The following is a 144179-nucleotide window of genomic DNA, read 5'->3' on the forward strand; positions in this document are numbered from 1 at the left end:
AGGTGAATTTAGTTTAACATTATCAATTGAGTTAATGTTATATTTTTAATTAAAGTAATGTTAATAATAAAGTTGATTAGGTTAAATTTTAAAATTAAGTTTAATTAGGTTTAGTTAAGTTTAATTTATTTAATTTTAAAGTTAAGTTTAATCTATAAAATTTAAAGTTTAATTAATCCTTATTCATCTCACATGATCTATGTTTTCAACCAAAGATATCATATAATTTTATGAGATGACAAGTCATAAATTTTATTTTTTTAAGATCATTTGACTTTGTATTATATTCAAGTTTAACTGTCATTAAATAAAATATACATTTTAAAATCGACTTCTAGGTTGTGGCGGGGCACATGTGCCTTCTTGGGTATCAGAGCAATGACTACTTTTAGACAAAGCCTTTTTAAGAAATTGGATATTTAATTTTCCTATTGTTAGACCTTGGTCTAAATAGTCTAGGATGTGGCGAGGTAGCTTTAATTAGTTCCATTTGGCTAAGTAGACCAAGCATGATACACCTTACCCTACTTAACTCCCTAGACCAAGCTTTCCTAACATACTATTATCTCGCCCTACCCTGGTACCATGTTGGATAAAAGTCAAAATATCTTTTCAATCTAGTCCTAGCTAATTACCAGATAAGTAGACTATGTTTTTGAAGTGCTAACTAATTTGAAGCCTTCCCTGAATTACTAATATTATATTTAAGGTTTTTGTTTAAGTTTATATTGATTTATTTTGTAGTTAAAATATACTTGATTGTAGCTTTGTTCATGAGATCTGTATATTTGACTTGACTTGGACTTGTAGCCCAAGTTTGGATTAATTGACTGTTTTAGTTTATTTAAGAAATTATCTTGTTTTGTTTTTATAAAGTGAATGTCATTTTTGGGTATATAGTATTTATTTGATCCGACTTGCTTGATTAGACAAGCTTTCAGAATCCATACTTTAGTTGATTTTTTTTTGAGTTATTAATGAAATAAATGTTTTGTTTGTCGAGTTGGACTTGTATCTGAGTTTGGATTTATTGTACATAGTTCGTTATGATCCAAGTATTATATCTAAATACTTAGATCTTGTTGTAAAGACCTCTAAAAGTTCTTTGAATTTCTTAATTTCACATTTCAAAATAGAATTCTCTTCTTCAAGTTTTGCAATTTGATTTAAGTTTTCATCTTGATTTTGTTCAGTTGTAAAGGCTAAGTTAAGTTGTTCCTTAAGATCTAGGTTTTCTTTAATAAGAGATTTAACTTGTTCTTTAGATTAAATTAACTTCTTATTCATGCATGCAATAATTTTAAAGATTTTAGCATTTAAATAAGAAGTTACCTCGTTGGAATCTTCGAAAACGAGTATAGACTCGTGGCTTGATACATATTTGGACTCATCTTCTGAGTCGCTTTCCATCTCGGGTTCGGTTGCCATCAGTGTGAGATAGTTCGATTGCTTTGGTTCTTTGGCGTCTGATTCTGTGGAGGAAGATTCATCCCAAGTCGCTTTAATGACCTTCTTCTTTTTTGACATTTTCGGTTTGTCTTCTTTGAGATTTGGGCACTTGTGCTTGTAGTGGCCCTTTTTTGCATCCAAATTAGGTAACGCTTGACTTGTTGGGTTTGACCATGTTCTAAAGGTTATTCTTGCTGAATTCTTTCTTCTTCCTAGTGAACATCTTTCTCACGATGTTCACGAGTTGATCTTCTTCATATGAGTCTAAGTCATACTCAAATTCTGGCTCAAGGTTAGTTTTGGTCTTTGCCTACTTTGTGGAACCTGCAAAGAAAGCTATATCCTTCTCAACCTGTTTGGCGTTAGTTTGTTCATGTAATTCTAGTTCAGAAAATAATTCGTCTAACTTTAACTTAAAGAGATTCTTCAAAATTTTATAGGCATCTATTATAGATGCCTACAGTGCATTTCGGGGAAAGGAGTTGAGAGCATACCTTATCACATCATGGTTCTCAAGTTGATGCCTGAAGAGGTGATGACTGTTCAGGATGTTCTTTATTCTTGTGTGGAGCTGACTTGCGTCTCACCATCTTGCATTTAATGTTAAATAAACTATTTAAAAGTAAGTCTCTCTTGGTTACATTTGAATCGGTCGTGCTCTCATATATCGACCAGCTTGTCCCATAGCTCCTTTGCCGTGTCGAATGATCTGACCCGATTTAGCTCCTCCTTTGTCAATCCACATTGAATGGTGTTCAAGGCCTTGTTGTTAGTCTGTGCCTTCTTCTTCATCTCTAGGTTCCAATCTTCTAAGAGGATGATTACATTGTTGTCGTCCTTAGGAGCCTTGTATCCTTATCGAATGCAGAACCACTACTCGATGTCGGTTTTCAAATAGACCTTCATCCTCTTCTTCCAATAGGGAAATCATCTCCATTAAATAGAGTTGGATGCACGGTGCTATAACCCTTGGTTTGTGCCATTAAGAAGATTCTTGCACACAAACAGAAACAACAAGAAAAATTCCAAGACTAGGTCTTGAATTAGTAGTGCGAAAAGAGAAAGAAAAATTAAAGCTCGAGTGGTGTTGCACTAATTTTGAGAAAAAATAATAAATTAAAAAATAATGACAAACTTGTCAAAAGAGGTGATTGCACCAATTATGATTAATTGTAAAAACATAAATATGTAAAGTCAGAAAAATATACTATTTTATACTAAAAAATAGTGTGTGTATATATATATATATATATTTCAAAAGAAACCCTTGTTCAATTGGTGGTTACACCAATTCAGAGCAAGACCGTTTTGATACCACTTGTTGGATCATGAACACGTGAGGAGGGGAGGGGTGAATCACGTGATTTGAAAATATTTCTTTTCTTTTTGAAATCAAGTGTACAATGGAAATATAAAAAAAAAGAAAGCGAGACAAAAAAAATAATCACTAACACAGGTTTATTTTACTTTGTTCGGAACCTTTGACGACTTCTACTTTAAGGCCCGCCTCATTAAGTGTTTTCATTGGGCAATCACTATAAGTTCGAAAAGATTATGAAAAATTAAGTATAATGCAGGAATAATAAAAGAATATCGACAACAAAAGGAGAAGAATTTTGATTGCTGGTTGTCGGAGTAGTCTCTTGGTGTTGTAGGAGCCTTCTCGGAGCAGCGCACAAAAACGAAAGTCAGAGCGAATGTTGTGTTGAAGCTTCTAGTTGAAGACCTTTTTATAGGCCATTTTTGGGCACCCGGACCACCCTCGGGAGCCTCCAACAAGGTCTGGGACTTCGCTAACTTATCCACCTACGGATGCCTTGACCATCCTGGGCGCCTGGATTGTTGACATGGTGACTCCTCGGCGAAACTCTATCTCTAAAACTTTATCCTTCTTCGGGCACCCGGATCGATCTGGGCGCCCGAACTATGACATAGGCTGGCCAATTAGCATGCATCACCTCAGCCTAGCTAGTCGCCTGTTCGGCCCCATTCTAGGTGTTTGCACTAACTCTGGGTGCTCGAACCTTCGAACGTCTGAACTGTGTCTAGATGCCTAGAGCATCTTTTTCAGCCACATGATTTCCTGCATAACAAGGGTAGCACAACAAACAATAATATGAAAAGAAGAGTAGTAATATTTGACAATCTTTGGACGGTCTGGTCTTGACTTTAAGTTTCACTAAAACCCTAAGTCAGACTGACGCCTATTGTTCCCTCAACCAGGAATGTGTTCTCACTGGATCTCTCCTACGGTTACTTACCTTTATTTACCATTTGTGGACTTAATTGATCTTAATCTCTTGACCCATGAGGTCTTCTTGTCAGATGCCCCATTTGTACTTTCTACCAAATGGTCCTCCCTGATCCAATTGGACTTTCTACCAACTGTCTAATCCTCTCTGACTTAGATGGACTTTCTACCAATCGTCTAGTCCTTCTGACCCAATTGGACTTTATCCTGGCGTTTGATCCCTATCAAGTCTTTCAGTCCTGCACACTTAGTAAGTAGGTTAGATAACACAACTGTAACGCCCGCCCTCCACCTGCTGGGTGGTGGGGTTACTTACGGGAAACATACATGCATATAAATCTATTTCTAAGCAGCGGAAGTATGTATTTGTATATTTTAAATTTCTTTTCTTTTAACCACAATAATTAATTATCTACACATTTATAGTCATGTGAGCATATTTTCAACTTAAGAAGTCATGATATCAATTTATAACATAAGCATGCATAAGTGCTAAGTAATCATGCAAAACATTAACATAAGTAAACATAGTTCATGTCAACATAAAATAACATAAGCAGGTCTCTTTTTTTTTTTCTTAGCCGAGCCACCACCACACACATCTCTTGCCCCTCCTGCTGCTCCTTTAGTTTATCCATCCTTTGCCTTTATCTGTGGTACAAGGAAAGTAAGCTATAAGCACACAGGCTTAGTAAGATCCTTTCCTACTCACACAAAAACCATATATCATAGCATAATCACATAAGCATGTAGCATGGAGACATAATCATCTAAACATCATATCATGTAAAAGAGCATCATAACATATCATTCACAAAAAAAAAACCATATATCATAGCATAATCACATAAGCATGTAGCATGGAGACATAATCATCTAAATATCATATCATGTAAAAGAGAATCATAACATATCATATCATATCATAAAATAAAAGAGTATTAGGTCATACCATATCATATCATAAAAGAGCATCATGTCATATCGTATCATAAAGGTATATGCAAATGTCTTTTGAAAACATGCGTCATGTCATGTGCAAGATGTCTTTTAAAAACATATCATATAATACTTAAACATAATCTCAACATGAGGGGGCCCGACTATGTACCACATAATATAAATGCGCGCAATCCCTAGGACGGGGTAGCTAATCCGGAACCTACTAGGGATACTAGGTCCGTACTACGTCCGTCGACCTAGGGGCGAACTAAGGAGCCCATCCCTTGGACACTAAGGTCCTGGTACAAGCCACATAAAAAGTAAAATAGCATGTCTTATTTACTTATCATATCATGAAGAGTGCTCTTATTCCCAACAAGAAGGGAAGCAACTCTTAGGCCTTTACTTGTCATATCATAAAGAGTGCTCTTAGTCCCAACTACTAGGGAAGCAACTCTTAGACCTTTGCTTGTCATATCATAAATCATGCATACTTGAGCATATAGCCCATCATAAGAGTCATTATCATGCATAATTCATAAGCAAACATAAATGAGCATATTACTTGTCATATCATAAAGCATGCATACTTGAGCATATAACACATTATAAGGGTCATCATCATGCATGGTTCATAAGCATACATAAATGAGCATATTACTTGTCATATCATAAAACATGTATACTTGAGCATATAACACATCATAAGAGTCATTATCATGCATGGTTCATAAGCATACATAAATGAGCATATAATATATCATAGGGAACATAATCATGCATGGAAAATATTAACTAGCATCTCCTAATTCATATCATAGCATGTGAGACACATAGTAAAATCATAATTGGGTCTCTAACCCTAATTCCATGGAGGGCCGAAACATACAAGATATTGTCCTAGGTTACAAGCAACATAAAAGCATATGAACCCTAAACCAACTTCATAACACTTATCATAAAGGACCTCATGAGCATGTTTAGTTTATGTTCTAAGCTTCCTAGGTCTTTTAACCTTGTTATGGACGAAACTTGCCTAGCATGTATCTAGGTTACAAGTAACATAAAAGCATATGAACCCTAAACCAATTCCATATCATATACCACAAAGAACATCATGAGCATGTTTATTTTAGGTTCTAAGCTTTCTAGGTCTTTTAACTTGGTTATGGCCGAAACTTGAGGAGCATGAAACGAAGTTCTAAACAACATACAAGCATAAGAATATCAAGCTAACTTCATATCATATCATAAGGAAAATCATGAGCATGTTAGACTTGATTTTAAGCTTTCTTAGACCCTAAAACTCATCATGGCCGAAACCCTTAAACCCTAAAGAGACATGTATCTCGATTACAAGCAACATTCAAGCATGAGAACCCTAAGTTAGCTTCATATCATATCATAAGGAAAGTCATGAGCATGCTAGACTAAGTTTTTAAGCTCTCCTAGGTCTTTAATCCCATCATGGCCGAAGCCCTAAGGTGGAATACATCTAGGTTCCAAGCAACATACAAGCATGAAACACTAAGAAATCTTCATACCATTTCATAAGGAAAGTCATGAGCATGATAGCTTAAATTTTAAACACTTCTAGGCCTTCATTTCTATCATGGCCGAAACCCTAATTCCCTAAGGTGGCATGCATTTAGGTTCCAATCAACATACAAGTGTGAAAACACTAAGTACTCTTCATACCATATCATAAAGCAAGTCATGAGCATGGTAGACTAAATTTTTAACCTCTCCTAGGCATTTATTTCCATCATGGACGAAAGCTTTATGAACATGAATTTAAGTTCTAAGCAACATACAAGCATAAGAACACCAAACTAATCTCCTATCATAGGGTACATATCATAAGAACATAGTGAGCATGTTTAGTTTAGGTCTTAAGCTTTCCTAGGTCTTTTATTCATACCTTGGACGAAAGTTAAATAACATGAATCTAAGTTTCAAGTAAGCATACAAGCATAAGAACATTAACTAACCTCCTATCCTAGGGTACATATCAAAAGAACATAGTGAGCATGCTTAGTTAGGTCTTAAACTTCTCTAAGTCTTTCATTCATGTCTTGGCCGAAAGTTTCAAGAAGTAACCCTAGGTTTTTAAGAAATCTAACCTCATGGAAGAACACATGAACTACTTGTACCATAGGTGAGGGGATACTTACAACTTCTTGCTTAGCTTTTCTTAAAAGAAAGTACTCTTGTGAAGAGGAAGAAGAAGCTTCTCTTCCTAGTTCTCCCTTTTTCTTCTCTTGCTTGTAAGGAGTAGATCTTGGGGACTCCTTCTTGTGAATTAGTTTTCTTAGGAAGAAAACCTTAGCTTGAATTTCGGAAATGAGAGAGGGGAGAGCTTTAGTTCTCGGTGGAGGAAGAAGGAGGAGAAAGAAGGAGGAGGAAGAAGAAGGAGGAAGAAGTAGCCAAACTTTCTTTCCCTTCTCTTCTCTCATTCCTATTTATTCTCAATGAGGATGAAAATGTCCCAATTCATCCCCTTGACTCCTCTATTCTCTCACCCTCTTCATTCCCACGAAAATAGCAAGAAGGAAGGAGAAAAAGATAACTTGTCTTTGTCTTTTGCTCGCTTCTTCTCTTAACCAAGAGGAAGAGGAGGAAAGCTACTTGATTTTCTCTTGTTCCATTGCTTAATCATACTCTTACTTTTAACTACAATTTCCATCCTTTGCTATTCATATATCATTCATGACTCTAGTGGTTATCATGCACCAATTTAGCTTTACCTATTATGAGGGGTTCATGGTTCAAGCCTTAACTTCTCTTTCTTTTTATTTCTTTTTGGTTCTATTTCCATTTCCCTTTTATTCTAAAAAGAAAATACCCATATGTATAGCTTAAATATTTCGTGGGTGTTACAACAACATCTAACTTTAATCCATTTGTCATTCATCAAAACCTAAGTTTGACCATTAATGCCAACTGCACCAATAATGTTTATGCATGTGTGTTCTTATATATGTGTATGATATATGCTGTAATAATTTAGAAAATTATTATTATGCTTCTGATGCATGTTTTATGAAAATAAAAATTTAAAAAAGCATATAGAGACGCCCAATAGCAGTCGGGGGGTTGCGAGTAGCTTGGTCGGCCAACTAAGCTTGAGGCTAGGGGGCACGAGAAGCTTGGTCGTGGCCAACTGAGATGGGATGGCAGAGGAGAAGGGATTACTTGGGTGCCGGAGAGAGATCACATTCATGCTGAAGAGTACGTTGGAAATCGGAGAAGATGCTGGAGAGCTGAGATCGGGAAGGGAAGAGAGGAAACTTGTTCACGTGGAGACCAAAATTAGGGTTTTGTTCTAATTTGTATCCCAATTTTAACGACAAAAACACACTTTCGTCATAAATAGCGATGAAACAGGACTTCTGTCACTAGTTCTTCCCTTGTTAATGATAGAAGAGTGTTTTCGTCACTAAGGGAGGAATCCTCTCTGCGTGAATGAATTTCCTCTTTACTTCCCGATTTTAGTGATTGAAACGTGTTTCTATCGCTAAGTGGCCAAGGAAGTCGTATTACGTTGTTAATTTACTAAGCTGGAGAAGGATTAACGATATAAATCAAGCTTCCATTGTTAATCAGTGATGGAAAAGCATTTCTATCACTAATCCTTCCCTGTTAATGATGAAATTAATCACATGTTTGTCGTTAATTAATGACGGAAACTCGTTTCTGTCGCAAAGCCCGTTGTTAATATTAGTTTTTTTAGTGTCTACGGGTGTCTCCACTTATGAAAGATCAAATATATACTCCGCGCAAGGGAGCTCAAGCTAACGGACACTTTCTTATTACTTTGATCTTTCTTTTATACTATCGGAGACACCCTAATGACTTAGACATTGGAGTGGTTTTGTTGGGAGAACTCTTGAAAACCCTTTGATGTTTGTTATTTTTCACAGGAATTGTCACATCATGAGAATAAAGCAAATAGAGCGCTTCGACACCATCACTCTTGGGTGCGAGGTAGATTTCTGTTGCCACAACATCGTGGTTAGATTTTCATACCACATCATATTTGATCTCGGACGGATCAAACATGATACTACTTTAACTTAAAAAATATGGAATTGTCACATCAACGGTCCTCTAGAGCCGGTCTTACGGATGAGAATATTTTAACTTAGTTTATATTGAGTGTTGTTGTTGTTGATATTATTATTGTTGTTGTTGTTGTTGTTTTCCTTGTAGAGATACTGAAGGGGGATTCCAGATGGAATTGCTTCCAACAGTTCTACTGGTGGTTAATTAATCAAGGAAGTTGATGATTTTAATGAAGAACTAAGCGCTGTATTAGTAATATGCAAAACTAAGCAATGTATTTCTTTGCGTACTCGTTGTTTGTCAGATTCTGCAAACAGTTGATTTAGTTATTTGTAAATAGTACCTTTATTTAATGCATTCAAATACAAAGCAATCGTAATTATTTATCCTATATATCCTGTGAAATTCACCAAGCGGCAACAGCAAATGCAAAAGGAGGGATTGCCTTGTTCATTCCAGAAGTAGTTCTCAGGGTCAACTCGAGCCTTGACTTTCGCAAGCTTCTCAAAGTTGTGCAGGAAGTATCTTCTTCCCCAAGCGCTTGCCTCCGTGTAGCTCGTCCTCCCTTCCTCTGTGTTTCTACCCAAGTCGATATCCTTGTAGTTGAGATACGCAGCTCTCGGATTGTTGGACACATGAGGAGTCATGTCTTCGTAGAACTTTTTCATCCATGTCAAATGCCTCTCCGTCACCGCCACCTCTGTCTCGAATCACCTCATCACGTATTGAATGATATATAAATTCCCCTTCCTGTGAGGGAAGGCAATGGCATCATCTTCTATCCCCCAAAGCCTTCCACCCCACAGCTCTATTGCCATCATCAGAGGCTCCTCCTCCCCCTCCATCATAGCCTTTCAAATCCCCTCCCATGCTTTCTCGGAGATGGGCTTCCTCACGAAGTCCGACTTGCTCTTGAAGGAGCTGTTGTACACCGACCGCTGGTCCAACAGCACGCTGGTATCATTCAATGCATGGCCGTCAAGGGAGAGAGTCGTCTCCACCCAACTCAACTCGTTGCAGTCCTTCACCCTCACGCGTAGGGGTGAGTATTTGGTTAAAACTGAACCGAATTGATTTTTTTTTAACAAATCGAACCGAACCAATTTTTGATAAAAACTAAATCGAACCGAACCAAATTTTCAATAAAACCGAACAAACCGAATAAACCAGTTTTTTCTAAAAAATTAGTTTAGCTTAATAAAAATTTGGTTTGGTCTAAAATTTATGGTCTAAAAAAATGATTTGGTTCAAAAATTTGAGCTATTCGGTCTATTCGGTTTAACCAAATAAAAAAATTTAAAACCGAACTCGAACCGAATTAACCGATTTTTTAGAAATCAAAAACCAAATTTCTGAATAAACTGAACCAAATTTTTAAATTCGATCGATTTAATCAGTTTATTCGGTTTAACCGAACTTTTACTCACCCCTACTCACGCGCAGCTTGGGGAAGCACTTCGTGATGACCACGAGCATACCACCACGAGGGCCCAGGAAGAGGCCTAGGAATGTAACCTGGATCGTGCGGTTTAGTTGCGCCTCTTTGGCAGCCAACACCACGGCTGTGATCCATAGATCGTCGGCGAGCCACGACGCGATGCTCTGCCATGAATACAGCAACCTCGTCGCACCCTCCTCCAGCGTTCTGCTCACGGAGAACAGCGTCAGTTTGGGTGGCACCGAGATGAGTTGCAACTTGTAGGCCACGACGACGCCAAAGTTCGCCACGCAGCCACCTCTTATCGCCCAAAACAAGTCTTCCCCCATGGTCTCCCTGGTCAACAGCTCGCCTTCGGCATTGACAGCTCCGACGTTGTCGGCGGAGACGCCGTACTTCCTTTGCAATGATCCAATGTCGCCGCCGCTGATGTGCCCGCCGACACCGACCGTGGAGCAGACTCCGGCAGGGAACACGACGGTGGGGCTGGCAGCAGCCACGTGGTAGTACACCTCACCGAGGGTGGCGCCAGCACCTGTGAGCATAATCCGGACATGATTATTGGCTAAGTGGGTTTTCTTTTTTTTTTTCTTTGCATTAGTGGTGATAAACTTTCCTAGCTTTAAGGGATAAAGTACTGGAATTAGTCTTCCTAATTTTAAGGGATAAATCATTGGAATTAGTCTTAGTTTTATGGTGTATATAAAGGATCCTAGAGATATGTATTCATTCAATTCATTTTTCATCTTCTAAGAAAGTATTCTATCAGTTGTCTTCTTCCTCGCTCTATTCTTTTTTTTGCATATTAGTGTGTGCCTTGAGTGTGCTATTCATCGATTCTAAGCCAACATCTGGTATCAGAGCCTTGGTAGTATAGAACACCCAAGAATCCACGATTCCACAAAAATGTCTGGCATCCCACAAGTTGCTGCGAAGGAGAACGGCGGAGTGCCATTTCCCTATCCGATGCTAAGCCCTCACAATTATACTTTGTGGGCAATAAAGACAGAGGCGATTCTTGATGCCCAGGGAGTCTGGGAGGTGGTGGAGGCAGTGGAAGGAGCCCAGGTGGATGTAAAGAAGGATAAAAAGGCATGTGCATACATCTTGCAGTGTGTCCCCGAAGACATACTTCTCCAGATCACAAAAAAGAAGACGGCGAAGGAAGTCTGGGACAGCCTCAAGACGAGATACTTTGGAAGTGATCGAGTGAAGAAGGCACGCGTACAAACGTTGTAGAGCGAGTTTGACGCCCTCCGGATGAAGGAGACCGACACAATTGATGAGTTTGCTGGCAAACTCAGTGCTATGAGTAGCAAGTTCTCCGCTCTTGGTGCCATACTTAAAGATTCATCTTTGGTAAAGAAGTTACTCGATTCTGTCCCTGATAAGTTCTTCCCTATTGTTGCCAGTATTGAGCAGTTTCACGACCTTGAGACGATACCATTTGAGGATACTATTGGGCGACTGAAGGCGTATGAGAAACGAACATTACGATTACGCGGCAACACCAACGACACTGAAGGAGAGCTCCTACTTACTCATGCCGAATGGCAAATGTGACAGAAGGGGAGCAACGTGGACACTTCGTCAGGAGGAAAGGGGTGTGGGTCCAGCAACCCTAGTCGTGGCAAATGGCGTAGGCGTGGGCGAGGGCACGGTCGTGGTCGTGGTACGCAACGCCAAGATAGTGTAGGAGGGACTAGCGGCAACAACAGTGGCACTCGAGACAAGAGACATATAAAGTGTTTCAATTGTGAGAAAATGGGGTATTATGCGTTCGAATGCTACAACAAGTGGTGTGATGATGAGGCTCACCTCACTTGTGCCACCGATGAAGAGGCAGCATTGATGATGACCATGTCCCACGAGGAGTCTGACACTAGGCGTGAGTGACAGGATACCATTCTGCTCAGTGAAGATAGGTTGCTACCAGAGATGTACCGCGGCGTTAAGAAAGGAGATGAAGACGTCTGGTACCTTGACAACGGTGCCAGCAACCACATGACTGGCCATCGCGAGAAGTTTCAAGAACTAGATGAAACCATCACCGGGAGGGTGAGGTTTGGCGATGGATCAACCATTGAGATCATGGGCAAGGGGACGGTTGTGTTCGAATGCAAGAACGGCGATCGGAAGGCTCTCCACGAGGTATACTACATTTCGAAACTTTGTAGTAATATCATAAGTCTCGGTCAATTGATAGAAACTGGGAACGAGGTGCACATGGAAAGAGATATCATGAAGGTGATTGATAGGAGCGGGAAGCTCTTGATGCTGGTAAAGCGAACACAAAATCGCTTGTACAAAATAACCTTGAAGACATTCAAGCAAGTCTGTCTCCTAGCAAGCCTAGAAGACTCAACCTGGTTATGGCATACAAGGCTCGGACATGTCAATTTCCATGACTTGAAGCTGTTAGGGGAGAAGAAATTGGCGGTTGATGTGCCTCTATTGCCCCAGCCGAACAAGTTTTGCGAGGTGTGTGTGATCGCCAAGCATGCAAGGTCGCCATTCCCGTGCCAAGCAAACTTTAGAGCGGAGAAGCCGTTGGAACTTATCCATGCTGGTATTTGTGGGCCAATCTCACCATGTACACTAGCCAGTAACAAGTATTTCCTTCTGATTGTTGATGATTTTACAAGGTGGATGTGGGTGTTTATATTGGCAGCAAAGAATGATGCATTCCGAGCATTCAAGAAGTTCAAATTATTGACGGAGACCAAGACTAAATACAAGATCAAAACACTCCGGACAGAACGGGGCGGTGAGTTTTTATCCACGGAGTTCACTTAGTTCTGTGAAAATAAAGGAATCGAGCGACATCTCACGGTTCCCTACACACCCCAACAAAATGGTGTTGTGGAGCGCCGTAATCGTACCATGATGGCCATGGCAAGATCTCTCCTCAAGGGTACACATATGCTGGCAAGGTTCTGGGGAGAGGCGGTTAGGCATGCTGTCTATCTGTTAAACCGTCTCCCAACTAAGGCGCTAGGAGAGTGCACGCCATTTGAAGCTTGGATGGGGAGAAAGCCACGTCTTGCCCACTTGAGAGTGTTTGGTTGTGCTGCATATGTGAAAAATACAGCCCCTCACCTCAAGAAACTTGACGACAGAAGCTCACCCATGGTATACTTGGGTGTCGAGGAAGACTGCAAAGCTCATCGTCTATTTGATCCAAGGCATGGCAAGCTACAAGTAAGTAGAGATGTGATGTTTCGAGAAAATTGTGAATGGACATGGAATGTAGGTGCTAATAATGAAGAAAGGGTACCAGAGTTTATGGTGGTGGATGCATTCGGCACCGACGAGGTGATTGTTGCAGCAGACATTGAGGTTGTAGCGGAAGATGTCACAACACCGGCAGTAGCTGTGCCAGGAACATCAAGTCCATCTACACCATCATCGAACACCAATACTGCTTCCTCGCCTTCGATAACAAACTCACCCGAGTCTTATGAAGGACCAGTCCATTTTAGGTCCATTGCTGATATCTACGCCAACACTGAGGAAGTGGTTGGTATTGATGAAGAAGAGGGTGAGGTGATGATGGTGATATCTGAAGAGCCGACATGTTATCAAGAAGCTGCAATCGAGGCTTGCTGGTACGAAGCAATGGAGAAAGAGCTGAAATCTATTGAGATGAACAATACCTGGAACCTAACTGAGCTCCCATTAGGCCACAAACCTATTGGCCTAAAGTGGGTGTTCAAATTGAAGAAAGATTCAGATGGAAAAGTCGTTAAGCACAAAGTAAGATTAGTGGCTAAAGGCTATGTACAAAGACAAGGCATTGACTTTGAAGAAGTGTTTGCGTCTGTCGCTAGACTTGACACTATTCGAGTCATTCTTGCGCTTGCAGTAAATCAAAGATGGGAGGTACACCATCTAGACGTGAAGTCAACATTCCTTAACGGAGAGTTAGAAGAAGAAATATATGTCACTCAACCAGAAGGGTTTGAAGTACAAAATCAGAAACATAAGGGATACAGGTTGCCCAAGGCCCTCTATGGACTGCGACAAGCTCCACGTGCTTGGAACATGCGTTTGAACAGGAGTCTGGAAGAGCTTGGCTTCAAAAAATGTTCTCAAGAACATGCAGTATATACAAGAGGTGAAGGAGAAGAAAGGATACTTGTTGGAGTGTATGTTGACGATCTCATCGTGACAGGAAGTAGCATAGAAAAAATCAACAAGTTCAAACAACAAATGATGACAGAATTTGAGATGAATGATTTGGGTCTTCTCTCCCACTACTTAGGGATTGAAGTGGAGCAACAGAAGAGCCGAATTTTACTTAGGCAATTAGCTTATGCCAAGAAAATTCTATCTCAGTTCAAGATGACAGACTGCAATTCCACAAAGCATCCAATGGAACCCAAGACATAGTTGCATAAAGACTTGGAAGGGACTCCAGTTGATGCCACGAAGTATCGGCGTATCATTGGTTGTTTGAGATATTTGTTACACACACGGCCAGACCTGTCATATTCTGTCAGAATGGCGAGCAGATACATGGAGAGGCCTATAATCATGCATCACAAGGTGGTCAAACAAATTTTCAGGTATTTGAAAGGTACAATCTATTTTGGACTTGCTTACATAAAGGGACCCCAAGAAATTGGTGTATTTGGCTACTCGGACAGTGACTTAGCCGGCGATCTCGATGGAAGGAAAAGCACAAGTGGAATGACTTTCTATTTTAATGAAAGTTTGGTGTCCTGGAACTCACAAAAGCAGAAGACAGTGACACTTTCATCTTATGAGGCAGAGTTCATGACAACCACAACTGCGCCCTGCCATGCTTTGTGGTTGACGAGCCTTGCCAGCGAATTAACCGGTGTAGAGCCAAAGCTGGTAACTTTATTTGTTGATAACAAATCAACCATAACCCTCATGAAGAATCCGGTATTCCATGGTCAAAGCAAGCATATAGATACAAGGTTTTATTTTATCAGAGAATATGTTGAGAAGGGACGAATTGTGGTTGAGTTCGTTAATATCGGAGAACAGCGAGTCGATGCATTAACTAAAGCATTGCCAGAAGTGAAGTTAGCTGTCATGCGACAACTACTCGGCGTCCATGACTTAGAACCATGTCAGGATTAGGAGGGGTAATGTGAGCATAATTCGGACATGATTATTGGCTACGTGGTTTTCTTTTTTTTCCTTGCATTAGTGGTGATAAACTTTCCTAGCTTTAAGAGATAAAGTACTGGAATTAGTCTTCCTAATTTTAAGGGATAAATCATTAGAATTAGTCTTAGTTTTATGGTGTATATAAAGGGTATGTGTATGCATTCAATTCATTTTTCATCTTCTAAGAAAGTATTCTATCAGTTGTCTTCTTCCTCGCTCTATTCTTTTTTTTTTTTTTTTTTTTTGCATATTAGTGTGTGCCTTGGGTGTGCTATTCATCGATTCTAAACCAACAACGCCGACCCAGGCGGTATGGGCTTCAGCATCGACTTCTATAGAGCAGAGGCCAGAGAGGTCGAGGATTGCAAATGGGCCGTCAGTACTACTGGAGAAGGATACGTAGGAGAGGCCCTCGTTGTCATGGCCGCCGCTGCGGGCGCGGAGGCGGACGCCGTGATGGCGGCCACAGATTACGGCGGCCTGGGCGTCGTGGACGACGGAGGGGAGGATGAGGAAGGAAGGAGTCTTTGCGCCGGAGGAGAGGAAGCGGAGGTTTTGGATGGAGGAGCGGAAGAGGGTGGAGAAGCATGTGGTGTTGGATGTGTATATCTTCGAAGGAGAAGAGGAAGATCCTCGGGTTGCTTCAAGAAAGCAATTGAGGAAGTTGGTTTGCTGATGATTTCCTGCGTGAGAAGTGCAGAGGTGGAAGAATAGGAAACAGAAGAACATGACGGCAAACACCATTGCAAGGCTGCACGTTGCACTTCGTAACACACTCTATGGGACCGTATATAGAGATGAAGAAACCGAGAAGCGGAGAGGTAGAAATCGCTTCGTCGAAGACATTTAACAAAAAAAAAAGTCAAGATCTAGATGAGGCAGCAGCAGCAGACCAGAAAGACGTTGGCAAGGGGGAAAAAGTGATGGGAACTGATCTGGAGCTCTGAAGCCATGGTCTGCTCTATCCACGGCCGCAAGCTCTTCGTACCCGGCATCGTAGGAAGTAGATCAAGAAAGGAGGAGGAGGAGCAGCAGGAGGAGGAGGTAGGGGAGTCTCAGAGCTAAAGAGTTCCACCTCCAAAGCCATGGTCTGCTACCGGCGAGCGGCTCGGCCTTGACCTGTCCAGACGCCGTAGGACAAGGATGTAAAAGCTGTTGCTGCATGCGCTTCCAAATCGGTTTGAAGAAAGAGAACAAACATCTATCACGTGGTAAAAAAGGTGAAATCGTTCGTTCACAGCATCCTGAGCAAGCATGTGGTAGGTGGGGTGAGTTACACAGGGACCAAGGATTTACGCTCCGACTATCCTAAGTTTCGACCCTGTGACCTCATGTGGCAAGCATCCCATCACATACCAACTCGGATGATCTGTGGGGTCGAACAAACAGCTATCACGATAAACACGAACAACGTTAGAGGAAACAAAAAATTGATTACTCAGTCTGAAACGTCGCCATCGATCCGATCCAATCTGATGACAGTGTTCCAATATTATTAATTAAATTAAAAATTATTTATAATAGAATATCCGGAAGTCCAATATTTTTAATTACGAATCTCATTTGAAAAAAAAAATGTATAAATATATTATAATTAAAAATTAAATTATAAATATATGGTGATAACTAGATATTCTTTCACTGTATCATAGCCCAGAAATAAGAAATAGTGTTAGAGATGGCTAGAAGATAACACCTCAGCTAAATCGGTAAATTCAAAAGGTTTAGTTAATTAGGTGGAAAATTAAATTAGACAATATTTTATCGATTCGATTGGCTCAAAAAATTCAATTGATTCGATTACCTCTAAAAAAAATTCGAGTTATTCAATTTCAATTAATTCAACTCAGTTCTAACCGAATTATCACCGATACTTAATGGTTATTCTTTGTAATTCATATACACAGAATCATGTTCAAATCAAGTTATAAATTATAGTAAAAAGTGATTACATTCATCTAAGACACCCTTCACAATTCTTTTCCAGATGAAGGAAGGTAAATTACTGGATCAGCTTATAACCGACCATCAAGTTGTAACGCCTCGCCCCTTCCTGCTCTAGTTGACAGGGGTTACTTATCCTTTCTTCTTAAAAACAGTGGAAGTCTTATCTATAATATATATATATTATTTACTTATTTTTTTCCCTAACCTTTCTTTTATCTTTTGTTCACATCATCATCAACTACTTATCATATGAATCACATAACATGCTTAACATAAAATTTAAACCATAATACTAAAGAGCATGATGAAGTGCCATAGAGTTATAAAGGAAACAACATGAACATAATTCTTATTAACTAGAAGCAGGTTTTCTTCTTTAGCCAAGTCACTACTACTCACGTCCTTCTTGCCAAATGAAACATGTCCTCATTCATTCCCTCAACTCCTCTTTTCCCCCACTCCTTTAATTCCCACGAAAATAGAGAGAGGGAGGGAAGTAGACAATCCCTCTTTTGCTTGCTCCTTTTCTTAACCAAAAGGGAAAAGAAGGTAAGCAACTTGGTTTTCTCTTGCTTTTTTTGCTTAGTTTTCTTTTCTCCTTTAACTAAATTTTTCATTCCTTTCTATCCAATTATTTCTCCTTATCCTAATGGTTATCATTCATCAATTTATCTCCATCAATTGTGGGAGGTTCAAGGTTCAATCCTTGACCTCACCTCTTCTTATTCTATATTTTCTTTTGTTTTTATTTTCCTTTTTCTCTTATTCTTCTCATTTCTTTATGCTCTAAGGAAAATAATATTCATATACCTATCGTATAATTTCATGGGTGTTACACAAGTTGACTATGGAATGAGAGAATTTTTTTCTTGAGGGTATACACCCGTCGGAAAATAATCTTTTACCCCCATTATAACAAGTCTGTCACCCTCTTAACAATTGGGCATTCTGTGAGGACCCAAATCAAGTTTTATATATATATATATATATATATAAGATTAACCAGACTGGGTACCTCTTCTTATTCTATATTTTCTTTTGTTTTTATTTTCCTTTTTCTCTTATTCTTCTCATTTCTTTATGCTCTAAGGAAAATAATATTCATATACCTATCGTATAATTTCATGGGTGTTACACAAGTTGACTATGGAATGAGAGAATTTTTTTCTTGAGGGTATACACCCGTCGGAAAATAATCTTTTACCCCCATTATAACAAGTCTGTCACCCTCTTAACAATTGGGCATTCTGTGAGGACCCAAATCAAGTTTTATATATATATATATATATATATATATATAAGATTAACCAGACTGGGTAACGTCGAGTCTGGGTGACCAATCAGGTCCCACAGAAATTTTCCACCAGCCATCAGGGTAAATCGGGAAGTGCTTGCGATGGGTGGCCCAAAAATCTAGCATCCTTTATTTGTAAGTCTCATTTGGAGAAAAAAAAATCTTGCAAATACACCGTATCTGAGAATCGAACCGTCGATGCTTAGGAGACAACTGAGCGCCCTTACTGCTGTACCATAGCCCCGGGGGCAAAAAAGATAAACCCAACTAGCTCTCGGGGTGGCTAGCCCGGTCACACAGAATTTTCCCATCAGCCACCAGAGTAAATCGAGAAGCGCTCGCAGTGGGTGGTTTAAAAGCCCAATATATGCCCTATTTGGAGGAACAATTCCTGTAAATATGTTGTATCTGAGGATCAAACTACGGATGTCTGCGTGATAACCTGAACGCCCTGCTGCTGCACCATAACCCAATATATGCCCAATATATGCCCTATATATGCCCTATTTGGAGGAACAATTCCTGTAAATATGTTGTATCTGAGGATCAAACTACGGATGTCTGCGTGATAACCTGAATGCCCTGCTGCTACACCATAACCCCGGGACATCCCAAATCAAGTTATAAATGTGACATAAGACGATTTGTTCGCCCCAACGCCCCTGTAAACTCATTCCTATGCTAATACGGAGGAGGTAAATCACGAATAACTACTAGTCATTAGTGTAGTGGTCAAGACATAGGAAAGACATGTCGAATTTCAATCTCATTACCTAATATAACACCATCCTGTATTTTAACGATCACACCATTCCGAAGTGATCGAAATCAAGTTATAAAGCGCATTGCTACAATGGATTGACATCTGCGGGGCGCATTGCACTGGTTAATCTTGGCAAATCAAGCCAAGATTAACTTTGGTCTTGACAAACCCTGGATCAAGCTAGACCAAGCTTAAGTTAGGTTAAATGGAACTCAGACCACATCAATCCCAAATGAATACCTCATGTTAATTTAGTTCCAAGTCATATCCAAATATGATCCGCCCAAATTAAAATTTGACCTGGCAGTTATTGAAGTTCCAATTATCAAAAGATAAAGTAGTTAAGGCACCGATTACCAAGAAAGGTGTCTCACAAAAGGAAAGGAAAGAGATGTGCTCTTTGTGAACCAGTGCCACCCTTTCGTTTTCTATTTAAACGTAGCAAGTTCTAACATCCATGTAAGCAATCTTATAACTTACGACTCTCTTTATTTTCCTCCATTTTCTATTCTTTTTTTTTCAAAGTCTAACTTGAGTGTCGTAGCGATCACTTGACTCGCAACTCAACAATACTTCATGTTGTTTCTTTAGGTTTTCGCAAACCTTTCACAAAAGACTTGTTAGGATGTATACTAAAAGCCTAACTTTTTGTATGAACATTTATATTTTGAAATGAGAATCACTTTGGCCAAATGTTGCATTTTATATTTATATGTTAATGCAGTTATCCATTTAATTTATATTATAGATAACATGATGTGTGGTGCCACACAGAAGATCATGTTATCAGTTCATTATAAATTATAAATAGTAGCTCATGACCGAGATGGATAAGGACAAACTATTGGAACGGTTGTAGTGTAATTTAGTATTAGTCTGTCTTGACTATAAAATTACACTAGTATATTATGTGTGTATTGAGCAGGACCATTTGAGATTGATTGATTTATACTGACTGCATAAAAGAACAGAACCGTACCTCTGTTATTATGAATGTGCGTTCTTTTAATCCTGATATAATAACAAGTATGTATACTTAGTATTTATTTCTTTGACTTATCAATGGGTGAGATTTATTCGTTAAATCAATAGGCCCGATGAGTTGGGAGATAGTACCATTTATATGGTGTGTTGTTGATTATAAAAGGAAATGATGTCCTATTTATTTATGTTGATGATGTCCCCTTGAGGAGCTTATAAGGATTATCATGTAAACCCTGCAGGTGGACTTAGTTCGACATGATAATAAGGTTGAGTGATACTACTCTTAGAGCTAGATGTTAATTAATTGAGTTGTCAGTAACTCATTTAATTAACGGACATACGATATCTTAAACACAGGGAGATTGATGCACTCATGATAAGAAGGAATCCATATTGTAATATGGGATTGACACGGTAGTTCAATAATAACACTTTAGTGGTATAAGCTATTACTGATGAACTTTAGTTGAGTGTTCGGGTCGAACATAGGAAGCTCAAGTCCATCAGGAGGCCAAAATCAATTCCTCCTCTCGGTCCCTGTTGTAGCCTCTACATAGCCTCGCATTCACTCGTTTGATTTTGTTTCCTACCCAAGAAAGGGGCCAGCCAAGCCTTGCTTGGTGCCCAAGCAAGAGGCTGGCCAAACTAAAAGAAAAAGAAAAGAAAAGGAAGAGAAAAGAAAAGAAAGAAAAAAAAAGGGAGATTTTTTCTCAACAGAATTAGAGATTTTTCTAAAAAGAATTATGTTGATTCTTTCTTATAAATTCTCTAAAAAAAAATTATATTAATTCTTTCTTAAAAATTTTTCTAAAAAGAATTATGTTAATTCTTTCCTAGAGATTTTTTCTAAACAAAAATTCTATTAATATTTCTCCTCTTTTATCTGGCGCCAAAGGTTATAAAAAGGGAAAAGGCCATACCACCATTACCTAATCTCTCTTGAGTTGTTTTCCCTTGCTTTGTGGCCGGTACCTCATCTTTTCTTTTCCCCTAGGGTCGGTGCCCACCTCCTCTCTTCCTCCTAGGGCGGGGCCCAGCTTCTCATCTCTTCCTCCCTTTCCTCCCTCTAGGGCCGTCACATATCTCCCTTGGTGGTCGAAGCTTGGAGGAGAAGAAGAAGAAGAGAAGAACTACCCTAGGTGGTAGGCGGTTTGGAGGAGAAGAAGAAGAAGAAGGCGCCCCTTTTCTTTGCATCTTTTGGTGGTAGACGGCTTGGAAACAAAAGAAGGTTCGGGTGGTTTGTCTTAGTAGATCCTTGCCCATATGACGTCTAAGAAGAGGAGAGGAATACAGCAGAAGATTAAGATGTCTTTGTCTACGAAGAAAGGTACAACTTGTCATTTATTTCGCAGTGCAACTAGTTATGTTTTCTTTGTATGGATCCTGAACACCAACACAAGAGGCAAGCGACCTTGTGCTTCGATCAAGGTACATTTTGGTTAATCAAGAACTTGCTTGATTGATCAAACACATGTCTGATCGAGAATGTAGGTTGTTAGGAAAAGTTCTATACTTGTACAAATTTTTGTACAAGGGTTTTACACAGAACGGAATTCCGAGCGCCAACAAGACTCCCTTCCTATAATATACATACTTGTGTGAGAGAGATAATATAGATTAAAACTATGAAGATTTGATATAATTAAATTTATTAAAAAAATAATAATAATAAAATAATTAATAATTAATAAGTAAATAAATTTATATAAATATATAAATTTTATTAGAAATTTTGAAAATTTAAAATGAATTTTAAAGATTTTATGGGAATAAATTGGTTAGGTTTTGGAAGAGTTTGTTTAGAATACTCATTTAAGTTAGGAGTTGATTGAATATAAAAGCTAGGTTTATTTAATCAAAACCTAAGTTTTGATTAAATCTCTCCATCGCCCTTTTCTCGTCTGCATACCCCTCCCCTCGACACAGGCAATGTAGCCGCACCAACATTCTCTTACTTTGTCTTGGATAGTGGACCACTGTCGATTGCCTGTCTTCGGAGAGCCGAGCAGATGTTAGAGAGTAAGTCGTCGTCTCTCATGTCTGCGGGTCACAAGTAGTAGCCGCCACTGCTGTGATCCCCGTTGTCGACCAACCGAGGCCACTGCTACAACCACCACCGACCATTGTCTCCGTTGGAGACGTCAAAAATCCATGCAAGCCATCACAAGCAGACGACCCTGCTGTCCTCGCGTGTTCACGTAGCAGCTGCACTCAGTATTGAGCAAGAGTCATCACCGCCACGCGGTCTAGGCTATCGTGATGCAGTTTGCCCTGCCATTTGGATGTCGATGGTGGCATTGACACCCTAGCCTCATCACCACAGTCAGTTGCCTGCCGTCGAAAGCCGTAAAAGAAAACCAAAGAGGGTTTTCGATCTTGAGATAAGCCCACTGATTGGAAGACATCAAAGGACATTCTATGTTGAGAGGTGGGTAGTTCTTCCCTTACCTCTTGAGATTCTTGACTTTTGACCTTAGTGCATGATTTTGTTATTTGTATTAATTGCATAGTAGTTATTTTTTTACCTTGATATCTACTTCCTGAGCATGACCTTTTATTGCTTGATCTTATATTTTGATCGAATATAATATTTATGTAGTATCGTTGCTATCCTTGTTACTTAGTACATGTGTATTATTATTTTTATTTATATTGATTATAACTTATACTTCTAAATATGACTGTTACTATTGTATAGAGATGATTATATTTGTAGATGTGATTATTTATTTTCTACTTATTATTACATTCTTTACATCTTGTCAATCATTGCCTCTCATTCGTGGTTAAGAGAGTCATCAGCGACTGTTGGTATATTCTGTTGACCATTATCTCCCATTTATGGTTGAGAGAGTCATCAGCGATTGTGATACATTTGGCTATCCCCTCGGCTACTAGAGGTAGTGGTAGCTAGAGTTATGTACCGTCAATAGCTAGATAGCTACTTTTCATGTATACCCACTCGACCACACAGAGTAGTGGTGGTAGCTAATGTTATGTACAGTTAGTAGCTAGATAGCTACTTTTCATGTCTGTCCACTCGACCACTAGAAGTAGTGGTAGCTGGAGTTGCTGTAAAATACGATACCCAAATAATATTTAAATAATAAGGTTATTGGACAAATAATCTTATTGGATTTTTCAAGAATTTTTAGAAATTTTCTGGGATTTAAACGGAGTTCGTATGAGGTAGTTTGCGGGGATGAATTAATAGGTATGGGAGAAAGCCTATTTAGAATACCTAATAAGTGGGAATTGATTGAGGAATGTACTTAGTATTTGATTAAGCAAACCTAAGTATATTAAATCCATTATTACCCGAGCCCTAAATCTCTCCACGCCGAAGCCTCCTTCATCCCAGATCCTTCTCTTCCCCCGCCGGTCCCTTCCTCCCTCTCGTCTCATCGCGCCGCACACACCACCGCCGCCCTTCTCCTCATCGCGGCACCTGATTGTCGACGCCGATTTCCCCTCTTCTCTGTGCCCTAGCCGTCTCCCTCCCTCTCTCAGCCTGATGTTGCGCCCCACGCCACCGCCCGACGCCGGTTTCCCTTTCTCCTCTCCATGCCACCGTCGGCCACCGCAGCTTGACGCCAGACGTTGCAGTCTATCGCCAGATTGCCGATTCTTCTCTTCACCGATCCTCTCCCGATTTGCCCTCATCCCGACACTTGATTGCCGACGCTGACCCCCTTAGCTCCGATCCAGCGGTCGTCTGTCCAGCCCTAGCCGCAGACACCAGGAACTAGCCGGAAACCAAGCGCGTGAGTCGGTGACTGTAGGGTTCTTGAGTCTTTTGCCTTTCTTGCGATTTCTCTGATTCCTGCTTCTTTGTTTTGATTGGTCACCGTTCTTCCGATCAGTCGAGGCTGAAGCAGCTCGGCCTTGTCGTCGCCTCTTCCCTTTCATCGTCGGCATAGATCTATGTCATTGTTGTTCCGAGGGTTGAGTCATCATTCTTGTAAGGTTTGATATGTGATCTGAGTCCTAGACTCAAATGCTGCCACTGGATCTCTGCACATCGCAACTCCGATCACTGGATTTTGGTTCCTCTTCGTCGCTGGTACAGATTTGGTTATCGATCCGTTGGGTGGGACATATTTCATACACAGAATTAGATTGAGGTATGGTTTGTATCAGATGTGTAGCAAGTTAATTTTCATTTTGTATGGGAATATAGAGATTTGATGTTTGGTTGGTTTTGTAGCTCCGGCCAGCACTGTTCACCGGCGATCCACAGTGTCGGCCATCTTGTTACAACTGTGAGCTTTTCAGACATGAGCTACCAGCAACTCTCTTGAGATTGGGTAAGTGTTAGTTATAGGTTGTTGAAGTCAAGCTTGACTTGGATTACAAGGTTAATTAATAGGATTCATTGTTTGGATTGTTAGATTCGCAAGGGAAGGAGTTAGCGAACAGTAGTGAATCGTTGCTATTAGTTGTGAGCCACTTTCAGTGACATCTTGTTGCCAAATTTAGAGTAAGGTATGTTGAGATTTGATTTTAGTTCTGCATGGGATTTGATTGGTGATGATTGATGAGTAATTAGTGGTGTTGTTGGGATTATTGGATGTGGTGGTTAGAAACTGGTTAAGTGGAAGAACTATGTATGTTAGATTTTTGATGGTTATTTGGTGAATGATTTATACAAATGGATGCATGATCATTATTAATATATTATGGATTGGTTGTTTATTAAAGATTGAGGCTAGGATTGGATTGTAAATGAATTTATGGATTCATGTTAATTAAAAAGTTGAGAAACTCAAGGATTAGATATTGGATTAATTGATGATTCATGTGTAAACCTAATCTAATTAGGTTGTAGTATAATTAAGGTTGATTGGGGGATTACTCCAGGATCATGTTCGATTAGAGTTACCCTAATTAGATTAAGGATTATGTTTAGTTATTTAGTTCCTACTTGATTAGCTACATTATACATATTGTGATTTTCAGGACTTTGATCTGAGATGAGCGTCTCGATGTGAGGTCATTTGGCACGATCGACATATATAGGCGGGTACTTCTTACTTTATCTCTTTAGCATATTGATCTTAGTGCATGAGCTATATGTTTTAGATGACTACTATGTTTATCCTGACTCCACTCTTATTTTTCCTACGCTTGATACTTCCACTCAATCTTTGAGCTACTCGTGTCTGTTTCTATACAGTCTCTTATTCTTATCGATGATAATTAGCAGATACTATATTACTAGGTATCAGATAATAGATACCAGATGTCAGACATTAGATATTAGGTATTGGATATATAGACACTTGATACCATATTTACATGCTTTGGTTGCTGTTTATTTACACACCTTACTGAGCATGCTGGCTTCATGTAGCATACCTGTTTCTGTTTATATGATGACTGTTGTATTTTTCGCATCATGTCATTGCATGCATTGCCGACGATCCTGTCTCCCTTGTGGTTGAGGCGGTTGTTGGCCAGGGCCGCACGCTCGGCCACTCATGGGTAGTGGTAGCTGGAGCGTGCCGCTTGTCCTGTCGTGCCCCCACTCGCACACTTATGGGTAGTGATAACTGGAGTCACGGGCAGCAGGGACCCCCGTCGCAGATGTAGCTATTCAGCTACTATGCACCTGTCCATCCGGTCACTCGAGAGTAGTGGCGGCCTTTGGGTGGTACAGTTGTCATCGATCCGGCCTCTCGACCATACAGGGGTCATGGTGCAGAGAGGTGGGCGGGGTGACCATCCGTACATACACTGTTATTATTATACCTACTGATACTGCTGTTTCTTATGTTACTGTTGCTAGATTATGCTGTTGTTATTTATTTATGCTGTTATGCTTAGATAGGTTGAGATTTATACCTGTGATATGTGTTTATACACTGACTTACTTACTGTTGACATGTATATACCTCACATGATACCATGTAGTTATGAGCAGTACTGTAGCAGGACTTTGCTACACTTTACCTTTTACTACTAGCCTAGGATATGGTTTCAGGTATGGACACTTATTATGATATCACTGTAGTATCTGCTATTTCCATACAAGACTGTATACCTTTGCATCTCTAGTTCTTTACTATACTCATGCACTATCTGTCTATTACCCGCTGAGTCTTTATACTCACCACCCCGTATATTGGTAATTTCACCAGGTAGCAGGTAAAGGATGTATGGAGTCGCCTGGAGATCCTGTCCACCAGTTCCACGTCACATTCGAGGACGATATTATGGATTTGGTATACCGTACGTTAGTCGTGCTTCGGTTTTGTTTCTTGTTCTTGTGTTTGTGTATCTTGTATTTAGTTTGATTTTATTGTGTCAAGCCGAGCCGACTCGCAGTTAGTTGGCTTGTGTTTTGTGATCGTTGTTTGTGATTTCCGCTGTGTTGATTTTAGTACAGCCATGTGGGCTAATTCATATATTTATATAACTGCGTGGTTGTGTTTATTTCTGTTCCAGCCGAGTGGGCTGATTATATAACTGCGTGGTTGTGTAGATATATTCCAGCCGTATGTGGCTGATGTATATTGTATGTATGTATGTCCCAGATTGTCACCCATACAGGGGAGATGCTGCCGAAATTTTTCGGTAAGGACTCCTTTGGGGGCGTGACAATTTATTGGTATCAGAGCCAAGGTTTTACGAGGACTATTTTCGTTTGGTTTTTCGTGATTTGGTTTCTTGATGTGACTTTTTGGGTTTTGGGACCAGGCAGCGACAGGATTCTCCAAGCTATAAGAGGTATGTTTGCATATTGTTATCTTACATTTTTGTTAGTGCATGCATAGTTGTTATGTTAGTTATGTTATGTATTAGTATGCTTTTGTTAGTACCTGTCCAGTTGTTTGTAGCATACATCAAATGTGTTGGGGTCAATCACTGATCACGGTTGACCCTACTAGAGATCAAGGAATACAGTCTCATAGGACTTCTTTTACCATACCACTAGTGTTATTAATTTCTGTTATCACTAGTTTAGTAGTGGTTAGTATCTGCTAAATATCATATTGCTTCGGTTTGTGGAGAACCAATTCACTCGTATTGCCTTGGTTCGTAGAGAACCGATTTACTCTTATTTGACTTGGGTAGTAGAGGATTGATTTATCCTAGTTGTTTCGGTTTGTAGAGGACCAGTTTACTCTTGTTGCGGTTAGTAGAGGACCGATCTACCTTAGTTGACTTGATCAGTAGAAGATTGATCCGTTCTTGTCGGTGTAGATGGTAGAGTACTGAGTTAATTTTATTAGTTCGGTAGTAAGAGACCGACTCACTCTATTTTATAGAGATTCTGATCCTCGGGTTATGTGTGCTGGTTAGATAACCTAAAAGTTACGTTTGAGTTCAGGACTTGTATAGACGGAGAATTGACTAAGTTAGCTGCATACCATTGCTGGCTTGACTAGTCTGTAGAGGATCGATGTATCCTATTCTATGGAGACTTTAACCATAGACTGTATGTACCTGGTAGGATGACCTTGAGGGTACATTTGGATAGATGACCCCCACTGACGTGGAAAAGTGTGGAACTATTTGCTTAACACTTACGAGATACTTTATATCTGTGGGAGGTTAGGTGTGATCCTGAGTCACTTCTTATCCGGGAGGAGTTTTTGTAGGAAAACACCTCGAGATGGATTTGTGATACATCCGGGTGACACCCGATGTATAGGGACACTTATTATGATAGCCTAGGATATGGTTTCAGGTATGGACACTTATTATGATATCACTGTACTATCTGCTATTTCCATACGAGACTTTATACCTTTGCATCTCTAGTTCTTTACTATACTCATGCATTATCTGTCTATTACCCGCTGAGTCTTTATACTCACCACCCCGTATATTGGTAATTTCGCCAGGTAACAGGTAAAGGATGTATGGAGTCGCCTGGAGATCCTGTCCGCCAGTTCCACGTCACATTCGAGGATGATATTATGGATTTGGTATACCGTACGTTAGTTGTGCTTCGGTTTTGTTTCTTGTTCTTGTGTTTGTGTATCTTATATTTAGTTTGATTTTATTGTGTCAAGCCGAGCCGGCTCGCAGTTAGTTGGCTTGTGTTTTGTGATCGTTGTTTGTGATTTCCGCTGTGTTGATTTTAGTACAGCCATGTGGGCTAATTCATATATTTATATAACTGCGTGGTTGTGTTTATTTCTGTTCCAGCCGAGTGGGCTGATTATATAACTGCGTGGTTGTGTAGATATATTCCAGCCGTATGTGGCTGATGTATATTGTATGCATGTATGTCCCAGATTGTCACCCATACAGGGGAGATGCTGTCGAAATTTTTCGGTAAGGACTCCTTTGGGGGTGTGACAATTTATTGGTATTAGAGCCAAGGTTTTACGAGGACTATTTTCGTTTGGTTTTTCGTGATTTGGTTTCTTGATGTGACTTTTTGGGTTTTGGGACCAGGCAGCGACAGGATTCTCCAAGCTATAGGAGGTATGTTTGTATATTGTTATCTTACATTTTTGTTAGTGCATGCATAGTTGTTATGTTAGTTATGTTATGTATTAGTATGCTTTTGTTAGTATCTGTCCAGTTGTTTGTAGCATACATCAAATGTGTTGGGTCAATCACTGATCACGGTTGACCCTACTAGAGATCAAGGAATACAGTCTCATAGGACTTCTTTTACCATACCACTAGTGTTATTAATTTCTGTTATCACTAGTTTAGTAGTGGTTAGTATCTGCTAAATATCATATTGCTTCGGTTTGTGGAGAACCAATTCACTCGTATTGCCTTGGTTCGTAGAGAACCGATTTACTCTTATTTGACTTGGGTAGTAGAGGATTGATTTATCCTAGTTGTTTCGGTTTGTAGAGGACCAGTTTACTCTTGTTGCGGTTAGTAGACGATCGATCTACCTTGGTTGACTTGATCAGTAGAAGATTGATCCGTTCTTGTCGGTGTAGATGGTAGAGTACTGAGTTAATTTTATTATTTCAGTAGTAAGAGATCGACTCACTCTATTTTATAGAGATTTTGATCCTCGGGTTATGTGTGCTGGTTAGATAACCTAAAAGTTACGTTTGAGTTCAGGACTTGTATAGACGGAGAATTGACTAAGTTAGCTGCATACCATTGCTGGCTTGACTAGTCTGTAGAGGATCGATGTATCCTATTCTATGGAGACTTTAACCATAGACTGTATGTACCTGGTAGGATGACCTTGAGGGTACATTTGGATAGATGACCCCAACTGACGTGGAAAAGTGTGGAGCTAGTTGCTTAACACTTACGAGATACTTTATATCTGTGGGAGGTTAGGTGTGATCCCGAGTCACTTCTTATCCGGGAGGAGTTTTTGTAGGAAAACACCTCGAGATGGATTTGTGATACATCCGGGTGACACCCAATGTATAGGGACACTTATTATGATAGCCTAGGATATGGTTTCAGGTATGGACACTTATTATGATATCACTGTAGTATCTGCTATTTCCATACGAGACTGTATACCTTTGCATCTCTAGTTCTTTACTATACTCATGCACTATCTTTCTATTACCCGCTGAGTCTTTATACTCACCACCCCGTATATTGGTAATTTCGCCAGGTAGCAGGTAAAGGATGTATGGAGTCGCCTGGAGATCCTGTCCGCCAGTTCCACGTCACATTCGAGGACGATATTATGGATTTGGTATACCGTACGTTAGTTGTGCTTCGGTTTTGTTTCTTGTTCTTGTGTTTGTGTATCTTGTATTTAGTTTGATTTTATTGTGTCAAGCCGAGCCGGCTCGTAGTTAGTTGCTTTGTGTTTTGTGATCGTTGTTTGTGATTTCCGCTGTGTTGATTTTAGTACAACCATGTGGGCTAATTCATATATTTATATAACTGTGTGGTTGTGTTTATTTCTGTTCCAGCCGAGTGGGCTGATTATATAACTGCGTGGTTGTGTAGATATATTCCAGCCGTATGTGGCTGATGTATATTGTATGTATGTATGTCCCAGATTGTCACCCATACAGGAGAGATGCTGCCGAAATTTTTCGGTAAGGACTCCTTTGGGGGCGTGACAGTTGCATGCAGTTTTGTTATGTTTGGCCACTCGGCCAATCAGAGTAGTGATAGTTGGAGTTACGTGTAGTCAATATCTAGATAACTACTTTTCATGTCTCCCAACTCGGAGTAGTGGTAGTTGGATGATGTGTGTCGATTACATATACTTTTATGTATTAATTGATGCACATTTATGTTGGTACAGGTAGCACTAGACGATCAAACCTATGTTTTGATTATGGCAAAGAGTTCAAAGTTAAGGTTACTTGTTATCTAACAAGTGTGATTGAGATTGCAGAAAAGTCCTAAGTGTTCTTAGGTAAAAAGTCCTAGTGGATTCTGTGCAGGTGGAAATCCCTAGGGGGAGGTAATCCTAGGTCCTAGGGGGTGGTAACCCTAGGTTATTGAAAGTCCTAATTGTGATTAGGCAATGAAGTCTTGATGGATCGTTACTTTGGGCGAAATCCTAGAATCAAGGACTCTATGTGAAAATCTTGGTGGTCGCTGACGAAATGGAAGTCTGAACGGGTCATAGTGTAGGCGTTCAGCATAAAGTCCTGAAGTCTCGGACGCTGAGCAAAAATCCAGTCGGTCTGGAGGACTAGTCTAGTGCAAGGTAATTTCTCCTGAGAGGAGTAGGTGAGGACGCGCTCCCCGTTGAGGAAACAGTAGGCATTGGTTCAACCTAGGATTTTCGAGAAATTTGAAAGTCAGAACTGGACAATCCAGAGGCTGTCAAATAATTTATTATTCATATTTTATTGTGCTAACTTTGTCTTGCAGGATATACTTTGTATATAGACTAATATGTCTTACAGGAAGTGAGATGCACAATGAAAAACTCAGAAGAACAGTATCCGAGGCACCTCCAGGGCTATTGGAGGTGTCTCGGCTGCTTTGGCCGAAGGCCCAAGTAGAAGAGGTGCGGAGGCACCTTTGAAGCACCTGAAGGTGCCTTGAATACCGGATGAAAGGCACCTTTCATGCGCTTGAAGGCACCTTAAAGGGATAACTTTCACAGATTGCGAAAGTTATCATCTCCGACACTGCAGGGATAAACTTCCGAGTTGGAGGCGCCTTCATGGAAGTTGAAGGTGCCTTCAACAACTTATAATATGTCTTCTTCAAGTAGTGCATCAGACACAACTCATTCTTACGATTCTTCTCTTGTGCGTTGCTTCAAGGACGACCCTGCGACTCCGCTAAGCGACTCTGACGATCGAAAGCATGACTCTATGAATTCCAAAGTTATCAGTATAGTTTTTACAATATTCAAAGTATATGTTATTGTAATCATCTTTATAATTGTGATTTACGATTTGATAGTGAATTTTTCAAAGTAAACATTCAATGAGTATGAACCTTGGAGTATGAATCGTCACAGACTTTGAACTAAGTAAAAAATAAACTATGTTAGCGCTTGCCTTTTGTTTTCTTTCTTTATTCCACTGTGTCTTACTCCGAGATTGTTTTTAAACGAAACTGAAAGCCATAAGTACTATTCACCCCCTCTAGCACATTGATCCTACAATTTACTTGCATTTCTTTAGCATGATTTATGTAATCACACCCTATTTTATTATTGTATCAATATAATTATTTTTTTTTATTGGAGATCCTTTTTTTTTTATATTTTCATCGATAGAATGCATTTTGGAGTGAAAATGAAGTAAAAATGAACATTAAAACATCTTTGGAGAAAAAAATCATAAACTTGGTCGTGCCCCTTAGCACGACTGTGTTTTTCTAGCCAACATGACCATGTCTCATGAGCCATGGCCGTGTCTTCCTAGGATCTAGCCAGAGCAATTCCACAAGTATACACCGCACGATCGTGCCTAAAGGCAAGGCATGACCATGCCCAAAGGCACGACTGTGTCTAGCTTCAGTAGGGCCAACATCGGGGCCATGTCTTCTTACATGACTCATGCCTCATTTCAAGAACTTCATATGGGTAGGCCGTGCCTCATTTCCCAGACGTTCCATGGCCAGGTCGTGCCCCCATTTCTCATGGATTCAATGCCATGGTCATGCCACCAAGCATGGTCATGTGGCATGAAAGGCAGGGGCAGTGTCCCTTGCATATAAAAAGGGGTATCCTTTGCCTTTTGAAGGGAAGAAAGGTTTTCCCATTAGGGAAGTCCACGAGGTCAGATCTATGGCAGATTCTAGCGATTTATTGATGATGCAAGGTTGAATTCATCATCCCATCCATCTCTATAACAAAGATTGATTCCCGAAGACTCAGATTTCATCAAACTAAGCTTTCCCCTCTCTTATCTTCTAATTTTGAGTTATAGATTGCTTATTTTAATGTCTTTGGATTGTAATTCCCTTATTGTAGAGTAGATCTCTGAATTCTAAGATATAGAGAGTAATTATAATGTAATGTTTGTTGGCGCTGGGAATTCTGTTATGTGTAACTTCCATGTACAAAAATTTATACGAGCACAGAACTTATTCCTAGCAACCCGCACGTTCGATCAGACATGTGTTTGATCAATCAAGCAAGTTCTTGAATGATCAAAGCACACCTTCATCGAAGTACAAGATCGCTGGTCTCTTGTGTTGGTATTCAAAATCGATATCCAAAATCGATACGAAGAAAGCAAAACCAGATACGCAGCGGAAGTAAAGAACTAGTTGTACCTTTCTTCGTAGCTATAGCCCTCTTGATATTTTGCAATATTCCTCTCTTCTTCTTGGACGTCGTGTGGGTGACGATCTACCAAGACAAAACACTCGAACCTCTTCTTCCTTTCCAAGCCGCCTACCACCAAAGAATGCAAAGCAAAAAAGGGCGCCTCCTTCTTCTTCTTTTCCTCCAAACCGCCGTCCACCTTGGTGTTTCTTCTCTTCTTTTCCTTCTCCTCCAAGCCCCGACCACCAAGGGAAGATAGAGCACTGGCCCTAGAGGGAAGAAAGGGAGGAAGAAAAGGGATGTGGGGCGCCGGCCCTAGAGGAAAGAAAAGGGAGAAAAAGAGGGATGTGGGGCGCTGGCCCTAGGGGAAAAGAGAGGGAGCTTAGGTTATGGAGAAAAACAAAACTTATCACTTATGTTATTGTGGCACAACCTCCTCTCTTTTTATAACCCATGGTGCCAGATAAAAAAGGAGAAAAATTAATATATTTTTTAGAATTCTGTTGAGAAATATTTCACTTTTTTAACTCTTTTTTTTTTCTTTTATTTCTTTTATTGTGGCCAACCCTTTGCTTGGGAACCAAGCAAGGCTTGGCCGACCCTTATCTTGGGCACCAAGTAAGGCTTGGTCGACCCTTATCTTGGGCAACAAGCAAGACTTGGCCGGCCCGTTGCTTGGGCATCAAGCAAGGATGTGGCCGACCCCTATCTTAGGCACCAAGCAAGGCTTGGTCGGCCCTTTGCTTGGGCACCAAGCAAGGATGTGGCCGACCCCTTTCTTGGGTAGGAAGCAAAACCAAAAACGGGTGAATGCGAGGCTTTATAGAGGCTACAATAGGGACCGAGAGGAGGAATTGGTTTTGATCTCCTGATGGACTTGAGCTTCCTGTGTTCGACCCGAACACTTAGCTCAAGTTCATCAATAATAACTCATACCACTAAAGGGTCATTATTGAACTACCGCACCAATCCCATATTACAATATGGGCTCCTATTTATCATGAGTACGTTAATCTCCCTGTGTTTAAGATATCGTATGTTCGTTAATTAAATAAGTTACTGACAACTCATTTAATTAACATCTGACTCCAAGAGTAGTACCACTCAACTTTATTATCATGTCGGAGTAAGTCCACCTGCAGGGTTTACATGATAATCCTTATGAGTTCCTCAAGGGACATCATCAACCTAAATAAATAGGACATAATTTCCCTTTATAATCAATTACACACCATATAAATGGTACTATCTCCCAACTTATCGGGCCTATTGATTTAACGAATAAATCTCACCCATTGATAAGTTAAAGAAATAAATATTAAGTATATGTGTTTGTTATTATATCGGGATTAAGAGTACGCACACCCATAATAATAGAGGTTATGTTGTTTTATATAGTTAGTATAAATCGAACAACCTCAAATGGTCTTGCTCAATACACACATAGTGTACTAGTGTAATTATATAGTCAAGACAAACTAATACCAAATTACACTACAATCGTTCCAATAGTTTGTCCATATCCATCTTGGTTGTGAGCTACTATTTATAATTTATAAGGAACCAATAACATGATCTTCTGTGTGGCACTATGATAACCATGATTTTGGCTATATTATCTTGATTCATAATGTAAATTTTTAATGATATTTTCATAGATTGAATTCATATTTACATAACATATCATAATTGCATTTGATCTTGGACTTAATTGCAAATTAGTTTATTATCATGGTATTTGATGCTAATATTTGATTATTATTTTGTAGGCATCAAATGGGTCATGGACCTGATCAGATCAAACCATATTTGGGCTCAAATCTAGGGCTAAACGAGACGATCAAGCTTTGGAGCATTATGGACCGTTCATCCAAAATCAAGTAGATCTGAGTCATCCATTGAAGATATGGCCCATCGAACCTAATAAGGTGTAGATCTTAACCATTGATGAAGATTCAGAAGCTTTGATCCAGATCTGAGATGTTCTAGTCGTTGATCATGCCCCAAGTAATCTGGACCGCCCGATCCAAATTGAGGTTGATTTAAATCGCGTGAGAAGCTACAGTGCTTCCCGAGCTCGGCATTCCTCTCGATTTCCGCACTGTTCATCGTCTTCTTCTTCGCAACGCCGAAGCCTCCCATTCCTCTTCCAGATCTAAAAATCTAACCTCTTCATCTCCGGCGAGCTTGCAATGATCCGACCACCAGCAATCAAGGGACAGAGCGCGATTTGAGGGCGTTCCCCTTTCGTGATCTTGCTTTTCCATGAGCGTCAACCAAGCACAGTTTTGAGGGTGTTCCCCGATCTGATGCTACCATCAACCAACTGAAGAGATTGAGGGCGTTCCCCGTTCTTCAGAGTTCAATCCATCCTCGATTTCACCTCACAATTCCAAGACATCCTCTGTTCTTTGGCGGCTGGTGAGTTCAGGTGATCCTAAGCTAGTTAGGGCGTTCCCAGTAGCTTTGGACTTCTACTGAATGTTGCTGTGAGTATAGTTTTTCGCCAGTGATTGCCCGAAGGGCGTTCCTAGAGGTGATTCTCTGTTCATGGCAGAGAGGAAGGAGTTTGAGTTCAGTTTTGGGTGTGGAATGTTTTTAGATTTTGATTTCTTTTCATTTCTCATATCATTTGCTCAGATCTGAAGATCTGATAGTATAGATTGCATTTTAATTTCTAGTTTGAATTACCTTACCCGTTCTTTCCAAGTTGGTGCTTAATTTCAATTTATAGATTTAGAAAAACCCCCTTGTTTGATTCTTTAGATTTGTGTGACAGTGTTCATGCTTGAATGTTGAATGAATCACTTGAGATTTTCATTATTAACCTCTATTAGACATTGTTGAATGTGATTGAGGATTGAGGTCTTGGTGATTAAGATGAGTATCGAATTTGATTGTGATGGTGAATGAGATGTTGCTTTCGGGTTTTGCAATTGTATTTAGTTCTTGAGTTTAATGGCTAATATGAATGTTGAATGCTTTATTTCTGTGAATTTGAATGGAATGTATATTAATTAACTCATTTGATGAGATGATACTTAAAAATCTGAATTTAATTGTTGATAACTTGATGAGGTGGAGTTTAAACATGTTTAGATGAGAATGAACCTTCTTTGATTTTATTTTTGATGGTAGAAGAATTCAATTTGCAATGTGAATCAAATGGAGAAGCTTAATTGATCTTGTTTATGAGATACTTCGATTTGAATCAATTCTAGAACACTCACACATTTACTAGTTATCCTTGGAAAAATATGACTTGGGACTCCTTACTACAGCTCTTGTCTTAATTTTAATGAGTTTCAATCTTTATTAATTTGGAGTACCTAGTGACATGTGAAAATGGATGACACCAAATTTTGGCGTCATTGCCGGAGAGATATAACTAGTAGTGTGTGTATTTTGGATTGTGCATTAATTGGTTTATTTTGTTAGCATCTTTCTTGATTTGATTGCATATTTCTTTTCGTATTTTCATGTTGGTTTGTTTTGAATTGTCAATTTCTTTAATGTGCATATAATTCATGTGTTTGAAATCTTATGCTCTTGAATCTTCTAATTTTGAGTTTAGTGTTGTGGTGTAAGAATAGGAGAATTCTTTAGTATGGATCTATATTTTCAGAATTTTGGAGGAGGAATAGAGAGTCAGTGTTTTCAGACTGAGTATCAATTTTATCCAACCATGGATCAACAAAATAGGTATGAGTCATTTTCAAATGCTTATAATGCTAATTGGGTGGATCATTCATGTTTCAAGTATGAAAGTGCACAAGGACAATTTATTGAGCCATATCCAACCTACCAAAATTCATATGGGTTTCAAGAGGTTTCAACATCTTTTATGCAACATCCTTTTTAACAGAATGATCCTCAAATTGAAGAGTCAACATGGAAAGTCATGGAGATTATGCAATAAATGAGAGAGCATCAAGAGCGACAATTCTCAAGGATATAGAATATACAAATTCAGTTAGATAAAATTGCATTATCCATCAATCATCTACAAAAACAAAACTCCAGTGGGGAGATGGAGATGGATAGTAGAGATTTTGTCAGGCCTAACCCTACTTCCATTTCTTCACAAGATTTTTCTAGTATTTTTTTTTTGATGATGATGTAGTTGTTCAAATTTTTGATTCTACTAATGTTGTTTCTTTAGATGTTGTGAATGATGCAGATACAGATGTAGAAGATGATTTAAGTGTAGGGGAATGCTTACTAGAAGCATTACCTCATGAATCACCAAGAATAGAGGATGTAAGTGTAGGGTCTTGTGCTATGGAGGTAAGAACCCAAGAATCACTACATGAAGTTGTACATTCTCCTGAACTAGAACCTGAGCCATTACTTGATGAGAAAGAGGTAACAAACACCACTCTAGGTACCTTTCAATATGATAAGGTTAATATTTCTTGTGATTTTTTAAGAAACTTCTTTAAGGTACCTATTTTTGACTTTATAGCATGTGATACTCATTTTTATCCATTTGGTTTAGACACTAATTGCATTTCATTTTCTCTTAATCATGTGAGTGCATGGGAGGTGTTTTTCTTTGATCTTACAGGTAGCCATAGGATTTTGAAATTGTTACTTGAACTGAACCGTCTACGTCCTCCAGAAAGAATTTTCAATGGAAAAATGAAGAATAAAAAGAATTTGAGTGGAACCAAAAGTACTCCATTACCGACATGGATTCTTTTAGTAAATCTTCTTCAACCACCGGGAATTAAAGGGGAGTTGGTTCTAATTTCTCTTTCTTTTGCATTTTAATTCATGCTTTGCTAATAAATTCTTTTTGTGCTACTTTCCTTAGTTTCATATTTTACAATTGAATTTTGTTTCCACACTTTGCATTTTGTTTAGTATATAACATGTCATTTGAATAAAATTCTCCATGGAATTGATCTAGTAATATTTTTAAGATGGTAAAAGTTTTTTAAATTTGATCATCAATTTTAGGTCATTGTACATGATTGGATACTCTACTTGCATGATATTGGTTTATATGGAGGTGGATTCCAATTTGATTAGTTGAGCTTGATTTCAAAAATTACCTAGAAAGGACCACTTTAAGCCTATACTCTATTATTTTTGTGTGTGGCATGCACTTACAACAATTGAAACTCTAGAACTTGCTTTGCTTCTTTTCAAAGTCACAATAGCATATGTATGCATGGAAATGAAGGATTTTGTCATTCTTGATCCCTCATAAATCCCAATACCCTTTCTTCATAATTTCTTAAAACATTTTCCTCTAGCATTTTAACCCTTGGCTTGATCATCTTTGCTTGTTGTTCTTTTATTGAGAGATTTGGTTGAATTCTTGATGAGTTAAATTGTTAAGATGGACAAGGTTTTAAGTGTGGGGGAGGAAGTTCTTCTTCATAAGAGGATTTGAGATTGTTTTAGCCTCAAAATTCTGGAATTGAAGTGTAAAAAATATAGAGAAGAGAAAAGAGGAAAACAAGTGCAATCAAAAGAGTATCAAGTGTGGAGATAGAGTATCAAAAATTGTAGATGGATATCAAATTGAAGGAGAGGTTAGCTTGATCTTTTGAATTGGTAACGACAAATGGTATTCATCTCTTTACACATCAAATTGGTCAACTCATCAAGTATATTCCTCTAATACTCTCATCTTCTCACTTTCTTTATTGAATTATTTTCTTTTGCCTATTTCATCCACTTTAATTGTTCTTTTTGCTTCCATTTCAATTCTTGATGATAAATCCTTTTGATTCATGTATGCTATGTTTTATAGTGGTGGAGAATTAGAAAATAAGTAAGCTTATGGTAGTGAAATGTTGTGAGTTGCATTAAGTGAGCTCCACTTATGCATGTTTGAGTATGAGAGCTAGAATAGGTAAATACCTTGTGAGATTGCAACTTGCTTAATTTTTCAATTGGATTGAAACTACCATCCCTACTGATTATTGTTTGGATTGTATTCATGATTGTTTGTGATCTTTAGATGACCTTAGTTAATTACCTTTTACCATCTTCTAGGTATTGCTAGGGAATTTATGTGGAGATGGTTCCTTAGTTTTCTTTACTTGCACGGGACGTTCAAGACTAAGTGTGAGGGATTTGATAACCATGATTTTGGCTATATTATCTTGATTCATAATGTAAGTTTTTAATGATATTTTCATAGATTGAATTCATATTTACATAACATTTCATAATTACATTTAATCTTGGACTTAATTACAAATTAATTTATTATCATGGTATTTGATGTTAATATTTGATTATTATTTTGTAGGCATCAAAAGGATCATGGACCTGATTAGATCAGACCACATTTGGGCTCAAATCTAGGGCTAAATGAGATGATCAAGCTTTGGAGCATTATGGACCGTTCATCCAAAATCAAGTAGATCTGAGTCATCCATTGAAGATGTGTCCCATCCAACCTAATGAGGCATAGATCTTAACCGTTAATGAAGATTCAGAAGCTTTGATCCAGATCTAAGATGTTCTAGTCGTTGATCAAACCCTGAGTAATCTGGATCGTCCGATCCAAATTGAGGTTGATTTAAATCGCGTGAGAAGCTACAGTGCTTCCCGAGCTCGGCGTTCCTCGTGATTTCTTCATTATTCACTGTCTTCTTCTTCACGACGCCGAAGCCTCCCGTTCCCCTTCCAGATATGAAAATCAAACCTCTTCATCTCCGGCGAGCTTGCAATGATCCGGCGACCAGCAATCAAGGGACAGAGCGCGATTTGAGGGCGTTCCCCGTTCGTGATCTTGCTTTTCCATGAGCGTCAACCAAGCACAGTTTTGAGGGCGTTCCTCGATCTGATGCTACCATCATCCAACTGAAGAGATTGAGGGCGTTCCCTATTCTTCAGAGTTCAATCCATCCTCAATTTCACCTCGCAATTCCAAGACATCCTCTGTTCTTTGGCGGTTGGTGAGTTCAGGTGATCCTAAGTTATTTAGGGCATTCCTAGTAGCTTTGGACTTCTCTTGAATGATGCTGTGAGTATAGTTTTTCGTCAGTAATTGCCCGAAGGGCGTTCCCAGAGGTGATTCTCTGTTCATGGCAGAGAGGAAGGAGTTTGAGTTCAGTTTTGGGTGTGGAATGTTTTTAGATTTTGATTTCTTTTCATTTCTCATATCATTTGCTCAGATATGAAGATCTGATAGTATAGATTGCATTTTAATTTCTAGTTTGAATTACCTTACCCGTTCTTTACAAGTTGGTGCTTAATTTCAATTTATAGATTTAGAAAACCCCCTTATTCGATTCTTTAGATTTGTGTGACATTGTTCATGCTTGAATGTTGAATGAATCACTTGAGATTTTCATTATTAACCTCTATTAGAAATTGTTGAATGTGATTGAGGATTGAGGTCTTGGTGATTAAGATGAGTATCGAATTTGATTGTGATGGTGAATGAGATGTTGCTTTTGATTTTGCAATTGTATTTAGTTCTTGAGTTTAATGGCTAATGTGAATGTTGAATGCTTTATTTTTGTGAATTTGAATGGAATTGACATTGTTCATGCTTGAATGTTGAATGAATCACTTGAGATTTTCATTATTAACCTCTATTAGACATTGTTGAATGTGATTGAGGATTGAAGACTTGGTGATTAAGATGAGTATCGAATTTGATTGTGATGGTGAATGAGATGTTGCTTTTGATTTTGCAATTGTATTTAGTTCTTGAGTTTAATGGCTAATGTGAATGTTGAATGCTTTATTTTTGTGAATTTGAATGGAATGTATATTAATTAACTCATTTGATGAGATGATACTTAAAAATCCGAATTTAATTGTTGATAACTTGATGAGGTGGAGTTTAATCCTGTTTAGATGAGAATGAACCTTCTTTGATTTTATTTGTGATGGTAGAAGAATTCAATTTGCAATGTGAATCAAATGGAGAAGCTTAATTGATCTTGTTTACGAGATACTTTGATTTGAATCAATTCTAGAACACTCACACATTTACTAGTTGTCCTTGGAAAAATACGACTTAGGACTCCTTACTACAACACTTGTCTTAATTTTAATGAGTTTTAATCTTTATTAATTTGGAGCGCCTAGTGACATGTGAAAAAGGCTGACACCACATCACACACCATGTTCTCTACAATATAGATTAAATGGACAACTACATTATATATAAATATAAAATACAAACATTTGAACAAAGTGATTCTCATTTCAAAATATCCCAAAAACCGATGTTCATACAAAAGCTAGGCTTATAGTATACATCCCAACAATCTCCCACTTATACTAAAATACTATGCTGCCATACATCTGATTCTCATCCCCTCAACATGCCCATCAAAAGCTCTCGCCGGAAGGGCCTTAGTGAAAGAATCTGTCAGGTTATCTGCTGATGTAATCTTGGCGACAACAACTTCTCCTCGCTTTACGATGTCTCGTATCAGGTGGTACTTGCGCTCAATGTGTTTACTTGCCTTATGGGCTCGTAGTTCCTTCGAATTTGCTAATGCACCACTATTATCAAAATAAATTGTGATAATTTTGGGCAAACCAGGAATCACATCTAAGTCCATCAAGAAGTTTCTGAGCCATACAACTTCTTTGGCTGCCTTAGAGGCTGCCACATACTCAGCTTCCATGGTGGAGTCTGAAACTCATTTCTGCTTAACACTCCTCCATGCTATGGCTCCACCTCCCAAAGTAAACACATACCCCGAGGTTGACTTACTACTGTCCCTATCTGATTGGAAGTTTAAATCCGTGTAACCCATAGGGAGCAAATCATCTGCCTGGTAAACCGACATATAATTTCTAGCTCTTTTTAGGTACTTTAATATATGCTTTACGGCAGTCCAATGTCCCTGTCCTGGGTTACTTTGATATATGCTAACCATGCCCACGACAAAACAGATATTAGATCTCGTACATACATTAGGCTTCCTACAGCTGAAGCATAAGGAATTGCCTTCATCTCCTCTATCTCCTTTGGTGTCTTAGGAGACATATCCTTAGATAAAGGTACTCCATGCCGAAAAGGTAGAAAACATTTCTTGGAGTTTTGCATGCTAAAGCGATCTAGGATAGTATTGATGTACGAAGCTTAAGATAAGTACAACATCCTTTTCTTGCGATCCCTTATTACTTTGATCCCAAGAATATGTCCACATTCTCCCAAGTTCTTCATATCAAATTGCTTGGATAATCATACCCTTATGTCTGACAACACTTTGATATTGTTGCCAATGAGCAAAATGTCATCTACGTATAGTACAAGAAATACCACCATATTTTCATCACTTTTCTTGTATACACAAGACCAGACACTGAATGAAACCATAAGACTGGATCACTTCATCAAACCAGATGTTCCAAGATCTCGAAGCTTGCTTCAGTCTATAAATAGACCGATTGTGCTTGCATACAAGATGCTCTTTGCCCTTCGCAATGAATCCCTCTGGTTGCTTCATATAGATATTTTCTTCAAGACTTTTGTTAAGGAAAGCTGTCTTGACATCTATTTGTCAAACTTTATAATCCATATGAGCAACAATAGATAAAAGAATCCGGATAGACTTGTGCATAGCTACCGGCGAAAAAGTTTCCTCATACTCGATTCCCTCTTTCTGAATATACCCCTTCGCAACAAGCCTCACTTTAAAGGTTTCTACCTTCTCGTCTGTCCCTCTTTTCCTTTTGTAGACTCATTTACATCTAATGGCTTTTACACTATTTGGTGGTTCTACAAGCTCCCAGACTTGATTAGAATACATAGATTCTATTTTAGAGTTCATTGCACTTTGCCAAGATGCTACATCTTTATCTTGGTGTGCTTCATCATATGTCCAGGGATAAGTTTCATGTTCACCAGGGATCAAGTCTGAAGATTCTCCCAAAAACATGATTCTATTAGGTTTCCTAACAACCCTCCCACTACGACAAGACACTACTTGTAATTGTGCATCATTTGTGACACATGTTACAGTTTCTTGTGGTATCTCATCTTGTATCATTGGTACTAGATTAGATGTGTCCTTTCTTATTTTCTCAAGAACAATTTTACTCATGAGCTTGTGGTTTATTACATAATCTTCTTTTAAAAATCGGGCATTGGTGCTAACAATGACCTTTTGATCTTTGGGACTATAAAACAAACCACCTTTCATTCCTTTAGGATAACCAACAAACAAGCGAACTTCTGTACGTGATTCCAACTTATCAGCATCTCCCTTCAGGACATGTGCTAGACTACCCCAAATCTGAATGTGTCTTAGACTAGGCTTACGCTCATTCCATAATTCTGTAGGAGTAGAGGGTATTGTCTTAGAAGGTACCAAGTTCAGAATGTATGCCGCCGTTTTCAGAGCATATCCCCAAAACGAATTTGGTAATTTTGAATAAATCATCATTGATCTAACCATTTCCATAAGAGTCATATTCTTTCGTTTCGCCACACCATTCTATTGGGGTGTACCAGGTGCAGAAAATTAGGATTGAATCCCTTCCTCTGATAAGTAATTCCTAAACTCTCCTAAGAGGTACTCTTCACCACGATCAGACCGTAGTTGTTGGATCGAGAAGCGCTAGAGGGGGGGGGTGAATAGCGCTCGTGGCTATTTTGTTCGATTATCGGAAAACTATCGGAGTTAAAACGTGCAGCGGAATAAGCGGAAATAAAATAAAGAGACAACACAAAGAGACAGGTCGATTTTACTTCGTTCGGAGCCTAAGTCGACTCCTACTCGAAGGCCCGCGATCCTTGATCGCTTCCGGTGGGCAACAACTATAAGCTCGTTAAAAGATTACAATTATGAGTACAAATAAAAGCTATCAAAAAATTATACCGATAACAAGAAATGCTAATTCTGAAGCTTTGGGTCGTCGGGCACTTGTAGTAGCACTTCGGAGCGTCTTTTGGAGCAGCGTGTAGATGAAAGATCACTTAGAATTCGTTGTATTTTGAAGCTGCACCTCAACCCTCCTTTTATATGCGGTTCCGGGCGCCTGGATCCCTTCCGGGCGCCTGGATCCCTTCCGGGCGCCTGGAGTGTGACGTGGCCAACCAACCAGGATGCTCCACGTGGCGAAGTCACGCAGGGGATAGAATTTGGTCCCGGGCACCCGGACCTGTTCCGGGCGCCCGGACCTCCGGGCGCCCGGATCCATCCCGGGCGCCTGGACAGCCTTTTTCCAGCAGGTTCCTCACCTGCAAACAAAGGTTAGTCCGAGCAAAATACCCTGCAAGACAATGTTAGAATCTGATAAAACACAGTAAGTAATAATTGACAGTCTTCGGACTGTCCGAGTCTGACTTTGGATTTCCTACCGGAAATCCTAGGTCGACCCGACGCCTACTGTTCCCTCTACGGGGAACGCGCCCTCACCTACTCCACTTAGGAGATTTACCTGTTGCCAGTGCGATCCTCCAGATCGACTGGACTTTTGCTCAGCTTCCGGACTTTCTGCTGGACATCCGCTTCCCGGCTAGTCCAGACTTTCACCTGGTTCGCGACACCAGGACTTTCCACCTAGGGTTACCACCCCCTAGGACTTTTGCCTGAAACCATTGACCTGCCAAGACTTTTCGCATAGGGTTACCACCCCCTATAACCTAGGGTTACCGCCCCCTAGGGTTTTCCCTTTGCCTAACCGCAGCTAGGACTTTCCTGGAATCCTCAAGTAGACTTGTTAGACTAAAAAACATCTTAACTTTGAATTCTTTGCCGTTATCAAAACACGAGTTCGATCGTTGGATGCTTCCCGCACCAACAATCTCCCCCTTTTTGATTATGGCAACACAAATTCGAAGTTAAGTAAACAAGCGAATAGATAGTCATTTTAAACACAGGCAAAATTTGCTAAGTATAGCTGAACAATGTAACTAAAGTAAATTTTGCCCTACATACTCCCCCTTAACTTTGGCTCCCCCTTAACTTTTGCTCCCCCTTAATTTTTTAACTTCTTGAATTTTATGTTTACATTTTTGCTACTCTCCCCCTTTGCCATAACTCAAAAAATAGGCAATGTATAAAGAGTTGTACATGATTAAAGTTAGCAATATTCAACAGAGTTTGGAAGTTAAGGTCAATTGAAATTTAAGTTTTTAGGACCAGTTTATTCATTTAAGTTCAGTTGGTCCTTAAGTCCAAGCACAAGTCATGTTTATATATTAGGTATCAGAGCCATAGAGAACAAAACATTCTTGAAAAAGAAATTGAGTATCTTTTGCCAGCTGTCTAACCTTTAGTTACTTGATGATTGTCTATAGGACAATAGCTTTTACTAGGTTAGTCAAGTTAAGTTATTTAGGTCCAGATAGACTTGACTAGAGCTGGAGAACTTTAACTCAATTAATGTTTATTGCATATTTAACGCCCAGACTCATATTGATGCACAGATATAAGCATTCTTGAGTCCAGGCTATACCCTATGCATCTCACGCCATTCTATGTTTTTCATTCACAATCAAGGTAAACCTAGGTGTTTTGTGAGATGCTCTAGCTTAATTCTAGAGGAACGTGATATCTATGGGGGGAAATCCTAGACTTAACCCAACTTTTGAAAGTCTAGTAAAATTGGAGTTTTGAAAAACTGTTTTTCCTAGAATTAAAAAAAATGTAACTAAAAGACTAATTTATTAGATTAAGGTATAGTCAATCAAGCCTGAAAGGAAACCATCCATTAGACTAAAAAGTCGACATAGATAAAAGAGTCATAATAGAGCTGCTACAAGCTGTACTAGAGTCATAATAAAGCAACAGTGGGAGCTACTGAGATGATGAGGGAGGTGGTCCGGAACCCAGCGACCGGAGTAGTGTCAGGATCTCAGTGTGATGAGCCCGATCGTCCTCTCGTAGATCTCGGCGCAAGTCGGAGAGCTCCTGTCGTACGTCTCGTCGTAAGTCGGAGACCTCCTGTCGAACCTCTCGTCGAAGATCGGAGACCTCTCGTCGCATGGACTGATGAAACTCGGAGTTCTCGTGCTGGAGACTCGACATAGCCCTCTCTAGTCCGGAAACTCGATCAGCGAGAGTGCGGGGAGCTGGATGTGGTGCTCGAGGTGGTGGTGGGGCAGGAGCAGCCTCCTCAGGAAATAGTGCCAACATGAACTCATCATGCTCTGCCTCCTTCGCCTGCTGGTGCTGTGCCCCCCTACGCCAGGACATGGTACCCTCATCTTCTATATGGATATTTGCTAGGGAAAAGTTCCTAGCTCCTATGATGTCAAACTCGGTCATGTAGCGGATGTCACCTCTAGTGACATCAATGTGTAACGAGGACATGTAAGCTGTCAGAATATGACAATAAGGCATATGTACTCGTCTGCTGGTCACGTATCCAGCTGCATAAATAATAGTGGAAAAGATGTGAAAACTGATGTCTATGTCTAACCTCTGACACAGAGCATAGAGCAGGAAGGAGTGAAATGGACGCATTACCGCAATGTCATGAATGGTTAGCGGTAGAATACAAAGTACTAGAACCCTATAAAGGGCGTAGTCCTGAATTCTAAGGTTAAGTGACCTAAACTGGGTCTCATTGGGATCACGCTGGTCCTCAAAGAAGAACGAATAGATTGTATCGAGGGTAATATGTGAGTAGGGATCTCCAAAAGGTAGCTCCCTAGGAGGATAGCATAAAAAGGTGCATGGTGACTCTCGTAATCCTAGAAACTCACGAATGGTTGTGGGAGATAATGTGATATCCATGCCAGCTGCCCTAGTGGTATAGGAGTAGTCGTCTACTTTCACTAGGTTGTTGTAAAATTCGGCACATAAACTTATGTTTACTGCGCTAGTGCACTCTACTAGGTTTCGCAGCCTATGGTGGTTTATAGTCTCGGAGACTGGAATACAAGAGTGTAAAAAGAACGATCTGTCTATACATTTGGTTCTAATGGCCATGTAATTTGTTGACATAAACTTAATCCTAAGTTCGTCGGTGGGAAACCTAGGGTCAATGCTAGGGGTAGAGGGCCCAGCACCAGATTTAGTACGCTTCCTAAATTTGAAACTAACATTATACTAAGGAAGAAGAAAAGACAGAAAAAAATTATAAAAATGAATTTTAGGAGGGGATAGAAATTTTACCGAGGAGCCATTGTTAGAAATTTTAGAACTGACGACCTCGATTGAGTCACGAATTCGTATCAACCATGAAAAAAAATTTTAATTTTGAAAGTCTTCGCAGGGAAGCTAATAAGAAGCTTAATGAAGACTTGGGTGCAAGGGTAGGGGGCGCCTCCTGCCCCCTATATATAAGGGAGTCCGGGCGCCCGGACGTGTTTCGGGCGCCCGGGGTCGTGTGAGGCGGGGCGCCCGGGATCGCTGCGGGCGCCCGGGGTCAGAATACCGGGGGCGCCTGCCCCCGGTTTTTGACCTTGGTATATATATAATTATTATTTTTATTATTATTATTAATGTTTAATTTTCAATTTTTAATTTAATTTTGAATTTTAAATTTTCAAATAATTTTGAAATTTAAGTTTGAAATAATTTTGAAATTTAAGTTTGAAATAATTTTGAAATTTAAGTTTGAAATAATTTTGAAATTTAATTTTAAAATAATTTTGAAATTTAAGTTTGAAATAATTTTGAAATTTAAGTTTGAAATAATTTTGAAATAATAATTTTGAAATTTAATTTTGAAATAATTTTGAAATTTAAGTTTGAAATAATTTTGAAATTTAAGTTTGAAATAATTTTGAAATTTAAGTTTTTAAAATAATTTTGAAATTAATTTTGAAGAGATTTTTTAAATAATTTTGAAATTAATTTTGAAAAGATTTTTAAATAATTTTGAAAAGATTTTGAAAAGATTTTTAAATAATTTTGAAATTAATTTTGAAAAGATTTTTAAATAATTTTGAAAAGATTTTGAAAAGATTTTTTAAATAATTTTGAAAAGATTTTTAAATAATTTTGAAATTAATTTTGAAAAGATTTTTAAATAATTTTGTTTCTTAGTCATCTCACCCGATCTAAATTGTCAATCAGGGAATCCTATAATTGATGTGAGATGATTTATTGTTGAATTCAAGGGTCTGGTTTAACTTTGTGTTAGATTCAGGTTTAGCTTTAGGTTCAACAAGTAAGCATTCTTTGGATAAACTTCTGGGCTATGGTGAGTCACAAGGAGCTCATTAAAGTAACCATGCCTTCGAGGTCTTCCAAATAGTCCTACCCATTGAACTTAATACTAATCCTTGGTCTAACTAGTTAAGATCCATTTAAGGGTAGCTTCGGTTAGTTCCACTTGGCCAAATGCACCAGGTCGAAGCCATATCTTCCTAGACATGCGATGCCCAAGCTTCCCTAACGTCCTATCATCCAAAAATTTCACCAGTACTGTGGTTCAAGTTTAACTTATCCTTTTTAATCTATCCTTAATTACCCTACCGGGTAGTCTACTCTTGTTTTACCCATTCTGGGTAAATTAGGTTCAGTTACCCTGTCGGGTAGTTCTGTTAGAGGTGCCAGCTAGTTTGGATCCTCCATCTACTTTTAATTTAATTTTGTATTTTGAATTTGGATTTTGTAATTAAATTTTGAATTTTTAATTTAAATTCGAATTTAGAATTTAGATTCTGTAATTTAATTTTGAATTTAAATTCGAATTTAGAATTTAGATTTTGTAGATCGTTTTCATATTAGTTTTCCCTGGATCACGGTCTCGATACGGTCTGTCGAGGTAGTATATTTGATCCTTCGGAACCCAGTATTGGCCAAGTCCAACTTGATTGATCAATTTGGACTTGGGGACCCATGCTTGGACTGATTTTCTATTTTGTTTTATTAATGATAAATAAGATCTATATTTCTTTTTACTTTAATATCCCAGTCCAGTTTTGTTGTAGACGACTCTTTGTGTCCCAAGAATTAGATCCAAATTCTTGGAGCCCAAAGAGAACTTTTCTAAAGTAATTTTTAAATCATTTAACTGATTTTTCAGATTTGAATTTTCTTTCTCAAGTTGTTGTACTTGAGTTGAGTCTTCAATTTGAACTTGATCAGGTAAAGATTTTGAGTTAGTTACTTCTTTAAGAATGGTTACTTCTTTTAAAAGTGACTTAATTTTCAAATTTGACTTGGCTAATTTGCGAAGTAAATAATTGACTAAATTATTAAGTCTAGGAATACTTACAGCGGAGTCTGGCCCTTCGGAAACGGATGCGGATCCGTGGCTTTGCTCGGAGTCGGCTTCTGACTCGCTCTCGGATTCGATGATCTGGTCCCGGGCCATCAATGCGAGTAAACTCGTTTGGTCGAGTTCGTCGTCTTCGTCCTCCGAAGAAGATTCGTCCCAGGTTGCCTTTAGGACTTTCTTTCTTCTTTGTTTCTTGGCTTCCTTTTGGTTGGGGCAGTTTGCCTTGATATGGCCCTTCTGGTTGCACCCGAAACATGTGACTTCGAATTTTACCTTTGATTGGGCCTCCTTAGATTGAACTGCCTTCTTCAGATTTTTCTTGTTGAAGCCCTTCTTCTTCTTGTAGAGTTTCTTTACAAGATTCACAAACTCGCTGGCCAGTTCATCTTCTGAATCTTCTGAATTGGGTTCGTCTTCTGATTCTGATTCAACTTTTCGCCGTCCTCTTGATTCCCGTGTTCGACTCATTCCTGCAATCAAAGCAATACCTTTCTCGGATGGCTGTGCATTAGTTTGTTCATGGAGTTCAAATTCACTAAATAACTCATCTAATTTTAAGGACGACAAATCCTTAGAGACTTTGTAGGCATCCACCATTGATGCCCACAATGTACTCCTAGGAAATGAGTTAAGGGCATACCTTATTATATCTCTGTTTTTTACTTTCTGCCCGATTCAATGAAGGGAATTCAAGATATCTTGAATTCGAGCGTGTAAAGAACTTGCCGTCTCGCCTTCCTGCATTTTCAAATTATATAGTTTATTAAGTAACAAATCACGCTTACTTACCTTAGTTTCAGAGGTTCTTTCGTGAAGTTCGATCAGTTTCTCCCATAGTTCCTTTGCGGAGGAGAATGGACCGACTCTATTGAGCTCTTCTTTGGTAAGACCGCATTGGATGGTGCAGGTGGCTTTGGCGTCGGCTTCCACCTTTTTGATAAATGCTGGCTCCCAGTTTTCACAGGATGTAGGCTTACCGTCGGTACCAGTTGGTAGTTCCAGTCCTGTTTTGACGATCATCCAGGTGTCGAACTGGATCTTCAGATATATCTCCATTCGCCCCTTCCAATATCCGAAGTCCTCTCCGGAAAATAGTGGGGGACGAAAGGTGCTATATCCTTCTTGTTGGGCCATTTAGATCTACGAAAACAGAAACAACAAGATCTATTCCAAGACTAAGTCTTGGATTAGTAGTGCAGGAGGAAGGAAAAAAAAACAGGCTCAAGTGGTATTGTCCAACTTTGAGCAGAAAATTGATTCGTGAAAAGAAATTAGAATATAGCTATGAGGCTAAATTCTAATCGACTCCGAACAAAACCACGAAAAAAAATTGTCTCGGATAGTGGTTGCACTGATTCAAGACGACCCCGCTCTGATACCAATTGTTGGATCGAGAAGCGCTAGAGGGGGGGGGTGAATAGCGCTCGTGGCTATTTCGTTCGATTATCGGAAAACTATCGGAGTTAAAACGTGCAGCGGAATAAGCGGAAATAAAATAAAGAGACAACACAAAGAGACAGGTCGATTTTACTTCGTTCGGAGCCTAAGTCGACTCCTACTCGAAGGCCCGCAATCCTTGATCGCTTCCGGTGGGCAACAACTATAAGCTCGTTAAAAGATTACAATTATGAGTACAAATAAAAGCTATCAAAAATTATACCGACAACAAGAAATACTAATTCTGAAGATTTGGGTCGTCGGGCACTTGTAGTAGCACTTCGGAGCGTCTTTTGGAGCAGCGTGTAGATGAAAGATCACTTAGAATTCGTTGTATTTTGAAGCTGCACCTCAACCCTCCTTTTATATGCGGTTCCGGGCGCCTGGATCCCTTCCGGGCGCCTGGAGTGTGACGTGGCCAACCAACCAGGATGCTCCACGTGGCGAAGTCGCGCAGGGGATAGAATTTGGTCCCGGGCGCCCGGACCTGTTCCGGGCGCCCGGACCTCCGGGCGCCCGGACCTCCGGGCGCCCGGATCCATCCCGGGCGCCCGGACAGCCTTTTTCCAGCAGGTTCCTCACCTGCAAACAAAGGTTAGTCCGAGCAAAATACCCTGCAAGACAATGTTAGAATCTGATAAAACACAGTAAGTAATAATTGACAGTCTTCGGACTGTCCGAGTCTGACTTTGGATTTCCTACCGGAAATCCTAGGTCGACCCGACGCCTACTGTTCCCTCTACGGGGAACGCGTCCTCACCTACTCCACTTAGGAGATTTACCTGTTGCCAGTGCGATCCTCCAGATCGACTGGACTTTTGCTCAGCACTCGATGCTTCCGGACTTTCTGCTGGACATCCGCTTCCCGGCTAGTCCAGACTTTCACCTGGTTCGCGACACCAGGACTTTCCACCTAGGGTTACCACCCCCTAGGACTTTTACCTGAAACCATCGACCTGCCAAGACTTTCCGCATAGGGTTACCACCCCCTATAACCTAGGGTTACCACCCCCTAGGGTTTTCCCTTTGCCTAACCGCAGCTAGGACTTTCCTGGAATCCTCAAGTAGACTTGTTAGACTAAAAAACATCTTAACTTTGAATTCTTTGCCGTTATCAAAACACGAGTTCGATCGTCGGATGCTTCCCGCACCAACAGTAGTGTCTTGATATTTTTACTATGACGTTTCTCCACATCAACCTTGTACTATTTGAACTTATCAAAGCACTCAGACTTGCAACGCATCAATTAAATATACCCATATCTCGAATAGTCGTCTATAAAAGAGATAAAATATTCGAAATCAACTATTGCCTGGATAGTCATAAGTCCACACAAATCAGAATGAATCAATTCCAATACCTCTTTGGCTCTATACCCCTGTTCTTTAAAAGGTCTCTTGGTCATTTTTCCTTCTAAGCAAGATTCATAGGTTGGAAAGTTTTCCACCACCAATAAACTCAAAGGTCCATCGGCTATTAACCTTTGAATCCTTCTCAAGTTAATATGACCTAGCCTTAGAAGCCAAAGATATGTTTGATTCATTTCTGAAGGCTGCTTTCTCTTATTAGAATTAGAAGATGTGTATTAATTTTCATTTGTTGCATCATGGGAGTTATTGGATTAAGAGTGTACAGATTGCCAACCAACGTACCAGAATAGATAACCACCATATTTTTCTTGACAACTACTTTGTTATCAAAAGAAACAGAATATCCATCCATAAATAATTTAGAAACTGGAATCAAGTTCTTTCTAAAACATGGTACGTAAAGATAATTTCTCAAAATCAATGTTTTATTCCTATCAAAAGATAAATAAACATCTCCCACTGCAACAACCGTCACTTTCATAGCATTGCCCATGTAGACGGTGATTTTTCCTTCATGTAGTCATCTAGTTTCCTGGAACCCCTGCAATAAATTACAGACATGATCAGTGGCTCCCGTATCTACACATCAGGTTCTGGTAGATAACACCTCTAAACATGTTTCAATAACTAATGAATGAGATATACCTTTATTGTTCTCCTTTTACGAGGACAGTCCACCTTCCAATGTCCAGACTGCTTGCATATGAAGCACTTTCCCTTTGGCTTCTTCACTCCTACTTGCGGTCTAGTCCCTTGAGGTTGAATCACTTTCTTTGCTGAACTAACATGTTTCTTTTTCTTCTTCCTACCTTTTGGCTTAGAAGCAGAAATGTTTTCAGCAATGTGAATTTGAGAACTTTGATGAAATAGCCCTTCTGCTGCTTAGAGTTCAGTCAGAAGTTCTGCCAACGAATAAGTCTTTTGGTTCATGTTATAGTTCAGGAGGAACTGCTCAAAACGCTTGGGTAGCGTTTGGAGAATGATATCGACTTGGGTTTCCCCATCGATTTCAGCTCCAAGGATTTGTATCTCGTTCAAGTGAGCCACCATTTTGAGGATATGATCCCTCACGGGTGTCCCCTCAGTCTTGGTGGTCGTCATTAGGTTTCTCATAGCCTCCTGCCTGGCAACCCAATTCTGGTGTTCGAAGAGTTCTTTGAGATTGTACATCATGTCATAGGCAGTAGGTATGGCCTGATGCTGATGTTGCAGCACATTTGACATAGAAACCAAAATGTAACAGCGCGCCATCTCATTTGCCTTGACCCATTTCCTATGTCTGTTGATCCGGTAGTAAGAACAGGGGACCCCGCCCTGTAGAGTCAACGCCACGTGGAAGCCACAGTGGCAGTTGTCCGTCCGGAGATGGCCAGTCCGACCGGCTGACCGGCCGGCTGATGGATTCGACCGCCCGGAGAGGGGTGGGTCCGATCGGCTTGCCGACCGAACAATATTCGGCTGATGGTTAAAGGCGCCCTGTCAAAATCAGGGTTCCGGCGCTCAGTGGAAAAGGTCGTGGGCCGAGCAGACCTCACGCTCGGCCAAATCCATAAGGTAACACTGCTAATAGTCTCCATAAAGCACGTGAGGGAGGATCTCCCCAAGTAAACCACCTCATATGTCCGGCCGGATGTTGAGGGAGCTGTCCGCCCGGAAGCCAGATTTGGAGCAAAGGGGAAAAGGACAAGGAACGTCTTTTTCTGACAGCAGGTATGTTTCACGTGTGGGCCATGCTCCAAATCTTGTGACAGGGGATTCCGCTGTCCCATCGAGGACATGCTGGGACTGTAGCAGTATGGGTCAGGTAAGCTCACTGACAAGTTCTTACTGGAGTATGGGCCATGGACATGTGTACACCTCGGTAAGTGCACACTCACTTCTTCGCTGCCCTATATAAAGGCCCTCATTCTTCACCGGAGGTACGCATGCTACCAGCTTTGGAGCCACCTTCTTTACTACTTGCTTGCCTGACTTGAGCGTTGGAGGGTCGCCGCCGGGAACCCCTGCCCGGCCCGACTTCTGTGCAGGACCGCCGGAGCTTCGGAGGCCTGCGTCATCGACTAGGAGAGCACCACGTACCCAGCGTCCTTTGGTTCGGCGATTCGGACAGGATCAATTTGGCACCGTCTGTGGGAACGCTCCTGCATTCGAACGGGAACAATGGACGAGGCTGGACGACAGCACATGGTGACGCTTTCGAACGAGGAACTCGACGTTCTGATCGAGATGAGGGCCGCCAAGCTCGTGGAGCAAAAACAGAAAGCCACAGCCGAGCGGCCGGAGCAACAAGCAACATCAGCGTCTGGTGGCCGAGCGGAGGCACCACCAGCGACAGTACCATTCCATCGGGCTCTCTTCCGCACTCCTGAAGCTGTAGCAACTAATCGAGAGCGGGGATCATCTTCGGATGAAATACCAAGACGAGACAACAGAAAAGGGAAAGCCCCCCGAGCGGACGCCTCTCCCGAGCGGATCAACCGCCAATTTTCGGAGGCCATTCTACAAGATCCTTTGCCCAAGCACTACGTGCCTCCGACGATCGGCGAGTACAATGGGACAACTGACCCGGATGATCATCTGGGTAAGTTCGATAACACAGCCACTCTCCATCAATACACGGATGGAGTAAAGTGCCGAGTTTTTCTTACCACACTCTCGGGATCGGCTCAACGGTGGTTCCGGAGGCTACCGGACGGATCCATCACGAGCTTCAAAGATTTTCGAACGGCTTTCCTCTACCATTTTGCGAGCAGTCGACGCTACCAGAAAACAAGCGTGAGCCTGTTCGCCATCAAACAAGAAGCCCGTGAATCGCTTCGAGCTTACATCCAGCGGTTCAACCAAGTGGCGATGGACATTCCAACGGCCACCTCAGAAACCATGATGAATGCCTTCACACAAGGCCTGGTGGATGGGGATTTCTTTCGATCGCTCATCCGAAAGCCGCCACGAGACTATGATCACATGTTACACCGGGCGAATGAATACATCAACGTGGAAGAGGCACAAGCGGCTAGGAAAAAAGAAACTCCAACCGAGTGGGCTCCTCCAGCCGAGCGGAAGCAACACGCCACTCATCAGCCGCCCAGAGGACTAAGGGCCGAAGCAATCCGATCCCCCCATGCCAGGTCCCACGTGCAAGAGGTAGCCGCCGCCCGGCCCAAGCCAAAAAAGAAATGGACCCCGATGTTATGCTCCTTCCACCGGACGGATACGCACAACACAAGGGATTGTCGAAGTCTTCCCTTCGGGTCTCATCCCGTACCCTGGAATGCCGGACGACGGTCTCCCTCAGTCGATAGGCGACAGAGAATTCAAGAGGCCGATCGGACTCGAGCCAATAGGCGACAGCAACAAACTCCCGATCGGCACCGTTCCCCAAGGCAGGAGAATCGCTGAGCGTCCAGAGAACGGTCTCGACCGTTCGCTCGGGAAGAGGAAAATAAAAGCAATGCCTCCCGAGGCGAAATTAACGTTATTGCTGGCGGGCCGACCGGAGGAGACTCCAACAGAGCAAGAAAAGCTAGCGTCCGGCAGCTCCAAATACATGCCGTTGGCTGCAGCCTAGAACGGGCGAACGGACCGGAAGTCAGTTTCGGGCCAGGAGACTTGGAAGGAGTTGAAGTACCCCACGACGATGCTCTGCTCATCAAAGCGGTAATAGCCAATTACACAATTCACCGTGTATTTGTTGACACAGGGAGCTCAGTCAACATCTTGTTCAAGAAGGCGTTCGATCAGCTGCAAATTGATCGAGCCGAGCTGTTACCCATGACAACTCCGCTCTACGGGTTTACGGGTAACGAAGTTCAGCCGGTCGGAGAGATCCGGCTGGCTACCTCGTTGGGAGAAGAGCCGCTCAGGAGGACAAGGGCAACAAACTTTGTGGTGGTCGACTCTCCCTCGTCCTACAATGTTATTCTGGGACGACCGGCGCTCAGCGAATTCCGAGCGGTCGTCTCAACCTTCCATCAGAAGATCAAGTTCCCCGTGGAGGACAAAGTAGGAGAAGTACGAGGAGATCAGTTAGCAGCTCGGCGATGCTACATTGAGATGGTCCGAGCAGAAGCCAATTCCGCTCAGAAGGCGCCCCGGATCGAGGTAAACGCTATCACCGAAAAGCCACCCTCTTTAATTTATGAAGAAAAGGAGGAAGTGCAGATTCACCCATCCCGATCGGAGGCCACAACCTTTATTGCGTCCGATCTGGAGGAGAAACAGAAAGAAGAGCTGATCCAATGCCTCCGAAGAAATCATGATGTCTTTGTCTGGTCGACACATGAGCTGCCCGGAATTTCGCCGAGCATAGCGCAGCACGAGTTACATGTCCGACCAGACGCTCGGCTGGTAAAGCAGAGAAAAAGAGATTTCAGCGCCGAGCAGAACGTCATCATCCGAGCGGAGGTGGAGAAGCTTCTGGAAGCCGGCCATATACGCGAGCTTCAGTTCCCGAGCTGGCTGGCGAACGTAGTATTAGTCTCCAAACCGGGCAACAAATGGAGAGTGTGCATAGATTTTCGGGATCTCAACAAAGCCTGCCCGAAAGATTTTTATCCTCTGCCCCGGATAGACCAGTTGGTGGACTCTACGGCCGGCTGCGAATTAATCTGTATGCTCGACGCCTACCAGGGCTATCACCAAGTGCCGCTCGCCCGTGAAGATCAAGAAAAGGTCAGCTTCGTGACGGCCGACGACACTTATTGCTATAATGTGATGCCGTTCTGATTGAAGAATGCGGGAGCCACCTATCAGCGCTTAATGAATAAAGTATTCAGAGAGCAGATCGAGCGAAACCTAGAAGTTTATGTGGACGACATTCTCATGAAATCCGTCCGAGCGGCAGATCTCTTCAAGGACTTGGAGGAAACCTTCCGAACGCTGCGCAAATATGGAGTCAGGCTAAATCCCCAGAAGTGCCTGTTCGGAGCAAAAGGGGGGCGTTTTCTGGGGTACATAGTGACCGAGCGGGGAATCAAAGCGAATCCCAGCAAGGTGAAAGCCCTACAAGACATGCCGCCCCCAAGAAATACAAGGGAAGTGCAGCGTTTGACCGGTCGGATAACCGCTCTATCCAGATTCATCTCCAAAACCGCTGACCGGAGCCTTCCTTTTTTCAAGATCTTGTGCAAAGCTACAAAATTTTACTGGGACAAAGAATGCGACCGGGCGTTCGAAGATTTGAAGGCATATCTAAATTCGCTCCCGGTATTAGCCAAGCCGACTATTGGTGAGCCACTTTGTATTTATCTATCCTCGACCGAGCAGGCAATCGGCTCAGCATTGGTGAGGGCGAGCGGAGAGGAGCCTGTGTATTTCCTTAGTCACATTTTAAAAGATGCTGAATCTCGAAAAGCTAGCCTTCGCTCTGGTCCTCGCCGCTCGGCGCCTTCGTCCATATTTCCTGGCACATACCATTATTGTCAAAACCAATAGCCCGCTCGGACGTGTTCTACTAAATCCAGAGGCATCCAGACGACTCATCAAATGGACGACAGAGCTAAGTGAATTTGACATCCAATACCAGCCCCTCTCGGCAATCAAAGCGCAATCCTTGGCCGATTTTGTGACTGAGGTGCAAAAGCCGGAGACGGAAGCTATGTGGAGAATATATGTGGATGGTTCGTCCACTCAGCTCGGAAGCGGGATTGGAATATTGCTGCTCTCCCCACAAGAAGAAAAGATGCACCTATCCGTTCGGCTGGATTATAAAGCTACCAACAACGAAGCAGAGTATGAGGCCCTCATAGCCGGCTTGCAGGCAGCTCGGCATGTAGGAGCCGGTCGGGTAACACTCCTTCGAAATCAATAGTGCTCGGCTCAAGCTCTACGCTGAAGCCTTCGAGAAGCTGAAAGCCGATTTTAGAGAAGTTATTGTCCAGAAGATACCCAGAGCAGAAAATCAAGCAGCTGATGAGTTAGCCAAGCTCGCGAGCTCAATAACGCCGGTCGCCATTCAGCAATCAATTGAAAAAGTACTGTTGGTGGCGCACGTCGACCGGATGGAAGGCCTCACATTTCCAAGCAACTGGCAGACACCTATCATAGAGTTCCACCGCTCGGGAGCCACGCCGTCCGACCGAAACGAAGCCCAGCTGTTAAGAAGGAGGGCCGGTCGGTTCACACTCATCGGCGATCAGCTTTACAAAAAGGCTTTCTCACGGCCGCTGTTGAAATGCGTGAGCACGGAAGACTCAGCTTACATCCTCCAAGAGGTACATCAAGGATCGTGCGGAGGACATTCGGGCGGACGATCGTTGGCCAAGAAGATCCTGCTAGCTGGATACTTCTGGCCGACCTTACAAACAGATGCCGCTCGAACAGCGTCAATGTGCCTTTCATGCCAAAAGTACCATTACTTCAACCACCGACCGGCAGAAGAAATGAAGGCATCCATAGTTTCATGTCCGTTCGATCAATGGGGAATGGATATTGTTGGTCCATTCCCGATGGCGACCGGGCAGCGGAAATTTTTGCTAGTGGCGGTTGATTATTTTTCCAAGTAGGTGGAGGCCGAGCCGCTAGCCAAGATCACCGAACAGATGGTCAAAAAATTTATCTGGCAACACATCATTTGTCGGTTCGGCATCCCTCGCCGATTGGTCTCAGATAATGGGCGGCAATTCACAGGGAAGATGCTAGAGGATTGGTGCAAAAGTTACGGCATCGAGCAACACTTCACGTCCGTGGCTTATCCCCAAAGCAATGGTCAAGCCAAAGTGGCCAATCGGGAAATTCTTCGTATTCTACGCGCTCGGCTCGACCATTTGGGAGAAAGTTGGCCAGATGAAGTGCCGGGCGTCTTATGGGCCATCCGAACGACGCCGAAGGAAGGGACGGGTGTCACGCCGTTCCATTTGGTGTACGGTGGCGAGGCGGTCATCCCGGTCGAAGTCGGCGTCGAATCCGCTAGGATCTAACATTACGATGAGGACAATGCCGAGCGGAGGAACATGGAGCTGGATCTGGTCGAAGAAGAAAGAGCCAAGGCGTCCGTCCGGCTGATGGCGTACCGGCAACGGATGAAACAAAGTTACAACCGCCGTGTAATCCCCCGATCATTCCAAGTCGGCGATCTTATCTGGAAGAAAGTCAAGCCGGTCGGCGACGTCGGCAAACTGGAGGTCCCGTGGGCGGGCCCCTTCAAAGTTATTGAAAAGCTCCGCTCGGACGCATATTATTTGGAGGATGAAGCCGGGCGGCATCTGGATCGACCGTGGAGTGCAAATCATCTCCAGCCTTATCGAGCTGGATGAAAGGTGTACGAATGTAATTCATCTTTGTGTATATGCCGGTCGCCTATGTACTTGTAATGCAGGAAGCAAAAATATGAACACATTGAGCATTCTCCGCCGAACGGCTTACTGCGTGAAGACCCGAGCCGCACGCTCAATATCGAAGGCCCCGGACCGTTAGGCCGGAGGTATATTGTACGAGCCGCGCGCTCGATAACGAAGACCCCTCGCCCCTCGGAAGGGCGTATATAATTAGTTTAGAAGTTAGCCAAAAAAGGCCGTCGAGATCCGACATTAAATATCGGGAGACGAGCCGGTGTCTATAAATCCTCCGAGCGGAAGACCGTCGAGCTCCGACGTTAAATATCGAGAGACGAGCCGGCGTCTATAAACCCTTCGAGCGGAAGACCGTCGAGCTCCGACGTTAAATATCGAGAGACGAGCCGGCGTCTATAACCCCTCCGAGCGAAAGACCGTCGAGCTCCGACGTTAAATATCGAGAGACGAGCCGGCGTCTATAAACCCTCCGAGCGGAAGGCCGTCGAGCTCCGACGTTAAATATCGAGAGACGAGCCGGCGTCTATAAACCCTCCAAGAGGAAGACTGTCGAGCTCCGACGTTAAATATCGGGAGACAAGCCGGCGTCTATAAACCCTCCGAGTGGAAGACCGTCGAGCTCCGACGTTAAATATCGAGAGACGAGCCGGCGTCTATAAACCCTCCGAGCGGAAGACCGTCGAGCTCCGACGTTAAATATCGGGAGACGAGCCGGCGTCTATAAACCCTCCGAGCGGAAGACCGTCGAGCTCCAACGTTAAATATCGGGAGACGAGCCGGCGTCTATAAATCCTCCGAGCGGAAGACCGTCGAGCTCCGACGTTAAATATCGAGAGACGAGCCGGCGTCTATAAACCCTCCGAGCGGAAGGCCGTCAAGCTCCGACGTTAAATATCGAGAGACGAGCCGGTGTCTATAACCCCTCCGAGCGGAAGACCATCGAGCTCCGACGTTAAATATCGAGAGACGAGCCGGCGTCTATAAACCCTCCGAGCGGAAGACCGTCGAGCTCCGACGTTAAATATCGGGAGATGAGCCGGCGTCTATAAACCCTCAGAGCGGAAGACCGTCGAGCTCCGACGTTAAAAATCGAGAGACGAGCCGGCGTCTATAAATATTCCGAGCGGAAAAAAAAAAAAGACTGCAAGTGTCCGAGAAGTTCGCCGCCAATATCGTTCGACCGACTCTACGTTCCGCTCGGCCCAGGGCCCCAAAGGTTCTTGTCGGCTTATAGCGAGTGATCCTTGCTAGCAAAGCGGAATGTTACGCGTCCGGAATGTTTGCCCGAGCGGAAGGGCATCGCCCAGTACTTCGCAAAAATGCCTTTCGAATGCCAGAGGTGTGATAATAGGTGAGCGGGCAACACACATATTAATTAGCAAAAGGACATTGCAAAAAGATGGAGTGCGCGAAAGGAAAGCATTGCATTAAAAATAAAATCTCAGGCCGGGCGGCCTAAGTACAAAAGGGATCATATTTAGCCGAGCGGCCAAATTACAAAAATTACTCGATATAATCGTAGAGGGTCTTGGGGATGGTATCTAGGAGCGCCACCTGGTCGCCGGCCGGAATATTAGTGGACTCCGGAAGAAGGCCCTTCGACTTCAGATAGGTCATAGTGGCAGTCATGGCCAAGTCGAAGGCTGTGTACATCCGCTCGCAGATTTTCTCCGAGAATTTGGTCGATCGGATGTAGCTCTGTCGTAGAGCGGCGGCTCGGCTCGGCTCGGCATCCTGATATTCTTTGAAAGCCGCCTGGGAGCCAGTGAGGGCCTCGTTCAGATTCTTAAGTTTTTCTGCATCGGCCGAGCGGCCCGCCTTCTCCATGTCGAGCTGCTCTGTCAATTCCTTTATCTTCAGCTCCAGGCCCCGAGCCTCAACGTTCTTCTTCTCTAGATCGGAGATAGCTGTATTCTTCCGAGTGGTGGCCAGGGCTATTTTCGTGTCAAGCGACTTGACTTGTCGCTCGGACTAGTCCAAGGCATGGGCCTGGTCGGCCGTCTTCTTCTGTTCGGCCGCCAGCAGAGTTTGAGCTTTCTTCAGCTCCTTTTGCAGCTCGGAATAGGAAGGGCCCTGAAGGCCGGACGGACCAACTGTGGCCTTCAGTTGCCGTAGCTCTTCATCCACAAGGGCCAAGCGGTTGGAAACCGCAATTTCCTCCACCCATCTCTGGCAAAAGAAAATTATAGTTATTAGCGGCCGATCGGAAATAATGAACACCAAAGTTGGTAGATTATAAACTTACCCCAGTGGCCTGCTGCATATGGCTGTTAGCCAAATTTCCGATGGGTATCATCGCAGTGCGGGCCCGAGCATCGGCCCACATCTCAGCTAAGGGCCCTTTCAAGGTGATGGTGTGCTCGGGCGCAGATGGACGGTCGGCTTCTGGAATCAGCTCTTCAGTCGGGAGATGAAGAGTGACCCGAATCGTGCGGCCATGACCAGGGGTCGTCCGACCGGCGGTCGGAAGGGGATCAGAGGCCGGCGTAGAAAACTGGGAATGAATGGTCGAGCGCTGGACAGAATGTCGAGCGGGCGAAAGGGTGCTGATTGGAATAACCTCCATTGGCGCGGCCGGCTTGTCCCATTCAGAAGGTGTCCGGTCGAACGAGATGGTTTCGGTCACTGGCGCCTTGCCTCGAGCGGTTGCAGTGACTCGCTCGGATGGTTGGACCGCGGAGGTCGCTGACGGCAGGGGAGTCTCCACTCGGCGCCTCTTCTGTAGAGGCTGCTCCTCCTCCTGAGCGGAACCTTCCTCGGGGGCAGTTGGTTCTCCAGGAGTGGCTCCGCTGGCCACGTTTTGTTGAGAAGCGGGAGCGGTCGACTCAGCCTGAGTCCCGCTCTCTCCTTCGTGGGATCCGACCGGCTGGATACCCAAAGCTTCCATTTCTCTGGCCGCCGCGGCTTCCAGAGCGGCCGCCTTTCTCTTCAAGACACCAGCCATGACCGAATCCCTAACGATGTCCACTGCAAAGAAAGGAAAAGAAATCAGTTAGCAATCAAAGCAAATGCCCAACCAAAGTTCTTACCGAAGCCTGCCGGAAGAGGAGTCCGTATAGGACTCAGCCCGAAGATGTACATCACTCCCTCGTGGAGAAGTTTGTTGATGTCGAGTCGCAGACCGGCCAGTATATTTGCAGCGTGGAGGTAGTCCGGTCGGGTCTTGAACTTCCTCAACTCGGGAGTGGGAGGCAGACTGACCTGCCACTGGGTCGGGAAGTTTGCCTGATTGGGCATACGGATGTAGAAAAAATAATCCTTCCAATGTTTATTGGAAGTAGGAAGTTTGTTGAAAAAAACCAAGCCGGGCCGAGCTTGGAACATGAAGGTGCCCGGCTCGGCTTGCTTGGGGTAATAGAAATAAAAGAAGACCTCCGGTCGGAGAGGGATGTTGTGAATCTTAAACAAAACGACAACACAGCAGAAGAGACGGAAGGTATTGGGTACTAAACTGCTGAGCGGCACACCGAAAAAGTTACAGACATCTATGATGAATGGGTGTACAGGAAAATGAAGACCGGCGGTAAACTGGTCTCGGAAGACACAGAAAGCTCCGTGAGGACCAGCTAAGCGAATTTCGAAATCCTCTGGGATTTCGAAATTGTCGGCTAAAATATCAAAGTCCCGCTGTTCGAATCGGGACTGCATGGTAGTGTACCATGGGCCGAGCGACTGATCTTCGGGATTGGAAGAGCTAGCCATGGGCCGATCGGGAGGAGTCAAAAGGCAAAAAGGCAGGAGAAAAATAACGGCGAACAAAAGGAAGTTTCAAGGATCGAAGCTGAGAAAGAAATGCGGAGGAAACACCGGAAAAGAGGAAGGAAAGATGTAAAACCTTAAAGCGGGGAAAGGGATCAAGGAAAAGGCGCCGGAGAGCGTCGGGGAGCAGAAACAGGATCGCCGGAACTCCAAAACGCAGGGGGCAGTAGTCGAAATCGCGGAGGCAGGTGAAGAAGAGAAGGAAACGAAGAATTTATAGGGTGAAGGCCGGGCGGCCTCCACCGTTGGATCCAGGTCACGGGAATCAAAGCATGCATCGAGCCGTCCATTTCGAATCGCTTCGATCACATCAAAACACCACGCCACCGCCGCCGTACGCCGATGGCAGTGCTCCACGTGGCATTCAATCATTCGGAGCATTTAATGAAAGCATGCTCAACCTTAATGTCGAAGATTGGCGCAGAACACGAGGAGATCCAGTGAATGCCATCGTTGATTTGCTCGAGGCTACCTCTATGGTTGGCCAAGCGGAGGATATCAACACGAAGGAGCCGCTCGTCCAGATTCTTAGTCCAGTCAGTCGGACTATTCGCCTCCTTCGACTAGACTTGAAGGGGAGGCAAGAGATCCGGTAGTAAGAACAGGGGACCCCGCCCTGTAGAGTCAACGCCACGTGGAAGCCACAGTGGCAGTTGCCCGTCCGGAGATGGCCAGTCCGACCGGCTGACCGGCCGGCTGATGGATTCGACCGCCCGAAGAGGGGTGGGTCCGATCGGCTTGTCGACCGGACAATATTCGGCTGATGGTTAAAGGCGCCCTGTCGAAATCAGGGTTCCGGCGCTCAGTGGAAAAGGTCGTGGGCCGAGCGGACCTCACGCTCGGCCAAAGCCATAAGGTAACACTGCTAATAGTCCCCATAAAGCACGTGAGGGAGGATCTCCCCAAGTAAACCACCGCATATGTCCGGCCGGATGTTGAGGGAGCTGTCCGCCCGGAAGCCAGATTTGGAGCAAAGGGGAAAAGGACAAGGAACGTCTTTTTCTGACAGCAGGTATGTTTCACGTGTGGGCCATGCTCCAAATCTTGTGACAGGGGATTCCGCTGTCCCATCGAGGACATGCTGGGACTGTAGCAGTATGGGTCAGGTAAGCTCACTGACAAGTCCTTACTGGAGTATGGGCCATGGACACGTGTACACCTCGGTAAGTGCACACTCACTTCTTCGCTGCCCTATATAAAGGCCCTCATTCTTCACCGGAGGTACGCATGCTACCAGCTTTGGAGCCACCTTCTTTACTACTTGCTTGCCTAACTTGAGCGTCGGAGGGTCGCCGCCGGGAACCCCCGCCCGGCCCGACTTCTGTGCAGGACCGCCGGAGCTTCGGAGGCCTACATCATTGAGTAGGAGAGCGCCACGTACCCAGCGTCCTTTGGTTCGGCGATTCGGACAGGATCATCTGTCAATCTCCTCTTCACTAGAATCGCTATCAGGCATATTAGGATAGACCTCAAAAAGTAGAACTTGTATCCTTCAGCAGTTAAGACAATGTCCAAGTTTCGTTTTCAATCAATATAATTGGAACCAGTAAGCTTGTTTTCTTTTAGAATAACAGCAAGAAGATTGAAAGCCATTTTGAAATTCTGAGAATTACAAAATAAAATATTTGGTCAAAACTTTGGAATTTAAAATAATATTGATGACTCAAACAATATAATTTAAATTCACTAACACTTCAAAACACCGTGAATTTCGTATGTCACGATAGTGTGGACGTATACTAATTCAAACATTTGTAAGAGGAGGTTTTACCCATTAATTTTATTATCTTGTCAACCTAACTTTATGACAAATAAAATTAATAGTTGGTTTATCTTCGGTCACACAAATAATAACAGTGACTCTGATGGGGAGGATACTATTAAATGTGCCTAAGTGTATACCATTACTTGATATTTAGTCCATTAATTAGAATTGTACCCTTTCAGATGGAGAAGATCACACAAACCTAAATAATTTCTTATAATCATCCATAGAGAAAGTTTAATCTAGTGATTCGCAAACAAACTCATCTGATGTGAAGGAAGACACTTAAAGCCAACACACAAGTTTGAATGCATCACTTACAAACCAATAATGGAGACCGTGGAATTTATTTAAATAATTCCTCTCCCACTTAGTTATTTAAAATCGAGGAATTTTAACATGCACACACATCACACATGCACACAAGCATACAAACACAGCATATAAATGTTGGGTTTTTCGGGCCGCGAAAACAGCATTTCGTGTCGCGGAAACCTCGAATCACCCAAAGCCGTAGATCCATGCAAGGAAACCCGAACGAAATACAAATACGAGTTTCAAAAAAATTTAGATCTACTCTTAGATCTATGTGTTGAGAGCTTTACCCTTGTTGCGTGCCCTTTCGCGTTCCCGCTCTTCCAAGGAGTTGCCGGATCTCAAGACCGTCAAGCGTCGGTCCTCTAGAAGTATCCACACGGACACGTAGGTGGAGAAAACCTTACACAAAGGTGTGCTAGCACCTTGGTAAGATTCGGCCAAGCAAGGAGGAGAGGGAGAGGGAGAGGGAGAGCTTGAGGAAGAAGAAGGAGTAATCACTTGAATGAGCAAATTGAATTTCTCATTCAATCAAAAGTGGCCGGCCACTCTCTATTGTAACTCCCCTCATTAATGCATTAAGTTGTCATCAAGAAGAGAATGTAACCTCCATGAGGTGGCACTCACTAGTAACTCCCATGAGGTGGCACACCATGATGATGTGGAACATCATCATTGGTCCACCTAATGCCAACTCACCAATGAGGTGGCAAAAGGTCAAGTCAAAATTAACCTTTGGTCTTCCTTCTTAAGTCAAGTCAAACTTGACCCAATCTCTTCCATGGTTGATCTAATCTAACCATTTGATTCAAGTCAACTTAATATAATGAATCTAATTCATTTAATTAAATTGATTCAATGAGTCAAAATCTAAATTAGACTCATTGAACACATGAATCAACTTGAGTCGAACTCAAGTTAGCCCAATTAGGATTACTCTTAATCCAATTTGATTAATCAAATGAATCTAATCCTCTTGGTTCATCATATGAACCTAATCTCCATCTAATTGTCCTAAGTGTGTGACCCTATAGGTTCTTGTAACGTTGGCAATGCCCTAAACCCATTTAGGAGCATAAGCACTGAGCGGTATCTAGCAACACATCATTACTACCCAAGTTACAAGAATGACGAGAGCCGACATCACCTTGTGACTACTAATTATGACTCCTCACAAAATATGACATTGTCCTTCTATCCTAGACATCTAAATTGATCAATATGAGGCATAGACCGTATCATCCTCTAATCAATCTAAATCTTGAACTCCAAGTAGACTCACTCGATCAAATGAGCTCAACATCTCATGTTGACTCATTTGGGCATGGCCATGCACTTCGTGGTCTAACTCTATCAAGAATACCGATGTCGCTCCCGTCATATGGGAGGGATAGATCCCATCTACATCACTCACATCCCTCTGCATAATTCGTTATATACCCAGTAATCGCCTTTATAGTCCACCCAGTTACGGGTGACGTTTGACGAAACCAAAGTACATAACTCCTTATGTAGGGATCCATGGTGACTTCAGGTCTAAGGACTAATAGTCATACTAATAGCCACATGAGAAAGTATATGACACTCATATAACGATCCATGATACTTTCTCATGGCGGGTCATTCAGTATACATTCTCCAATGTATACCCATGTGTCAGTTTGATATCTCTATATCCATGACTTGTGAGATCAAGTCATCGAGCTGACCTACATGCTAGTCTTGTTGCATTAACATTATCCTTGAATGTTAATACTTGACTAGGAATGATTTAGAGCAGTGTTCCCTATATCATCTCACTATCGATTCAACTAATCGATTGATATATGTATGAACCTTTCTACTCAAGGACGCTATTATACTTAGTCTATTTGGCACTAATACAAATAAGTATAATAACCAAACAAATGCCTTTATTGATATACAAGAATATGATACAATGAGTCCATACAATCATCAAATGATTGGCTCTAGGGCTCTAACTAACAATCTCCCACTAGCACTAGTGCCAATCAGTATAGGCTCTAAGGCCTAATGACCTAGTGTGACCATCATGCTTTCTCTGTGCCAAAGCCTTGGTCAAGGGATCTGCGATGTTAGCCTCTGTAGGTACTCTGCAAATCTTCACATCTCCTCTATCGATAATCTCGAATGAGATGGAATCGCCATAGTATATGTTTCCGCCGGTGTGAGCGAGGTTCCTTCGCTTATAGCCCCATTCTTGTCACAATAGAGCTCAATTGGGTCAAGAATGTTAGAACCACCCCAAGTTCAATGATGAACTCATGATCCAAATCGCCTCCTTCCGCCTCCGATGCAAAGAATGTACTGTAGAATCACCATCGATCCCGTCAACTCTTCCAACGACAAGCATCACCATTAATGCAAAATATGAACCCCGATCGCGATCTATAGTCATCCTGGTCGGTCTGGAAGCTAGCATCATGTAACCCTTTACACCTAGCTCATCATCGCCTCCATATATTAAGAAATATTCTTTAGTCCTTCTTAAGTACTTAAGAATATTCTTGACCGCTATCCAAAGACTTTCACCGGATCTGATATCTGCTCGTCAAGCTCAAAGCATACGAGACATCGGTCGAGTACATAGCATGGCGTATATAATCGATCCTATGGCCGAGGCATAAGGGATCTGATCCATGCGGTCTCTCTCCTCTAGAAGAGGGACCTTGAGTTTTCGAAAGACTCACGCCATGTGACATCGGTAAATCCTTCTTGGAGTTCTCCATGGCAAACCAAGGAGTACCTTGTCAATGTATGTACTCGACTTAGGCCAAGCAATCTCTTAGATCTATCTCTATAGATCCGTATCCCTAGAATGCGGATGCTTCACCTAAGTCCTTCATTGAGAAGCAACTCCTAGCCAAGTCTTGACAGATCAAGCATAGGGATGTCCTTCCCAATGAGTAGTATGTCATCCACATACAATATGAGGAAGACAACTATATCCCCTACAACCTTCTTGTAGACACAAGGCTCATCTTCGTTCTTGATGAAACCAAACTGTTTGATTGCATCATCAAATCGAAGATTCCAGCTCCGAGAAGATTACTTTAGTCCATAAATGGACCTATGCAGCTTGCATACTCTGCTAGTATGCTGTGGATCTACAAAACCCTCAGGTTGTGTCATGTACACATCCTCGAGTAGGTTTCCATTCAGAAACGCGGTTTTGACATCCATCTGCCATATCTCATAGTCATGGTAGGCTGCAATAGCAAGCATGATCCGAATGGACTTAAACATCGCTACTGGAGAAAAGGTTTCATCATAGTCAATACCATGAATCTGCTTGAAACCTTTAGCTACCAAGCGACCCTTATAGATAAGTCCATCCATGTCAGTTTTTCTCTTAAAGACCCACTTGCACCCAATGGGTTTTACCCCTTCAGGTGGATCAACCAAAGTCCATACTTGGTTGGTGTACATAGATTCCATCTCAGATCTCATGGCCTCTAGCCATTTCTCGGAATCTGGTCTCATCACAACTTCCTGATAGGTGGTAGGCTCATCCTCTATGAGCACAACGTCATCATGCTCAGACAAGAGAAACGAGTATCTCTCAGGCTGACGACGCACCCTATTAGACCTGTGAAGAGGTATGTCTACTTGAACTGGTTGTTGTTCCTCAACTCCTTGTGGAACATCATTCACAACACTTTGTGGTTCCAGTTCAACTTCCATCGAGGCTTCAGTGTTAGTATTCGCATCTTGAACTTCTTCAAGATCGAACGTGCTCCCACTAGTCTTTCTAGAAACAAAGTCCCTTTCTAGAAAGACCCCAGTCTTTGCCACAACTACCTTGTGCTGACTGGGAATGTAGAAGTAATATCCCTTAGTTTCCTTGGGATATCCGATGAAATAGCACTTGTCGGATTTGGGTCCTAATTTGTCTGAGACTTGACGTCGTACGTAAGCCTCACAGCCCCAAATCCTCATGAAAGACACTTGGGCATCTCTCCCAGTCCATATCCTATATGGTGTCTTTATCACGGCCTTGGATGGAACTCGGTTGAGAATGAAAGCTGCCGTGTCTAGAGCATATCCCCATAGATATGTCGGAAGATCTGTGTGACTCATCATAGATCGTACCATATCTAATAAGGTACGATTCCTCCTTTCGGATACACCATTCCACTGTGGTGTTCCAGGAGGAGTGAGTTGAGATAAAATCCCACACTCAGCTAAGTAGTCACGAAACTCATGGCTTAAGTATTCATCACCTCGATCTGATCGAAGTATTTTAATACTCTTGCCAAGATGGTTCTGTACTTCATTTTTGAATTCTTTGAACTTTTCAAAGGATTCAGATTTATGTGTCATCAAATACACATAACCATATCTACTGAAGTCATCAGTAAATGTGATGAAGTACCTATAACTGCCTCTAGCAGCGACATTGAAAGGGCCACATACATCACTATGTATGAGTCCTAACAAATCAGTCGCTCTCTCACTGTGCCCACTAAAGGGAGTCTTGGTCATCTTGCCTCGTAGGCATGACTCGCATATCTCATACGATTCAAAATCAAATGAGTCCAGCAAACCATCCTTATGGAGCTGGGATAAGCGCTTGTCATTTATATGACCTAAGCGACAGTGCCAGAGATAAGTTTGGTTCAGGTCATTTGACTTGAACTTCTTGGTATTTATGTTATAAATAGGGCTCTCAAGATCTAGAATGTAGAGTCTGTTTATCAGAGGTGCACTACAATAGAACATATCGTTTAAGTAGACGGAACAACATTTGTTCTTTATAGTAAACGAGAAACCTTTCTTGTCTAAACAAGAAACTGATATAATGTTCTTAGTTAATGCAGGCACATAACAACAATCGACTAACTCTAGTACAAGCCCAGAGGGAAGAGATAAACAGTAAGTCCCTACAGCAACAGCAGCAACCCATGCTCCATTGCCTACTCGTAGGTCCACCTCGCCCTTTGTCAATGCCCTGCTATTTCTCAGCGCCTGCACATCAGTACAAATGTGAGAAGCACATCCAGTATCTAATACCCATGATGTAGAAATAGATAGATTGACTTCTATAACATATATACCTGAAGTGGAAGTCTCACTTCGCTTTTTCTTAAGATCCTCCAAGTATACCTTGCAGTTCCTCTTCCAGTGCCCGGTCTGACCGCAGTGGAAGCAGGTAGCATTCTTGGCGACCCCTCCTTTAGGCTTCAGTGTCTTGCCTTTGCCCTTGGCTTGGGACTTTCCCTTGCCTTTGGGCTTGCCTTTGCCTTTATGCTTCTGGACCATCAGAATGGGCTTAACCTTCTTAAGGTTAACCTCAGCAGTTCGTAACATACTAAGGAGCTCGGGCAGTGGCTTGTCAATCTCGTTCATGTTATAGTTCAGAACGAATTGACTATAGCTATCCGGCAAGGATTGCAAGATTAAGTCAGTGGCCATCTCTTGGCCAAGTGGGAACCCCAGTCTTTGTAGGTTCTCTATGTACCCCAATCATCTTGAGTACATAAGGACCTACAGGAGCCCCGTCTGACATCTTGCATTGAAACAGTGCCTTAGAGATCTCAAATCTCTCATGCCTCGCTTGTCCCTGATATAGTTGGTGAAGATTCTCAACCATATCGTAAGCGCCCATCAACTCGTGTTGCTTCTGAAGCTCAGAGTTCATGGTCGCGAGCATTAGACAGAGTCTACTCGTCGCCTTGATGCTTCTTGTAAGCATCAATGTCTCGCCGAGGCATTGGCGGGAGGAGCCTCCGAATGGGCTGCTCCGAACGCTTACGCTCCTCGGTGAGAACTATTCTCAAGTTCCCGTACCGCTCCGTTGAGCTTGTCCTTCTCAAGGATAGATCGCAGGGAGAAGGAATTCGTGTTCGACGTCATGGTTATCTACAACAGAAAATTTGTAGAAATAAATATCATATTCTTTTAAAATCATTTAATTAGGCCTTTAACTAAATGATGCTTCCACTGAATACTATAATTCTTGTGGGACAAGATCCACATCATACTAATCCTGAGTTAGCTTTGGCTAATACGCCCAAGGCTTAGTATGATCGGTAGGTAACGATTACCAATTACATCTCTATGCAACTCTTGTTTATAAAATCAATATCCCCATTTATATTAAAACTCGAGTTAGCTTTGGCTAATACGCCCGAGAGTTAATATAGATGTGATTTTGACCTATCTTTTCCAACCGTTGGAAGAATGCCTATAGTTGACTCGATCTAACCGAGCAACTAGGAATACTCAATCTAATTGAGTTTGTATTCACCCATGCGTTGATAGGCGGGACCAAGATTGTCCCTCCGTACCCTACCAAGATAATATGTATTGCTCTGCTTTGGCAGATTCAACAATACATGTGATCGAGGTAGTGATAGGTATCATGGCACGGTTAGGCATTAGAGTTGAGTCGATTGAGATCTAATCTAATCGAAAAATGATGCATCTTGTGCACGACTTAGATCTAATCTAATCGTAAGGGTGCATCAGGTGCACGACTTAGATCTAATCTAATCGTAAGGCACTAATTAATTAACTACTTATTAAATATGCATCATATACACAATCAATTAATTAATCTATTTGTGATTTAGTCATGGCCCTACTACGATCTTCTCAAGCCAATGAGAAGATCGACTGGTCAACCTAGGGTCAATAGCTTCTCCAAGCTCCTCCCTTTGACCACCTTGTGTTGCTCGTGCCCGCCTCGGAACTCCGTCTCGTGTGGACCCTCCACCGCTCCAATTTGTACATTACAATTTGAAACTCGAGTTACATTCGAGTCTAAATCTAATTTACAACCAGAATATATGAGAAAGCCATGACGCGCAGGTCGCGGAAAAATAAAAACATACAACACGCGCAAACACATAACGGCACGCAGGCCGTATTATGAATTACAACACAATCCAATCATATTGGGTTTTTGGGCCATGACTATCACAAAATTAATATATAATTTAAAATTATATATTTTCATATTTTCTATAATTTTAAAATTAATTTTTACAATTTTTACGAGTAAAATTTCCTGGCGGTCCCGTTTAGCGGTTTCGAGTGCAATCGCGGAACGGATCCCCTTGCGGGGCCAGGGGCAGCGCCCCTACCCGCGATCTAACCATCGTGAGGGTTCCTTTGCGATCCAACAGCGCCTAAACTCATTGTCCCAAAACAATTTGGGACGAAACCTTTGAGAAGAATTTTCCCGGCGATCCCGATTAGCGATTTCGGGCGCAATCGCGAAGCAAATCCCCTTGCGGGGTTAGGGGAGTGCCCCTACCCACGATCTAACCATCGTGAGTTGCTCCTAAGCGATCCTACAGCGCCTTCGCTCGCTGTCCCAAACGGATTTGGGTCGAAACATCACCGTTTTGGAAAAATCTTCCCGGTAGTCGAAGCCTACAAGCGTCTAAACACTTGTGCTTCGATTACTCGAGAAAAATACTCATAAAAACCCAAAAAAACATAATTTTACAGAAAATTATAGAAACTTTAGTTTTCATAAAACCAAAAATAAACTCGTATTCGCCTTGCACGTGACTTTGATACCACTGTTGGGTTTTTCGGGCCGCGAAAACCGCTTTTCGCGTCGCGGAAACCCCGAATTACCCAAAGCCGTAGATCCGTGCAAGGAAAACCGAACGAAATACAAATACGAGTTTCAAAAAAATTTAGATCTACTCTTAGATCTATGTGTTGAGAGCTTTACCCTTGTTGCGTGCCCTTTCACGTTCCCGCTCTTCCAAGGAGTTGCCGGATCTCAAGACCGTCAAGCGTCGGTCCTCTAGAAGTATCCACACGGACACGTAGGTGGAGAAAACCTTACACAAAGGTGTGCTAGCACCTTGGTAAGATTCGGCCAAGCAAGGAGGAGAGGGAGAGGGAGAGCTTGAGGAAGAAGAAGGAGTAATCACTTGAATGAGCAAATTGAATTTCTCATTCAATCAAAAGTGGCCGGCCACTCTCTATTGTAACTCTCCTCATTAATGTATTAAGTTGTCATCAAGAAGAGAATGTAACCTCCATGAGGTGGCACTCACTAGTAACTCCCATGAGGTGGCACACCATGATGATGTGGAACATCATCATTGGTCCACCTAATGCCAACTCACCAATGAGGTGGCAAAAGGTCAAGTCAAAATTAACCTTTGGTCTTCCTTCTTAAGTCAAGTCAAACTTGACCCAATCTCTTCCATGGTTGATCTAATCTAACCATTTGATTCAAGTCAACTTAATATAATGAATCTAATTCATTTAATTAAATTAATTCAATGAGTTAAAATCTAAATTAGACTCATTGAACACATGAATCAACTTGAGTCGAACTCAAGTTAGCCCAATTAGGATTACTCTTAATCCAATTTGATTCATCAAATGAATCTAATCCTCTTGGTTCATCATATGAACCTAATCTCCATCTAATTGTCCTAAGTGTGTGACCCTATAGGTTCTTGTAACGTTGGCAATGCCCTAAACCCATTTAGGAGCATAAGTAATGAGCGGTATCTAGCAACACATCATTACTACCCAAGTTACAAGAATGTCGAGATCCGACATCACCTTGTGACTACTAATTGTGACTCCTCACAAAATATGACATTGTCCTTCTATCCTAGACATCTAGATTGATCAATATGAGGCATAGACCGTGTCATCCTCTAATCAATCTAAATCTTGAACTCCAAGTAGACTCACTCGATCAAATGAGCTCAACATCTCATGTTGACTCATTTGGGCATGGCCATGCACTTCGTGGTCTAACTCTATCAAGAATACCGATGTCCCTCCCTTCATATGGGAGGGATAGATCCCATCTATATCACTCACATCCCTCTGCATAATTCGTTATATACCCAGTAATCGCCTTTATAGTCCACCCAGTTACGGGTGACGTTTGACGAAACCAAAGTACATAACTCCTTATGTAGGGATCCATGGTGACTTCAGGTCTAAGGACTAATAGTCATACTAATAGCCACATGAGAAAGTATATGACACTCATATAACGATCCATGATACTTTCTCATGGCGGGTCATTCAGTATACATTCTCCAATGTATACCCATGTGTCAGCTTGATATCTCTATATCCATGACTTGTGAGATCAAGTCATCGAGCTGACCTACATGCTAGTCTTGTTGCATTAACATTGTCCCTGAATGTTAATACTTGACTAGGAATGATTTAGAGCAGTGTTCCCTATATCATCTCACTATCGATTCAACTAATCGATTGATATAGGTATGAACCTTTCTACTCAAGGATGCTATTATATTTAGTCTATTTGGCACTAATACAAATAAGTATAATAACCAAACAAATGCCTTTATTGATATACAAGAATATGATACAATGAGTTCATACAATCATCAAATGATTGGCTCTAGGGCTCTAACTAACAATAAAGGCAATAAATATGAAATTAAATTTCTAACTATTATAGCCTCATCCATCGTTGTCCTCCATATGCCACCAACCCTAGCCGCTGCCAACCCTAGCCAAGTGAGGAGGAGAAAACCTAGCCACCGGCCCTAGGGCTTATGTCGTCACGTCTATCTTGCTTCCTTCTTTGCCGCGCCTCCAGTCCTCAAGGTAGCACCACGTATAGCAAGCCGCAACAATAAGAAATAGAAAAAAAATACATTTATCGATCCTATATTCCACGAAGGAATGTACATATAATCTAGATCGAACAAAATGTAAAATAAACTAATACAACTCTGGTTGTATTTAATAATTACAATCATACACACATAAAATACCCTCGACATGCCCGAGGGTTCAAATCACATACAAACACAATATGCCATAATAGTTGGAATTAGGATGCTTGCAACCACAGAGTTAATCTATTTTGCATATCCTACTATTATCTTGCCTAAATTATATATGAATAGTGCATAATTTAACCGAAAACTAAACACACAGAGGCAGAAAACTTGCTCTGATACCAATTGTTGGCGCTGGGAATTCTGTTCTGTGTAAATCTCCTGTACAAAAATTTGTACTAGCACAGAACTTATTCCTATCAACTCGCACGTTCGATCAGACATGTGTTTAATCAATCAAGCAAGTTATTGAATGATCAAAATACACCTTGATCGAAGTACAAGATTGCGGCCTCTTGTGTTGGTATTCAAAATCGATATCCAAAATCGATATGAAGAAAACAAAACTAGATACGCAGCGGAATTAAAGAACTAGTTATACCTTTCTTCGTAGCTATAGACCTCTTGATCTTCTGTTGTATTCCTCTTCTCTTCTTGGACGTCATGTGGGCGATGATCTACCAAGACAAAACAACCAAACCTTTTCTTCTTTTCCATGCCGCCTACCACCAAAGAATGCAAAGCAAAAAAGGGCGCCTCCTTCTTCTTCTTTTCCTCCAAACCGTCGGCCACCTTGGTGTTTCTTCTCTTCTTTTCCTTCTCCTCTATGCCCCGACCACCAAGGGAAGATGGAGCACCAGCCCTAGAGGGAAGAAAGGGAGGAAGAAAAGGGATGTGGGGCGCTGGCCCTAGAGGAAAGAAAAGGGAGAAAAAGAGGGATGTGGGGCGCCGACCCTAGGGGAAAAGAGAGGGATCTTAGGTTGTGGAGAAAAACAAAACTTATCACTTATGTTATTGTGGCACAACCTCCTCTCCTTTTATAACCCTTGGCACCAGATAAAAAAGGAGAAAAATTAACATATTTTTTTAGAATTCTGTTGAGAAAAAATCTCACTTTTTTAACTCCTTTTTTTTCTTTTATTTCTTTTATTGTGGCCAGCCCGTTGCTTAGGCACCAACCAAGGCTTGGCCAACCCTTATCTTGGGCACCAAGCAAGGCTTGGCCGACCCGTTGCTTGGGCATCAAGCAAGGATGTGGCCGCCCCTATCTTGGGCACCAAGCAAGGCTTGGGCGACCCCTTGCTTGGGCACCAAGCAAGGATATGACTGACCCCTTTCCTGGGTAGGAAGTAAAACCAAAACGGGTGAATGCGAGGCTTTATAGAGGCTACAACAGGGGCCGAGAGGAGGAATTGGTTTTGGTCTCCTGATGGACTTGAGCTTCCTGTGTTCGACCCGAAACTCAACTTAAGTTCATCAATAATAACCCATACCACTAAAGGGTCATTATTGAACTACCACACCAATCCCATATTACAATATGGGCTCCTACTTATCATGAGTGTGTTAATCTCCCTGTATTTAAGATATCGTATGTCCGTTAATTAAATAAGTTACTGACAACTTATTTAATTAACATCTAACTCCAAGAGTAGTACCACTCAACTTTATTATCATGTCGGACTAAGTCCACCTGCAGGGTTTACATGATTATCCTTATGAGTTCCTCAAGGGGACATCATCAACCTAAATAAATAGGACATAATTTTCCTTTATAATCAACAACACACCATATAAATGGTACTATCTCCCAACTTATTGGGCCTATTGATTTAATGAATACATCTCATCCATTAATAAGTTAAAGAAATAAATACTAAGTATATATGTTTATTATTATATCGGGATTAAGAGTATGCACATCCATAATAATAGAGGTTCTGTTCTTTTATATAATCAGTATAAATCGAACAACCTCAAATGATCCTGCTCAATACACACATAGTGTACTAGTATAATTATATAGTCAAGACAAACTAATACCAAATTACACTACAACCGTTCCAATGGTTTGTCCCTATCCATCTTGGTTGCGAGCTACTATTTATAATTTATAAGAAATCGATAACATGATCTTCTGTGTGATACCACACATCATGTTATCTACAATATAAATTAAATGGACAACTACATTATATATAAATATAAAGTACAAACATTTAACCAAAGTGATTCTCATTTCAAAATATCTCAAAAACAGATGTTCATACAAAAGTTAGGCTTATAGTATACATCCCAACAATGTTAATGTAAACTCTATGGATTTGTCAATTTCCTAGTTTAATCACATGTTTAATCCTTGTTCTTATTTGATTGATTGTGTGTGTGGTGATTGATTGCTTATATGTATTGTTTGATTGAATAGATGTATAGATTATTCTCCACATAGAGGGGATGCTCTAAATCGTATGACTGGGGGGCCCTTAGTGATAGACGATGTCCTCTTAACCAGACGTTCTAGGGTATTATCTTGAAATGGAGATCAATTCTCTATAAGGAATTGTTTAATTAGAACTTAATGGGTTTGTCCCTATTTCATGTTAGGAAGTGATCTGTGTAACTAAGATTATATGATCGAGGGCTCTCATATGACAGGAGGTATCCCTTTAATCAAAATTTTTACGTTACCTCCTCTATTTAATAGCATTGAAATCCAATGGGATAAACACTCCAATGTAACTATTATGGTGTTGAATTGGTATTTAGTTAGGGTCCCTACAAGAGAAAAGTATAGAGGATATGAGATGAACAATTCATAGTACATCAACTATCATTACAATGAAATCAAAATCCTAGAATCATTTTCTCAACTAACTCTCCAATCTTAAATCCTCCATACCTCTCTCTTTCTTAATCTCTAGTTCTTAAGCTTTCAAATAACATTCGATAGTCTAGATAATTTACTTCATAGACTCATCTAGTGCTTAATTCACGGTCTCTGTAGGATCAATATTTTTAGTGCTAGAGGGGGATGAATGGCGCGAGTCAATTTTTCATATTTTTCAAAAACTCGAGAATGTAGAGAAAAGTAGAAAAAGAAAAACTAAAAGCTAACACAAGTTAATTTTACTTAGTTTGGAGCCTTCAACGACTCCTACAACAAGGCCCGCACATGGTGAGTGATTTTCAATGGGTAATCACTTTAAGTTCAAATACTTTAACAAATGTTAAATATAAAGTAAATAAGTGAAAGATATTGACAACAAGAAGAGTAGTAGTTTGAGTGTTGGTTGTCAGAGCAGCTTTTCGCTGTCGTAGAGATCTTCTCAGAGCAGCGCATGAGTAAAAATGTCAGAGTAAAATGTTTTCTTGATGTTGCTGGTCAAAGTCTCTTTTATAACCCTTTATGGGCACTTGGACCATTCACGGGCACCTATCCGATCCTGCTTCAACGTTGAGTTACCCAACTCCAAGCACCTGGACCACCCCTGGGCGCCTGGATCGCTGACGTGGTAGCACCTCGATGAAGTTCTATTTGGTTCCCTCTATCCACTCTCAAGCACTTGGACTAGCCTCGGGTGCTTGGACCCTTGACATGTGTCAGCCAATTAGAGCGTGACAACTCAACTGCATGTGTGGACCCACTTTAAGTGCTCGAACGTCTGAGCGCATGGACATTTCCGGGGCACCTAGAAACCCTTCTTCTAGCCAACTTGAAGCTTCGATTCTTTGCAAGACACATTAGTCCAAGTAACAAAAATTATCTTACAAAACAGAGTTAGCATATTAAAAATAAGATCAATTTATGATTTAAATCATGTCTTCCCATTATCAAGATCTAGTCATGGTCTCAACTTAGACTTTCTAAATGAATCTAAGTTGGACCAGTGCCTACAACCCCACTGGGGCTCGCCCTCATTAGATCACTCTATTCTAGTGCTTACCTCACTTACCATTATAGAATTACTTGACTCTTGACCACCAAGCCTTCAAACTAGATGCCCTATTTACACTTCAGCCAGTTGTCAGGTCCTGCTGACCCAACTGAACTTCTTGCCAAATATCAACCTATCTAACCTTCCCGTGCTAGTTATCAACCTAATTGAAATTCAGCCTGGTGTCAGGTCTCATCAAGTCTTTCAGTCCTGTACACTTGGTAAACCAGTTAGAAAATATAACATCTAACATTAATCTATTTATCATTCATCAAAACATGAGTTTGACCATTGGTGCTAATTGCACCAACAATATATTTATTCCATATGTTTGTGATATATTCGTTACATTGTTAATATATGTTGTTATCTGTTTATACCTGCTGTTATGCATAGTATAGTTGTTGATTATTACTTACTACTGTTCATTGTATGCCATTGGTTGGATCATGTTGGTATATGCCTTTTATTATTTTTACACACTTATTATGATCAGTTGATATTACCCTTAAGACTATTTCCTTTGATCTTATTACACTTAGTCATGCATTATTTTCTTATACCCCTTATTTTTACACTTAGTTATACATTATTTCTTCAATATTGTAATCACTACTCCTTATTTTTTTTTCTCTATTTTCATGTTAGTACGTAGAGGATGTGTCGTGTCGCTTAGAGGTCTTGGTTGTTGGTCCTACTCATTTAGATTTCCTTTTTGAGTTGTTTGGTTTATTTTCTACTGCCTGTATTTATAATTTTTTCTATATTGATTTTGAGTTTTGTTAGAATAGTGTGACTTTTACCTTGTTCGCTACATGCATACATACACGCATTGACATTTGTAACTCATTGGTTTTATATTGCATTGGTGTTTGTACTGACTTTAATTGATTTGATATCGATTATTTCCTATATTGTTACTACAAGATATCATCTGGTTTGGTGGATAAGTATATTCTCGGGATGTGACATTTTTTATTTAGTATCCCAAGTGCTGACCTAAAGGCAGACAATCGATTGAAGCCCGAAGACTGTCAGTCTTGTGAAGCCCAACCATAAGACAATTGGTCTATCAAAACCTGACTTAGAGCGCCCGACCCGAAGAATGCTAAACCAATTATTATCTAGTCAACAGGAAATACTAGGTCATTGTTACTTTTGTTGAGTCATCCCATCCCTTTATCTCAGACTGAATCAAATTGACATCGTCTATGGAAAACTATCTGAGTTGAGACGTTGAGATGGAAGACATCATAAAAAAAACTAGAAAGCTAAGACTATGATAGTGAAGAGGTCAAGTTGAAACTATTGCCTTGACTAGAGAGGAGTTGAATCAACTTGTTGCCACCACTATAGAAGAAATAATGCACCGTAATACAATGCTAACTCTAGCCTCAACTGAAGTACCTCCAATTCCTGCTGGCGTACCGCTAATTCCTTCCAGAGTACCTCCAATTCGTACTAAAATACCTCCGACTCCCATCATAATACTCGGTAAGACATCATTCTAACAAGAAGAACAGTCTCAAGAATTGATAGCTAGGGAAACATCTCAAAGAAATCCTAACAGTGGCATGACACCCTTATTTGCTAAGAGAAAAAACACTAAGATACCCCTTTTTCTCAAAACATACTAGTTGAAGAACTGTCACATCATTTTCGACTCCTACAACTCAAAGAATATATTGGGTCTTCATATCTTGAGGATCACTTATGCCAATTTGAAAATGTTTCTTTATTACATTAGTATACTGACAACGTTAAATGAAATATTCTCTTGACGACTCTCTCTAGGCTAGCACAGAGGTAGTTTAATCGACTCCAATCCAGTTCTATCTACTCATTTGAAGGTCTTAGTATTAGTTTCTTGCATTACTTTTCCAACAATAAGAGATACCTTAAGGCTTCTCTCAACCTCTTTGCAAGGAAGCAAAAGAACTTAGAGACTCTAAGGGAGTGCATCCAATGCTTCAACTGAGTTGCCTTAAATGTAGTTGTTGCCACCTTAGAAGTCTATAACAGCACATTATCCCAAGGATTATTAAAGGGATAATTCTTCATATCTTTGGTAAACAAGTCTCCAATTAACTATAATAATCTTTTGGGATGAGCCGAGAAGTACATTAATATGGAAGAAGCTCAACTCGCTCAGAAGAGTGATGTTAACATGCCAATACCAATTATTATTTAGCAAGAAAGGAGGGCTCCTCATCCGCCTCCTAGGAATAAGGTACCTCTGTTAGAGTGTATACTAAAAGCCTAGCTTTTGGTATAAACATTTATCTAGAAATAAGAATCACATTGGTCAAATGTCTACATTTATGATAAATGTAGTTGTTCAATTAATTTATATTGTAGATAACATGGTGTGTGGTGTCACACACAGAAGATTATGTTATCAGTACCTTATAAATTATAAACAGTAGCTCACGACCATAATGGAAAGGAACAAACCATTGGAAGGTCATAGTGTAATTAGGTATTAGTTTATCTTAACTATATAATTACACTAGTACACTTAGAGTGTCTTGAGTAGGACCATTAGAGGTCGTTTCTTTTATACTGACTTTATAAAGAAACAAAGACCTCAGTTATTATGGAAGTGTGTGCTCTTAATCCTAATATAATAACAAGCACATATATTTGATATTTATTTTTTTAATTTATCAATGGGTGAGATTTAGTTCGATGAATCAATAAGCCCGATAAGTTGGGAAATGATATCACTTATAGTGTGTATTGTTGATTATAGAAGGAAACTGTGTCCTAGTGATCTAGGTTGAGAATGTCCCCAAGAGGAGCTCATAAGGATTGTCATGTTAAACCCTGCAGGTGGACTTAGTCCGACATGACGATGAAGTTGAGTGGTACTACTCTTGGAGCTAGATATTAATTAAGTGAGTTGTTAGTAACTTACTTTGTAAAATACCGGAAAATAGGCGAATATTAATAAGCGATTTTTCCAGAATTTTTGGTAATTTTTCTGGAATTTTTCGGAGCTTGTATGGACGAGTTTTCGGGGATAAAACGAGGTTCCGGAAAAGCCTGTTTAGGTTACCCCGTTTTAATGAGGAAAAGTTGAATTTATTTATATTCTTTTCTTTTTCTTTTTATTTTGTTTTCGCCGAATTCTTCACTGTTCCCTTTCTCTCCCGCGCGACCTTCTCCCCCTTGCGGCCGACACCTCCGAGCCTTAACCGCCGGAGCAACAACCGCCGGCCCCGACGGTTCCCCTTTCTTCTCTCGTGCACAAGGCCGGGACCAAGAGAAGGTTTCGTCCCTCTCCTCAGCCGTGGCATAAGGTTTGTGGCAAATCCCTTCTCTTCTCTTTTTCTTCCCTAGTGCCCCGCCGACGCCGCTCCTCCTCAGCCTAACACCGGTAGCCGGCCTTTCCTTCTCCTTTTCTTCGAGCGCCGGCCACCAGGTCCACCGGGCTCTAGCCTCAGCCGCGACACCCACCCGACGGCGTCACCACCTGCGGTGCCGCTGGCCGAGCCCTATCTCTGATCGCCGAGCAGAGCAGGTCTCTTGCTTCTACCTTAGCTCCTCTCGCACGAAATCAGCACAGCAGTGCCCTTTCGCCACTGTCCTTGTGCCCTAGCATTGGTCGGCCAGCCGTCAAGTGCTAGCAGTAACTTTGACGGATCCTAGGTCATCACAGGCAGTAGGAGGGAAGAGGTAATATGTATGATTGTGGATTTGGGATCTTATGTTGGATTGTTGGCTGATAACAGTGGTATTTGTCCCTGATTTCTCACAGCAGATTCTCCGAGTCTCGACAGTAAGTTCTTCAGGATTTGAGCAGCACTGAGGCATCGGAAAAATTTGAGATAAGGTTTAGGGTTTTTGAGCTTCGTGTATATTGATTAGGTATATGTTGGAGATTGGTAGATTGGATTAGCTTTAGATTTTTAATCTCATGTTATGATTAGGGTTAAGGAACTAACCCTAGTGGACTCACTGATTTTATTTAATTAGGGTTCATTAATTTTGTTGGATGAATTAGTTGGATCCAATTTAGAACTTCTTAAATTGGATTAGAATTTAATTTGACTAATTGTGGTATGATAGAATTAGCTAAACTAGACCTTATGTTTAATATACAGGACCTTGACGCGAGACGAGTATCTCGGAGTCAGATTTGGACCATTTTATTGGAGGCGGGTACTTTTGATTTCTGTCATTTGATATACATAGTAGTGAATTTAACAAGTTGCATTAATTATGTCCTTTATTTCTTTCGGTTAGTCACTACCCATTATCTGATACATGATTGATTGATTGCTTGATTTGCATCCCATGTATACTTGATTTGTTTATACATGCTTATAGGGGGTAGTGATATACCATGCTTCACCATGTTCAGGACCTAGGTTTTTATACCTTCTGTGTACCTTTGATTCGATATGATCCGTTGACCTAGGGTGCACTTTTCTATATATATGGATTAGGTCAGGATGTTTTTATGGTTATTGCCATGCACCATTTGCATGATTGCATGCTGTGCGATAGTCCGCTCCATTATTGTTGAGCACATCGCCAGTTACATGGATCTGCACACACCACCACTCATGGGTTAGTGGTCGATTCAGGCAGAGTGTGTTGCAGCAGGGACTCTGTTAGGCACCGTTGGTCCACTCATGAGTAGTGAGACACAACGTGTTATCCGACAGGGATTCCTCCCCGTCACTGTGTACCGGGAGTTGAGAGCATTGTGCTCCCCCATTTATGATTTGGGGTAGGAGGATAGGTGTACTCCGACAGCATCCCGTCCACTCGGTCACTCATCAGGAGTAGTGACGACAGAGTGCACGGTTGTCACAGCCCTACCCACTCGGCCTCACTATTGTGTGAGATGATCGACTGGCGTCAGGGGTGACCAGGACGCATCATTGGCATCATATGCATGATGCATTTATTGCTTGTGCTTGTGTTTGCTGCATTTATATGCTGCATATTGTTTGGATACCTATGTTTGACATGCATACAGGATTTCCTTATCCCTCGGACTGTTTGACCTTATACTCAGGACCTGGTTAGTACAGTATTCTCCTGTTTACTTCAGATGCATTTTTATCTTTCTTATCAGGAGACTGTACGCATGATTAGTGCTAGGTGTTATTTCCCTACTTTGTATATCAATTGTACCTGCTGAGTGTTGGACTCACCCCGCCTCCATTGTTGTTATTTTCAGGTTGATGCTGTCCGGAGGGAGTTCCAGTCGCTAGTCCCCACAGCACGTAGTGCTAGATCTCTGCAGACCTCGATGGTTTATATATTGTTTAGTTTTGTTTTGCATTTATTGATTATGGGTGGACTTGGTTTGTTTGGATACTTGGTTGTTGTATGGATTTTTGTGATGATGATGGATTTTTTTATTCGATGTGTTTTTTTTACTACGTGCCTGCCTGGATGGCAGAAGAGGTGAGTTCGTCGGTTTTGAGCTTTACGAGTGTAGTTGAGTAGGGTGGTTTTTGAGTCAGAGTATTACTACTTTGTTTGATTATATATAACTGCGTGGTGATGTTTTATTTTGTTGTTATTATTCCAGCCGCCTGTGGCTGAGGTATTTGTGAGATGTAGAAAAGTTTCAGATTGTCCACCGTACAGGGGAGATGCTACCGAAATTTTCTCGGACAGGGACTTCTCTGGGGCGTGACATACTTAATTAGTGGACATTTGTTATCTTAAACACAGGGAGACTAACACACTCATAATAAGAAGGAGCCCAAAAATGTAATTTGGGATTGGTGCGGTAGTTCAATAATAGTTCTTTAGTGGAATGAATTATTATTGATGAAATTAAGTTGTGTGTTCGGGGCGCACACGGGATGCTTAATTTCATCGGGAGACCAAAACCAATTCCTCCTCTCGGTCCCTATCGTAGCCTCTAGTATATAGAGATTTATACCCACCGCATACCCACCTTCTTACCCATCCAATGGGGCCGGCCAAACTAGCTTGGAACCCAAGCTAGGGCCGGCCAAGTCCAAGTGGATGAGCCATGTAGGTGGCCGGCCAAAGCTTGGGTCCCAAGCTTAGGTGGCCGGCCACTAAAATATTAAAAAGAATTTTTATTAAAATTATTTCTTATGTGGATATCATGATTTTAAAAGAGAGTTTAAAAATTAAAAATTTCCTTTTATAACTTTCTACAAAAGATTAAGAGAAGAGATTAATCTCTTTCCTTATTTGTAGATTAAAAGGATGGTTTTAATTTTTGGTAAAAACTTTCCTTATTTGTAAATCATCTACATGTTTAAAAGAGAGTTTAAAATTTGAAATCTTTCCTTATTTGTTGATTAAAGGAGGATTTTAAATTTTAAGAAAACTTTCAATTTTAATCATGTTCATGATTTAAAAGAGAGTTTAAAATTAAATATTCTCTTTTATAAGTTTCTACAAAAGATTAAGAAAAGATTTGATATCTTTCCTTATTTGTAGATTAAAAGAGATTTTAATTTTTAGAGATAACTTTCTTTTTATCCACATGTTTAAAAGAAATATTTTAATTTATAAAAATTCCTTTTTATTAACCACCATGAAGGGAAAAATTATTTGAGAAATTTTTATAAATTTCCGAAAGCAAATTAGGAAGTTTTAATTCTTGTGTGAATTAAAATTTCCTTGATTTGTGGAATGGAGTGGCCGGCCATTGTATTTGTAAAAAGGAAATTATTTTTAATTAAATAAATTTTTCTTTTTCATGGCAAAATAATTAAGGAAGTTTTTAATTAAATTTCCTTATTTGCCAAGACCAAGGATTATAAAAGAGGGGGTAGAGAAGGCTTCAGTGTGAACAACTCTATTATATTCTTCCTCTCTTTTCCTCCTTGGTGGCCGGCCCTAGCTTCTTCCTCTTCTCTTCTTCTTGTGGCCGGCGGCAATCCCTCTTGGAGCTCTTGATGGTGGCCGGTTCTAGCTAGGAGAAGAAAGAGAGAAAGGAGGTTTTATTTCTTGCATCCCTTGGAGCTTGGTGGTGGTGGCCGGACCTCTACTTCTCTTGGAGAATTTTGGTGGCCGAAACCTAGAAGGAAGAAGAAGGTGCTTGGTGGTTCTCATCTCGGAAGATCGTTGCCCACACAACGTCCGAGGTTAGAAGAGGAATACGGTAGAAGATCAAGAGGTCTTTCTAAAAGGTATAACTAGTATTTTTCCTTTCCGCATCATACTAGTTATTTTTGGAAATAATACCAAATACAAGATGCTTACGATTCTAGTATTTCGAATTTATTTTCGATGTAGTGTTCTTATGTTTTCTTCTTTTCCTTGTGATTTGATTGTTCCTTTTGGTTAACCTAAAGTTATTTTAGGAAATTAAATATTATCTTTCTATAAAAGGTTTTGTCTAGTCAGTGGTAGTTGCTCCCATATCCAAGAAGGCCATGTGCCTCGCCACGTCAGTACTGGGAACCAATTATGGAAATTAATATTTAATGGAATTAATAACTTAGGTGATTTGGATCGAACGTGTTAAGTTCCGCAGGAGATCCAAGTCAAAACCTAAAAGAATAAATAGATTAAGTTTTGGATCAAACGTGTTAAGTTCCGCAGGCGATCCAAAATTTAATTTAAAAGAACACATGGTAGCTAGGAAAAGGTTCAGACCTTTGTACAAAATTTTTGTACAATGGAACCTCTAGGCTTTCCGAGTAGCAACCAACAACCTCATCAAATTCTCAACTATATTCCAGAATGCACCAAGAAAGAAATTGTCCAAATAGTGGATGAGGTCCCAATATTGCCTGATGACCAAAACTGACAACTTATAGAAAGATTTGCTCACTTATGTGCCTATCATCAAATACCTGATCATTCCATAACAAATGCCATCATCTTGCAAGGGAAATATGCCAAGCAATAAAGCATCATTAGTGCGAAGATATTAGATCCCCACACTCATCACCCCATTAATCTATGACTAAATTCTCTAGGCCAGATGAGTCACGATATTAGCCGAGGAGTCGACAATCAGTAAGAACATTGAGTCAATCTTAAAAACCAACCAACACCATAATACTCGGAAAGAAGTCCCGAGGAATAATACTCCTCACCAAGGTGCGATAAATATGATTTCAGGGGAGACAATAGATGGAGACTCGAATCGAGCAAGAAAAAGTCATGGTTAAAGACTTGAATGTTACGGAGTCTGCACTAGAAGGGGACAAGGAGAAAGTCCCCTGATAAGTTTTGGGCTTGGAGATTTAGAAGGAGTGGTCATCCCTTACGATGATGCTTTGGTAGTCTAAGTTATTATAGCCAATTATGATGTGGCTTGAGTATTTATTGATATAGAAAGCTTAGTCAAAGCCTTATATAAGGATGCTTTTAATTAGATATAAATTGATTTTGAGAAGCTTCAACCCATGGCTACTGCTCTCTTTAGATTTATCGAGCATGAGATACAGCCATTTGACCAAATTACTCTACCATTATCCCTAAGCGATGATCCCTTGCGATGGACTCAAACTGCTATCTTTACAATGGTGGACACTTCTTCTTCCTATAGTCTGATCCTTAGAATATCATATATCAATTCATTCCAAGTCGTTGTTTCTACATACCACCAAAATATAAAATTTCCTATAGGAAATCAGGGAAGTAAAAAGAGATCAGACTATTGCCTGAAAGCATTATGTTGATTTGTATGTGTGTCGTATACGTGATTTGGCAAATCAATGGTTTTAACTTATTTATACTACTGTCTCTTCAACTTTTGTGCTATAGATTCACAAGAAGAAGTGTATTGACTTAGCATTCACAATGGACCACATGGCTTTTTCTCACTCTTCTCCTACAAACAAAATTAACTCCACACAGTTCAGGCAGTCAGACTCCTATCTTTTTTTATTAGTCTTGGTGGGTAAGCTTGTGATGCAGTGGAGATAGTTGTTCCTATATGGCATAATCAAGTCAACAGTCATGCTGAATTTCAGGTCAAAGTCAAAATGTGCTTGATTCAAATCAAGCCTAGTTTAAGTTAATTCCAGACTATTATTGAAGCATTAATCATCAAGTGATATGACAGTTAAGACACCAATTACCAAGAGAGGTTATCTCGGCAAGGAAGGGAAGAGGTATGCTCTTTGTGAACCAACATCACCCTTTCGCTTTCTATTTAAAGGTAACAGGCTACAACATCCAGATAATCAATCTCATAACTTATGACTCTCTTTACTTTTCTTTATTTTCATCACCTTTTTCTCTAATGTTTGACTTAAGCGTCGGAGTAGCTACACTGAGTCCTAACTCAACAATTCTCCTAATAGTTTCTTTCGCAAACCCTTTATGAAAGACTCCCTTTCTACTCAGTATCTCAAGTGCTGACCTGAAGGTAGTTAATCTATTGAAGCCTAATCTAAAGGCAGCCAATCATGTGAAGCCTGACTATAAGGCAGTCAATCTATCAAAACTCGACTCGAAAAGTCCAACCGAAAGAAAGTTGAACCAATCGATATCTAGTCAACTAGAAATACTCAACCACATTGAGTCATCCTATCCCTTGATCTAGAACCGGATCACTGACCTATGATGATTTCTTTGAATAATTCTATGATTCAAAGGTCACCTCCTATTCCAACTAGTTAGGGGCCAAAGGTAGTAGCAGTCTCAAAAGAAGAAATTGAGCTCAGTCAAGTGCCTGATTGCACCTCTGCTCATGTGTCAAGATCTTCCTTCTCGATGGAGGCTAATATTCCTTTTCCCTATTAACCATAATGAATTTCATATTTTGATCATGTTCAATTACGGATTTCTTTAGTGTTCAGCTTGTGACATAAGATTTTTTTTTTTTTGTTTTCTTGGTTCTTCATTTCATTATGCTATATCTTTCTTCATTTCATTATGCTCCATCTCATCTATAGTTTATGACTATTGTCAAAATCTAGTTGGTTTCACTAATGATTTCTTTATGGGTGGTTATAAGTGACATAAAACTATTAGGACCAATGCGATATAGAGTGGTATGAATAGCTCCTTTCACATTGAATTGATTGTGCAGTAGAAACTTAAAGCAAATTGATAATACAATACAAATGCGATTGATTTACTTGATTCACAATCTCACAGTATTGCTACATCTAAAGTCTAGTCCTAACGAACTATCACTACTGAACCTTCTCCTTCTTAGATACTTTCCAGAGATGGAGAACTCTTACAATCTATTTCTTACAACCAATACAACAAGGATAGGAATACATAAAAGAAAATACAAAGAAAGTAACTATTTTATAAGAATCTCACTTTTGATTATTGTTGGTTGTTTTAAAATGTCTCATGTTGGTCCATAAATGCAATAATACTACATCCTTAAACCCTCAAGAACCAACATCTTCAAACATCCTTGAAACTCTCTTTTATAATATTATTGTCGGCTTGATTTCTTCATATAAATAGACTGATTTTACCTATCAATCGACTACTTTGTCAAATCCAACCATTGCACTTGTAGAACAACTCTTTCCAACTCAATTTGACCACCATCAGTAGATTGCCAAATGCATCAATTGACTAATAGACAACCAGTCAAGTTTTCAATCGATTTTTGAACCTTCTATTAGTTGCTCCAGTGTTATCAGTTGATTATTTAAACTCATCAATCAACTGATAGGCAGCCAGTTGAGTTTTCAGTCGATTATTGAATCTTCCATTTGCTACTACAATTCGAGTGTCCGATTGACCAAACTCATCAATTGGTTGCTATTATAGCAAAAATACTATAGCAGAAAACCCCCGACAATATAGCAACCCTAATTATTGTAGCAATCCTAAAAAAATCCCTCAAACTTCTATTTCAAGCTTTAGAGTCCATTTATCAATCAATACACTTTATCAATCAACTTGAACTTCATATCTGATGTTAAGTGTTTAGTCAGCTTTGATCGACTTAGTCTTCGCTTCTTTACCAAGTGTTTGTTGGACTTCCAACCATCAAGTGTCTAGTCAACCGTAACTCACTTAAACTTTCCACTTGCTAACTTCCTATTGAACTTCCAACCCAACTTCCTATTGGACTTCTTTGTTGGTGTAATCGTTCTCGGGTCAAGGTTGACCAAATTGACTAATCTCGGATTGCCTTGAGCTTGAGTTTTGATGTTTGATAATATGTGAGAGAAAAGTCAAGTAGATCAAGGAAGGACTAGATACTTGACTGAGAAAGTCCTAATTAGATGTTAGGCAATGAAAAGTCATAACTGAGATTAGACAAGGGAAAACCCTAACTGAAGGTTAGACAATGATAAGTCTTAACTGAGGTTATACAAGGGGAAGTCCTAACTAGAGATTAGGTAAGGGTGAGAAGTCTGCCGAATGACTAGTTCTAACTGAAGGTTAGGCAAGGAAAGTACTAACTAGAGATTAAGGAAGGGTGAGAAGTCTACCGAGTAATTAACCCTAATTAGAGGTTAGGCAAGGGAAGTGATGTACATAGTTATAAATGTTTCTAGGTAGTTTTTAATGCATATCTACTTGTATTTCATGAATATAATCTATGTTTGTTATACTCTATTTTATTATTATATTATACTTTCATGCTATTTTGTATGAAGATATGCTATTTGCTTATGTTCATTGACAAGATGTGATTTGGAGAAAAAATAGAGCTTAAATGGAGCCTAGAGCCACCAAAATACCTCAGACATGCTTATGAGGCACGATCGTATGAAAATATGGCACAAACCAATGTTTCACACGGCCTGGCCATATCTTTTAGGCACGATCGTGTCTTTTTAACATGGCCATATCTTTTTAAGCACTGCATATCAAAAGTAAACGGTCATAACTTTCTGTTCAGTTGGAGTTTTTATTCATTATATTCAAGATACTAAAATGTAAATAACTTCAAGATATATAACTTTTCTTCAGAATTAAACTAGAGAAAACCATGTTTAGATTTGCTAAAAGTCTCCACAATTGAGGCATGGTCTTGATGCATGATCACGTCAAATTCTACAATTTTCTACATTATACACTAAAAGTAAAATGATCATAACTTTCTGTTCGATTATAGTTCTGGGATGTTCAAGATACCAAAATATAGATAACTTCAAGATATACAATTTTGATTTAGACTTAAATCTGAGAAAACCATGTTAAGATGTGTTAAAAGGCTCTACAAGTGAGACATGGTCTTGACACACGGCCATGAGAAATCACACAACTGTGCCTCCTTTCCCAAGCCCATTCATGCTCTAGCCCTGCCAAAAGGTGCAGCTATGACACGACCTAGGCAAGGGTTATGAATAGTGCTATAAAAGGATATTTTCTCCCCTTTTCACTCATGTATGATTTGGGACTCTGCCCCCATTCCTTGGAGAAGGGTTCTCCCCCTTGAGGGAGCTCTAGATCTTCCATCTTTGCTCATCCGAATGATCTGTCCACCTCTTGAGCAAAGATTGCAAGTAAGAAGATCGATGACTCATTGATAAGCTTTCTCCTCTCTTTATCTTTTTTATTGATTTGTATATTGTTTAATTTCTTGTCTTTTTTATACAAATCCTTTGCAAAGAATAGATCTCAAGAGCTTGGATGCAAAAAGTAGTTGTGATTTAATATTAATGTATAAACTATGTATTTGGACATTTTCTTGTGCAATGATATATTTATATCATGTTCTATGCGTATTGTGCTTTGTATGTATTTGACGAAATATGTGTGAGGTTAATTCATATAGATGTAGAGTTTTATTCATCGTGTAGAGGAGATACTATAGTCTATTTAACTGAGGAACTTGTAACAGAGGATATTCCTTACTTTCTATGGTATCGCCTTTGAAATTGAGTGCTATTCCCTATAAGGAAAGCTAATTGGAATCTAGTGGGTTTCTCCCAAATTAATATTAGAAAGTTATTTGTGTAATCTAACGACTGCATGACCCGGGGGCTCTATGACAGAGGGTATCCCTTTAACCGGACTTTTTAGATTTACTTCTTTACTTAATGACATTAGAACTTGGGTAAATTCTATAATGCGACCTGTCCGGGATTGTACTGGGCTTTAGTTAGAATCCCTATATAAGTGTAAGCATGTAGTTAAGTAAATGTGTCATGCCCCAGAGGAGTCTCAGCTAGAGGATAAATCCGGCAGCATCTCCCCTCTACACGTAACAATCTGAATCATTAATACAACCAGTTGTGTGCATGCTCTTTTTTATAAACAACACTTAGTTGCTGAACCATAGATTTATCTTCGTAGGGACATCAAACCCAATAACCTATTGTTTGACCGACATGGACATATGCAGCTTTCTGATTTTGGGTTGTGTAAACCTCTGGATAGTAGTAGTTTTCCAAATCTTAATGAACCTGAATATCAACCAGGAAGAAATTTGGATGATAGGCGGTCTAGTGTTTCTCCTGCTCCAAGATGTACTCAACAGGAGCAACCACAACATTGGCAAAAGAATAGATGGATGCTGGTAACATTCAGAGTCGCTAATTAGATATAATTGGAATCATTGTATTTCTTTATACATATTTGACTCACTCTACCATGCTATTAGTATACCAAGTACAGGCATATTGTAGTCTTGCAGAGTAATTCTCCTCTATGTTTGGTTCTTGAATTGTGGGGCTTGCCACTAGTTTCCATGTTTGTTAGAGAATAACAGGGACTTCTGTAATTTTTTTATGTTAGCATATTATCTTTTAGTTGCAAGTTCTTTACTGTGTTTAGGCTTACTCAATTGTTGGGACACCTGATTATATTGCTCCTGAAGTTCTTCTCAAGAAAGGATATGGAATGGAGTGTGACTGGTTTGATTCTAAAGTTTTCTTTGTTGTGGTTACATTTCTTGGTTAATTGTTTTGATTACATTCTGCATTAGGTGGTCACTTGGAGCAATTATGTACGAGATGCTTGTGGGCTATCCACCATTTTATTCTGAAGATCCAATGTCCACATGTAGAAAGGTTTGTCAAGTGTCATGGAAATTTGCAGCTTTTTCCATGCTATAGTTTTTTGAAATGAACGATCTAATTCTTGATCTCTGGTTTATTCTTGAGCTTTTATGCTTAAGAAATTTTTTCTACTTTTTGTTCTGTCTTAGCTAAAGCCAGATCTTAAGGTAGAAAGAATAATGTCCTCCTATCTGTTTTGAGCTTTCATCCTGAGATGCGTGTCTTCTGTCCACCCTCATATCTTAAGGACGGATTCATGTCTACGTGATATTTTATCACGTACTTTTTGGTGGTACAACTACTAAGAAATATGTTAATCTCCTTTATTCAATAGGAGTCGTTATTTGTGGCCTTATATAACACTAAATTTTAGTTAATGAGAGATAAGAACACTCCAATAAGGGCCTTGTTTTCTGGTTCCTGATTTGATGTATTTTTTTTTTCCTTAAAATTGCAGCTAGTGGGGTTATATGTGAGCATTAAACTCAATCCCGATGATATGCAACTTGGTGTTTCAGTTTTGCAACAGGGGTGGAATGGTACCTATTGTAACATGTGGTGGTTGCTGTAGACATAATGGCATGGCTATCCCAGTTAGATATTTAGTAGCCGTATCTGTGTGGGTTTGTAGTGGATGGGCAAAGTCATAATATCCTCTCTCTCTCTCTCTCTCTCTCTCTCTCTCTCTCTCTCTCTACTGCCCCTCCCTCCTCCCTCTCCCAACCACCACCACCACCACCCAAAAAAAATGATGAGAAGCATTGTCACTTTAGCGTATGTCATAGTTGCTCACTTCTGACTTGCAGATTGTAAATTGGAGAAACCACTTAAAGTTCCCTGAAGAGGCAAAACTTTCTGCAGAAGCTAAAGATCTTGTAAGCAGACTTCTCTGTAATGTAGAGCATAGACTTGGTACAAAAGGTGCCCATGAAATAAAGGTCTGTGTACTTGTTGCTTGAGATGTTTTTGGCTGCAAGTTCATAAAATGTATGCAGAATTTGTTATGAGATCGTCAATTGCAGGCACACCCATGGTTTAAAGGCATCCAATGGGAGTGACTGTACCAAATGGAAGCTGCTTTTAAGCCGGAGGTTAATGATGAGCTGGATACTCAGAATTTTGATAAGTTTGAGGAGGTATGACAAATCTCAAACAATTCTGAGTTCCTTAGTGTTAATCCATATGCAATAGGGAAACTCTACTTTGTGCAAGGCATTGAGTTCCTTAGTGTTAATTCGTATGAAATAGGAAAACTTTACTTTGGTCTAAGACGTAATTATTTTTTCCAATGTATCTTGTAGTATTCTGATGCTTGCCTGCTTAAGTTTTTGTTAATTTCTCCAATTTCTTTGGCGGTCCTTACCTTTGTTTTTCTGATATTTTTCACCTTTGCTTCTTCACTACAACTTTTCATGAAAAATCTACACTTGGAAACTTGTGTTGTTAACCTTAACAACCTCTAAATGATGGAGTACTCTTTGAAATGTAGGGCTTTGTTCTTGTTTGTTAACAAAGAAAAGCCCTGCAACTCTTAACTTAGATGCCAATGACCAAGGAATCAGTATTGAGAATCTATGCCCAGCAGATAGATTTGCTTAGATGTTTTTGGAAAAAGAGGGGTAGTTCTTGTACCAGGTTGCTCATTTGACTCTTAAATTATGCTAAATGTGACAACAAAAACACGACGTCATTTATTTGAAAACATATATCAATTTATCCCTTTTGCATACTTCAAATGACATGTGTCATTATATCTTGATGCAGACATCAGTGCCAGTTCAAACTTCTTCAAAGTCTGGCCCGTGGAGAAAGGTAGTTTATGGTTTATTATTACAATTTTTTTTCAGAATGAAAGTTAGCATGATGCATGGTCAATCTAAGGTTCTCAGAACGAACCATCCAAATAATTATTTTTACACTTAGAACTCCATGAATGACATGCACACTCGCACATAATCCAATTATCCATATCTAGAAAATAATCAAATTATTTTCCTAAAAATCATAATTGACGTAGGCTTGGACATGATAGACTTAGTTTTGATGGATGTCAAACTTTAATAGATTCTAAATTGGTTAGATGACATTGAAAAACTATTGTGACTCATATAAGTTGCCCTCATATGAAGGAACACAATTTGCTAACAACAAACTTATAGGATTTACAAAGAATTTTGGCAAAGTATCAAGAATCATTATTACATGATGAGCAGAATCCATCATATATTAGCTTGAAATGAAACAAGAATTGATGAAAATGTATGCCCCACATTTTAAGAGATAATAAGTATGTTAATATAAATTAATCTTCCTTAAGTGAATCAAACTCAGAGCTAACATCTAGTTCACTCACAATCAAAAAACTTTAATTGAAAATAAAGAGTTCAGTTAAAAAATCATCTTTTGACAACTCAATCCAAGCAAATTTCTCTAACGACATTTTAGAAGAGCTTCGTAACAACATGATGAACCACTTGTTAATGCAACTTTAGACAAAACTATGATATATAACATTTTATAAGAGTCCTCCAGTGACATCTTAGATGAACCAATAGATGATATAAATTTAGAACCTCTCATTCATTTGACCCCTTTCAAAAATTCATAAACATGATGTTGGATTTAGGCTAATAAATTATAACTTATGCATGATACAAGAAGCCAAGAGAAAATTGAACAAAACGAACATCATGAACTAGAAGTGCAAAGCATCAACCTAAAAATTTGAAAATCAATTAAGGCTTTATTGATATATTTCGTGTTATTGTTACCTGTGACTTTAATGTTTATCAATTAACTGAATTAGTTTCGTTATTTGTTTCTATCTATCAAACCAAAAGCTCAATTTTCAAGTTGGAGAATATGTTAAATTGTTGAAAGCATTCGAACATGAATCTATTGACTTTGTCATGAGTGCTCTCTTTGCAAATTCTATCAATGTTACTACTTTCACGCCTTGCAAATATTATGCTGATGTGAACATCATCTTTGCCCCATCTAAGCTCAAAAATTTTCTTATTTGTTAGAAGTGATGACAAAAAATACATGAAACAAATCAATTTCTTACTAGATGGGACGTACAAAGTGGAAAGATAATGAAAAAAACATTGTTAAACAGAGTTAGTGAAGCTATTGTTCCGTATGCTTAGAAACAACAACCCAATAAAAGAAGTTGACAACTCGTTAGAAGTCTAGTTTCCTCAGTGGAGGAGAATGATGCGAATTCTAGTTTCCTTAGTGGAGGAGAATGATGCAAATAGGGAATCAATTTCAAATTTGCACTTTGAATTTGTAATTAAATTTTCTAATTGTCCTATTCTCAATGTCAAAGGTTTATTTCTAGGTGTCCATGGGTTATAACTTCTTATTTGATAATTGATACTCTCTCTCTCTCTCTCTCTCTCTCTCTCTTTTATATATATATATATATATATATATATATATATATATATATATATATATATATATATAGTTTGGTATGATTTTGTATTTGCAAATCAGAGACAATTTATTTCTAAAATTGTTGAATCATCTTAGACGAGTGATTAATATTTGTTACCCGTTCGTTTAGTTTTATTTTTCAATTTTACTTGGGTTGGAGCCTCTAAAAAGATCCCAACTTTTTTCTTTGAATCAACAATATTGTTTTTGATAAATTTATTGTCATGGAAGTCTAATGCTTCATGTTGGTCTCTTTGGTGCTGTGTCTATGAACTATACCATTTACCTGTAGCTTAACTTATCATTGTTATCTTGCTAATATGATAATAGTTTGACTATATTTTGTTGAAGTTTAATTGTGACATTCATTGTATTCCTTCTCATTATACAGATGCTTCCGTCGAAGGATGTCAACTTTGTGGGCTATACTTATAAAAATTTTGAAATCGTAAATGACCATCAAGTTCCAGGCGTCGGTTGGTCCTCTTTCTCATTTAGTTGCTTGTCTAATTTAATTAGATAGAGCAGTAAGATCTTATACTATTCCATGGATTGTTCGACGTATAATCTATAACTTCCTAATCGTTTTTGTACAACTGAGCTGAAGAAAAAGAGTAATAAGTCAAAGAGGCCAACAATTAAATCCTTGTTTGGTAATGATTTTTTTCCTCTTTTTTGTTTTCCAAATTAATTTATTTGGATAGCAATTTGGTTGATGCGTTGGTTGCACAGACATGGATTCAACATCAATTCCAAGTCCACATATTCAAGGTAGCTTCCTCAAACTACTCCCTACACAAGTGGAGATGCTTGAAAGCGTAGAATCATCTTCTCACTCGAGCAGTTCTTCTCTAGACCAACCCCATCCTCGACAAAGATAGTAAGAATCTCAACGAACTTTGTAACACTTGTACAACAAAGAAACTATGGCATCGCGCAGAACTATTTTGTACCCCTCAATCTGTACATAGAAAATATATGACAGTGGTATTGGCAATGTTTACCTGTAAATTTGTGGATCCAAGTTCGTAAATTTACTTTTGGATTCTTTAATTTTTGTAACACTGAATTTAAGTTGATGCGAAGAATTCCTATTGTAGTGTGGATCAGCTACTGAACGGATGATAATTACTTGATTTTGATTTGTGTCATATTAATAATGCAAAATTAAGCACTCTATTTCTTTGAGTACTCGTTTGTCAGATTGTGCAAATAGTTAAATTTCAATGGATCTCATTTGTCACGTGTTTTACTCGATCGTTTATTCGATTTTTAAAATATAATTACTCTCATTAGTATAATTTCAAAAAATGAGTTACGTCATAATGAATTTTTAAAATATTATTTTTCTCTTTAAAAAATTTTAAAATCTCACAACAAATTAAAATATGGGATGAAATAAAAAAAAACAAGGATACAATTATACTAATGAGAGTCTCAAGAATATAATAGATAGTGTTTGATAAATATAATAATTTTGATTTGAATCAAATTTGATAAATTTAAGATCATTAGTGACTATGAGTTTGGCTAAAATTTACTGACGATGACGTCAAAAAGTTTTAATTCACTAATAAACTTAAACACATTCATCACATTCAAATCAACCCAAATAAAAATTAATGTGTTGGTATAATTTTCCCTGGTCAAAATTAATCAGGTTGACTAATTTTGAATTGGCTCAAATTTGAGTCTTGATATTTGACAATGTATGGAGATTGTAGGTGCAATTATCCATATGAGATATTGACGGTCAAAAGTTGACCAAAAGAGTCAAATAGGTCAAGGTTGATTGGATACTTGACTAGTGATCCTATCCGAAAATCATGAAGAAGGCTAGCTAGGTATGTGGCTCCTCTGTTGACCCCGTGAAGACTCCACTCCGATTTGCAACACACAGAATGTCAGTGTCAGGCCAGGGAAGAGGTCCTCGGTGCTGACCCTCCGATGTTCAAGTCAGTCATCGGAATAGTAGAAAGAAGGCAGAGCAACGTAGTAGTAGTGAAAGTACAAGTGCAAATAATAGATAGCACATATCTCTGCCGGTGCATGGACCCCCTTTATATAGTGCTATAGTAGGTGACGTGCACACTCCTCGAGGTGCGAACACATTTTCCAAGCCGTCCTATGAAAAGATATATCAGAAAAGTGTTTCTGATACTATATCTCAACAAAGCATGTAAATATCTGACATGACAGTAGAAACTTCTGTTGTACAATTTGCCTGTTGACCTTGCCCTATTGTCAGTGACATTATCTCCAAGAGGGATATTACAAGTTATGGGAGGGGTCCCACTGTTTGGTCGAGCGGGGGAGTCGCTCGGTCGAGAATCACTGCCCAGTCGATCTCCACCGCTCTTCTCTGTAGTATCTTGGTCCAGTAGATTGTTTCGCGTCCAATCAGACAAGAGTTCTGGTCGCCTTAGCATTCCTTTGAGTAGTAATGAGAATCTGATGTTATTGCTATAGTGATCCTAGCTAGACGAGCGATCTGCTTTGATTAACTTGTTAGCCAGTCGAACACTTCGAGCCTAATTGGCAGTTGACGTCTACTTTTGCTCGACCCATTTTTGGTGAGCCCGTTGGTTCTCTAGCGTTGACCTCCTTGACTTTAACCTCCCTGCTAGCTATTGTCTCCGCCCTTGACCCATGCTCGGTGGGCCCCCTTTATTGTCGCATCACAAGCCTTTCTCTCAAGTCTAGTCGAAAGAGGTTGTAAGTTCGACTAATTGGACGAGCAATGTCTTCAGTGGCATCCTTGTGATCGGGCATTATCTGTTATAGGGCAGCTGATCTGCTCACATCATCTTCATAGTTGTTGTCCTACTTTATCTTACCGACTTGAGTTTAGAGCCGTCGCTTGGCTATCTTCCATTGACCCGAGTTTAGAGCTGTCGCTCGGCTATCACTTATTGTCTTGAGTTTAGAGCTGCCACTCAACTATTTCTTAGGCAGAGATCTGTATCGATTGGGATAGTTGGTGACGACACTTAATAATTTTTCCACTTCTTGTCATTCCCTTGGACTCACGCCTTTTATTGGTTACTGACGTCCTCTCAATTTTTGGAAGACTGTACAAATCTTTGGTCATTATGGCTCAGCATGCTACCCATGCCTTTTAATTAAGCCTCATTAATGCTTCCTTGTCGCCAGCTGCCACGTGTCTCGATCTTTGCCGCCGCACACTTGATGTGATAGGCGGATATCCACGATTGATGTGACAAGCCCCGTTTCAAATTCCACGGTTAGATCTCGACTTCAATTTCTGTAATCCTTGATCAGACGTCTCAAAGTGACCATCTACTAGGTTTATAAGACCTTATTTGTCATCATCCCCCTACTTCATCGCCTTTCTCCTTTGCGTACATGATCTACCAATTCCCTTCTTCCTCTTCATCGCCGGTGATCTTTCTTAGTAAGCTTTCTTTTTTTCCTTCTCTCACCGCGTCGTTGATCTTCTTCCTTTTCTGTTTTCTATGGCAGCGTCTCCTCAACCTTCTGCATCCGTTTCTGGGTTGTGGTATACTTCTACTGAGTTTAAGTTCAACGGCGATGAAATAGATCAAATGAAACTTTCCTATCAATTTTCTTCTGATTATCAAATCGTCATCCCTTCTGCTTATGACTGGCCCCATTTGCCTCTCAACGAATTTTTACCCTTCTTTAAAGACCAATTCTGTGCCGGTCTCCGCTTTCCCGTTCACCCTTTCTTCTCTGCCGTGTGTAAATATTTCCATATCTCCCTGCACCAACTAGTGGCCAACTCCTTTAGGTTGCTGTACGGTGTGGTCGTGCTATTCCGTCTGCATGACATTCCTTTGGTACATAGGGTGTTCCATTATTTTTACTATCCCAAGTTGTCTGAGCCGGGGGCCTTTCTCTTTCAAGCCCGAGTGGGCGCCGCCTTTTTTGACAAAATGGCGTCCTCTAATAAGAATTGGAGAGAGCATTATTTTTTCATTCATTTTCCCGCTCGACCCGACTTTCCGACCGACTGATAGATGGAAGTGATGAAGCCTCTATCTCTCAGGAGATATCGAAGCTGATCGGACTACCTCCAAGCAGCCTCCAGTCTGGTCGGTCAGAAATATCATATCCACCGGCTACTGTTAGAGAGTGTCTTATATGTGTTCGGGCTAAGCCCGATCCGTACGCGGCTGCCCGTTACCTTAGGTATATTCTTTCTTCTCCCCATCTTTGAATCTAACTGATTTCTCTTCCTTTTTTGCAGCTCAAATCATGTTGAGGGCATGATTGAGCAGCAAAAGCAGGCTCGTTAATGCGACAATTAACGCTACGGGCGTTGACAAGTTGGAGAGTCGTGGCTTACAACTGGTCAACCAATCTGATGATCCGACTGATGACATTGTGATTAGTGAGGCAGGAGGAAGCCAGACGGTAGCTAGTAATGCCATGGCGGCCACAGCTAAACTCTCTCCTGAGCGGCCTTCACTATTGCTGATCGCGGTGCCCTCATAGTCAGCAACCTCAGGCGAGCTCTTAATCCGATGATGCAAGAGGCATCGAGGGGAAGGTTTGTCCCATTCAGATACCTTTGCATTGCAGACTCCCGCCCATGTTGCCTTGCGTCTGTCGTTTGAGCAGGGTGAGATTTCATCTCCCGCCTTTCTCGAACAGGGGACTACCGCGGTTCTCACTCCTCTGTCATTCGCGACCAAACACCTTCGCTCTCTGCACTACCGTACGGGACCATATACACGCCGCCCGTAGTGTATATGCCACCCTAGTCTTCCTTGTTGGCCGCCCAAGTGTCTACTATCCACTCCTCCCGTTTGCCAAAGTCCATAGACCAGGCTACCTCTGAGCCATTAGGCCCGAGTGACCGGAGACACATAACGACCATCATCTACCTACCAATGGACGAGTGGTGCCATTCCGACGACGTCGAGCCATGCTCTCTCGAACACCAAATTAGAATTCAAGGACTACTGACATAAGTATGGGCTGATGCTCAGGCCCATGTGGCGACTATTTCACTTGAGGAGCTCGCGGATGGACATACTCAGAAGTCCACTCGTCTATGTATATTATCATTATATTTGCCTGCGTATTTCCCATCAGCACTCAATTTATTATATTGTAGTTCTGGGTCGAAAGCCTGGCCATGTGCTAGAGGTTAGCCTTTTTGGAGCACGAGGTGCAATAGCTGCGCACCTTGGGTAGACATCCGGAAGCATCTTGGCTCACCTTGAGTAGTTGACAGCGAAGGTGGCTCAGTTGAAGGCCGACTTGGAAAGGAGCTCTGAGCAGCTAATGGGCTCCGAGCGGGTGCTAAATGTGGAGAGAAGCAGGAATAACAATCAGGCCTTACAAATTGAGCGGCTCACCAAGTAGGCTATGTTGGACCTCGTGGTTGTTTTGATGTGATCAACCAAATTAGGTTAGGTCATGTTTGATTTTGATCCTTGTGTCTAAGTGTGCAGGAGCTTAGGAGCATAAGAAGTAAAGCGGAAGACACAGCTAGCGAGAAAGATGACACGGAAGAGAGCTGATGGGCTCGGTGCGTCCGAGGGACGAAAGAGCTACGGAAGAGTACACCGGTGGATGAGAAGAACGTACACGACGTTCGAGGGATGAGAAGACGGAGAGGAAGCCTGTGTTGGTGCAATCGACCTAGGTTTTGATCGGTACGATCATAGTTTTGATGTGTGTGTCAAAGAGTTTAAGTTAGGTTCACCCTTGTATCTGATATGTGTATTTGAGTTGTGTAGGTTCGCAGGATACACATGCGACTCAGGTTGATGGCTTCGGGTCCGGTGAAGGATGAAGCATCCGAGGGACCGTGGACAAGGCAGCGAGGATAAGGGCCGAGGGAAGCAATTTCGAGGCATACGCGAAGGATGGCATTGGGGAAGAGCTGCAGGCTTGAATGCATCCGAGGGACTAGAGCCAAAGAAAGTATGCTTGAAGGTTCTGTTAAAGCTGCAAAGGAAGCGTCAAAAGAGTTGTAAGGGTGAGGGTACGAGTGCACGAGAGATTGTACTCGGAGTAAAAGCAAAAGTTTTAGGGTTTACTGTAGCAGTACTGTAGCAATAATGTAGCGTCACCGTAGCAGTACTGTAGCGTTACTACAGCAGTACTGTAGCAGTTGACTGCATGTTTTAGCAGTCGACTGGTGCAGTCGACTGCACAGTTGACTGGACGTGAACAGAATGATTCTGTTCGTTCGGTCGGTGTGGATCAGTCGACTGCAAGTTTTAGCAGTCGACTGCACCAGTCGACTGCTAGTTTTAGCAGTCGACTGATAAATGACCGTTGGTGCTGGAAAGTAGCCGTTGGCTACCTCTAACGGTAACACCAGTCGACTGATGGTTTTGCCAGTCGACTAGTGCTGAGATGAGTTGATATGATGATCAACTCTCTCCTCTTATTTAAGGGAAGCTTTGGGGCTTGAAGGAACTTACTCATGCTTATTGAATAACTCCTTGTCATTGCCCAAAAGCTTCCAAGCCTACTCTCTTCCTCCTAAACCTAAGTTCATCGTTGTAAAGAGGAAGAGATCCTTTGTGAGAGGTTTGCTCCACCGAGAAGGAGAAAGCTCTAGCCGGAGATTGCCGGGGATTGATCCACCGAAGGATCAAGGGCTCATCCACCTCAAGGACACACCGTTTAGTAGGAGCAAGCAATCTCCGAACCACGTTACATCGAGCTTGTTAGCGATTTGGTATTCTTTCTTTATTGTTTTCATTAGTTAGTTGGATTTCCGCGTGTGCACTAATCTTTTGTAGAGAAGAAAAGAAGTTGGGAGTGACCTAGCTATCCAACCCCCCTTCTAGCTGGCCACCGATCCCTTACAGCCTGCTCGAGGAGAAAGCTGGAAATTGGGTTCGGGTTAGCCCTATTTCGGTTGGCCGCAATCACCCAAGCGAACGGAGTAACAGAAGATCCAAAGAAAAGCTGGAGCTATTTATACGCTGCAGCATTGAGGGCGCCCTCCACATTGAGGGCACCCTCCACATTGAGGATGCCTTCCACATTGAGGGTGCCCTCCATAGCGTTGAGGATGCCCTCAAACCAGTTAATGTGACTGTTTCGCATTTAGATAAAATTTTATCCAAATGCCACGCTGGAGGCACCCTCCATGCTTATGGGAAGTGCCCTTAAGCCAAAGATAGAGTTTTCAAACCCTATAAAAAGGGACCTGGAGCTAGGGAATTCATAATCAATTCTTGTACTGACTTCCTAGCAACTACTTAAGATTTTATTGTGTAAAAAGGCTTCTCCGCCTTCAGAGAAAGAGATTCTGACTGAGCTTTTCAACCGCCTTGGATTAACAACCACCTAGGTTATAACCAAGTCAATCCCTGAGTCTTTTCTTTAATTCTGTTCTTTTATTTTTATTTATTATTATTGCACCTTAAGAGTTGAAAGAATGAGGAGGGTATTTTTTTTTTTGTTTCAGGCAATTCACCCCTCTCCTCTTGCCGGCTCGCTGTGCCAACAGGCTAATAGTTTTGAATCTAAGATTAACTCCGCCAACTCTAGGAAGTTTTGAGCCATCGAGGACTTAGACATCAAAAATAAAGAGGCTCGGGTCTTGGCTCAAAATCTCAAGGAGGCGGAGACTACTCTGGCGGCTGAACAGAATAGTTGATTTGTATAGGAAGTGACTATGAAGCTCCAGCTCTACAGTAAAGATGCTGAGCTGACCTCGTTGAAATTTGAATTGGAGGCATCCCGAGCGGCCTTCAAAATGTACCAAGAGGAAGAGCCCGGAGGGTTTGAAGTTTTTAAGCGCAACTATCTCCATTCTGACCCTTTCAATGACAGGCTCACCGATTGGGCTCTTCACCTCTTCAACTATGGTATTGATGGGACTCTCCAACAGCTAAAGGACAGTGGCTGTCTTTCTCCCGTGGTGACCAACACAATCAGGGAGAAACTCACCGAGTTATTGCTAGACGATGTGCTTGACTACCTCGACTAACCTTCTTTTTAGTTTTTCAGGCAGCCTCTTGTACTCCCTTTGCTAGTTTGTAAAAATTTCTAAGTGTCAATGAACACGTGCCCATTCGGCGATTTCTTAACTTTTGTCGTAGGGCATTGTTAAATGTTTCAAGTGTCCTTCCATGCATCACCGCTCGACTCCGTAAGGTTGTCCAGCTTTCTACAATCTTATAACGCTTGCAAAAATCTTCCAAGTATGAATCCTTACGCTTTCGCTCTTCTTAGTGATTATTTGCTTCGTCCTTAGGCTGATTACTTCACCGTAGGTCAAACGGTCTGCTTGCCTTCTTAATTGAATATCTTATTTGCCACTCGACGATTGAACCAAGGTTTGTAGTCACCGCTCGACTTTCTGATAACATTATGCTCAGGTTTATAGCCATCGCTCGGTTGTTGATTCATCGATTCTCAAGTTTATAGTCTCTACTAGACTTTAGTTAGTGTAGACTCTCGGGTTTATAGCTGCCGCTCAATTGTTGATTTGTCGACTTTTGGGTTTATAGTCGTCGCTCGATTGTTGATTTCATTGACTCTCAAGTTTATCGTCGCCGCTCAACTTTAGTTGACGTAGACTCTCGGGTTTATAGTAGCTGCTCGACTTTTAATTCGTCAACTCTTGGGTTTATAGTCGTCGCTGGACTATTGATTTCGTCGACTCTCGAGTTTATAGTCACCTCTTGACTTTAGTTGAAGTAGACTCTCAGGTTTATAACTACCGCTTGGCTGTTGATTTGTCGACTCTTGGGTTTATAGTCGCCGCTCAACTGTTGATTTTGTCGGCTCTTTAGTTTATAGTTGCTGCTCAACTTTAGTTGACATAAACTCCCAGGTTTATATCCGCCACTCGGCTGTTAATTGGTCGACTTTTGGGTTTATAGTCATCGCTCGACTGTTGATTTTGTTGACTCTCAAGTTTATAGTTGCCATTCTACTTTAGTTGATGTAGACTCTCAGGTTTATAGCCGCCGCTCTGCTATTGATTCGTTGACTTTTGGATTTATAGTTACCGCTCGACTGTTGATTTCCTCGACTCTCAAGTTTATAGTCACTGCTTGACTTTAGTTGATATTCATTACTCAAGGGTTTATAGTCGCCACTCGACTTTTAACTTAGTCGATCGACACAAGAGTCTAGGACACTTGGGATTTTTATTTATCGTCCCCCTGCAATTACAGGATATACATTTATACAAAATGTATCTAAATTTAATCCCGCACCTCTCACCCGACCATATAGGGCTAAAGATGGTTTGCGCTCCAGGGCCGCTTTAGCTTTCTCCCATCTCCATCTTGAAAATAGTAAGCTCCAGATCGGAGCTTCTGAATAACTTTATAGGGTTCTCCCTACGGAGCTTCTAGCTTAGTGATATCACTGATCGACTTCACTCTTTTCCATACCAAGTCGTTGACTTAGAATGACCTCGGGATCCCCTTCGATTGTAGCTCTGCTTCATGTGCTGCCGGTATGTCGTAAGCCGAATGGGGGCCTTGTTCCGCGCCTCATCCACTAAGTTGAGCTCCATGAGCCTCCGATCAATGTTTTTCTGATCGTAGAGTCGCACCCGGTCGAACTCCACTCCAACCTCAACTGGAACTACTACCTCACTCCTGTATACTAGCTGGAACGTAATTATGTCGGTCAACTCTCTTGGGGTGGTGTGATAAGCACACAACATGCTTGGAAGTTTGTCAACCCAACTACCTCTGGCATGGTCGAGCCGAGCCTGAAGCCCTCTGAGGATTTCCCTATTGGTGACTTCTGCCTATCCGTTGCTTTACGGATAAGCCACCGAAGTGAAATCTTGTAGGATGTCGTGGCCCTCACACTACTCCTTGAGCCTCCACCCTGCGAACTATCTTCCATTGTCTAAGACAAGCTTGCGAGGGACGCCGAACAGACACAAGATGTTTTGTCATATAAACTTGATAACCATGTGCTTGGTTATCTTAGCGAGCTACTCGACCTCCACCCATTTGGAAAAATAATCTACCGCCACGAGTAGGAATCTTCGTTGCCCGGTCTCCATATGAAATAGTCTAATAATGTCCATGCCCCACTGGTCAAACGGAATATGACATGACAAATGCTTTTAACTCTGCAGTAGGTCAGTGTGGGATGTTCCGGTACTTTTGGCAAGACAGGCAAGTGACCACCATTTGAGTGGCGTTGTCTTGCAATGTAGGCCAAAAGTACCCGGCTAGCAAGATCTTGTGAGCCAGTGATCTGCCGCCTGGATGGCTACCGCAGAAGCTTTGGTGAACCTCTTGCAGCATGTACTTAATGTCTTTCGATCCGACACACTTGAGCAATGTCCTTGAGAAAACTCTTTTATATATTCGATCTCTGATTAGGGTAAATCACCCGACCTTCTTTTTTAACAAACAAGCTTCCTTTTGGTCAGTCGGTGTGGCGCTTGATCAGAGGAAATTTATCAATGACATCCTCCAATCACCCGGGAAAGTCATTCCAGTCGTCCGGTCAATATGTTCCACTAGCAAGACCTATTCGACTGGCTTATCTATTATAATCAGAGATAAAGAACTTTCTAACTTAGCCAACTCGTCTGCATTTGGTTGTCTGACTGGGAGATCTTCTGTATGGTCACTTCTTGGAAACTTATCTTTAATTTTTTGAAGGTTTCGACATACAGCTTAAGTCAGGTGTTATTTATCTCGAACATTCTCGATAGCTGTTGAGTTGCCAGCTGAAAATCCAAATGAATGAGGACTCTTGTGGCTCCCACATGCCGAGCTGCCTATAGGCTAGCTATCAAGGCCTCATACTTTGCCTCGTCATTTGCCACTCGATAATTCAGTCGTACGGACAAATGCATCATGTCCTCTCGCGGCGATACTAAAAGGATGTCGATTCCACTACCTTGCCAGTTGGATGAACCGTTCATATATATCTTCCAGGTCACGTCCAGCTTGGCGTTTTGGACCTCAGTTCCAAAATCAGCTAAGGCTTGGCCCTTCATCGTCGTCCGCGATTGATATTGTATGTCAAACTCACTCAACTTGGTGGTCCATTTGATCAGCCGTCTGGATGCTTTTGGGTTGAGGAGGACTCTTCCCTATGTGCTATTAGTCATTACCATGATGGGATGTGAGAGAAAGTACACGCGAAGCCTCCAAGCGGCGAATACTAATGTGTATGCTAATTTTTTGAGACCAGTACAGCGGGATTTTGCATCTTTTAATATATGGCTAAGAAAGTATACCGACTGTTGTTCAGAGCTATTCTGCCACACCAATGACGAGCCAACAACATGCTCTATGGATGACAAATAAATCTAGAGTGACTCTCCAGCATTGAGCTTGGCCAGTACAGGTAGGGAGGTAAGGTATTTCTTAAGTTCCTCTAGCACCTTGTCACATTCTGCGTCCCCCTGGAATTTCATTGCACGTCGCAGGATCTTGAAGAACGAGTGACTCCGATTGGACGACTTGAAGATGAATCTTGATTATGTGGTGATCCGTCTTGTTAGCCATTGGGCCTCCTTCAAGTTGTGGGGTGACGACATGTCCTACAGTGCCTTCACTTTGCTCGGATTTGCCTTGATTCCCCGTTTGGTGATGATATAACTAAGGAAGTGACCACTTTTTACTCCGAACATGAACTTAATCGGGTTCATCTTGATTCTATACGTCCTTAGGGTTTGACAAGTTTCTTTAACGTCTACGCAAAGGTCAGTAGCTCGGAGACATTTTATTAAGATGTTATCAATATATACCTCCATGTTACGGCTGATTTGTCACAAGAATACCTTGTTTTATCAGTCTTTGATAAGTGGCACTGACGTTCTTTAGTCCAAATGACATTACATTATAGCAATAGGTCGGTCGTAATGAAGTTGACCTTCTCTTGATTTTCCTTGGAGAGCGGCACCTGATGGTATCCTTAGTATGCATCGAGCATGCAAATCAACTTGCAGCCCGTTATAGAGTCCACCATTTGATATATCGAGGTAGAGGATAGAAGTCCTTTGGGCAAGGTTTATTTCAATCGTGGAAGTCGATGTAGATTCATCACTTGTTATCCGGCTTAGAGACCAGCACGACGTTGGCCAGCTAGCTAAAAAATTGCACCTCACGGATGTGACTGGCTTTCAGTAATTTTTCTATCTCCGCTTGGATGATTTGATTCTGCTTCGAGCTGAAGTCACTCTTCCTCTACTTCACCTACCAAGTATCCGGTCAGACATGAAGCTCGTGCTGAGTCACGCTCAGTGAAATGACCGGGAGCTCATGAGCTGACCAGGTGAACACATAGTGGTTTCGCCTAAGGTTGACCACCAACTCTACCTTCTTCTCATCTATCAGGTCGGCGTCGACAAATGTTGTGACTTTCGACCGGCTAGGATGGATATGAACTTCCTCCTTCTCTTCATAGACCAGAGCGGGTGGTTCTTCTGTGATGGTATTCACCTCCAATGCTGAATCTTCCGCGTGGCCCTCGCCTCTAGTTTGACCATCTAGATATAGCACCACCGAGTGGCCAATTGATCACCTTTGACTTTGCCTACCGCATTGTCCACCGGGAGTTTGATCTTCTGGCAGAAGGTAGACACTATGACTCGGAACTTGTTTAGGGCTAGTCGACCCAATATTACATTGTAGGCGGATGACACATTCACCACAATGAAGTTTGTAGTCCTTATCCTCTTGAGAGGCACTTCTTCGAGTGATATGGCCAGCCAAGCCTGGTCAATCAACAATACTCATTGCCTGTGAACCCATACAGCAGGGTTGTCATAGGATGCAATTCACTCCTATCGATTTGCATCTAGTCGAACGCCTTCTTGAAGATAAAATTCACTGAGTTGCCTGTATTTACAAAAGTTTGGTGAATAATGTAATTAACTATTACCGCTCAGATGACTAAAGTGTTATCGTGAGGGATTTTCACCCCCTCTAGGTCTCAAGGGCCAAAGCTAATCTCTAGTCCCTCGACTTTCTCCTTGCTGCATTTCACAACATGTATCTCCAGTTACCGAGCATGTGATTTTCTTGCCCAATTGGAATCACCATCGGTTAGCCTCCGATAATCATTCTGATTTTTCCCTAAGCAGCATTGCTTCAGTTTTTCTCCTCCCAAGCTAAGGGTCTAGTCTGCTGAGCCTAAGCTTAGGCGGGACTTGCATTTCCCCTTCGCTGAGGCTGGCAATGGCGCTGCTCGGCGACTGGTCTCTCTTCTTCTCTTTGCCTATTCGACCGTCATCGATGATGCTGATCGAGAGTTCGTGAGCGATGATGGTATCCTGGAGGAACCAGTCGGCTTGAGACTGACCTCAGGTCGTAGCAGTCCCATGTATTGTGCATTGCCGATTGATGGAAAGAGCAAAATGATAGTGTCCATGGCCTGCTTCTCGTAGCTTTTAGCTGGTCTACCATTACATGCTGCACGACATGAGTTCGGGGTTCTAGGTGTGGCTGTGCTACTCCTGATTGAAGGCCCGGTGGCTGGTGATTATTGGCTAGCTATCGTTCAGGAGTAGTTTGCTCAGCGGGCACTTCCTTCCTTCATGCCGCTTGGGCCTCCTCCACGTTTATGTACTCGGTGGCACGCCTGAGTAGGTGATCGAAATATTTTGACGGCCTCCAGATGAGTGAGTGAAATAATTCTCCTTCAGTAAGCCCCTGTGAGAAGGCATTCACTAATACCTCTGGGGTGATAGATGGGATATCCATGGACACTTAGTGAGTCATCCAGCGTCTTCCATCTCCACGTCTTGGATACAGGCTACGTTACCATAGACGACACCAATATGATCCTGTCTGAAAATCATGAAGAATGCTAGCTTGAGATGTGGCTCCTCTATTGACCCTGTGAAGACTCCATTCTGATCTACAACACACAGAATATCAGTGCTGGGCTAGGGAAGGGGTCCCCGGTGTTGACCCTCCGACACTCAAGTCAGTCACCGGAATAGTAGAAAGCAGGCGAAGCAACGTAGTAGCAGTGAAAGCACAAGCGCAAATAACGAATAACACATATCTCCAATGGTGCATAGACCTCCTTGTATATAGTGCTACAGTAGGCAATGCACACACTCCTCAAGGCGTAGACACACTTTCCCAACTTTTCTATGAAAAGACATGGCAGAAAAGTGTCTATGACACTATACGTCAATAGGGCGTACAAATTCCTGACATAACAGTAGAATCTTCTGTCGTGCGATTTACCTATTGACCTTGCCCTATTGTCAGCGGTATTATCTTCCAGAGGGATATTACTGTTGGAACCTCAATGTTGTTTTGATGTGATCAACAAAGTTAAGTTAGGTCCTGTTGTGTTTTAACCTTGTGTCTAAGTGTGTAGGAGCTTAGGAGCACAGGAAGTTAAGCGGAAGACGCAGCTAGTGAGAAGGATGGCACACGATGCGTCTGAGGGATGAGGCGCTGCGGAAGAGTACACTGCGTGTAACACCCATAGGGTTCCTAGCAATTTCATATAGTACCATGGTTAAAAATATAGGCCTTATGTGAATAATAGCAAAAATAAAATAAAATGGAATTAAAAGAGGCAAGACCAAGGTTTGAACCTTGAACCTCTGGTTAGAAGCATGTATAATGTAACCAATAGACCAAGAAGAGCTATTATTAGAAAGGGAAGGAACAATATAATTAAGAGTAAGAAAATGTTCTCTTCCACTTAGAAGGAGAAGTTGGAATTGCCTTCTTCCCCTCAAATGAAGAGATGATTCTTGCTTCTCTTTTCATTAATAGATGAGTAAAAGAAAGGAGAAGAAAAACCCATTTTCCCTTCTTCCTTCATTAGGAATAAAAGAGGAAAGAATGAAAATTTTCATTTGGTTGCTCTCTTCCTCCTTCCTCCTCTCCACCGAAACCCCTCTCCTCTCCCTCACCATTGCCGAACCAAGCAAGAAGGGAGCTCTCTAGAAAAAAATGCTTCACAACCAAGGATCTCTTCTTTTAGAGAATTAAGCGAGAGGATGTGAGTATCCCCTCACTGCAGTACAAGTAGTTATCGATTGTTGTATGTAAATGTTATTGAAACCGTAAAAACTTTCTTGCATGTTTCGGCCAAGATAAAGACTTATGATCACTTAGGGTTAGCAAGTTTATGAGTTATGCTTGATGTTATAACCAAAAAGCCTAGAATCTCACCTTGGAAGTTTCGGCCAAGATAGAAAATGGGGTCTAGGGCAAAGTTTTCAAATGATAACATGCTTGTTTATGCTCTTTCATGATATATGATCTCTCATGTATTAATAGCTTAGGTTTTTCATGCTCCATGTTGTATAAAAATATGAGAACCCTAACTAAATGTTTCGGCCAAGATTCATTATAGAGTCTAGGGCATAGTTTTGAAAGGTAACATGTTTGTTTATGCTCCTTCATGATGAAAGATCTCTTGTATGTTAATAGCTTAGGTTTTTCATGCTCCATGTTGTATAAAAATATGAGAACCCTAACTTAATGTTTCGGCCAAGATTCATTATAGAGTCTAGGGCATAGTTTTGAAAGGTAACATGTTTGTTTATGCCCCTTCATGATGAAAGATCTCTTGTATGTTAATAGCTTAGGTTTTCATGCTCCATGTTGTATAAATATATATATATATATATGAGAACCCTAACTCAATGTTTCGGCCAAGAATAGAAATAAGGTTTAGAGCAAAGTCTTTAAATGATAACATGCTTGTTTATGCTCCTTCATGATATATGATCTCTCATGTGGTGATAGCCTAGGTTTCCATGCTTTGTGTTAAAAAAAATTTGTAAGAACACTAGTCTAAAGTTTCGGCCAAGATGAGATGTGAAGCCAAGGGCAAGAAGAAAATATAAAACCTAATCATGCTTGTTCGTGCTTATTCATGAGGTATGATATCTTGTATGTGGTTAGGTTAAGTCTTTATGCTACATGTTATATTAGAGGGAGTGGAACCCTACTTGTAGGTTTCGGCCAACATAGAATGTAAAGCCTAGAGTAAAGTTTTTGAAACCTAATTATGCTTAGTTATGTTTTACATGATGTATGATCTTTTGGTATGTTGTTAGATAAGTTATCATGCTACATGTTGTACAAATGAACCTTAGAACTTCACCCTAGGGTTCGGCCAAGCAAGTATATGAGGCTTAGAACAACTAATTATGCTTAGTTATGTCTTTACATGATGTATGATCTTTTGGTATATTGTTAGATAAGTTATCATGCTACATGTTGTACAAATGAACCTTAGAACTTCATCCTAGGGTTCGGCCAAGCAAGTATATGAGGCTTAGGCCAAGGTCTTGAAATCTAACCATGCTTGTTTATGCTTCTTTATGATGTATGATTATTTATCTAGGGTTAGCTTAAGTTTCATGCTTCTTATAGTAGTCAAAGTGTAAAAAGTTCTACTATAGGGATTCGGCCAAGATTGAATGAATAGGTTTAGGGAAAAGTTTTGAACCTAACTATGCATGCTTATGTTCTCCCATGATGTATGATTCTTGATATATGGTTAGTTAAGTCTCCATGTTTCATGATATGATATATGCTATGTTTCATGGTATGATATGCTATGTTGTATGATATGATATATGCTATGTTTCATGATAAGATATGCTATGCTTTATGATATAATATATGCTATGTTTCATGATATGATATGCTATGCTTCAAGATATGATATGCTATGCTTCATGATATGATGTATGCTATGTTTCATGATATGATATGCTATGCTTCATGATATGATATGTCATACTTCATGATATGATACATGCCATGCTTGATAATATGATAATAACATGTTATGCTCTATGCTATGATAAGAGCATGTTATGCTTCATGATATATGTTTATGAAAGACTTATGCAAGAGGAAAAGCCTAAGAGATGCTTCCCTTGAGATGGGATCAAGAGCACTATTCATGATATGACAAGAACATGATATGTATGATGATATGATAAGAAACATGATATGTATGACATGCTATTTTACTTTGTATGACTTGTACCAAGCGTGGGCTCCATAAGCGCCCCTAGGCCGACGGACTATTAACGAGTCTAGTAAAGGGATGGGCTCCTCAGTACGCCCCTAGGTCGACGGTCGTAGTACGGACCTAGTTCCCTAGTAGGTTCGGGGCTAACTACCCTGTCCTAGGGATTTGCGCGCATTCATGTTATGTGGTACATAGCCGGGCCCTCATGTTGAGATTATATTCAAGTATGTATACGATATGTTTTTTTTTTTAAAAAAAAGAGAGACATGTTGCATATGTTCATTTCATTATGCATGTTTTCAAAGGAACATCTGGCATCTACATGTTTATGCCATATGTTTTCCTTACACTTATTAAAGATGTTCTTGAGAATATGGATATGATTATGTTATATGTTATGTTATGTTCTCCCATGCTGTGATATGTTATGTTATGTTCTCACATGCCATGATATGTTTTATATTTATGTTCTCACATGTTATGATATATTTTATGTTATGTTCCTACATGCTTGTATATGCTTTATGTGTATGTATGATTCATGATTTTATGAGTAGGGAAGGAACTCACTAAGCCTATGGGCTTATAGATTATTTTCCTTGTACTGCAGAAAAAGGGAAGGAATGGATGAACTAATGGGAGTAGCAGGAAGGGCAAGATTGTGTGTGGAAGTGGCATGGTGGATAGATCTAATTTATTTCAAAAACTTATATTTGGTTAAGTTATGCATGTGAACTAAGTTTGGATTTTATACTTGTGATGATAACTCGAACTAGTATGTGGTACACTTATGTTATCTTATTCATGTTAGTATATTCATGACATTATGAATCATGTTCAAGTAGCAGATATAAATCAAATATGTTGTTCACATGCCATGTTAAGGGTAAGATGCATATGACAAAAAGAAAAAAAAATTAATAAAACCTAGGTATGTCTTCCGCTGCCATGAGTTCATATGCATGTATATGTCAAGTAAGTCTAAGTAACCCCGTCCCTTTAGGGTTGTCTATGTATCCTTGAGGGGCGGGCATTACACTGTGGACGAGAAGGAAGCGTGCGGTGTTTCTGAGGGACGAGAAGCTGGAGCGGAAGACTGCTCGAGGAGCAAGAGACATAACTAGAGAGAAGGTCGATACGAGGTGCGACTGAGGGACGAAGAGTTGCAGATGAGTACGCTGGCAGACGAGAAGGAAGCACGCGACGACTCCGAGGGACAAGAAGCTGGAAAGGAAGCCTGCTCGAGAAGGCCGGAAGTTGGGTTCGGGTGAGCCCTATTCCGGATGTCAGAGATCACCCAAGCGAGCGGAAGACCCCGGACCGAGGCGAGCAGCACCGGAGCAGAAGGCCCGGACCAAAAGTCAACTAGGTTTACTTTAGTGGTCTGGGCGCCCGTACCAGTCCGGGCGCCCGGAGCGATTCCGGACGCCCGAAATTGGATTTTGATCGGATCGTGGTTAAACGTGATCCGTTGCGAAGGAGATAGAATTTTATCCCCTTCCCAGGCACCTGGAACCCTCTATGCGTCCCGACCAAGGCTATAAAAATAACCTTGGTCCAGAAGCTATTCATAAATTCAAGCATTTCTATTCTCAACACTTGTGTGCTTCATTTCTAGTTTAGCTTCTTCATTTTTTTGCGCTTCATTGCTGTAAGAGGCTTCTCCACCTGAAGGAGATATTTAGTACGTTTCATTTCTTGGATTAACAACCTCCACGGTTGTAACCAAGTAAATATCTGTGCCTCTTTCTTTTTGTTTATTGTTTTTTATTTAATTATATGCAAGTGCTATTTTGAAAGATCGAGAAGGGTTTGTTTTTTTTATTTTTACAGAGCTATTCAACCCCCCTTCTAGCTGACCAGCGCGGTCCCAACAATTACAAAATATAGGAGGGGTCCCACTGTTTAGCCAAGCGGGTGAGTCGCTCGGCCGCGAATCCCAACCCAGTCAATCTCTGCTACTCTTCTCAGTAGTACCTCAGTTCAGTAGATTGTTTCACGTCCGAATAGACAAACGTTCTGATTGCCTTAGCATTCTTTCGGGTAGTAATGATCATCTGACATTCTTATTATAGTGATCCTGGCCGGACGAGTGATCTGCTCCATTGAACTGGTTAGCCGATTAGACACTTTGAGCCCGATCGGTAGTTGACGTTGACTTCCGCTCGACCCATTTTGGTGAGCCCGTTGGTTTTCTGACATTGACCTCCTTTACTTTGACCTCCCCACTGGCTACTATCTCCACCCTTGCCTCATGCTTAGTACGTCCCCTTTATCACCGCATCAATTGAGAAGTCCTAACTGGATGTTAGGCATGAGCAAGACTAACAGGAAGGTTGACAGAAGAAGAAAATCTAAGTGGGTCAAGGTTGACCAGACACTTGGTATGGAAAAATCCTAATGAATAAAATTAGGCAGAGGAAAGTGATTAACTCCACACTCAGTGTCACGAATGAACTCTAAATTAATTAATTGTTTGAAAACCCATAACTTTATAAAAGTAATGAGGTAGTATAGGGCCAAGTCTAATCTTTTGAGAAAACTAATAGGTGAATGCTTGTTTTAAATTTAAAACTCTTTTTGGAGTTTTCACCTTAAAAATGGGGATTGTTGTATTTTTTTTTGGGTTAAATCCTAGATTAAAGGACAAAATACAAACAAGTAAAGGAAATGGGAATTGAGTAAATGTGATCTAAAACATAATTTAAATCCTAGTTGAAAACTAAACTACTCAACAAGAAAGACACTTACCCTAAAGAAATTAAAAGAACAACTAGACTTAGAAGAACAACTCAATGAAACTTAACTACTCAACTAGAATGAAGAACGACCAATCAAGCAAATGGAGATCACCGAATTAAAGCATTACAAATCGAATTTCAAAATCTGTCAATAATAAAACAAATGCAAAAATTAACCTAAGCAAATTACTAAGCAACTTAACAATTAACACTAAACTAGTTACACCTTAACAAGACTTGAACCAAACCAAGCTATTCTAAGTTATGAATCTAACTAATCAAATGTAATAAAGCTATTTTAGAAACTAAGGAAGAAAGCTTGGGCAGAAACTTGTAGAATTGAAACCAAATTTGCAAAAACAGAAATTGCAGAATCAGAATTGCAGAATTAAGAGAATTGACTAACTAAATTGCAATAACAAGAATCGAAGAACTAAATTACAGTATCAATGACATTAGGAAACAATAATTTAAGAAATGAAATTGCAGAATTGAAACTAAATCATCTCTAAACCCAAATCACACTTCAACACTTCTTCTCCTTATTGTCACACAAGGAACCACATGGAACACTTCACGCGATGTCGAAGAGAAACCATCAACTACAACCCAGTTCCTAAAGAGCTTAGCACACCAAAGAAACCTCTTCAGCGAGCTAAGAACAATAAGAAGTTGTTAGCATCATAAAAGCTAGATTTTCGCAACCTGGAATCTCTATATCTGAATGATGGTTGATGGAGATGGATTATCATCGAAGTGAGCTCAGTGTCACTGGAGGAATGCTGCTAGTGTTCATCGATGTGAGGAGGAACCACTAAATTGGAGGAACTCCTTCGATCAGTGATGAAAGCAGAGAAATCATGAAAAATAGAATCATGCCAGAGATACCTCTCACTGGCGATCCTAGATGATCGGAAGCTGAACACTGGTTGCTGAAGACCTCAACGTCGATGAAGATGAAGAGAAATGCAGGTCTGGAAGAAGAAACGGGGCATTGCTACGTGCAACGATGGAATCGGGCACGGTGAACAGTTGCACAAGCCACTGTTCACCGTGCCAAATCTGAATTTTTATACCTTGTGTTTGGACTAGATCAAATTAGGGAAATGGGTTGGGTTCAAGTGAAATTTTAGGGATTTGTTAAGGAAGATTTAACTTGGGTCAAGGTTAAGAGGTAAACTCCTTGTGATGGGCTAAACCAATTTGGTTGAGCTTCTTCATTAAGTTGGATGAACCAAACTTGCTTGGTCCTTGGTCATGCACTAATTTGAATCCACTTAAGTGTCCTACAAGACCAAATTCAAATTATGAGAAATATTATCATGAATTAAGAGAAAAAATATCGTTAAGATCAAAACAATCCTCAACTGATAAACATGGTAAAAAGTGTAGCATTAACATATGCAATTAGATATAATACACTCAATATCAAACCAAATGAATGTATCAAATAATAACTTATCAGAAAGTCCTGGTGAGTGAAACTAGATATATTGGGAAAATCCTAGTCAGTGAAGCTAGGTGATGAAAAGTCCTGGTGAGTGAAGCCGGGTGAAAATCTCTAGTGAGTGAATTTAGACAATAGAAAAAGTTTTGGTGAGTGAAGCCAGGTAAAAAATCTTAGTGAGTGAAGCTAGGTAGTAGGAAAAGTCCTGATGAGTGAACCAGGTGAAAAGCCCTAGTGGGTGAAGTTATGTAGAGGAAAATCTTGGTGAGTGAAGCTAAGTGGTGAAAAGTCCTGGTGAGTGAAGCTAGGCATGTGGAAATCTAGGTGGATCAAGGTTGATCAGACACTTGGTGTTTAAAAGTCCAAATGGGTCATGGAGAATCAGATACTTAGCACGAGACGGTAAGTCTAAGTGGGTCAAGGTTGATCAGACACTTGGCACTAACAGAAAAGTCCAATTGGGTGAAGGTTGACTGGACACTTGGCATGGGGAGAAAAGTCTAAGTGGGTTAAAGGATTGACCGAATACTTGGTGGTGAAGTCCCAACAAGTAAGGCTGACTAGATGCTAGGCATGAGGAAGTTCTAGCAGATCAAGGTTGACTGGATGTTGGGCAAGAGAACCCTAGACTTGTGTTTGGAGAGATAGGGCTAAGAAATTTATCAATTGATCAATTGGGTGCACATGGCGATAAAGGCGACCCAATTGATCAGTCGATCAATTGGGCTACTCTAATCGATCAGCTGATCTATTGGGAGTTTATCACAAACACATAGAGAGTTTCCCAATTGATCAGTTGATCAATTGGGACACACCAATTGATTAGGCAATCAATTGGGCTCAGATTTCTCACGATGACGTGAGGAAGTCGATTTATTGGTAAATCGATTTTGAGGTCTTCTATGATAGCACTGAAGGATTCTAGATCGATCAGCCGATTGAACCAGCTATCCCCAATTGATTAGCCAATTAATTGGGAGATAGTCATTGCATAGGATACAAGGTTTGGACAGCTGGGATCGCTTAGATTTGATATGACAATCGATTGAGAGCAGACCTAATCGATTGGGAGCCCTAAAAATGCAAATATAAAGGCGGCGATGAGTTTAAACACAACAAGACTCATACGCTTCTCTCCAGCTAGTTCTTGGAAGTTTTGCGAGATAAAGTCTTGCTGCATTTCCTATCTTCAAGATGCATCAAATCAAGAAAGGCTCAAGGGATTCAAGGTTCAAAGTGTCAAGCCATTTTCTATTTGTATTTATGTTTGTTTCCTTGTTTCGAGTTATATTTTCTTGAGTTATAGAGATTTCTTCATCTCTGGATTATTCTGAGAAGGAGTGTATTTCATAGTGGAGAGTGTGCTTGGCATGGATTCTAGGATTAGTCACCTCATCTTGAGATGAATACCAAGTAAATCTTACTTGTTAGTATTTAGAGCTTACTGCTAGAGTGTATACTGAAAGCCTAAGCTTTTGTAAACATTTATTTTGAATTAAGAATCACATTTGGTCAAATTGTCTACATTTAGTTGTAGTTGTTCAATTAATTTATATTGTAGATAACATAGTATGTGGTGTCACATACAGAAGATGATGTTATCAGTACCTTATAAATTATAAACAGTAGCTCACAACCAAAATGGAAAGGAACAAATCATTGGAAGGTCGTAGTGTAATTAGGAATTAGTTTATCTTGACTATATAATTACACTAGTACACTTAGAGTGTATTGAGTAGGACCATTTGAGGTTGTTTCTTTTATACTGAATTTATAAAGGAACAAATACCTCAGTGTGTGCTCTTAATCCTAATATAATAACAAGCACATATATTTGATATTTATTTCTTTAATTTATCAATGGGTGAGATTTAGTTCGATGAATCAATAAGCCCGATAAGTTGGGAAATGATATCACTTATAGTGTGTGTTGTTGATTATAGAAGGAAACTGTGTCCTAGTAATCTAGGTTGATAATGTTGGTGCAACCTTAGGTCAAGGTTGACCTGGTTGACCAGACTCGAGTTGACTTGACTCGAGTTGTGTTTTGATGTTTGACGAGTTATGTTTGACAATGTTTGACGTGAACAGAAAAGTTGTATCTTGATATTTTACAAGGATACAAGCTTGGGAGATTGTGGGTGCAACCCGTGGTCAAGGTTGACCTGGTTGACCCGAGGTGAGTTGACCTGACTTGGAAAAGTCCAAGCAGGGAGCTTGGCACGGGAAAAGTCCAAGCAGGGAACTTGGCATGGGAAAAGTCCAAGAAGGGAGTTTGGCATGGTGAAAAGTCCAAGCAGGGAGTTTGGCATGGTGAAAAGTCCAAGCAGGGAGCTTGGCACGGGAAAAGTCCAAGTATGGAGACTTGGCACGGAGAAGTCCAAGTATGGAAGCTTGGCACATGGGAAGTCGGAGAGGGCTCGGTAGCTCGTTCTCCGGACTGTGGTCAGAGAGGGCTCGGGAACTCATTCTCTGGACCGGATGGAAGTCGGAGAGGGCTCGGTAGCTCGTTCCCCGAACTGTGGTCAGAGAGGGCTCGGTAGCTCGTTCTCTGGACCGGATGTGGAAAGTCCTGGTGAGTGAAGCCAGGCAGTGGGAAAGTCCTGGTGAGTGAAGCCTGGCAGTTGTGAAAACCCTAGTGAGTGAAGCTAGGTGAAAGTCCTGGTGAGTGAAGCCAGGTAGTGGGAAAGTCCTGGTGAGTGAAGCCAGGCAGTGGGAAAGTCCTGGTGAGTGAAGCCAGGTAGTTGGAAAGTCCTGGTGAGTGAAGCCGGGCAGATTGGAAATCCTGGTGAGTGAAGCCAGGTGAAAATCCTAGTGAGTGAAGCTAGGTGAAAGTCCTGGTGAGTGAAGCCGGGCAAGGGAAAATCCAGATGGATCAAGGGTGATCGGACATCTGGTGTTGAGAAGGTCAAGTAGGTCAAGGGAGTGACCGGATACTTGACACGAAGAGAAAAGTCCAAGTGGGTCAAAGGGATTGACCGAACACTTGGTGGAGAGTCTTAGCAGGTCAAGGGAGTGACCGAATGCTAAGCATGATGTACCAAGAGGTCAAGGTTGACCGGATATTGGTTTGGACTTGGTTTGGGCAAAAACCAAGACCTGGATCGGTCTGGTGACCGATCCACTGATACTGTGGTTTCCTGATCGGTCTGGAGACCGATCAGAAAGCGATCAGTGTGCCTCTGTGAGCTTACTGATCGGTCTGGGGACTGATCAGCAGGAAGCCTGATCGGTCCCCGGGACCGATCAGGGTACGCACAGAGAGTTGGGCAACTCTCTGTGAAAGCATTCTGATCGGTCTGGGGACCGATTAGCATAGAGCCTGATCGGTCTCCATGACCGATTAGAAGAACCCTGGACCGATCAAGGTGGAGCCTGATCGGTCCAGGACTAGCCGTTGTGACTCAACGGCTAGGTTATTTCGGGCTTCTATGTTCTAGCCTTTTTCCTTGCAGGTTCGCAGGTTGGCTCAGGATATCAGAGGCTATAAAAGGAGATCGAGGGCTGCTATAGTTATCTTCTTCTTCTTCTCCGAAGCTTTTGCTTCTTCTTGATCTTCTTCTTGCTTCTGCAAGTTATTGCTTCTGCTGTTCTAGAGCTTTGTTAAGCTCGCTTCCAAAGCTTCGCGTGAGCTTCGTCGACTGGTTTCAGCTGCTGCTGTGATTCTGTGAAGTTGGTGCTTCATCTACAGATTTCAGTCGACAACGAGAAGGCAAGCAAGAGTTGTTACATTCATCTTTATATTTGTATCTTGCTGTGCTTCTTGTACTTGTACTCTGATCTTGCTGTTGCAAGAGTTTGTGGTGAGGTTTCTCCACCCAGAAGGAGTTCTTATTAGCCGGTTTTTCGGGGACTCATCCACCGATGGATTGATAGGCTTCGTCCACCTTACGGACACGCCGAGGAGTAGGAGTTTCATCTCCGAACCTCGTTACATCGTCGAGTTCGAGTTTGAGGTTTGATCTTTCCTTTTTGCGTTTCTATTTAGTTATTTCCGCTGCGCTAACCCTAATCGTAGGAAGAAACGAGCAATTTGGGGTCGGCTATTCACACCCCTCCTCTCTAGCCGAGTACGTCGATCCTAACAAGTGGTATCAGAGCAAGGTTGCTCTTCGTCGGATTAACACTCGAGGGAGCACAAGCTAGAGATGGATCAACTCGGAGAAGACATCACCATTCCACCTTTCTATGACCGCGACGACTTCGCGTATTGGAAGGTAAGAATGAGGTAATTTCTTATGACTAACCTTGAAAATTGGAGTTGTGTTCAATTAGGTTTCAAGCCTCCAATGGATAAGGAAGGAAAACCACTCGAGAAGAAGAAGTGGACAAGGGAACAAATCCACCATTCCACAATCAACGATGAGGTAATGAAAGTATTTGAATTCTCATTACCTAATGACATTCTATGTAAGATAGGTGGATACAACAATGCCAAGGAGTTGTGAAACAACTTGGCTAAGTTCCATGAGGGGAACTCCACTTCAAGTCATGAAGAGGAGTCAAGTGAGCCAAGGAGTTCACATCATGGAGGGATGGATTTAGAAGTTGAGGGCTACTCAACATCTAAAGAAGAAGAGGAGGAGAGTTCCTCTTCAAGTTCGGAGCAAGGAGAAGAAGCTTCTACCTCCGGAAGGGATGAAAGAGAGAGCTTACATCCCACCTCAACCCTAGGTAACTCAAGCAATTTAAGTTCTAGTAAATTGCATATATTATGCTTTGAGTGTAGGGAACTTGGACATTACAAGAGTAAATGCCCAAAGAGGGTTAGGAAGACTCCACCGGCGCCAAAGATCAAGGAAGCCGGAGTCCCGATACGCAAGAGCAAGGAGCACGTGGTGTGCTTCCAATGCAAGCGAAGGGGACATTATCGGAGCCAATGTCCGAGGGGGAGGCAACCTCACAAGGACAAGAAGACGAGCACATCGATAGGGGAAGCTAAGGCAAACCCTAAGGTAATCTTTAAGGCACATTATTGCAATAATAATAAGACACATGCTAGTAGCCTTATTGCTATTGTTAATAATGGTAAGCATGATAACATTAGAAATCGATACACATGCTTAGGTGCCAAACATGTGAGCCTAGATAAGGATAACACTAGGAAAGCCAACCCTAGAATTAACCCATCTAAGGCTAAGGAAAACCTAGGTAGGAATCCCAAATCAACTAGACACATGCCTAGGAATGCCTCAAAGAAAAATGACAAATCAAGTCTTGAGGTATTAAAGAAGGAAAATCAAGTCTTGAGGTCAAGACTTGACATGTTAGAAAAGACCTTTAAAAATTTGGAAAAGTCAAATATAGGGTCTAAGGGGCAAAAACCAAAGCCCAAGGACATGAAAGGTTTGGGTCACAAACCTAAGTCCCAAGTGGTCAAGCCCATTAGATTATGGAACAAAATCTAGGGCAAGGAAGACCATCACCAAGGTCACAAGGGGAGTCACCCCTAGAGTTGATCTTGATGAGTCCCAAATGACCAAGGCTTCAAAGCCTAGGAGGGTCATTAGAAGGGTTGCTAGGGAAGTCATCCCTAGTGAATACTTAGTGAACCCAATGAGCTCCAATAGGTATTAGGTTCCTAGGAGCGTGATTTCATCACGCTAGATTAGTTAGGGTGTGCCAACCTTACTTGAATAGGTAGTTAACCTAATCATGGCAAAAGGTGGCACTTTAGGATTTTTCAAGGTATAATCAAGCCTTGAAAATGAAATTAAGAATTATTCCTAAGGTGATTAGAATGTGCCAATCAAATTTGAGGAGTTTTCTAGAGTCAATCTAATTGGCACATAGTGATCTAAAAATCTTTGGTATAAGATGCTAGGTCTATTACACTTAGGAATATAGAACCTATGGCAAAATGATCAAAATTATCAAAAATGGCAACTAAGGCTAGAATTAGGTATTTTCTATACCTTTATGTGCTATTTTCCATATATTGTTTGCCATATGCCATGTCATGACATCATATTTATTTTATGATCATTTAAAATGTCATGATAATGCTTAGGTTAGTTAAATGTTATGCTTTATTTAAGTTTCATACTTTATGCCATGACATCATGACATTGGCACATGTTTCCATTTATGATACAATTATATGCCATGTCATCATCTTGTGCATTAATGATCAATGAAATTGATTTAAGGACTAAAACACAATTTGATATGGAGATCAAATTGTTATTTAGAAAAATGCATGAGAACTTAGATTAAGCTAACCTAAACCCATATCTCACATCAAAATTGACTTGGATGTATTTGATACACCTTAGATGTGTGTGAGATATTAGGATTGTGAGTTAGGATCAAGGTGCATAGTTCTTGTACCTAGATGAGCCTAATTCTAATTGGGGATCATAGGGAAAACTTGTGTACAAGTCATGTACATATAGTCCTGAGATTATGGTCCTAAATTAAAGGGTTTAAAATCATTTTAAAATTAATTTGAAAAACCTTGATGAAGCTTTTCTAGTGATAGCATTCATCATTGAACAAGTGATACAAAGAGTGAGTTAACTTTGAGTTATTTCAAAGACTTTTGAACTTTGTATCAAGATTGAAAAATGGAAGATATTTTCATAGAAAACTATTTTTCCTTGATAGTATATGTTATGAGGAATGTATCCTCAAAGTTTTATAATTTCTGGAATTTTCTGGAATTTTGTAGGAGTTTCTGAATTTCGAAAGGAAATTCAGAAACTGATATCAGAGGTTGTGGACCGATCAGAAGGGAGTCTGATCGGTCCAGGCAGTTGTGGATCGGTCACTGTGACCAATCTAGGGAAGACCTGATCGGTCTGGTGACTGATCAGGGCGTGCCAGTTTCGACTATGCTGTCTGAAATTTCTGAAATTTCAACAATGAAGTTGGTGTTTTGGATTTCTAAAGGGTTGAAACTCTCCAAGACATTGTTGGTGCAATGGTCAAGGGGGAGTTGACCTTTAGGGGGAGTTTTACCTATTAGTTAAGGGGGAGTTAACTTTTAGGGGGAGTTTTTACTCCTAAAAGACTTAAGTGATATGGGATTATCACTAAGTTAATTGTTGACCTTAGTATCAAGGGGGAAATTAAGGGTTTCAATGAAAGGTATGGGACCTTCATTAGAAAGAAACTCTTGACCTTGATTCACTCTTTTTGATGTGTGTCAAAAAGGGGGAGAGTGTAGGTTTGGGGAGAATGTTCAAGGAAGAACATTAGAAAACCTAAGTTTGATTATGAGTTTTGTTAAACATCAAAAAGGAGGAGATTGTTGGTGCAACCTTAGGTCAAGGTTGACCTGGTTGACCAGACTCGAGTTGACTTGACTCGAGTTGTATTTTGATGTTTGACGAGTTATGTTTGACAATGTTTGACGTGAACAGAAAAGTTGTATCTTGATGTGTTACAAGGATACAAGCTTGGGAGATTGTGGGTGCAACCCGTGGTCAAGGTTGACCTGGTTGACCCGAGGTGAGTTGACCTGACTCGGAAAAGTCCAAGCAGGGAGCTTGGCACGGGAAAAGTCCAAGCAGGGAGCTTGGCATGGGAAAAGTCCAAGCAGGGAGTTTGGCATGGTGAAAAGTCCAAGCAGGGAGTTTGGCATGGTGAAAAGTCCAAGCAGGGAGCTTGGCACGGGAAAAGTCCAAGTATGGAGACTTGGTACGGAGAAGTCCAAGTATGGAAGCTTAGCACATGGGAAGTCGGAGAGGGCTCGGTAGCTCGTTCTCCGGACTGTGGTTAGAGAGGGCTCGGGAGCTCGTTCTCTGGACCGGATGGAAGTCGGAGAGGGCTCGGTAGCTCGTTCCCCGAACTGTGGTCAGAGAGGGCTTGGTAGCTCGTTCTCTGGACCGGATGTGGAAAGTCCTGGTGAGTGAAGCCAGGCAGACAGATAAGTCCTGGTGAGTGAAGCCAGGCAGTGGGAAAGTCCTGGTGAGTGAAGCCAGGCAGTGGGAAAGTCCTGGTGAGTGAAGCCAGGCAGTTGTGAAAACCCTAGTGAGTGAAGCTAGGTGAAAGTCTTGGTGAGTAAAGCCAGGCAGTGGGAAAGTCCTGGTGAGTGAAGCCAGGCAGTTGGAAAGTCCTGGTGAGTGAAGCCGGGCAGATTGGAAATCCTGGTGAGTGAAGCCAGGTGAAAATCCTAGTGAGTGAAGCTAGGTGAAAGTCCTGGTGAGTGAAGCCGGGCAAGGGAAAATCCAGATGGATCAAGGGTGATCGGACATCTGGTGTTGAGAAGGTCAAGTAGGTCAAGGGAGTGACCGGATACTTGACACGAAGAGAAAAGTCCTAGTGGGTCAAAGGGATTGACCGGACACTTGGTGGGGAGTCTTAGCAGGTCAAGGGAGTGACCGGATGCTAAGCATGATGTACCAAGAGGTCAAGGTTTACCGGATATTGGTTTGGACTTGGTTTGGGCAAAATCCAAGACCTGGATCGGTCTGGTGACCGATCCACTGATGCTGTGGTTTCCTGATCGGTCTGGAGACCGATCAGAAAGCGATCAGTGTGCCTCTGTGAGCTTACTGATCGGTCTGGGGACCGATCAGCAGGAAGCCTGATCGGTCCCCGGGACCGATCAGGGTACGCACAGAGAGTTGGGCAACTCTCTGTGAAAGCATTCTGATCGGTCTGGGGACCGATCAGTATAGAGCCTGATCGTTCTCCATGACCGATCAGAAGAACCCTGGACCGATCAGGTTGGAGCCTGATCGGTCCAGAACTATCCGTTGGCTCACAACGGTCTTCTGTCTTCTGCTGTCTTCTGGCTTCTTCTTTGCAGGTGGATGCAGGTTATAAAAGGAGATCGAGGGCTGCTACAGTTTATCTTCTTCTTCTTCTCCAAAGCTTCTGCTTCTTCTTGATCTTCTTCTTGCTTCTGCAAGTTATTGCTTCTGCTGTTCTAGAGCTTTGTTAAGCTCGCTTCCGAAGCTTCGCGTGAGCTTCCTCGACTTCTTCGACTAGTTTCAGCTGCTGCTGTGATTCTATGAAGTTAGTGCTTCATCTACAGATTTCAGTCGACGACGAGAAGGCAAGCAAGAGTTGTTACATTCATCTTTATATTTGTATCTTGCTGTGCTTCTTGTACTTGTACTCTGATCTTGCTGTTGCAAGAGTTTGTGGTGAGGTTTCTCCACCTAGAAGGAGTTCTTATTAGCCGGTTTTCCGGGGACTCATCCACCGACGGATTGATAGGCTTCGTCCACCTTACGGACACGCCGAGGAGTAGGAGTTTCATCTCCGAACCTCGTTACATCGTCGAGTTCGAGTTTGAGGTTTGATCTTTCCTTTTTGCATTTCTATTTAGTTATTTCCGCTGCGCTAACCCTAATCGTAGGAAGAAACGAGTAATTTGGGGTCGGCTATTCACACCCCCCCTCTCTAGCCGAGTACGTCGATCCTAACAGATAATGTCCCCAAGATGAGCTCATAAAGATTGTCATGTTAAACCCTGCAGGTGGACTTAGTCCGACATGACGATAAGATTGAGTGATACTATTCTTGGATGAAGATATTAATTAAATGAGTTGTAAGTAACTCACTTAATTAGTGGACATTTGATATCTTAAACACAGGGAGACTAACACACTCATAATAAGAAGGAGCCCAAAAATGTAATTTGGGATTGGTGCGGTAGTTCAATAATAGTTCTCTAGTGGAATGAATTATTATTGATAAAATTAAGTTGTGTGTTCGGGGCGAACACGGGATGCTTAATTTTATCGGGAGACCAAAACCAATTCCTCCTCTCGGTCCTTATCGTAGCCTCTTATTTATAGAGTACTATACCCACCTTCGTACCCATGATATAGGGGCCGGCCAAGCTAGCTTGTGGTTCAAGCTAGGGCCGGCCAAGCCTTGGTTCATGGGTGGCCGGCCCTAGCTTGAACCCAAGCTTAGGTGGCCGGCCCCCATTAAATTTAAAAGAATTTTAATTTTAAAATTTTCTTATGTGGAAGATATAATTTATTAGAGAGGATTAAAATTAAAATATCTCTTTTACAAAAGATTAAGAAAAGAGATTAGATCTCTTTCCTTATTTGTAGATAGGAAAGATATTTTATTTTTTCTCTTTGTAAATTATTCACATGTAGAAAAATTAAAATTATAAAAATTTCTTTTTATCAACCATGAAGGGATTTTAAAGGGAAATTTTATTTTCCGAAGACAAATAAGGAATTTTTAATTGTTGATTAAAATTGACTTGTTTGCTCTCCATTCGGTGGCCGACCACATACAATTAATTAGGAAATTTTATTTAATTTTTCTTAATTAATTGTTGTCAAGGAAAGTTAAGGAAATTTTATTGAAATTAAATTTCCTTATTTACCAAAGCTAAGGAATATAAAAGAGGGGTTTGGGGCGCCTTCATGAGACACAACTTCTATTATTCTCTCCCTCTTTTCCTTGGTGTTGTGGCCGGCCATCCTCTCTCCATCTCTTCCTCTTTGTGGTGGCCGAAACCCTCTTTTGCTTGGAGCTCTTGTGGTGGCCGGATACTACTTGGAGAAGAAGAAGAAGAAGGAGAGAAAGCTTTCATCCCTTAGAGTTTGGTTGGTGTTTTTTCTTCATCCTTGGTGAAGCTTTTGATTTGGCCGAACCTAGCAAGGAGGAGAAGAAGGTGTTTTGGTGGTTTCTCATCTTGGAAGATCGTTGCCCACACAACGTCCGAGGTTAGAAGAGGAATACGGTAGAAGATCAAGAGGTCTTTCTAGAAGGTATAACTAGTATTTTTCCTTTCCGCATCATACTAGTTATTTTTGGAAATAATACCAAATACAAGAGGCATACGATTCTAGTATTTTGAATTTATTTTCGATGTTGTGTTCTTTGTTTTTTCTTTTCCTTGTGATTTGATTGTTCCTTTCGGTTAACCTAAAGTTATTTTAGGAAATTAAATATTAGCTTTCCTTAAAAGGTTTTGTCCAGTCGGTGGTGGTTGCTCCCATATCCAAGAAGGTCATGTGCCTCGCCACGTCAGTACTGGGAACCAATTATGGAAATTAATATTTAATGGAATTAATAACTTAGGTGATTTGGATCGAACGTGTTAAGTTCCGCAGGAGATCCAAGTCAAAACCTAAAAGAACAAATAGATTAAACTTTGGATCAAACGTGTTAAGTTCCGTAGGCGATCCAAGTTTAATTTAAAAGAACACATGGTAGCTAGGAAAAGGTTCAGACCTTTGTACAAAATTTTTGTACAGTGGAACCATTAGGTTTTCCGAGTAGCAACCAACACTTACATTGAGTTTATCTGCTATAAAATCAACATTGACGAAGCAAGAAAGCAAACAAGATGAGCTATTCACCCCCCTCTAGCTCCAGAGTGTCCCAACAAGTGGTATCAAAGTGAGACTGCTCTTCACCGAACTCATCGCCGGAAAGGGAAATGAGCTAGAGGAAGAAGAAGTTGAAGCCCTAATTTCAGCAAAGTCAAAGACTTCATCAACAAACTCAACTTCAAGATGGATTTTTGATATGGACTTGGATTTGATACACGAGCACCTCCACCATACGGGTTTGGGAGTTTCGATTTTTGGAGATCAAGGATCTAAATTTTTTTTTTATAATGGAGATAGAGCAATGATTTGCTCTAATAGAAGACTTTCAAGCTCCAAGGGATAGCAAAGGCAAAATCATAAATAGAAGCAAATGGAGCAAGGAGCAAATTTAAAGATATGAGTGTTAGAATGTATACTAAAAGCCTAGCTTTTGTATAAATATTTATAAGAATCATATTGGTCAAATGTCTACATTTTTTGCTAAGTGTAGTTGTCCATTTAATTTATATTGAAGATAACATGGTGTGAGGAGACACGCAGAAGATCATGTTATCAGTTCCTTATAAATTATAAATAGTAGCTCACAACCAAGATGGAATGAGACAAACCATTGGAGTGGTTGTAGTGTAATTTGGTATTAGTTTATCTTGACTATAAAATTACACTAGTACACTATGAGTGTATTGAGCAGGACCATTTGAGGTAGTTTCTTTTATACTGACTACATAAAAGAATAAAAACCTCTATTATTATGGAAGTGCGTACTCTTAATCATGATATAATAACAAGCACGTATACTTAATATTTATTTCTTTAATTTATCAAAGGGTGAGAATTAACTCGTTAAATCAATAAGCCCGATAAGTCGGGAAATGATATTGTTTATATGGTGTGTTGTTGATTATAGAATGAAACTGTGTCCTATTAATCTAGGTTGATAATGCCCCCTTGAGGAGCTCATAAGGATTGCTATATAAACCCTACAGGGGGGCCTAGTCCGGCATGACAATGAAGTTGAGTGGTACTACTCTTGGAGCTAGATATTAATTAAGTGAGTTGTCAGTAACTCATTTAATTAGTGGGCATTCAATATCTTAAACACAGGGAGATTAATGCACTCATAATAAGAAGGAGTCCATAATATAATTTGGGATTGGTGCACGAGTTCAATAATAACTCTTTAGTGGTATGAGTTATTATTGATAAACTTGAGTTGGGTGTTTGGGGCGAACACAGGAAGCTCAAGCTCATTGGGAGACCAAAACTAATTTCTCCTCTCGGTTCTTGTTATAGCCTCTATAAAACTTTGTATCCACTAAGTCCACTTCTTATCCAAATAATGGGTCGGACACAACCTTGGTTGGAGCAAGGGGGCCGGCCATGTAAGGCTTGGAGCCCAAGTATTGGCCGACCAAATCATGCTTGGTGTCCATGTTAATATTAGCCCTAGTACCAATTATGAGATGATTGTAAAGGGCTCTTTTTGTATCATATTTCATTATTAATAAAGGCGAAGTTGGTTATTATATTTATTTCAAGTTAGTGCCGAATGAATAAGTATAATAATGTCCTAGAGTAGGAGGTTCTAATCTACAACATATCAATTGGTTGAATTGATAGTGAGATATTGTAGATATACATAGAACACTACTCTTAACTATTCCTAGTCAAACATTAATATGCAAGGACAATATTAATGCATTGAGACTAGCATGTAGGTCAACGGATGACTTAATCTCACAAGTCATGGATATGAGATATCAGGTTGACACATGGGCATATATTAGAGAATATATACTGAATGACCCGCTATGAGAATGTTTCATGGATCGTTATATGAGTGTCATAAACATTCTCATGTGACTATTAGTATGAATAGTCCTTAGACCTGAAGTCACTACGGTTCCCTACATAAGGACTTGTATACTTTGGTATCGTCAAACGTCACCCGTAATAGGGCGGACCATAAAGTCGATCACTAGGTATGTAATAAGTTATGTGGAGGGATGTGAGTGATGTAGATGGGATCTATCCCTTCCATATGACGGAAGTGATATCTATGAGCCCCTTGATTAGTAGGACACAAGAATGCATGGCCATACTTAAATAATGAGTCAATATGCGATATTGAGCTTATTTAATTGAGTGTGTCTACTTAGAGATCAAGAAACATAAAGATTGATAAGAGGATGACATGGTCTATGCCTCATTGATCAATCTAGATATCGAGGATAGAAGGATTGAGTCATACAAGATAATAATCACGGAAAGATTAAGTCGGATCTCGACATTCTCATCACTTGGGTAGCAATAATGCCTTGCTAGATGCCACTCATTGCTTATGTATTTAAATATTGATTTGGATACATTGCCAACGTTACAAGAACCTATTGGGTCACACACAAAGAACAAGTCAATGGAGATGGATTCATATGATGAATCATTGGATTAAGTCTAATTTAAATTGGACTCATTGAGTAAGACTCAATTAAATCCAACTATTGGATTGAGTTCAATTCAAATTAGACTCATTGAATCAATTGGATTAATGATTAATGAGTTGGACTCATTATATGATTTCATGAATTATTTAATTATTAATGAGTTGGACTTATTATATGATTTCATGAATTGATTAATGAATAATAAGTTGGACTCATTATATGATTTCATGAAATTTGAATTCATGAAGAAAGAGGAGTGTACAACTTGAGTTACTCATGCATTGGATGCATTGGATGAAGAGTGAACAATTTGAATTACTCATGCATTGCATGCATTGAATGCATTGAATTCATTGGATGAAGAGTGAACCATTTGAATTGCACATGCATTGGATTCATTGGATGAAGACAAATATTAATGTCAATCAAGATAATTGATATTAAGGCATGAGGCAACTTCATGAATCTATAAAAAGGGGTTTTTGGATTCATTTTCATGATGAGTTTTTGGTGCTCTAGCTCTTCTTCCTCCTCTCTTCCACTTGGCCGAAACCTCCAAGAAAGGTTGCTAGCACAACCTTTGGTTGTTTCATTCTCTACCTTGTGAGTTTGTGAGACAAACGAGACTTGTTCGTGTGGATACCATAGAGGCGCGACCACTTGATCGCACTAAGATCCACATCTAAAGAAACGTTGGAATCGGGATTGCGAAGGGCACGCAACAAAGGTATAACTTTCTCATGAAGATAATTAATACTTAGTATATGGTTTCCTTTCATATGGATCTATTGGAAAGGAACTAGATGTTTTCCGCTGCGCTTTTGTGTATTTAGCGCTCTAGTTCCTTATAGTGGTATCAGAGCCACTTGCGAAGGCATATACTAAGTTGTAGTAGAATTTCATATGTGATATAGAAATTGCATGACATGTTTATTATGATTTGCATGATTATGAGCAAATTTCAGCCAAGAGGTTTTTAGCGAAACCATCATGGCGTTGTGGCTCATAATTAGTTATTTAAATCATAGTAAATTTTGTCATAATAGATTGAGAATGTTATATGACATGGTGCATGATTATGACCCTTAAACCCCGATGTGATTGGATGTGTGTGTTGTAATTCATAATACGGCGTACGTGTCGTGCCTCTCCTCTTTTATTCTAGTTGTAAATTTAGACTACACTCGAATGTAACTCGAGTTTCTCTTTGACTTTGTAATGTACAAATTAGAGAAGAATAAGTCTACTTGATGACGGTGAAAAGGGAGAAGGATAACAACACATGACAACCAAGGAAGCACTTGGAGAAGATGCTTTTGAAGCATTTGGAAAGGATGTTTTTGCCTAGGTTAACCTTTTGATCTTCTCATTGGCTTGAGAGGGTCATAGAAAATGGGGTCATAACCATGTCACAATTTTATGCATATATGTGATGTATGCCATGATATTCTATGATTTTGTGCAATGCATATGTAGTTTAATCATGATTAGGTCTATTAAATATACCTACCAAAGTTTAGTACTTACTACTAGCTCGATCAATTGTAGTCAGGTTTTGCCAAAGCAAAGTGACTCGATTTATCTTGCTAGAGTGCGAAGGAAAATTTGTGATGTCCGACTACTAAAACTTTGGGTGTGACTTAACTAAGTTAAGAACTTAGAGGCATATCCCATACAATGAAATTCAAGATTATACTAGTCTTGGGCGATTAGCCAAAGCTAACTCAAGATGAGTTATAATGTGAATTTCATAAGATGGGCAAATGAACAAATAGTCTTGTTCACACAATGATACAAGAGTTACATATGATGTAATTGGTAAATATTGTCTACCTAAGTTATACTAAGTCTTGGGCGATTAGCCAAAGCTAACTCAAGATGCGGTATAATATGGATCTTGTCCCACATAAATGTTATCGCGATTGGATTTGGAGCTAGTAGTGTGGGTAAAACCACATCCATGACTTGCTTCTACGAAAAGCTTTACAATTTAATGGGAGAATCATTTAATTAAAGGCCTAGTTAAATGATAAAAAAATATGATACTTATTTCTACATTTTATTGTTGTAGATCACCATGTCATCAAATATGTTAAATACTCTCTCTCTGTGATCTGTCCTTGATAAGGACAAGCTCAATGGAGCTAACTTCCTAGACTAGTACAAAAACTTGAGAATAGTACTTAAGCAAGAATGAAAACTGTACGTCCTAGAGTAGCCCATTCCTGAAGCACCCCCCTCTACTGCCACTAGAGCTGATAGGGATGCTTACAAGAAGCATCAAGATGACGCATTAGATGTGTCATGCCTTATGCTCGCCACCATGAACTCTGAGCTTCAGAAGCAACATGAGAACATGGGCGCCTATGATATGGTTGATCACCTTAGACAACTATATCAAGGACAAGCAATGCATGAGAGATTTGAGATCTCAAAAGCTCTATTTCAATGCAGAATGCAAGAAGGAAGTTCCCGTAGGGCCTTATATGCTCAAGATGATCGGGTATGTGGAGAATCTACAAAGGTTGGGATTTCCACTAGACCAAGAATTAGCCACTGACCTAATTTTGCAATCATTACCCGAAAGCTATGGTCAATTTGTCATGAACTATAACATGAATGAAATTGACAAACCATTGTCTGAGATGTTGAGCATGTTGAGAACTGCTGAACTTAACCTTAAGAAGGCAAAGCCTAGCACCATTTTAATGGTGCCAAAGGGAAAAGGCAAATGGAAGCCCAAAGGTAAAGGTAAAACCCAAACCAAAGGCAAGGGCAAGGCTCATGCACTAAAACCCAAAGGCGGGGTGGATAAGGAAGGAACTTGCTTCCACTGTGGTGAGACCGGACATTGGAAGAGGAACTGCAAATTATACCTAGAGGAAGTGAAAAGGAAGAGAAGTGAAACTTCTGCCTTAGGTATACAAGTTATAGAAGTCAACCTGTCTATTTCTTCTTCATGGGTATTAGATACCGGATATGCATCTCACATTTGTACTAATGTGTAGGGCTTGAGAAATAGTAGAATATTGACAAAAGATGATGTGGACCTACGAGTAGGCAATGACGCAAGAGTTGCTGTTATAGCTATAGGAATATATTCCTTGTTGTTGGGTTTTTCGGGCCGCGAAACAGCTTTTCGCGTCGCGGAAACCCCGAATCACCCAAAGCCGTAGATCCGTGCAAGGAAAAAACCGAATAAAATACAAGTACGAGTTTCAAAACTTTAGATCTACTCCTAGATCTATGTGTTGAGAGCTTTTACCTTTGAAGCGTGCCCTTGCAAAATTCCCGCTCGTCCAAGGTACGTGTCAGATCTCCAAAGTATCAAGGTAGATACTTCTCTAGTGATATCCACACGAACAAGGAGTGCTCTCTAGCACTCAAGGATGGAGAAGAGAGCCCCAAGTGTGCTAGCACTTTCTAGAGCTCTCGGATAGAATTTGAAAAGGGAGAAAAGAGAGAAAAACAAGAAGACTCTCATATACTCAACTAGTAGTATCCTCTTCTTGTGTCCTTCACACTCTCTTATCTTTTCTTGGATGAAGCTCAACACCTTCTCCTCTTCCAAAAACCCCACGGCAACAGCAAGAGGGAGAGGAGGAAGAAGCAAGGAGGAAGAAGAATGAAGTGAATGCACCATAATGCCACACAACCAAAACCTCCACCACTAATGTGTGGCCGGCCACATCTTGTAACCTCCCCATTAATGTGGCCGGCCACATTAAAGCCAAGGGGAGGGTGTAACCCCCATGAGGTGGCATGCCTCATGAGGTGGAGGTGATGTGGCAAGGATGAGTCATCCTTATGATGTGGCAATACATCAAGTCAAACTTGATGTTTTAACTTCTACTTGGTCAAGTCAAACTTGACCAATTGTCTTCCTTGTTGAGTTAAATCCAATCTTTGATTCAAGTCAATTTCAATTTAATGAATCTCAATTCATTAATATAAATTGACTCAATGAATCAAATTTAAATTAGACTCATTCAACAATTGAATCTAATTGAGTCTAACTCAATAAGTCTAATTTGAATCCAATCTTTGGTACATCATATGAACCTAATCCAATTGGTTCATCATATGAACCTAATCTCCATCCACTTATTCTTTGTGTGTGACCCAATAGGTTCTTGTAACGTTGGCAATGTTTCTAAACCCATTTAGAAACATAAGCAATGAGCGGCATCTAGCAATACATCATTGCTACCCAAGTTACAAGAATGTTGAGATCCAACATCATCTTGTGACTACTAATTATGATTCCTCACAATATGTGATATTGTCCTTCTATCCTAGACATCTAGATTGATCAATATGAGGCATAGACCGTGTCATCCTCTAATCAATCTAAATCTTGAACTCCAAGTAGACTCACTCGATCAAATGAGCTCAACATCTAATGTTGACTCATTTGGGCATGGCCATGCACTTAGTGGTCTCACTCTATCAAGAATACCGATGTCGCTCCCGTCATATGGGAGGGATAGATCCCATCTACATCACTCACATCCCTTTACATAATTCGATATATACCCAGTAATCGCCTTTATAGTCCACCCAATTACGGGTGACGTTTGACGAAACCAAAGTACATAACTCCTTATGTAGGGATCCATGGTGACTTCAGGTCTATGGACTAATAGTCATACTAATAGCCACATGAGAAAGTATATGACACTCATATAACGATCCATGATACTTTCTCATGGCGGGTCATTCAGTATACATTCGCCAATGCATACCCATGTGTCAACTTGATATCTCCATATCCATGACTTGTGAGATCAAGTCATCGAGTTGACCTACATGCTAGTCTTATTGCATTAACATTGTCCCTGAATGTTAATACTCAACTAGGAATGATTTAGAGTAGTATTCCCTATATCATCTCACTATCGGTTCAACTAACCGATTGATATAGGTGAGAACCATCTACTCAAGGACATTATTATACTTAGTTTATTTGGCACCAATACAAGTAAGTATAATAACTAAAATCCAAATACCTTTATTTATATAGAATATGATACAATAAGTCCAAAATACAATCATCAAATGATTAGCTCTAGGGCTCTAGCTAACAATCTCCCACTAGCACTAGTGCCAATCAGTGTAGGCTCTAAGCCCAAATGACCTAGTGTGACCATCATGCTTCTTCTGTGCCAAAGCCTTAGTCAAGGGATCTGCGATGTTAGCCTCTGTAGGTACTCTGCAAATCTTCACATCTCCTCTCTCGATGATCTCTTGAATGAGATGGAAGCGCCGTAGTATGTGTTTGGTCCGCTGGTGTGAGCGAGATTCCTTCGCCTGTGCTATAGCTCCATTGTTATCACAATAGAGCTCAATGGGGTTAGCAATGCTAGGAACCACCCCAAGTTCAGTGATGAACTTGTGGATCCAAACTGCCTCCTTTGCTGCCTCTGATGCAGCAATGTACTCGGCTTCTGTTGTAGAATCAGCTACTGTATCCTGCTTCGAACTCTTCCAGCTGACAGCACCACCATTAATGCAAAATACGAACCCCGACTGCGATCTATAGTCATCCTGGTCGGTCTGGAAGCTAGCATCACTGTAACCCTTTACAGCTAGCTCATCATTGCCTCCATATATCAAGAAATATTCTTTAGTCCTTCTTAAGTACTTAAGAATATTCTTGACCGCTATCCAGTGACTTTCACCTGGATTTGACTGGTATCTGCTCGTCATGCTCAAAGCATACGAGACATCAGGTCAAGTACATAGCATGGCGTACATGATCGATCCTATGGCTGAGGCATAAGGGATCTGATCCATGCGGTCTCTCTCCTCTCTAGAAGAGGGACCTTGAGTCTTCGAAAGACTCACGCCATGTGACATCGGCAGAAATCCCTTTTTGGAGTTCTGCATGGTAAACCGAAGGAGTACCTTGTTAATATATGTACTCTGACTTAGGCCAAGCAATCTCTTAGATCTATCTCTATAGATCTGTATCCCTAGAATGCGGAATGCCTCACCTAAGTCCTTCATTGAGAAGCAACTCCCTAGCCAGGTCTTGGCAGACTGAAGCATAGGGATGTCCTTCCCAATGAGTAGTATGCCATCCACATACAATATGAGGAAGACAACTATATCCCCTACAACCTTCTTGTAGACACAAGGTTCATCTTCGTTCTTGATGAAACCAAACTATTTGATTGCATCATCGAATCGAAGATTCCAGCTCCGAGAAGCTTGCTTTAGTCCATAAATGGATCTATGCAGCTTGCATACTCTACTAGTATGCTGTGGATCTACAAAACCCTCAGGTTGTGTCATGTACACATCCTCGAGCAGGTTTCCATTCAGAAACGCATTTTTGACATCCATCTGCCATATCTCATAGTCATGGTAGGCTGTAATAGCAAGCATGATCCAAATGGACTTAAACATCGCTACTGGAGAAAAGGTTTCATCATAGTCAATACCATGAATCTGCTTGAAACCTTTAGCTACCAAGCGACCCTTATAGATAAGTCCATCCATGTCAGTCTTTCTCTTAAAGACCCACTTGCACCCAATGGGTTTTACCCATTCAGGTGGATCAACCAAAGTCCATACTTGGTTGGTGTACATGGATTCCATTTCGGATCTCATGGCCTCTAGCCATTTCTCGGAATCTGGTCTCATCACAGCTTCCTGATAGGTGGTAGGCTCATCCTCTATGAGCATAATGTCATCATGGTCAGACAAGAGAAATGAGTATCTCTCAGGCTGACGACGTACCCTATCAGACCTGCGAAGAGGTATGTCTACTTGAACTGGTTGTTGTTCCTCAAGTCCTTGTGGAACATCATCCACAACACTTTGTGGTTCCAGTTCAACTTCCATCGAGGTTTCAGTGCTAGTATTCGCATCTTGAACTTCTTCAAGATCGAACGTGCTCCCACTAGTCTTTCTAGAAACAAAGTCCCTTTCTAGAAAGACCCCAGTCTTTGCCACAACTACCTTGTGCTGACTGGGAATGTAGAAGTAATATCCCTTAGTTTCCTTGGGATATCTGATGAAATAGCACTTGTCGGATTTGGGTCCTAATTTGTCTGAGACTTGACGTCGTACGTAAGCCTCACAGCCCCAAATCCTCATGAAAGACACCTGGGCATCTCTCCCAGTCCATATCCTATATGGTGTCTTTATCACGGCCTTGGATGGAACTCGGTTGAGAATGAAAGCTGCCGTGTCTAGAGCATAGCCCCAAAGGTATGTCGGAAGATCAATGTGACTCATCATAGATCGTACCATATCTAATCGGGTATAATTCCTCCTTTCGGATACACCATTCCACTGTGGTGTTCCAGGAGGTGTGAGTTGGGATAGAATCCCACACTCAGCTAAATAGTCACGAAACTCATGGCTTAAGTATTCACCACCTCGATCTGATCGAAGTATTTTAATACTCTTGCCAAGCTGGTTCTGTACTTCATTCTTGAATTCTTTGAATTTTTCAAAGGATTCGGACTTATGTGTCATCAAGTACACATAACCATATCTACTGAAGTCATCAGTAAATGTGATGAAGTATCTATAACCGCCTCTAGCAGCGACATTGAAAGGGCCACATACATCACTGTGTATGAATCCTAACAAATCAGTCGCTTTCTCGCTATGCCCACTAAAGGGAGTCTTGGTCATCTTGCCTTGTAGGCATGACTCGCATATCTCATATGATTCAAAATCAAATGAGTCCAGCAAACCATCCTTATGAAGCTGGGATAAGCGCTTGTCATTTATATGACCTAAGCGACAGTGCCAGAGATAGGTGTGGTTCATATCGTTCGATTTGAACCTCTTGGTACTAACGTTATAGATAGAGCTCTCAAGGTCTAGAATATAGAGTCCGTTCATCAGAGGTGCACTACAATAGAACATATCGTTTAAATAGACAGAACAACATTTGTTCTTTATTATAAACGAGAATCCTTTCTTGTCCAAACAAGAAACTGATATAATGTTCTTAGTCAATGCAGACACATAACAACAATCGTCTAACTCTAGTATAAGCCCAGAGGGCAGAGATAGAAAATAAGTCCCTACAGCAACAGCAGCAACCCGTGCTCCATTGCCTACTCGTAGGTCTATCTTGCCCTTTGTCAATGCTCTGCTATTTCTCAGTTCTTGTACATTAGTACAAATGTGCGAAGCACATCCGGTATCTAATACCCACGACGAAGAAATAGAGAGGTTGACTTCTATAACATTTATACCTGAAGTAGAAATCTTATTTTTCTTCTTGTTAAGATCTTCCATGTATCCTGTGAAGTTCCTCTTCCAGTGCCCTACTTGTCCTTGATATAGTTGACGAAGATGTTCAACCATATTGTAAGCACACATCAACTCATGTTGCTTCTGAAGCTCAGAGTTCATGGTTGCGAGCATTAGACAGGACACATCTAATGCGTCATCTTGATGCTTCTTGTAAGCATCCCGGTCAGCTCGCGTGGCAGTGGCAGGAGGAGCCTCCGGAATGGGCTGCTCCATAACGTACAGTTTACGTTCCTGAGTGAGAACTATTCTCAGGTTCCTGTACCAGTCTAGGAAATTTGCTCCGTTGAGCTTGTCCTTCTTAAGGACAGAACGCAGGGAGAAAGAGTTCGTATTCGACGTCATGGTCATCTACAACAGAAAATTTGCAGAAATAAATATCATATTCTTTTAAAATCATTTAATTAGGCCTTTAATTAAATGATGCTCCCACTGAATTATATAATTCTTGTGGGACAAGATCCACATCATACTAACCCTTGAGTTAGCTTTGGCTAATACGCCCAAGGCTTAGTATGATCGGTAGGTAACGATTACCAATTACATCTCTATGCAACTCTTGTTTATAAAATCAATATCCGCATTTATATTAAAACTCGAGTTAGCTTTGGCTAATACGCCCGAGAGTTAATATAGATGTGATTTTGACCTATCTTTTCCAACCGTTGGAAGAATGCCTATAGTTGACTCGATCTAACCGAGCAACTAGGAATACTCAATCTAATTGAGTTTGTATTCACCCATGCGTTGATAGGCGGGACCAAGATTGTCCCTCCGTACCCTACCAAGATAATATGTATTGCTCTGCTTTGGCAGATTCAACAATACATGTGATCGAGGTAGTGATAGGTATCACGGCACGGTTAGGCATTTAGAGTTGGTTCGATCGAGATCTAATCTAATCGAAAAGGATACATCTTGTGCACGACTTAGATCTAATCTAATCGCAAGGGTGCATCATGTGCACAACTTAGATCTAATCTAATCGTAAGGCACTAATTAATTAATTACTTATTAAACATGCATCATATACATAAGCAATTAACTAATTAATCTATTTGTGATTTAGTCATGGCCCTACTACGATCTTCTCAAGCCAATGAGAAGATCGAATGGTCAACCTAGGGTCAACAGCTTCTCCAAGCTCCTCCCTTTGACCACCTTGTGTTGCTCGTGCCCACCTCGGAACTCCGTCTCGTGTGGACCCTTCACCCTCCAATTTGTACATTACAATTTGAAACTCGACTTACATTCGAGTCTAAATCTAATTTACAACCAGAATATATGAGAAAGGCACGACGCGCAGGTCGCGGAAAAATAAAAACATACAACACGCGCAAACACATAACGGCACGCAGGCTGTATTATGAATTACAACACAATCCAATCATATTGGGTTTTTGGGCCATGACTATCACAAAATTAATATATAATTCAAAATTATATATTTTCATAATTTTCTATAATTTTAAAATTAATTTTTTACAATTTTTACGAGTAACATTTCCCGGCGGTCCCATTTAGCGGTTTCGGGCGCAATCGTGGAACGGATCCCCTTGCGGGGCGAGGGGCAGCGCCCCTACACGCGATCTAACCATCGCGGGGGTTCCTTTGCGATTCAACAACGCCTAAACTCGCTGTCCCAAAACGATTTGGGTCGAGACATTGACGTTTCGAAAAAATCTTCCCGGCAGGTTCGTTTTTAGCGATTTCGGGTGCAATCGCGGAGCAAATCCCCTTGCGGGATTAGGGGCAGTACCCCTACCCACGATCTAACAATCGTGAGTTGCTCCTTTGTGATCTAATGGCACCCAAGCCCGCTGTCCCAAATGGATTTGGGGCAAAACGAAGCCGTTTAAGGAAAAACTTCCTGGTAGCCGAAGCCTACAAGTGCCGAGATACTTGTGCTTCGCTTCTACGGAAAAATTACCCATAAAAACATAAAAAACTAAAATTTACAGAAAATCACAGAAGGTTTAGTTTTCATAAAACCAAAAAAATTAAACTCGTACAAGCCTTGCATGTGACTCTGATACCACTGTTGGGTTTTTCGGGCCGCGAAAACCGCTTTTCGCGTCGTGGAAACCTTGAATCACCCAAAGCCGTAGATCCGTGCAAGGAAAAAACCGAATGAAATACAAGTACGAGTTTCAAAACTTTAGATCTACTCCTAGATCTATGTGTTGAGAGCTTTTACCTTTGAAGCGTGCCCTCGCAAAATTCCCGCTCGTCCAAGGTACGTGTCGGATCTCCAAAGTATCAAGGTAGATACTTCTCTAGTGATATCCACACGAACAAGGAGTGCTCTCTAGCACTCAAGGATGGAGAAGAGAGCCCCAAGTGTGCTAGCACTTTCTAGAGCTCTCGGATAGAATTTGAAAAGGGAGAAAAGAGAGAAAAACAGGAAGACTCTCACATACTCAACTAGTAGTATCCTCTTCTTGTGTCCTTCACACTCTCTTATCTTTTCTTGGATGAAACTCAACACCTTCTCCTCTTCCAAAAACTCCACGGCAACAGCAAGAGGGAGAGGAGGAAGAAGCAAGGAGGAAGAAGAATGAAGTGAATGCACCATAATGCCACACAACCAAAACCTCCACCACTAATGTGTGGCCGGTCACATCTTGTAACCTCCCCATTAATGTGGCCGGCCACATTAAAGCCAAGGGGAGGGTGTAACCCCCATGAGGTGGCATGCCTCATGAGGTGGAGGTGATGTGGCAAGGATGAGTCATCCTTATGATGTGCAATACATCAAGTCAAACTTGATGTTTCAACTTCTACTTGGTCAAGTCAAACTTGACCAATTGTCTTCCTTGTTGAGTTAAATCCAATCTTTGATTCAAGTCAATTTCAATTTAATGAATCTCAATTCATTAATATAAATTGACTCAATGAATCAAATTTAAATTAGACTCATTCAACAATTGAATCTAATTGAGTCTAACTCAATAAGTCTAATTTGAATCCAATCTTTGGTGGATCATATGAACCTAATCCAATTGGTTCATCATATGAACCTAATCTCCATCCACTTATTCTTTGTGTGTGACCCAATAGGATCTTGTAACGTTGGCAATGTTTCTAAACCCATTTAGAAACATAAGCAATGAGCGGCATCTAGCAATACATCATTGCTACCCAAGTTACAAGAATGTTGAGATCCAACATCACCTTGTGACTACTAATTATGACTCCTCACAATATGTGACATTGTCCTTCTATCCTAGACATCTAGATTTATCAATATGAGGCATAGACCGTGTCATCCTCTAATCAATCTAAATCTTGAACTCCAAGTAGACTCACTCGATCAAATGAGCTCAACATCTAATGTTGACTCATTTGGGCATGGCCATGCACTTAGTGGTCTCACTCTATCAAGAATACCGATGTCGCTCCCGTCATATGGGAGGGATAGATCCCATCTACATCACTCACATCCCTCTACATAATTCGTTATATACCCAATAATCGCCTTTATAGTCCACCCAATTACGGGTGACGTTTGACGAAACCAAAGTACATAACTCCTTATGTAGGGATCCATGGTGACTTCAGGTCTATGGACTAATAGTCATACTAATAGCCACATGAGAAAGTATATGACACTCATATAACGATCCATGATACTTTCTCATGGCGGGTCATTCAGTATACATTCTCCAATGCATACCCATGTGTCAACTTGATATCTCCATATCCATGACTTGTGAGATCAAGTCATCGAGTTGACCTACATGCTAGTCTTATTGCATTAACATTGTCCCTGAATGTTAATACTCGACTAGAAATGATTTAGAGTAGTGTTCCCTATATCATCTCACTATCGGTTCAACTAACCGATTGATATAGGTGAGAACCATCTACTCAAGAACATTATTATACTTAGTTTATTTGGCACCAATACAAGTAAGTATAATAACCAAAATCCAAATGCCTTTATTTATATAGAATATGATACAATAAGTCCAAAATACAATCATCAAATGATTGGCTCTAGGGCTCTAGCTAACACTTATCTTTGCCCACTGGACTTGTATTAGAACTTGAAGAGTGTTGTTATGTGCCTGCCTTGACTAAGAACATCATCTCTGTTTCTTGTTTGGACAAGAAAGGATTCTCATTTATAATAAAGGACAAATGTTGTTCCATTTATTTCAATGAAATGTTCTATTGTAGTGCACATCTTGTGAATTGTCTCTATTTTCTAGACTTTGACAATCCAATCTATAACATAAATACCAAACGGTTCAAGTCTAATGATTTGAACCAAATATATCTCTGCATTGTCGCTTGGGTCACATAAATGAGAGTCGCATATTCCAACTCCAAAAGGATGGACTTTTGGACTCATTTGATTTTGAATCATATAAGATATGCAAATCTTGTCTTCAAGGCAAGATGACAAAGACTCCATTTAGTGGACATAACGAAAGAGCTAATGACTTGTTAGGACTCATACATACAGATGTATGTGGCCCTTTCAGAATAGCAGCCAGAGGAGGCTACCATTACTTCATTACTTTTACTGATGATTTCAGTAGATATGATTATGTATATCTAATGCGACATAAGTCAGAATCTTTTGAAAAGTTCAAAGAATTCAAGAATGAAGTACAAAATTAACTTGGTAAGAATATTAAGATGCTTCAATCAGATCGAGGTGGGGAATATCTTAGCCAATAATTTCATGACCATCTTGTTGAGTGTGGGATAATATCTCAACTCACTCCACCTGGAATACCACAATGGAATAGTGTATCAGAAAGGAGAAATCATACTTTATTAGATATGGTACAAATGATGATGAGTCAAACAGAACTTCCTGCTTCCTTCTGGGGACATGCTCTAGAGACGACCACTTTCACACTTAACCACGTTCTATCCAAGGCTGTCATAAAGACAACATATACTCTATGGGCTGGGAAGAGTCCCAAGATGTCTTTCATGAAGATTTAGGGATGTGAGGCTTACGTTCGACGATAAGTCTCCAATAAACTAGGACCCAAATCAGACAAGTACTATTTTGTAGGATATCCCAAGGAAACAAAGGTATATTACTTCTATAATCCCACGCAAGGCAAAGTGTTTATTGCCAGAATTGGTGTCTTTCTAGAAAGGAAATTTATTTCTAGAAGAACTGGTGGGAGTATTATCGATCTTGAAGAAATTCAAGATACACAAACTAGCACCGATGCCTTGATGGAAACTGAATAGGAACCACAAGATGCTGT

The 144179-nt window shown here is 40.9% G+C and overlaps 2 pseudogenes; one reads left to right on the forward strand and one right to left on the reverse strand.

Moving 5' to 3' along the window:
- Positions 1–16031, reverse strand: part of LOC122004919 — a 24277-nt pseudogene extending 8246 nt beyond the window's left edge.
- Positions 16032–36948: 20917 nt separating this feature from the next.
- Positions 36949–96898, forward strand: LOC122004926 (annotated as a pseudogene).
- Positions 96899–144179: the final 47281 nt, after the last annotated feature.

The sequence above is a fragment of the Zingiber officinale genome, chromosome 1A, assembly GCF_018446385.1.
Source record: "Zingiber officinale cultivar Zhangliang chromosome 1A, Zo_v1.1, whole genome shotgun sequence".
Lineage (NCBI taxonomy): Eukaryota > Viridiplantae > Streptophyta > Magnoliopsida > Zingiberales > Zingiberaceae > Zingiber > Zingiber officinale.